Genomic DNA, 144,179 nt, shown 5'->3' on the forward strand with positions numbered 1-144,179 from the left:
TAAAAACTAACTTTCAATTTAATCACAAAATCAAAATTGTGTCAAGACCTGTATTGTGGACCCAAGTAGGATTAACATCTGCTAACATATAATATCAAATACAAAATAAAGTCTCATAAATAGTACTAAAATATTAATAATAACACCCATCCAACTTATTTTGCAAATCAAGAATAAGGAATATATTAATATAAATGTAAAAATAAAAACAAAACAAACAAACAAAAAATGACCAATTAACAGATGTCAACACAGAGATGAGGCAAAGGTCAAAGTTATCTACAATAATTTTAAAGTAGCACTTGGAAATTTTCAACATGTAATTAAAGACATGCTTAGAATAAATGGAAAAATACTAGAATATCTTAGGCAAAAATAGAAAATATTATAAGAATGTAAGAATATTTCAAAATGAAAATTACAGTAACTGAAATAAAATCCTCACTTGGTGGGGTTAATGGAAGAATAGAAATAAAAATGGAAAGAATAGGCAAATTAAAAGTTAGAACAATCGAAATGACTCAATCTAGATAGCAAAAATGGATTGGAAACAAAAACAGAAAAGAAAAAAAGAAAAAAACCCCAAAGATATAGGCATAAAAAAGGTCTAACATTCAGGTAATTATAATGATGGAAAAAAGAATTTTAGGACTGATAAAATTGAAAAAATACTAGTATAAAAATATCCCAAAATTTGAGAAACATTCTAAGAAATTCAGTGACTCCAATGATAAAATAAAATATAATATTATATCAAACACACAGTAGTAAAAAATTTGAAGATTAAAGATGAAAATAGTACCTTGAAAGCAGAGAGAAATAGTGTATTAAGTCTGGGAACAGTGGTTCAAATAAGTACAGATTTACAGATCCGACACTCCCCTATCAAAATTCTAGCAGATATTTCTCACACAAATCAACAAGCTGATGCTAAAAAATATATATGGAAATTAAAAGAACCAAAAATAGTCAAAAATTCTTGAATAAAAAATAAGTGGAAAGAAGTTTCTGATTTTGAAGCTTACTATAAAGTGGCAATAATTAAGACAGTGTAAGAGCTAATGTAAGAATATACATATAAAGGGAGCAAATCAGGAGTTCATAAGTAAGTATATATATGTATATATATATGCGTATACATATATAGTTAATTTATCAATTTATTTTTTTTAAAAGGTGCTAAGGCAATTAAATGTGAGAAAAGAACATTTTCTTTATGGTGTTGTTCTTGGACAATTTGGTATTCCTTTAGACATTATCTGAGTCTAGGGGTGGGAGTCAGGATGGACTGCAGTGAAGCATGAAGGTTCTCTCTGGCATGATGGGAATATCTTCAAGTGGAGTTCTGCTGATGGTCACACCAATCTAATTTTATGAAAGATCATCGATGGTGAATTTTATGTTTTAAAATTATACCTTAATAAAACCTTTAAAAAGCTGCAATGAGAGAAGAAACTTAAAAACAATCAATGTCAAGGATTCAATATTGAATTAATTAATTCAATAATTAATTTAAGTTTTCATTTAAGAAAGTGAAAACAGAAGAGCCAGGCACTGTGGCACAGGCCCTTAATCCCAACTACAGAGGAGGCTGGGGCAGGAGGATTGTGAGTTCAAGGCCAGCCTGGGCTACTTAGTGAGAACCTGTTTCAGAATTAAAAAGAAAAAATTAATTAAAAGGGCTGGGTGTATAACTCAGTGGTAGAGGTAGAGTATACTGGGTTCAACCACCAGTTATGAAAAAAAAGACAAGAAAAAAGAAAGAGAGATAAAAAAAGAAAGGAAAATCGATTGAAAAATATACCAAATAAACAATTCATTTTTAAATAAAATCCTTGAACTAAGCAGTAAGATAATTAACACAGGACACGTAACCAAAAGAAAACAAACTATAAATAGTATGCTTAATGATAAGAGGCTACACTCTTGTAACTTAAGATTTGGAAGGGAGGAAACTGTTTATTATTATTATTATTATTATTATTATTATTATTATTATTATTATCATTTTTCATTTTCAACATCCTTTGGAAGTTCTAGCCAGTATTATAAGAAAGAAAGATGTATCATTATCATACAAATAGAACAATAAATAAATAGTTCCTATTTCAACACTTAGAATATTTCAAATTTTGATACAGCAAAACTAATAAAATTAGACAATTTAGTGAGGTCACAGGTTACAAAGTTCATATACATGACTCAATTTTATATCAACACACAAGAAATGAATGACTGAAAATTAAAACTAATTGAACAACATCATTTTCCTCAAAAAATCATGAGCTGTAAAAGTATTAAATATAAAAGTTATGAGATGTACGCTAAAATCTGTATGCTAAAACCTATAAAACATTGATGGAGGAAAATCGCTTTTACTTAAAATTTGAATAATTATAGAGATCTATGCTTCTCAGCTTTCCATTACTAGAACAAATATCTGAGATAATCAACATATAAGACAAAGTTTTCATTTGGGTCATGGTTTTGGATGGCCCAGTTCATGAATGATTTACCCCATTGCTTTTGGACCTGTGGTGAGATCACACATCATGGCAGGAGGCTGGGGTGAAACAAAACCAATCACCCCAAGGCCAGAGGGCAAAGAAAAGTGAGAAAAGGGCTGGGCTCCCACTCACCCCTTTGAGGGCACCCTTCAATCACTTATAGACATCTCACCAAGCCCCAGCTCTTAAAGGCTCCACAAACTCCCTGACATGCCACATTATTGACCAAGCTAAGGTTGGAGCATGAAGGTTCTCTCTGGTCCCCTTTGTGGGACTTTGAAGATCTAAACTATAACAAGAAGTACCATGCTTATAAATAGAAAGTCAGATAGAATCAATATAACCACTTCTTACAATTTAGTTTACATATTTCATGTAATCCATATCAAAATTCCAGAAGGATTTTTGTCAAAATTTACCAGACAACTCTCAAATGCATATGGAAGCAAAGAAATGAGTCAGGCCCTGGAAGGAAGAGGAATGCCTGTGATCTCAACAAAAGAAATATGGAGGATATTGCTAGGGTAAGAGGAACAGGTGTCCCAGAGGAGGACTGTGAAGTTGCTTCATAAACCACCATTTCAGACATCATCCAGGGAATACAGTATCCAGAAGGGACATCCCCAAGGAAAACTGGAACAGCTATTTCATTTGACAAGTTATTCTTGATGAGCCTGAACTTTAAAGATGTTTTCTATTTCTGTCAGAGAGTTCAGGGAGAGATTAATGATAATTAATTGAAAACAAAGAAAATTAGAAAAAAAATACAACTGTTTACTCAAGGATAAAGATATGATACACAAGAAATGCAATCAGACTGTGTGTTTTTCATGCATGGTTGTGTGCGTGTGTGTGTTAGTGATGGTAATGTTATGAGTGTTCTCTTTATGTTATAAAGTAGGAAGTCAGGAGAAAGGAATTTCAAAAATTAGATGAAGGAGCAAAAATTTGTTATTTAAGAACAGTATTACACATCTAAGTTAATAGTAATATAAAAGTAGAATCAGGGTGGGGAAGTATGGAGAAGAAGACTCTTGTTTATTATAATAGGTTTATAATAAAATACTATAAAATGTAAAGCATTTAATCTTTTAGCATTTACTGGCAATATTTCTTAATTCTTTATTAAAGAATAGCACATATACAGAAAATGCATATATGGCTAATTTATAGCTTGGTGACGTTCAAAAAATTTGACTGGGATTTGAAAATTGAGACAGTTTTGTTTTTTTTTAATGTCTGACATCTTCTAGGAATCCTCTTACCTCTGAAGTCCTTAATAATCTTCTCATCCACATCAGTCATCCTATTAACTGATGAAATCATTCCTGCTACTTCTCATGTTAAGCCTACTTATTGACTCGTATGACCCTTCAACCACTACATATATGTGAATTAATTCAAAAATAAATTATGAGTCTTCTGAGGATATGGGGGGGGTCTGTTGAGAGTCAGTTAATGGGAAAGGCCAGCCAGCCAGCTGCCTAGATCACTGATGTACTACGCCCAGTCATGACTGAGTTAAATCAAAACTATGTTGACATTTACCTCAGGTTTCTACACCCAGATCTGTGTGTGGGTATGGGAATGCATACATGTATGGTAATCTAATTTGTTTCTACTACTATTAAGTAAAGGAAAATACCCTTTTCTCATCTAGTTTTCCTTTTATTTTTGCAGTACTGTGGATTGATCCTAGGGCTTTGTGCATACTAGTCCAGCACTCTACCACTGAGCTATATCCCCAACCCTAAAAAATGCAGGTTTTTGAAAATGAGCTTCATAGCCTTACTTTCTTCTAAAAGTTTTGATTACTAGCTACCAATAGATTTCATGTTCACTGAGTACAAAGAAAATCTAATTCTACATATGTCTAAAAAAATGTTAAAACATTTTTTTTGGTACCAGAGGTTTAATTCAGTGGTGTTTAATCACTTAGCCACAGCCACATCCTTTTTTACTTTTTATTTTGAGAAAGGAGCTCTCTAAGTTGCTTAGGGTCTCACTAAGTTGCTGAAGCTGGCCTTGAACTTTAAATCCTCCTTCCTCAACCTCCTGGGTTGTCAGGATTACAGGCAATGTGCCATCACACCCAGCTTCACATTCTTAAAAATATTTAGAGGTTGGGTTATAAAAGTTTGGGGAAAGAAGCACTGAGAAAGCTAATTATTTCCAAAAAGTGAAGGAGAAATTGGTATAGTAATCTTTGGGAGATGGTGGTCCTGAAAATCCTTGGAAAGAGTATAAGAGACCTGGTTATTCCACATGAAAGAGAAAGTGCATATTCTAATTTTACTCTTCAGTCAAATGCAATGTAGGCACCTTGTAGCATGTCAATAAAATCTTTAGTGAGTTCTCCAATATTCACTAATTTTCTTTATAAAGTAAAACTTTACTTTGAGAAGAACAAATGAAAATATAAGAGAGCAGTAAGTGTAAAAACTACAAACATATGAAAAGGAATACATGTGAATTAATAGAAACTCAGATTGTTTCTACCATCTCTAAGCCAATTAAAAAATATATATATATATATGTATGTATACACACACACACACACACACACCAAATCACTAGCCTCACAGCAAACTACATATATATCTCGGCTTCACTATGAACTTTTCTGTTTAACAAAATTCTTTCTAACATCTTCATTTTTTTTTCCTCAAACATATAAGTATTTGTTACACCAGGGGGTGCTACATCTAGGGGCATTGTTTCTCATTGGCCAGGAACTTTCTCAATTTTATTACTGAAAGTGCAGTTTCTGGGACACCCTTCTGGGCAAAGTAGGACTAGTGATCACCCTGGAAGTGCAGGATCATCTGGCTCCGTGTTAGCACTGGAGATTTTAGTATTGGATTACAGAGATGAAGAAATGGAGAGATGTCAAGGAATCTATGCTGCTTGAAGTGTAGGGTCACCTCAGGCTGAGGGAGGAAAGAGATCACTTGAAACTCTCTCTCAGGAAGCCACATAAAACCACAATACCGGATTATAGGCAAAAAGTTTGCTGTCACACTTGCTGTTTTATCCGGCTTGTCTGGCTCTGCTCTGAATCCTGTCTTAAAAGCAGCATCCTCGTATTCTTGAGAAAGCCTAAACTTAAGTGACAGGACATAAATAGCTGGAGAGAAAAATCTGGTTCAATATAGGCCAGAAAAATTCCTAGCCCCCACAAATTCCCACCCTCAAGTTCTCAAGACTGGAGGAGCTAAAAGCATTATGTCACCAGCAACTGCTCCCATTGGCTGATGGTACCTCAGGGACCACAGCACCTTCTCCTTGGACTAACTCTTTCCTTTCCCTGCAAAGCATAAGAAACCTGGGTCTTATAGAGTAGAACAAAGCCTTGGGCAAGGACAGCCTTTCAGAGGAGCACACCCTGCTGGGTCACTGCTTCAATGCACATGCTGTGCTGAGCACGTCTGTGGGCAGGACACAATGAGCCGAGGCAAAGTCTTCTTAGGACGTCAGAGATGCTGGCTTGACTAGGAGTTTAGAGAGATCTCCAGTGAACTAAACTGTGTCTGCCTTCTTCTCCCAGTAGTGCTATCGGAGAAGATTCTCATTCTAATAAGTTTTGACAAGAGCTGGCAAGGGGAGCAGGTGCCAAAGAATCCAACTAGTCGGAGGCATTAGAGACATCATGGGCACCAGAGGATAGAGGTGTTGCCATGGGAACCAAGTGAAAGGTGTTTGGTGGTGGCTGGTTAGGAGCCTTGTTTTCTTGTTTAAGACAGAGCTGAACAGCTGCAAGTCATGCTCCATGTTTTCTACTTCAGCATCAGTGGGTAAATCCCCTGCTCTTCTCCCCGCACCCCACCCCCATCCCCAGCCTTAAATAGGATTTCAGGAATTTAATTTCTCAGCTAACACAAATAATGCTTAAATATGAGGCACACCAAAATCCTTTGAAAGAGGTATTTTCAGCAAATCAGGACAGTTCTAATCACAGAACTCTTTATATTGGAGTGAATATCGTTGCTTCAAGGTCAGAGTGGTTTCTTTTGAGTGAGATTTGAAGACATCATTTTGAGCTGTAAAGCTCACCCTCTAGCTCATGTAAACATCTTTTCACTGTATGTTTTTGGCATTCATATTTCCATTTTTTTTTTTTTTTTTTTTTTTTGGATTTTGATTCTCTGGAAATGACCCTGAAACACAGGATTATTGAAAGAAGAAGATTGAGTCTCTGGTTTTTGGAGGTCTTTTTGAAATCCTTTAAGGGCATAAGAAACAGGAAAAGAAAAGTGAAATATAAAAATCTTAGCTATCTAGCGCGTCAAGTATAATTGAAACTACCCCATTTCTAGTCCTTCTAAGTGCTGTGGAAGATGCAAAAGACGATCAATGATAGGCCTCTGGTGACCTGACAGACTGAGGGAGCAATGGAATCCTCTGGACCAGACAGAGAAGGGTGAAGGGCCTCCTGGAGCTCGGAGCTACAGAATACTGGAGGGTACGTTACAGGGATCAGGTGTGGGCATCTTGTTAGTGGGTGGAAGGCCTCTTGCCTTTCAAAGACCAAGGAGAATAATTATCAAATACCATAGGATCAGTCACAAGAAGACCCAGTAAGCAGAAGGCAGAATACTGAGCCTGAAGAATTATGCCATTATTAATCCAAACAGGAAACTGGTGGCTCAAACAGGCCTTTGAAGTGTTGGCTAAGTTACAGGAATCAGGGTGAAGCCAGGTGTCCAGTACCCATGCGTTAGGGTTGAATGGGAGGCCATACTTTGTGCAGAGATGTTGGATAATGGGGACCCTACCAGCATTCTTCAGTTGACTCTCCAGTGGGGCACCATGTCATCCCAACTTTAGGTATTTGTTAGTTATGACTTACGAAGGTTGTTAAAGACAAATTATATACCTCCAAATAATGTGTATGACATTATGGTGAAAAATAAGGTTCTCATACACATCGGTTTCTGTAGAACACAATTAAGTGCCAAACCAGATATGCAGGTTCACAGTGCTACAGAGAGAACAGAAGATAGATCTCCTGTCCTGGATGGACATGGACTTGGGACATGGACTTCTGAAGAAAAAGCTGCTTTAGAGCTATTCAATGATTCATCCACTACTTACTTTCTTAGAGGCTCCCTTAGATTCATGAAATATGTGCTGATCGGAAAGAGTCATGCTCATTCCCTAAGGGAGATTACAGGCAAGTGTCATTGCCTCCCATGCTCAGAGGCCCTGAGTTCAATCCCTAGCACCACAAAAAATGGAAAGAAAAAAAAAGATTCAGTGTGTGTATATGAAGGTGAGGGTTCACCCTTGTGCTTTAGTTGGAAGGTAAGGTAGATCCTGGAGAAGTTGTTTTACAAAGCACTTTCATAGAGTTAACTAAGTGGAAACAAATGATCCAGCCCAAGAAGTGACCCCCTATGCACAGAACATTATTCCAAATCAGGAGTATCACAGCACGTCCACCTGTTTCACATGTTTTTTCCCATGGAAAGAAAAGCCAGGGTCACTTATTAGATCGTGTGCATATATTAATTTGTCTTATTATTCAGAAACCTGAAAGGCTATTAAACGGGTTTAAATGCAGCCTAAAATGTCTTTTTTAATTTATGTTTTTATATGAGGTATATGGCATCAAGATTACTGGTTAACAAATTTGAGGTCTGGATGAAGAAGTCTCGACTAGGAACAAAGAGTGGGAAAGGGGCTGTGAACATGGAGCTTAGAGTGAGGACTCTGCACTTCAGGGATACCAGTCCTCAACACAAATGGCTCTATCCTGGCTCTAAAAGTAAAATTCTAAGAGCAGATAAAATCAGAATGGGATATATATATATATATATATATATATATATATATATTTTCCTCTTGAATTACCCTAAATTATATGCAAAGAAATTTATTGGCAGAGAACGAAAGAGAGTTGTTCAATGGAAGACAGATCAGTAAATACAGAATTCATTCAAGTAAAAACTCCCCATTCATCTGAAGAATATTGTTTCTTAAATGTCTAAATGTATGGCCTCAGTTCTGGGCCTTATAATACTTTGTTTATCCATCTGCTGTTGAAAATATCATGTGGATTGTAATGATCTGTTTTCCACTTTATTTTTTATTATGTTTTCAATTAATATATTATATATAATTAATAAATTAACTTTTTAATTGTAAAATCCTGTGCATACTCATACATGTACTAAGACCACCAAAATAGATATATATCTGTTTCATCAAATCAAGATGCTTCCTGGTATTGTCCCTCTGTGGCCACATCCTCCTTGTCTCTTGCAACTACTGATTGGCTCTCCTCACTAGAGTTTTGGATATTTAAGGGGGTCATGTGGTCATGTAAATGGAATCATGCTGCACATAACCTTTTGAGACTGGCTTCTATCATCCAACAAAATGTATTTAGCTGCATCCAAGTGGTTGAACATATCAATAGTTTGTTCCTTTTTGTTACTGTGAAATATTCCACTCCAAAGATGTACACGTTCTATTTATCCATAAATCTGAGAAGGACGTTTAGCTGTTGCCAAATTTGGGTTAATTCGAAATAGTGCTGCTATTCTTATATAATGCTACACACAAAGGTTTTTATCTGACCATTTGTTTTTATTTTCCAGGGTAAAATCCAGGAATGGAGCAACTAGGTCATAACTTATATGTATGCTTATTATCTGTGCTTAACTTTATAAAAGGTTATCAAATACTTTTCTACGATTTCACTTTCCCAACATGTTTGAGACTTCTAATTACTGCACATTCATATTTGGTATTGTCATTAATTTTTGGTTAAGCCATTCTAACAAATGTGTAGTGATTTTTCATTATGGCTTTAATTTGTATTTTTCTGATGACTGCTGATACTAATCATCTTTTTATCTCTCTCTCTCTCTCTCTCTCTCTCTCTCTCTCTCTCTATATATATATATATATATATATATATATATATATCTTCTTTGGTGGATTACTCAGCCAAATTATTAATTGGGTTGTTTGCTTTTCCTTTTTATTAGTTTTCAAGTTATTTATATATTCTGGGTACAAATCCATTGTCAGATATGTGAACATGTATTTTTTCCCAGTTGGTAGCTAATGTTTTTTGTAAATATATTTTATATGATTTCTATACCTTGAAATTCATTGTAATTTTAAAATTTAATAACTTTTTAACAAATTTTCAAAGTTGTTCAACCATAACTACTTCCAGTTTTAGAACGTTTCTGTTATCTCAAAAAGATCTCTTAACACCATTTGCAGTTAAATTTCTTTTCCACCCCCACACCCAGATGACCAGGAGGCTATTTTCTGTTTTTATAGATTTGTCTATCCTGAAATATCATATAAGTTAAATCCTACATTTTGGAATATTTTTGCCTGGATTATTTTACTTAGATTAATGTTTCTAAGATTCTTTTTGTTCTTGCATGCATCCACATTTTATTTCTTTTTACTACTAAATAGTATTCCATTGAATGAATGTGTTCAATTTTTTTTCTCATTCATGAGTTCATAGACATTCAAATTATTTCACCTTGAGGATATTATAAATAATGCTGCAATGAACATTCACATGAAAAAATTGCCTATAAATGTTTTGTTTCTTTTGGCAGGAGACCTAGGAGCAGGATTGCTAGGTTGCATAGTATCTCAATATTTAACATTTTTTTGATGTTTTTAAATGTTTTGCAAAAAAGGCTGGCTCTACCATTTGACACCCAAACTAGCAATGCATAAGGGTTCCTCTTTGCAATATCTTTGCTAGTATTTGTGTTATCTGTTAATTTTTTTAATTTAACTATCCTAATTATGATTTTAATACCATTTCCATATGACTACAGTGAATACCTATTTTTTTCAACTTCTAGTTTAATTCCATTATGAAGAGAAAATATGCTTTATATAATTTCAATTTAAAAGAAAGTGTTATAAAGTTTATTTTATGATTTGGGGTAAGGTTAAGTATGTGTTCTCGAAAAAAATTTTTTTTTTCTATTGCTGTTGTGTAAAACATTTTATAAATCTAGTTAGATCCAGCTGGTTAAGAGTGGTTTTTATTTCTTCCATATTCTTGATGATTTTCTACTAGTTCTATGTACTATTAAGACACATATATGTTTGTTGAAATCTTCAAGTATACAGTTTACATTTTTTCTATTTCTCCATATGCTCCCACCAGTTTTGCTTTATGTATTTTGAAACTTTATTGTTGAGTATAAACACATTAGTATTTTTGTGACTTTTTATACAACTTGCTCTTTAATCATATTATAATATCCTGTTTTAGATTTAGTAATTTTCTTTTCTCCAGAGGATACATTAGATATTAATATAGCCACCCCAGCTCTCTTTTGAATTGTGCAATCTCATTATTCAAGTAAGATATACTCCAAGATGGCCAGTGGATTCCTAAAACTGTATACAGCACAGTACAGCCTTTATATTGTACTATCCAGAGTCATAAAATAAATATGCCTACAACAATAAATTTTAATTCATAAATTTGCTACAGCAAGAGATTAACAATAATAAAACAACAATGACAACAATATGCTATAATAAAAGTCATTTAAACCTTATAAATTATTTATTCCTATAATTTTTCATGTAACATTTTGTACTGTGATTTTCCATGGAAATCATGGACAGTAAAACTACAGTCAAGGATGGGATTGTGGGGGAAGACTACTATAGCCTCTCACAATTTATCTTTTTACATTTCACCTGTCTATATAATTTTGAGTCTGGTGAGTTTCTTATTAAAAGAATACAGTGTTTTTTTTAAAGTTTTAAAAAATCCAATAAGAAACTATCTTTCAATAGGAATGTTTAAATCATTGACACTTAATGTAATTATTGCTGTTTGGATTTAGAGCTGTAATTCTATGATTAATTTAAAATTTCTGGTTTTCTCTTTTTTTTCTTATTAACTACTTTATTTGCACATTTCAAGAATCCCATTTTAATTCATTGTTTTGACTAAGTCTCTGCAATTGTTTTAGTTATTTTTGTAAACATAACAATTAACTTCATGCAACCTTCTTAAAAATCAGTTCTTAGCACTGAAGTATAATATAAAAAGCCAGCCACCATGTGCATACCTTCTTTTACCAGTTTTGTTGGAGAAGTCTTACTACAATCATCAAAATCCCGTCAAACAATATAATAAATTTCATTTTCAACCATGATACACATTTTAAAATATTATAGAGATGAAGAGTTCATAATATTTACCATTTTTGCTCCTCATCTTTTATTTCTACTGTCCTGGGTTTCCACCCCTTCTCTCTGAAAAATTTTCTTTAGCAATTCTTTTAGAGTATATAATTTTCTTTTCCTGTGTCAGGAATGTGTTAGTTTTCTTTTACTGCTTTTGATAGTTTCCCTTTGGCCTTAGTTTTCATCAGTTTGATTTGGTGTGTCTTGTAATACTTTATAAATCAAGTATCTTTATGCCTCTCAATCTTTTTTCACTCTTCCTGGATCTATGATGAAATAAATGTGAAATCTGTTGATATCATCCCACAAGATCGAAGAGTATCTACTTTTTAAGTGACCATAATTCTATGATTTAAATAGGATAACCTGAATTTCTTTTTTCTTTTCTTTTATTTCTTTCTTTCTTTTTTCTTTTTTTATTTTAGAGGGGAGGAGAATTGGGGATTGAACTCAGGGACATGTGACCACTGAGCCACATCCCCAGCCCCATTTTGTATTCTATTTAGAGACAGGGTATTGCTGAGTTGCTTAGTGCCTCACTTTCGTGAAGGCTGGCTTTCAACTCACCCATACTTCTGCCTCAGCCTTGGGAGCTGCTGGGATTACAGGCATGTGCCACTGCCCCAGCTATTGTTCCTAATTTCATAATCCATCCTATAATTGTCACTTCATCCTATTCACTCTATTCTACATCTACTGAGTTTTGTGATGATTCTTATATCTCTACGTGTGTTTTCAAAATATTTACTTCCTACTTTTATGGGCATCTTAATAAATAAGTGCTGAATGTCTTTTCCTCTTTATTCTTATATCTGTGCTAATTACTATTTCCCATAAGAGTTGAGATTTTTCCTAGTTTTACATGTGCCAAGTAATTTTTGATTTTGTTCTGGCCATTTTGAATATTATATTATGAAACTCTGAGTCTTATTTAAATTCCTTGGGGTTTGTTGGTATTTTGTTTGGGAGGTAATTTATACTCCCTCTCAAGAGTCATTTAAGACTGCTGGGACAGTACAGGATGGAGTTAAATTTCCAACATTTTTAGCCTTCAGCTACAGTGAGTATGACCTTCCAAGTTTCCAGAAAAGGCCTCAGGTACAGAGACACAGATATTAGATCAGAAATTGGAGAATAGCCAGAACATTTGAAATGGTAGAGTGCATGGGATATGATGGGTTCTGACAGTGTCTGCTATAAGGTGATTTAGAGATATTAATCTATTTCCACCTTTATTTAGCTCCCCACCCGATGTCATTCAAGTGATTCAATTCGTCTGTCAGCTCTGTTATTTTCCACTGGACAGGGAAATATGGATGAGTGGAGATCTATAAGTCTTCCTGGATTTGTGTTTCTGGTGCTTAAGCCTTTAAAGGTATAATCAAATTGTCTCAATAATAAGCAAGGAAATGGCTGTGTGGTGCTGGAGAATGGAAGGCGGTGGTGAGAAGTTTGTAGATCTCAAAACAGGGAACTAAGAAGACATGGAGGAAGGTCCAGAGAAAATTAGAGGTACCCAGGGAGCAGGGCCCTCCACAGAGTTTCTTACCCTGAGTTCATGGCAGTCTTTAAGAGGCCATTCAAATGTGAATGTCCTCCTTTGTGAATCAGTGGTATATGAGACATTTTAAAAACCTTTAAATGGCTTTAAAGGGGATGGTTGTTCTGAGATCTCTTTCGAGCATTTGTTTGTTGGATTCAGAATTTCAATAACTGAATAAGTATCTGAATATTTTTGTACATAAAGAATTCATACTCTTAATTGTATAAAGCATTAAACACCAATATATCCAAATTTCAAGTTTAGTACTTAAAAAACAGCATATCAGGAAACTAGAATACCAAAAACTGATATTACATCCTTTATATTTTAGGGTATATTTCGTTTCTTTCTTATGAATTGTTCTATTTCTCATTTCATTGTAACATTTGGAAACTTCATAACAATGTAGACAAAAAGCAATGCTAAATGTGCCTTTCATTGTTTCACAATTTGTAATAATCAATCACTGCAAAGAATGAGAGTTATTATGGTTACTTAGAATGCCCTTCTCTGGTTAACAACAAGTCAGGTATGTGAGGAGTTCTACTGCTAGTTTTCTTAGAGGTTTTATCATGAATGGATGGGAAATATTATAGGATGCCTCTTCTGTATCTGTTAAGATGAAATGAAGTAATATAATAATAGTATTTCCCCCTTTAATGTGATAATATCTTGAATTATTTTAACCATATTTCTAATGTTCCACCTCCATATTATTTCCAGAATAATCTTAACCTAGTCATGAATTATTATTACATTATCAGATATATATGTGAATATTTTATTTCAGAATATGCAATTATTTTAAAGATCTATTTTGTGATTTGGTTTTGTGTGGATATATTATCAAGGCTGTTCTAGGTTGAAAAAAAAAAAAACTAGCAAGGAAGGGCAACAACAATCCTTAGCTTTCTATCCTATGAACAACAACATGTGTGTAAAACAGTTTTTGTTCTTCAAGGATTGTCAAATCATATTAGAAAGCCAACTGGGGCTGGTGTTTTTATAAAATATAGTACAAAGCTGCAAGAATGCCATACACAATTCAGATTTTCTTTTTTTCGAGAGTCAGTTTTTGATAACTTGCACACTTATGGAAAAATTAAACATTTTCACCTAGATTTTAAATTTGCTGTTACAAATGTATAGCACTGTCATATTTTGTTGATTTGTAGCAGGTTCATATTAATGGCCTGTTTTTATTTCAAAAATTCCTTATTTGTGGTCTCTCTCTCTCTCTCGAACAAATATTTCCAGCATTTTTTTTAATTTATTAAGTTTTACCAGGAAGCAGCTGTTGGTTTTGTTGATTCTTTTTATCTTTGTTAACTATTTTATAATTTTCTACTACTTATAATTCCCTCTCATCTTTCTTTGAGTTTACTGTTCTTTACTCATTTCCAATTTTATAGTTAAAAGCGTCCTTAATGAAATTTTCATTTTTTCTTTAAAGCTACAATTATTTTTGCTGGCACATCTTCAGATGAATAGCAAAGCTGTACTCTGTAGCCTTATGTTCTGTCATTCAGTGGGTGATTATTCTCTATTATCTATCTATGATTTTTTAAATTTATGTCTTATTTAGGGTGGCACTTTAATTTCTTAATTTTCAGATGTTTTATGTTATTGATTCACAACTTCAATTTTAATTTATCATGACCTAGAAAATATAGTTTGTATGTTAATGATTATTAAGCATTTATTGAGAGGTCTTTCACTCTTTAGTTTTGAACTATAAATACATATGTATTTGAAATATAAAAATCCAAGTAATACCTAAATGTTTATACATCTATATGATCTAACAATAAATCACAAGGATATAAATATATATATGCATGTATATATATGTATATATATACATATATACATATATATATATATATATATATATATATATAGTGTAGATATGTGTGTGCATATGTATTTATGTATGCATATATATGGCTAGAGAGAATTTTTTTTGGTTGTGGCATCTATCAGTTTATACTTGATTTATTGAATCTATACCTTAATGCTTAATTCACTATTTCCTGATGATTCTACTTTATTTAAGTATATGCTAAAATCATCAGTGCCATTACACTTTGAAAATGTTTTCTTTAAAATCTTATCAGTCTTTGTTTTACCTGAATTATATAAGTTGAAATTTGTTGTTAGGGTTCCTGTAAAATTATTTCATTCTACTCTAATGGTTCTCATCATGTTTTTATTTTTCTTAAAATTTCTATATTATTTAAGATTTTATTTCTCTATGTTGTATTTTGAGTAATTTTCTCAGATCCAAACCTTAGTTTACAAATTCCGTATGTGTTAAAACTGCATTTTAACCTATCTATTGTTTTTAATTTCATCTGTTAAAAACAGCACACTGTATTTCTTATGCTTGTCTGGTTGTTCTATTGTAGATAACATTGTTCTATATGTGAACCCTTTTTCTCTACAACTTTAGAATGGTTGATGAATTTTATAACATGAATGAATGTTTTGGTTTTTTGTTCCCTTTTCCTTTCTTCTCATTACCCCAAACTAAAACTTTGCAAGCCTGTCAAGGTTTAATTATTTCTTCAGCTCTGAAAAGTTTTTTTCTATTATGTCTATAATTAATGACACATTCCTCATTCTACCCAAACTTATCATTTCTCCTTCTAGAACTCCTGTGTTTTGAACTACATTTCAATTTTCTGTTCTTTTGTTATAGCTTCCTATTTTTTTCTTTGTGATTTTTTTTTCTTGTACTCATCAGGCTCATTAACTTGTGTTTTAGCAATTATTATCATCTTATTTCACATATTGATTTGCTTTGTTGGAAATCAAATTTTAGATATATATATATATATATATATATATATATATACACATATTTTTGTGCTGCAGTTGGAATATTTATGGACCTTATTTTTTAATTTGCACTTTATCTGACTCATATGACAGTTTAATTTGACTAGGTTTTATTCTGAATTTCTGCCTTAACTTCTCTTTGCTATCTTGTATTGCTCTGTAAGTGAAGTAAGGATTTTGTTTTTTATTTATTTATCTAGTAAACTATAGTTCCTTTATTCTTGAGTCTGATCATGCTGCAAGGCACATCAGTATTAAATGTTTTGGGTATGCTCTGTAGCCAGAAAACTGCCCATCTCCTTTAGAGACACTGGGAGGGAGTCTCTGTTGTCAGATCTCTGTTCTCTACTTCAGAGGCTAGGGAGACAGCCCTCTCGCGTTCAAGTGACCTAAGGGAACCTCTTCCACTGGAATCCACATATCTCTGGGATATTTATATTTATTCTTAGAATCCGCTGCTTTTAGGGTACTGCTCTAGGTGTTCTTCAAGTAGAAAATTTATCACATCAGTTGGAACCAAGAAAAATGTAGTTGGAACCAGGATGGACAGAAACAGCATAAAGAAATAAAGAAAAAGAATACAGAGGAAAATTTAGGGCAAAAAAAGCATTATGAAAATCCTTACAAGAGAATAAAATTAAGATTATCAGGAAAGCTAACAATAAATTTCAAATTATTTAACTCAAATAAAGCAAGATTTTTAAAGAAAACATTGTTAAAAGTTAATCATTGAGAATTTTAATATATACCCCAGGAAAAGACAAATTGTACACATAATTGCTTCTTAAAGGTATCACTTTCAGAAATCCTATCTACCCTTACAACATATACATACAGAGATTTCAATAATTCTGAGATCTAAAATTAGTTCCTAATAACCAAGCTTTGGAGATCCCTCCTACAAAAAATGGAAACTTATTAGGATTTCATGAGTAGAGAAATAATGGCGAAAGGAAGTAGTCTATTTTCTAGCATGCAAGCATTTGTGTGTATGGTATTCACATGTTTGCATATTTTCATGAATTATAGTTAAAAGGAGGTCTAAGAGCAGGTATTCTGGATTGAGTCTCATCATTTCAAGTTTACTGAGACAGTTCATTCAAGGTCAATAGCATAATTTGAAAAGTTGCATTGTCTTTCAATGGGAAAAGATAGAGTTAATTATAATGTCAGATTATTACAAGATTTCTTGGGACTTTGGAAGGGCTAAGAGAATATCTTAAAATACTTATTTTGTTCCTTAATCTTAGCTGGTGGCTGATGAAAATTTAGCTCATAATGAACTAAAAGTGCATGAATATATACTCAGAAAAAAACTTATGCACACATATAGATCCGCCTGTACTCACCTTCCCACTCAGATTACTACACATACGCCTAGCGATTTGGAGATTTCTAAGAAGTGGCAACACATTTGATCCAACACAGATAGAAGAATAGAACTGTTGAGTTGACCCAGCCTACAAAGGAAAGTAAGTGAACTTTGCCTAAAAGATTATAAAACTTCAAGAGAATAAACATTATATACCTACAAACAAAGATCAAGGAAAATTAAGCTAAGAGCTCATTATTTCTCAGCCCCGTGATTTAACAAGAAAATTCTGAAATTCTCAGTACAGAACCCCCATGGGTTTCCCTATTAGAATAAAACAAATGGTAATAGCTTGCATTATTTTTGTCCTTGAAAGATGGAAGTGAGGAAAATCTTAATGAGTCTTAATTGTGGGTGCTGATGGGGAGAGGTGAGCGGCAGAGACCTTGTGTGTGAAGTCGCTCCTCAGGCTAGAAAATGCATGTGTGAGAGCTAAAATCCAGGAGACTATTTTTGTTTATTCTTGACAGTTAATTATAAAAGAGAGTAAATCTCATTTTAAAGGTACACAACCAAAATTTTCTCTAGTTAAAGGAGGTGGGGTGGGGAGGATCATACCACCTCAGGTGAATTGAGACTCCTCAGTATCTTTCTTTTTTCCGATTCCAGAAGAAGAGGTCAAAATCTTCCAATGTTCCTTTGAAAATGTCAAAACTCAACTTTAATAACACCGGCCTCTTACAGGCAGCTCTGTATACCAAAAAAAGCTGCCAGTCAGGTCCTCTTCTGTCTGACTGAATGAACTCACAAGGGCAGGAAAAACCTCTTTGGGAAGGAGGGGGTGGAGGATGGAATTTAAAACATCCTTTACTGATTTAAGTTAACTGAAGAGGGACAGTTCCGTAAATTAGTGATTAATGTGAATTATTGAGGAATCTTTTGAAAATTTTATACCAGGACGTCTATTCACACTGAAGGTTAGGTGGACACAAAGACGACAAGCTCTTTACCGAGCAGGTTCATGGACTTCCTGGGGATATAGTTTTAAAGAATGTGTTTTATTACATTAAAGTAAATATTAGGACATGAGCTCACACAGCCAATGACTGTCCTTTGGTGCCCTCGTTTATAAATGAAGAGATAATGGTTATTTTCTGGCAATGTATCAATTGAGCATTTGCTGATCAAAGCAAGGCATCAGTTTGAATGGACATAAAAGTACTTTCCAAGTTGCAGGTGTTTTGTACCAGTTTATGGGCAGAATTGTGTCTCTTAAAACCTCATATGTTGAAGGTCTACGCCCCCCCACCCATTACCTCACTGTATTTGAAGATCGGGTCTTTAAATAAACAATTAAGTTAAATTGAGCTTAAATTTGGCCCTAATCCAATATGACTGGTGTCCTGATAAGAAAGGACAAATTAACACATGGAAAAATACAGAGCAAAGTCCATGTAGAGAAACAGAGAGGAGATAGCCATGTGTAAGCCAAGGAGAGAGGTCACAGAAGAAACCAACCCTTCTAATACCTTGACTTCAGTTTCCTACCCCCACAATAACTAGAAAATCATGTTCTATTTTTTCAGGTCACCCAGTTTATAGTACTTTATCATATACTTTGCAACCCCTCTCCAAATTCACAATTTGGAACTTAACCCCCACTGTGGATGGGGGCATGGTGGAGAGATCCCATAAGGTCTTTAAAAACATCAGAAAGCTTGTTCTTCCTCTCTGTGCACACAAAGAAGAGCCCTTGGGAGAACACAGCAAGGTGGCAGTCACCTAGAAGCCAAAACAGGAGTCCTCCAAATGACATTACATTGTTTGCACCTTGATCTTGTGCTTTCAAACCTTCTATTTCGTGAGATATGAATTCTGGATATTTAAGAGGATCAGTTTGTAATATTTTATTACAGCAACCAGAGACTAATGCACAGCCCTAAAAATATATGCCGTATATGCAAAAGTTGCTTCTATCCTAGTCCTCTTCCAAAGATCAGAAACTGAAAATTATGTGAATGGATTAATGAGATTTTTAGTAAAAAGGAAATTTAAACAGATAATTAATCATTGAGTACCTATTTCTTGAGGAGTCATATATTTCCTTTGACACTGGGTTCCAAAACTTTAGTGTCATAATGTCCTTACCCTCAAGGCTTTTAAATTAGAGTGAAAATGTATTATTATTTAATGTATATTTAATTTTATTTCACATTTATAATTGTTATTATTAATATTCATCCATATTATAATACATTTACATTTTCATGGACTTTTCAAAGTACTTGTGTAAGTTAGTTATCTCATTTGCATCTCTTGTACAGCCTGGGACACAGATGAAGAACACAGCTTCTGCATTTTACCCACGTGCTGTGTTTTAAATGTCTCCCCTACAAAATTCAAGTGTTGCAAATATGACAGAAACAAGAGACAAGGCCTTAAAAAAGTGATTAGGTCATGTGGGCTCCTTTCTTGTTAATGAGATTAAGTCCCTTTTGAAAGAAGCATCCTAAGGAGCTTAATTAGCTTCTCTCTCATGCTCTGCCTTTTGCCATGTGAGCAGGTAGTGAGAAGGCTCCAATCAGACACTGAATGCTGGTGATTTTACCTTGTGTTTTCCAGCCTCCAGAAACTGTGAGAAAATAAATGTCTGTTCTTTATAAATTACTCAGCCCCAGGTATTCTATTATAGTAATTCAAAATGGAACACCATGGAAACCTAAATTTGTCAGGGTTAAGGAATCTACCTGTTATGGCTGAGATGTGGTGTCCCCCAAAACTCACATATGAGACAATGCAAGAAGGTTCAGAGAAGAAATGATTGGGTTTTGAGAACCTTAACCTGATCAGTGAATTAATCCCCTCCTGGGGCTAACTGAATGGTAACTGAAGTGGTAGGGTATGGCTGGAGGAGTGCGAATTGGTGGCTTCTCTATGTAGTATATATTTGTATCTGGCAAATGGAGACCTCTCTCTTCTTTCTGATCACCATGTGAGCTTACTTCCCTCTGCCACACTCTTCTGCTGTGATATCCTGCTTCACCTGGAGGAATAGAGCTTGTGGATTAAGACCTCTGAAACCATGAGCCCATAAATAAACCTTTCTTCCTGTACAATTGTGCTGTTTGGGTTTTTCAATCACAGCAGCATAAAATCTGACTAAAGCACTACCCAAGATTTTGTAAAAATATGGGATGCATGCACCCATTGACAATAGTGGTTCTATTGAAGAGAAAAAAGGGCTTAGTCATGTCCATGAAGTTCAGAAACTTTTTTAGGATGATCTTTATTAGTTATCATTTAGTTACATTTAATATTAGAAATAGTTGTTTAAAACAACAATACTAATCAAAAAAGTGAGTATTAAAAGAAAGAGTAGAATCCAGCTTGCTAAAACCAAACCCAATATCATGCACTTATCAGTTAAATTCAAGCCCCCAAAACACTCTTCATCACCCATTTACAATGTAACTCTCAACACAGAGGAATCTTCCTTTCAACCCTCCCCAGGCACATGGCCATCAAGAAGAAAATGACTATTTCTGGTTCAACCATTTGTACAAATACTGCTATAGAGATTAGAATAAGAAGGCTAGAATAACTGGATTTTTTTTTCATTAGCCACTTTATGGGAGAAGACAGGCAATGTGATAGGGGAGGGGTTTGCTCCATGTGCTTCCACATTAACTCTCTGAATTTTAAATAATGCAGTTTTAAGAAGCCACATTCCAAGCTGCTCTGGGAGGGCACAGTCCATGTTCTCAGTATTTCACTATAGAGTTGCGGGGTCAAGATTAACACATTGTCAGAGATAATTTGCAGCACAAGTGACATTCAACACATGCCTAAAGAAAGGTATTGATGTTCGTTGGACTTAAACCTTCAGTCTTAATGGACTACTGACAGCACCCTAAGAGAGAAGGAGAGAGGAGAGTAGGTAATTATTCTTAGGTAGGCATGTTAGCACCTGAGATTTGTAACTGTGCTATGGGTCAGAGGTTTTGCAACCCATTGCCAAACCAAGCTGTAAATAAAAATCTACTGGGGAGGAGAGACAATTTGAAAAAAAAAAAAATTCAGGTTCCAGGTTTCTGTGAAAAAAAAATTTGAACTCAGGTTTGTACTCACATGTTATCACCCAAGTGGTAGCCTAGATAGATAGATAGATAGATATAGATATAGATAGATATATAGATATATAATTATTTCAAAATAAAAGTTTGAAAGAAGAGCAAAAAATTTCAAGGTAACATGAGTACTTAGCAATATATAATAAATCTAAGGGACATTGAGAACAGAACAAGGAACAGAAACATAAGTTTTTAAGTGGGGTTTACTGAAGGAACTCATGAATAGTGTGAAGCCCCAAATTCTAAAACATCACAGTAAAATTTTAATACAGGAATGAAAAAGCAAAATGTACTTTCAATGTCTCCTTCACAGTGGCAGTGAAAGAAGGTGGGAAAGGTGGGTGTAAAGATCTCAGCCTTCAACCACACATCGAAAGCAGCTAACTTCTTGCAAAGAGACCCAGGAATCTGTGCATGGTAATCTTGTCTGGTGATTCTAATGAGGCTAAAGGACAGGCAGGACTTCAAGAATCATTGATTTGGAGAACTATTCCTGAACTATAAGAAAGCACTGGCTGCCCGTCAACACCTTCGATCCTATTGTCCACATTTTCTAGAAGAAACCTAGATATTTGGACATGAAGACACTTCTGATTTAATTCCAGCTCCATCAGGTGGAATTTCATGTAAGGCAACAAGAAAGAGTTCTGAGAGTTTGAGAAGATGCTGTGCACTTGAACATTGATATTCTTAGGAAAAATATGAATTATATTAGATGGACCATAATATCATTGATAATTTCAAATTTAAATGAATGCCTGAGGCATCTTAAGTAATATTTAGCAGTGATATTTAGAGAAAATGCAGATTTCTGTTCAGGAAAAAATCAGAAGCCTACCATCTGGACAATTTGATATAGGCATCTGAGTGGAGGCAGGAGGCACAATTTTATTTCTCCAAGTCCCTCCTCTTCCTGTAATGCTTTGTTCACCCTGGACACATAATAAATGCTTGTATTATTTAAAAAAATCAGTGAGTCTAGGAAAACAAAGTTCCTTGGGTGTATCTTGGGAAATACAAGATGAAATCAAATCAGAAATGAAGTAATTCAGTGCTACTATAGTCTGGTAACCATTGACGGAGAGGTCAAATCTTAAATTTGAATGTCTAGAATAAATGAATCCAAGCGGATTTCTCAGAAGACTTTGCTGAAAACAAAATAGAAAAGGGAAGAGCAACAAGGGGAACAGAGGGCAGGGGGAATAAAAAGCGGAGGTGAAGTTTTGTGATAATTTTGTAGTCAGAAAGTCATCAAATTTTAACTTTGGCAGGATGCCCAAAGGTCATTCCTGCCACTCATACATCTAATACTTGAAAATCCTAAATTTGCTCTCCTCCAGTGAGATGACTTCGCATGTGTGAAGACTCCACTTTCCCTCCATGGAAAGCTCTAACTCTAAAGTATTTCCTTCCTGGGAGCTTTATTCTATCTCCCTGATAGTTTCTCTCCAAGCTTCTCTTTGTCACATGGACCAGTGATGAGTTCATTCTTACTTCTTCAGTGTGCAACAAACTTTATATATTTAAAATTCATTTAAACACACTCACACACACACACATTTCCACTTAATTTTCTATTTATAAGAGATCCCTCGACCCTCATTGTTATACAAAATTACATATAAGAGGATGTGAGGGGAAAGGGGAAAAAAAACAAGGGAGAGAAATGAATTACAGTAGATGGGGTAGAGAGAGAAGATGGGAAGGGTGGGGAGGGGGGATAGTAGAGGATAGGAAAGGTAGCAGAATACAACAGTTACTAATATGGCAATATGTAAAAACGTGGATGTGTAACCGATGTGATTCTGCAATCTGTATATGGGGTAAAAATGGGAGTTCATGACCCACTTGAATCAAATGTATGAAATATGATATGTCAAGAGCTTTGTAATGTTTTGAGCAACCAATAATAAAAAAAGAGATCACTAATTTTTCTCAAATAATCTTTAAATGGTATGGTTCTTAGACTCAATTTCCTTTTGATTCTCTAAATCTTTCTTACTGTGTGAAGACTGGATTTGAGTAATCAGGATTGTTTGATGATTTTAAAATAGGGATACAACAACTTTATCCTAATTCCTAAAGTCTTGTTTCCCATCCAATTCAAATCTTTTGATAACTTCCTTTGTGGCAGTTAAACTGTGAGGTCAAAGTAAATATACAACAACTTATACTTTTTTGCAGAAGTATCTAAACTTCTCATACAACAAAATTTTGCATTTCAATTGAGCCATAAATGCAAATTCCCCATAGTCTTTTGTCAGACCACTGAAAACCTTCTTCAGTGTTTACATTAATTCATTTATGAATTTACAACCCATACTGATCTGAGTTATTAACTATGTAACTACTTCATTTTTTTCTTATCATTTGCAATAGGGGCCTTGCCAATTGCTCTGCTAAAATACAGATGTATCAAACCTATCTGACTTGTCCCATATAACAATTCAGTAGCAAAGAAAAATCATGCCTCATTTTTCTTCTTAATAAATGAATATTGGGTCCTGTGGTCAAGGATTTTCCAATGATTTGTACTCTTAAGCTCTCTCTTTAATACATATTATTTTTTTAATATTTATTTTTTCGTTGTAGTTTGACACAATATCTTTATTTTATTTATTTATTTTTATGTGGTGCTGAGGATCCAATCCAGGGCCTAGAGTGCTAGGCGAGCACTCTACTGCTGAGCCACAACCCCAGCCCCTCTTTAATATATTTTTTTGTGTAAACTTTCTGCAATTCCATAGAAGGTTCACAAGTAGTCAAAACCACAATTCTCTTCTCCCCTTGCAAAACAACCTGTCATCAGGGTATTTCAGTCTTCCATTACATGTTTTATTATTCAAAGTACTTTGAAGAACACGAAGAACCACAGTTGTGACTTTTACCCAAGACCCCTAAAATGTAATGAAACTCAATCCTCAATCTTCAACTTACTTGAGACAGCAAGATGTTTTGCAAAATTCCTTCAGCAATTACATAGAACCTATTAATGTTACTTCTGTTCTTCCATGAAGGAAACAAGAAATTTGCAGAAAAGGCGAAGTTAAATAGAAGTTAAGAATTTCTACTTTGTCTCTAATCTCTATACATGAAGTTCCCAGGATCAAAAATAAATGAACAGCCACTTTCTTTCTACTTGTTCTGTAAAACACCTGTTTGGTGACCAGAGTCCTTATTTGAGCTCACATGATAGATACTGATGGCACTTACCCAATTTTCAGACAAGTCAGTTCACAGATCAGGAGCTTCTTGAATTAAAAGGACATTAAATTCCTTTGTGAGAAGGCCCTATAATATATTCAGAAGTGGTCACAATTTAGTCTTCTCCCTAACTTTCCCCAATATGACCTGTGGTAACATCTTGATGAATTTCCCAAGACCAAAATAAATGTGTGTGTATATACGTGTGTTTATATATGTGTGTATGTTTGTGTATAGGCATACATGTTTTTGTAAGTACATACATATGTGTATGTATAGGTGTGTTTCTGTGTATGTCCTCAACACTTTCACACACTTAAAACACACATTCCTGAAAATCATTATACTTGAACTTGCTCCAAACAAATATTGTAAAGTTTAGTTTGTATTAGTCTTTTTGGAAAATATCCTCTCAACATGAATTCAGGGAGCATCCAATCCTTCACTGAATCTCCTCTGACAGAAGGACCTCACTGGCTTGTTGGGTTCTAGAGACTTTTAATTTGTTCAAAGAGTCTAGGGGTTTCCTCTTTCCCATTGTCTAACTGTTTTAGGTCATCTTGGGGAACATTAGGAAGATTAAAATATACACACTTTATAACCTATTATAGAATCTTTCCTCAAATGAATGAAATCTCATTTTAATTTCAGAAGCTTTGATACCATGAGCTGACTCAGATCTGAGAATTTGAAGAGGGGCCATTATTCTCTATCATATGAACTCAGTTAAAGACCTGAATAATCAAACATGGATTCTGAGTTATGCAGCTCAAACAGCAACTAAGCAAAGTGTCCATTTATTTGGTCCTGGGAACTTCATCACTGAGAAGGTTCCAAAAGGCCAAGTCACTTTGATAACCTCTGCTGACCAGTAGCCTTTTCTATAGTCATTTCCACCTACAGTGGCTACTTGGTCTTTGCCATTCAGGGTTCCCTTAGATTCACAAGGTACTGAGCTCACATCAGTAGCTGTTACCTCTCAGTTCATATGCTGTCCAAGTCAATCATTTCACTGATACTGAGACTTTCAAGTGTTCCCCATTGTCATAGTATAGGGAACATACTCTGAGCCCTCTTAGAGAATTCACTAAAGAGGTGGTCACACATTATTAATTCTATTTACCAAAGCCTTCAAATTCCTTCCTCTGAGTTAAATAAAGGAATACATGGGAGTATATTACATTAATTTAGCCGAGACCACCACATTTCAAATCACTCATGAGGAAAAAATATTGGGGTCTCTTCTAACTGTGGGAACTCACCTACTCTTCACTGTCTCTGGTAAGTGTACTTGTGCCAGGAAATACATCATTCCTCAATCAAGCACCTTCTACATCTTTTTCTAAATCTTTTCATAATGATACAAACTAGAAAAATCTCATATTTATTTTTAGATTAAGCTGACTCCTCCCAGATATGAGTTTGTAATAGGTATCCTGGGCCATACTGGGATCTGTCCATAGTTGTGTATTGAAGACAGTAGAAATTGATTAGGACCTAAAGGAAATTTCTAATACCATACAAAGTAATTGAATGAGGACATGTGATTATAGGCTGTATTGCATGAGAAAGGCCCAAGGGGCTGATTCCAATTCTGCTGACAAAAGCATTTGGGGATTTGGTAAGAATAGTTACATAAATTCTTTTGAACACTCTTTTTCCAATATGAAAATTTACATAGTTTTGCAGTCAATTTCCAGTTTCCATACAGGAAATCTGACAAGAATATGAATTCAAATTCTACTATAAATTCAGCAAAACAAAATATGTTTATGTCTTATTTTCTGACATATCAGCTGAAATATCAGGCAACACTTAAGAACAAGATAGCATCTCTTGTTTACAAATTTGTCTCAGTTGTTCTAGTTCACTTTTAATAAAAATTTTAATATAAATTTGTAGATTTCTTCAATAAAGCCTGCTGAGATTATAACTAGGATTGCATTGAACATATAAATCAATTTTGGAAGAATTGACATATTGGGAATTTGAATCTTTCAAACTATAAACACAGTTATCTCTGTATCTATTTCTCTTAGTTTTTCTCATCAATGTTTTATAGATTTTGTCAAATACTGCACAATTTTACTAAATTTATCTTTAAATAGGGTCATATTTTGATGCCATATAAATAGTACTTTCTAAAATTTCTACTTCCAATTGTTCATATATATAATATCTATATAATATACATATATATGTATATATGCATACATACTTGGGCATAGTCTACATAGATAAATATAGTGTCAGTAAATGAAGATCATTTATTTATCTTATCAAATCAGCACACCTTTTCTTTCTTTCATTCTATTTTAAGGACTCCCACAATTTGAATTCATCTTGTAACTAGTCATCTTTATCTTTAAAAGGAAGTATTTACTCTTATAATATTAAGAATGATATTACCTAGAGATATGTTAAATGTGAACTAATAAAATACCTATTTTTCTGATATTATTCTATCATAAATGCCTACAGTATATGCTAGATGTATTCTTCTGCCCATACTAAAATTACCATTCATTTGTTCTTTATTGCATTGTTGATATGAAAGATCACATTGATTAATTTTAAAACTTTTGTCAAGGATTGGATTTTCATGTCATAAAACCTCTTTCATCTTAGTCACTCAGAATGTTGAGGCAGAGGATTGCAAATCTGATGTCAAACTGGACAACTTAGTGAGACCCTTAAAGTAAAAGGGCTGGGGATGTAGTTAAATGGCAGAATGCTTGCCTCACACGCAGCAGGTCTCCATTGATCTCCAGCCCATTGAAAAAACAAAATAAAACAAAACCATCCTTAATATGATAGTATTATTTTTATATATTACTGGAATCTATTTATATATATATATATATATATATATATAGTGAAGGAGTTTGAGACTTTAAGAGTTTTCTTATGAACTGAATAGAATTGTCTTTATCATAATTTCTGAGTAACACTATATCAGCTTGGACATTTCTTTGTAGTTAGAGGTTGAACTATGAATTTATTTTCTTTACTGAATATAGAACTATAAAGTTTATTTCTTCTTAATTAAACTTTAGGAGTTTATCTCAAATAATCTATTTCATCCAAGTAATCAAATGTATTATCATAAAATTATCATTTTAAATCTTCAAAATCTATTAATGATCCCTCATTTATTGCTGATATTTGTCATTTATGGCTTCTCTTTTTTTCTGATCACTTTGTACACACTCTTATCAATTCCATTTTTTAAGTGGAAAAGCCACACATTTGGGGTTCATTATTTTTTTCCATTTTTCTCCTTCCTTGTTTCTTTTACTTTTTCTTTCCTTCTTCTATCTTTTTCCCTCTCTTTCCCTCCCTCCATCTCATTAAGTTTTTTGGTATTAGTTAAAAAGTATTTTCAGATCTTATTGTTATCTACATCTTTCTTCTTACTTTTGGTCTAATTTGTTTCTTGAGGTAAAAGTATAAAACATTCATTTTAGAACTTGCCACATTCTTAAACATTTAATGGGATGATTTTTTCTATACAAACCGGTTGAATTGAATACTTTTTATATGTAATCTTGTTTATGATCATTTTGATATTTTTCATAGCTTCAGAGAAGAAAATCAGAAAAAGTTAGAAAACATTACTCTCCCTGACTCCAACTATAAAACATGTGTACAATGCATAGAAAGGCTATTTGAAGATACTGTAATAAACAGGAGAGGGATATTAGAAAGAAAACAAGCAATCAGAGTATCACAGAAGTGGCAATGAGTTTAATATATTTGTCTAATATGCCTCCTGGAAAGAAATATTCCCCTATCTCAGAATTGTAGTCACTGCAGTCTTCTGTTGAAGCTGCTAGGTGGTGAGAGAATGAAAAAAAAAAAAAAAAAAAAAACAGGATCTTATCACACTCTTATCATTGGAAGGTACAGTTGTTATTTCTTGTTTCCACCCAAACTAGCCGAGCTGTTCTGAAACTCAGTTTGTACTGACATGCACTTCTGGGCTTCAGACAATATTGAGTTCAAAGCTTCCAGATACAGTTAATTTAATTTCTTGTTAGTTAATGTGTGTTGCCCATTTCCCCCACAAGAACCAGTAGTAACATTTGAATCACTACTGGGAGATCTTCAGGTAAACTGGGAGTATGCCCTTGAAGGAGATTCTTGAACCTCAGTGCTTCTCTCCACTTTTCACCTTCTGGCTATGAGGTGGGTGATAGCGCCACCATATGTTCCTTGTCATCATGTGGTGTCTCACCACAGGCCTCAAAGCAATGGTACCAACCTATCCTGGAATGAAGGCTTTAACATCCTGATGCAAAAGAATCATTTTCTCTTTATAAGTTGATTCTTTCAGGAACTTTTCACAGTAGTGAAAAAGGTAACACAGGGCTTTCTTCCTTGTGACAATCTGAATTTGCTCTGTTTGTACAATTAGTCTTCAGAGATAGTTTCTTATGTCTCTTCCAGAAGCTGGAGATCTGCATTTAGTATCAGAAGAAGATCTTAAGATCCAAACAGTGTTTGTTCCCTACTCAAAATTACATAGACTTTGTTGACTCTCAAAGTAGCTTTTGGGTTCATAGGAAAGATTCTGGAAAAAAATAATGCATGATAGAGTTTGCCTGTTCCTATCCCACTGAATAGCTGATGAGCTCTGCATGCTTGCACCAGCAACAGAATCTCTTCCATCTCACATACTACTTATGAACATCTAGTGAAGGCCCGTAGGAATGAGCTCATATGCCAGTGAAAATTCCCTTCCGTCTGATGGCCCTGGATATTTTAGACTGACATGCTATCCACACATTGACCTTTGGTAGTTTGTTAATATCTCAGCACATTAATTTTCATTTGCTTGCATTGTGGTTGACTAGATGCCTCTTTTCCTTGTGTACTACCACAAATGAAACAATTTACATGTCCCCTTTTTCCTTGGAGGAAAGTTTAGTTACACTACACATTTCTGATTGCCTGGTGGCCTTGTAACCACAACATCCTGATGGGCTCTTGAAACATTGCCATTTGTAGTTTAATCAGCTTTTTCTAATTGTAAGGATGAGAGCATTATCCTTCACAACTTTCTCCATATTAAGGGGAGAAAGAAGACCCTTGTCTTTGCTTTCCATATTATTTCTGCCCTCAAATATTTTGATTCTCTCTCACCTTTCCTTTAATAGAGACTATATGCTTGAATATTTGACTTCTTATCTCTCTGGAATTGGGATTTGATACCTCTACTGATTATCCATTAGCACATAACACCCCACATTCTTGTGATTTGCTTTTTTTTTTTTTTGCTTGTTTGTTGGTTTTTTCATGTGTGAATTTAGAAGTAATTTTAAAGAGGAAACTATTTTTTTAGTGGCCCTTCCCCACTCACACACATGAAATAGGTATAGGTTCATAGTCAGTAATAGAAACTAGTTTTGAATGGATGTAGATCTTTCAACAAAACTCATCAGAAAAGGCATTATAGCTAATATTACTCTTTTTCTCTCTTTGTGACCATCAGTCTCTCTCACAGAATTGGATTTTTAAAATGATTGATTGTGATTGTGGGTTATATCAGAAATAAGAGGGACAGCCTCTTTCCACACTTGTACCTTATGGTCCAGATTAGGGTTCCATAAGTAACTTGTCCTGCGCCTTTCTGCTTCCATGTTTCAGAGCTCATTTTACCTATAGATTAAGAACATTTGTGTTACCACTTTCATCTGTGGGTAGAATTGAGATCTGACTCTTTTTGTTGCTCACTGAAAAGAGCAAGTCTGGATGATGAGCTAAGGATTTGACCCCATGGTACATGCATTTCATAAAACCAGAGCTCTCACCAAATGAACAAAATTTCCCAGATACAGCATCAGAGTGATTCAAATTGCCAACCCAAAAAAACCAAAAAGCATTCTGTCAGTAAGAGGCCAAATGGACTCCTCTAATAAAACTTCCAGTTGAAGAATCTTGCAATACTAAACCATAAAATACCGGTAATTAAAAATGAATAGATTTGCATATTTATAGTTTGATTTGTCCTAAGTTTTGTGGGTATGAGAAAGAAAGAGGCAGAGACAGAGACAGACAGAAAATCTGGGAATGGGGTAACACAAAAAAATAACCTTATTTGCATTTGTTTCTCAAATTGAGGCCTCAATTAATATATCTCAGATTGCCTTAGGACAGTGCCAGAAAATATTACTGCAAAAGTGATGCATCCTATCTTTTATCTCAATTGTCTGACAGAAGTCTTGCAAAGTTGAAAAGCTGCTAATTTAGTAGTCAACAGTGTCAAATAAAATTTCTAAACTGTATGTCTATAAAAGAACATCTTAGCAATAAGGCACAGCAAATATGCTTTAAAACAGTGCAGTCAGCAAATCTGCTTCAGGTTTTGAAATATCTAGAAATGACATTTATTAGAAAGAAACTATAATATATCAGTGATATAAAAAGCTGTGTCTTCATCAGCCTTGCTTTATTATAGGCACTAATTTTGTGCAAAATCCTTTCGATTCTTTGCAAAACACCTGCTGAACTTAAAGAAATATGGTGAGTGCTTGCACAGAGACAGATGCAGCTTAATCACACAATACTGAATTTGACTCTGTGGTGCTTAACAATAAATGAACTGAACATACCAGTACAGAGGCTTAAATCTTCCTCAAATTTGTATAAAGTTTTCAGTGAATATACTATTTGTGCTGATTCTTTCTTCATCAAGTTCATGGATATAAACAAATAGTAATTATAAGAATCCCATTAAGATGGAATTTTTTAAAATAAAATTAAATCAAAGACTACAGTCTGAAATTATACTCTTTTCTGCCACTTCCCCTCCTCCCACTGATTTCAATTTTCCTAGCTGGCTGCTTTTGGCTACTTTGCTCTTTGTAGTTTCCACTATGCATCCATCCATTCATCCATTCATCATACCCTGTTTATTCTATCAGATTACTTGAAAATTTCATGTTATAGATGAATCTGCTTCAAGGTCAGATATGATGGCATTATGGCTCAGTAAAAGATAGAAATAGAATAAGAAAGACAATTTTCTCATTCTCTCTTCTGCTGCACACGATTAGTTTTATATGTTGATTGATTTTTGGTGGTAGGTTAAGTCGATTTCAATGAATTTCACTCACCCAGTGTTGACCAGATTAAGATCCAGAATTGTTTACCCATATCACTTTTTCTCTTCTCTCTTGCCAGTCTTCTAATTCATATGTTTAGAAGACATTGTATTCAAACATATATGGAAAAGTCTCCACATGTGCCTATATGTACTCACATTCTCTAATGAATTAACTATTCTTTCTTCATTGATTCTTATTTGCATTGTAATGTTAAATAATGGTACTTTAATTTTACTTCTTCAGATAAGCTGTGTGCTTGAGAAAACCATAAAACAATGAAACCTCATGAATATTTATATCAATGACTACACAGCATTATAGTCATAATCTCTGGAACTAGTTCTCACCAGTTCAGAATTAATTATCAAGTTCAGTTTTAATTGCATTCTTCTAAATTACAACCCTCCCCCCTCCCTCCAAAAAAGACTATAATGAATTATCTGGTAAGTACTTTACTGGGACTAATGCATCTAGGAGAGCTTCCTGAAATCCCATTCTTAACGTCTAATAACCAAACGAAGGCATATGATCCCAAACCAGCGTTCTAATCCTTGTTATCCAATGTATTAGACATTTGCGGCTGCTTCTTGGGGTTTAATATATTTCATTTTCACTCAAGATTCACTAAGAATTTAATTGAGTTTGGGGAACTTTTTATTAAAAATTAAACCCTAAACACTCATTGTTTTGCTTTCCTGTACTTGGGAATCTGAAATTGCGTATGGAAAGGAGTAATTGGCAGGCAATCTCTGGAGAACAGTTGTCCCTTTATCAAATAAAAAAATAATAATAAAAACAATAATAGTAATGACATGCTTTGCACTAAGGGAGGAATATTGATATAGTTCATTTTACATAAAATGACATACAACTAAAATTTTTCTAATTATGAAATAATGTAAAAAATTTAATATACAGGTTTATTAAAACTTGATCAAGTACAAGTTTCAGGGAAGTGTTTATTTTATAAGATGGTGTCTGAAAACATGTTGTAAAGTATTCTTAAATGAAGACATGTGAAATCTAGCATTGCACATGAGTGTGATGAGGGTCACAGATGAAATTAGGCACCTAGTAATGGACAGCCTTAATTTCCAAATCTTTTTTTTTTCACTCAGAGATCATAATTCACTAATAGTTGAGAAGACAGAAAGCAAAAAAGGACAATGAGAAGTATATTTTCAATTAGAAATCTAAATCTGTAGGTAAACATCATTGATGAAACTGAGCACCATTGATTCACCCTTGATTCAAGTGAAGATCACATTGAGGTGAAAAATTAGTCTTGACCATAACCAAGGCATGGACCAAAGAATTTCAGAAAAAAAAAAAAAAAACAAATAAGTATTTTTTTTTACAATCTTAGTATGAAAGGAATAAAGAGTTAATTATCAAAAAAACTGAAGGCAAAGAAAATAAGTAGTCAATTAGTAGCTGCCTAATGAATCACTGTGGAGTTTAGAATACAATTCATAAGAAGGGCCTGATATTAAAATAAACCAACAGGTTTTGCCTTCAACAGAAGCTCAGTAACTATAAGCTGAAAACAATGTTAGAATGAATTTGTGAATACATGAAAGCACAAATAGATTCATATATTCATATGAAAGAAATGCCTCAGACTTGAGGCCCAGATTCTAGGAATTAAAAGACTTTTTCAAGGAAAGAATAATTTTAGTTGGAAGTACAACTGGCTCACCAGTGTCTTTCCAGAGCCTCGTATAATGCCTAAAACATAGAAAGCACTGAATGCATATTTGGTGAAAGAATGAAAAAAAATGAGATTTTGAGAGTTGTTCGAAATCATAAGATAGAAATGTATTTGTCTAAAAATCAGAAAGAAGATAAATGCTATCGTATGCGTGGATTTAATTGCATCTGTATTTTATTCCAGATTTGTTCCTAAAATGTTCATTATGCTTCTACTTCTTAAGAAGAATTTAATGAAGCTGCTGACAATGACACATGTCATCCTTTGGTTTAGCAAGCCTCCCCACAGCTTCCTTGCAGGGTTATGCCCATCCTGGGTAGCCTGACAACTCATGCGAATAGCTATACCAACAGAGCAGCTCTTCCTTTGACGTTATTTATGTGGCAGCAATTTGGAGTCACAGATTAGATCTTTTAAGAAAATCTTTTTCCTGCTCTCTGGCCAACAAATGATGGCACTGGCCTACTTTATCAATGTAACTCCATTTGAAGTGAGTCTAAGCTGAGCCTCAGCTACAAAACTGGCAGATTCAGCCTCTTTTTTTCTAAAGCAAAAAGATATCCCAATTGTATGATTTTCATCATCTGCTACTTGAATCCCATTGCTGCCCAAATCAGGCACAGATAATGGCATCTGGGTTGTATGATTTGCCTCTTTTAAAATAAAGTTTCAGAGCATGCCACTGTGTTTTGACACATTTATTCCATAATATATTAGACACAGTGGAGCTTCAGTCATTATTAAGCATCTTACAAATGTCCAATTAGGAATACATAACATATAACATATGACCCAGCATGTGTTTTTTATCACACTGCATTAGTATCATTACTAAAGGGACAGGAGAGATGTGGCATGCTGTTTTTACAGTACAGTGACAATGTAAAAACAAGGATCTCTGGGATAAAAATAGCCTAAGTGTACATATGAACTGCCTTCTATGGACATTACGGCAGATAATTTATATCAAGAATGTACTTATATATTTTGTGCCCTCTCTTCACTACCTATTACCCTCATTTACATTCTATGATGACTCAGATATGAAAAGTGATCCATGAAAATACTACCACACCTATCTTTGAAATATTATGTGAGTATTCCCCAGGACTGTAGGATTGAGTCTATACCTCTCAGAACTAACAGAAATGCCAATTAAAAAAAAATAAATAGTGGGAATTCAAATGCAGAATAAAAAGGGCATTAGATAATTTGAAATACTATCTTTAAATATAAATAAATATAAAAGTTAAAGAGTAAGAAAGTGAAACCAATAGCTTCTTAAGCAGTGATTTATTGATGATATTTGGCTCCAATTTTAAGCCAAATTTCTAATATATCTGAAAATCTGTGTTTTTCAGATTTGCAAGACTGTTGGTAAACTCCAAAGTGGTGTGCCTTTGTATGTTTTTATTTAAGTTTTTAAGCTTACATATGGAAGTAAAGTTCTATGAGTTTTAACACATGCATAGATTCATGTACCCACTACCAGCGACAGGACACAAGACAATTCAATTCCCTACAGACTTTCCTCTTCCAGACCCTTCCTAGTCACACCCTCACCTCAGCATATCGTTAACAAAATGATACATCCACTCTGCAAACAGCCTGACAATTTCTCACTTTTTAATTTGACCCATAAATTATTACCATATTTACAGAATGGTCTAGGATGAAAATATGACTTAAACATATTGGATATTGATTTGCCATAGAGTACACCAGTGAAGGAGCCCCAAAAGTGAAAAAGTTAACATTTTTCATGCTGATGAAGTGTGGAGTCTATAAAGAAAACCATCCTGCATGTTATCCACTGTTGACACATACCTATGAGAAAGTGAAGGATGAAAAAAACTGGAGCTCAGAAGTCCGTGAAATCATCTTCTTTATATATTCTCTTATAGAAGCTATCTCTCATAACTCCGTGTCTTTAGCTTGAGTTCAATCCGCATGTCACCTTATGTGGATCTATGATTCCCCCAGCTCTGTGTAATGCTCTTTCCTGATGCATACTAGAGAAATTACTTAGGATGAGTAAACTGGGCATTGATTTGAGGATAATAAACTCCCCCTCCCCCATGCACATTCAATAGCTGGCCCCTTGGCTCCAGCCACCAATCCAAGCCCTTGTTTTACTCCTTCTTACTTTTTTTCTACATTGCTTTCCAATTGCTCATTTTCTTTTGAGATTGCTTTTATGTATATCTCTTACAGACAGTTGGAAGCTAACTTTTTGAAAGTATTAGAACCATACATGATCTGTTTCCTTGTAATTGAATTTTTTTTTTTCCAAAAGCTGATGCATCTAACTTTGGTTACATTCATCAAGTTAGAAGTGAATTAAAACAAAACACCACTAGGAAGATTATGATGACAAAAGAGCTTCTTCCATTAGATGAGAGGTTGACCACGTGACCTAAGGCATCTTCCAATTCATAGTGATCACTCCTGGAACACCATCAGCTGTGCTAGGATATGTTAATTTACTGACTAAATTATGCTCTGCCACCTCCCCACCTCACTTGGCCTGTGTAGACTGAACACTAGTGAGTTTAACAAGCATTTAGCTGCTTGTTAAAACCAAGCTTCTGGAACTTTAATTAATGATTGACTTGTCACTAGTTTTATTTTATTTGAGACTCTGACTTTTCATTTGAGGGCAAATTATGCTCATCATCTGACAAAACCTCTGCTGTGGTTATCTGAAGGCAGCTCTTTATGTAATAAATTTTTGTGTCATGTCACACTGATACAATGTGCACTCCTCCATAGCTCTGTACACTTAGATCTTCATATTTCTACTTTCCAGTGATTCTTCCCACAGGATATAAAGTATGTAGTAATTCAGTAAAATATGAGATGAGAGGAAAAGAAAAATCATGTTGAATGTAGGTTAAATATGTAAATGTGAAGTTAACAGTGAAATGAGCATATGATAGGTAAGAGGAAATTAACTTTATATGGTCTAACTGCAGAGAAAGCTATGTCACTTAGGGGATCATACTGGCTCCACCCAAAGACATGGGCCAACACACACACACACACACACACACACACAAACATACACACATTATACTAAATGAAGGCCTGATTAAAGAATTTTCTTTACCATCAAAAAAGGGAAAATATATCTGTTATAACCATTTTTATTCCATATTACACCATAAACACTAACTTGTGCATACACATGTACACACATACACGAAAAAAATGCAGTTCATAAAGGAGTAGACATAATTGTTTGAACAGTATATAATCAAATATATAATAAATTAAAAATGTACATAAGAAATTGTTGAAGTTATAAGAAAGTTTCTGAACATCTCTAGAATCAAATTAATATACTATAGCTAGTTTTATTTCTATGTGACAGCAAACATAGAAAAAGGCAATTATAAAATAATGTATCATACCTAAATAAATAAATTACAAAGTTTAACCAACTAACTGTATCCAAAACCATGAAGGAGACTTTTGGTTTTAGCCTTATGAAAATACATGAGAAAACATCATTCTTTTCATGAATGTAGTTTGTGTATACATTCCAAAACAGAGCAATTTGATCAAGAATGTAGTCACTCTAAAGTTGAGAACTGATTCTGAAGTCTATAATTTAGCAATAATACATTCAGCCCAAGAAAAGGGATTACAACTCAGAGAAGAAAGAGAAAGCCCTGTGTCTTGAAATATACATATAACTGATGATCTTTCAATGTTAAACAAACAAAAAATCAAAAACCTAAACAAATGGGGAGCTATATTCCCTGGATAGGAAAATTTATAATTTAGATATTTCACCCACATTAATCAATATATTTATAAAGCCAGTACAATCTCAAAGTCATAATAGGGGTACTAAGTTATAATTACATAGGAATAAGAAGCATTGCACAGTATGCTGCCTAGAGATAATGATAATGTACTGTATTTCAAAGTTGGAAGAAGAGATTTTAAATATTTTCACCATAAAGAATAATAAGTATTAGATATATATCTTTCAAATACTTATTATTATATGTGTGTGTGTTATTTATATAAACACACACATATAGTGAAATGTTTAAATGTTTTAATCAGGTATACACACACACATATATATATATATATATACATTTCACAATGTATACAGGTATTCAAATATCATATGGTACCTCATGAATTTGTACAATCTTTGTTTTTATGTATCAGTTTAAAAATAAATTTAACTAAGTTAAAAGTAGAGATCAAATATAGCTAAATTACACTGTAAGAATAGAAGGCAGAAAATTTGCTTTTCTATATACCAAGATTAAAAATATAGTAATTCATATTATGTGATAATCACATAGAGATAGACAAATATTTCAATAGTAGAATCTAAGGAAAATTAAAATTTATAATAGAAAAAACAGTAAGTAAGTAATCCTAGTGAAATGAATTGTTACTCTAAAACGTATTATATTTCCTAACATCAAATCCAAAATTACAGTCCTAATAATGAAAGTCAAAACTATAAATGAATTAGAAGTCTTTTTATTTTATTTTTATTATTGGTACTGGGTATTAAACCTAGGGGTGTTGAACCACTGATTTAAATCCCCAACCACTTTTAATATTTTTTATTTATAGACAAGGTCTTGCTAAGTTAGGGCCTCACTAAATTGCTGAGGCTGGCTTTGAATGCATGATCCTCTTGCTTCAGCCTCTGGAGCCTCTGGGATTACAGGCATGCACCACAGCTCCCCAAGAATTAGAAGTCTTTCAAATTAGAATATCAAATGATTTCTCAAGCATGAAAGTAGTCACCAAAAAGGAAAATATTAATATATTTATTCAGTTGCATTACGAGTAAGAACTTCCATTCATCAAAGGCATCTTAAAGACAATGGAATGAGCAATCTGAGCATTGAAAGAATTTAACACACATGTAAACCGAAAAAGGTTTAGAACCTGTAAAACAAACCACATTTGTACAAATTATAAATCCACAAAATAAAAAGACAAAGCGGAGAAAAGGCTCTATATGTAAGAGAAGAAAGTAAATATACAAATACTATCAGTTATTAAATAAAAATTAATACATAATGAGATACATTCGATATGTTCTATTTGCAAAACTACAAATAGGATTACTTACTGTTTTGTATTTTCTATTATACATTTTAATTTTCCTCAGATTTTTATTATTGAAATATTTGTCTATCTCTATGTGATTATCACATAATATGAATTACTATATTTTTAAGTCTTGGTATCTAGAAAAGCAAATTCTCTGCCTTCTATTCTTACAGTGTAATATTTTGAAGATATCAAGCATCTGTAAGTACATAGAAAAAATGAACTTAGATGTTCAGTTTAAAACTAGACTTTAGGGATCCTCTACATGCTGCTATTGGGTATGTAAATTTGTACCATCTCTTTCAACTAAAATGTAAAAATGTTAAGATGACTTTATCCTATAAGTTTGCAATTCCAATACTTAGATATACTGTTTCAAAATTCACCTGATATTGATATATGCCTAAAAAGATATGACCAATAAAGTTCTTAGCAGCAATTTTGATAATAACAAAACCTGAAAAAAATTAGAAGTATATGGATAGGACATTTTAGTATTTTTAAATAATGCTATGTTGTAGAAAAAAAATGACTTAGAGCTACAAGCATCACTACAGACAAATCTCATAATCACAATATTAAATTTAAAAATCAAATTGGAGTTACATATAGAATTGTCTTCCACTAAACATGACTTAGCAAACAACTAACTTGTGGAGTAACAGGAAAACACCGACACTCCCTTTTAAACACCAACACTATCCTTTCCATGATATCTAATCATTACTCATTAATCCTCTACCAATTGGTAAATTAATAAACACACCCAAATTTTCCTTATTCAAAGCTGTTCCATGGTTCTCTTGCAACCTTTACAATGACCCTAGACACTAGTGTTTTCAGATTTCATAATTCACATTTCCTAGGAAACGGGGATCCATACTAATTAACTAACCCCTAAAGTAACTCCATCATTTTACAATTACATTTAAATGTTTATAGTGTGAGGTTAGCAGTCAGAATTCCTCCATTTTCAAATGCTAAAAATATATTTTAACCAGAGATGGATTTGTGCTTTATGTAACAAAACCTAGGAGAGGCAAACTCCCACAGCCCTTGCTGCTGTTTACCTCATAGGCATTATCATGCTCAGCCATCAATTCCTCCACGAAGGCAGAACCATGGGCACCCATACCTCTACTTGTGCACTTTTACCTTTGTGCACTTAAACATCCCACCAAGGAAAAGATACCACTTCTTCCCCAACTTATATCCCAAGATATAACCAGTGTTATTATATAAAGAAGGACAGCTAGAGAAGGCCTCCACATCTGGCTACACACTCCACAGCTTCCTTCCCATGTCCGATAAGGCAACTGAGGATCAATACCACTGACTGATTTACTCAAGTTCACACAGTGAGTAGCAGAACCATAACTAAACTGTGGTTTTTCCAAGTCTCAATATGTCCTAATAATACTACCTCACAGAAAATTTTAGAAGGATTCTTATTACCGAGTTCAGCACATTCCATTCTTGCAAATAACAGTGTACTATGGGCAGCTTGGATGATTGCTTCAAGTACCATCATCACTCATTGATAAGGAGACTCCTTTTGAGATGGGAGGATGGAATTCGACCCAAATAGCTTCCTGATCTCACTGAATCCTAGCACAGTAGCATTTGTTCCCATAAGTGCTCTTTACTTGTAAGTGTTGGACAAGGCAACACTCTCCAGCAGACAGATGGATTAACTCCCAGTGGTAGCTTTAATTTTCTTAATGATAAAACCCTTTGGGGGCTAATTTATACATCATCTGTTTTTGGCACTGGAATCCTTCCTAAACATTTCAAAGGGTTGCTCATACCAACACAACACCTGAAGCAATGCTTTGTGAATACTGGGTCTTAAGGAAGAGATCATAACATGAATTCAAATGCAAGTCACATCTGTATGCATTGAGAAAATAAGCAACAAATATTTGTTCAGCACTGTCAGAATGTTCAGACTAATTTTATAAAAGCTGAAGGAAGATACATTAGAATACTCCTGGGTAGTTAGAAAAAAATGACTAACTTGGGAAGAATTGTTCAATGTTGAGTTGTAGAGAGTGTGGCACAGATGATGTGCACCCTAGGGGTTTGGCAAAGCAAGAATATGAATGAGGGATGACTGCTGTGAAGACTCCGAAGTGGACCTTGAGTGAATGATTCAATAGTTGGAGGAAGGGGAACTGGCAATAAAGGATATTTCGGGCCGGGAATTACCTACAATTGTGCCAATGTAAGGTGGCCCTAAATTACTGTTTTTTTCAAATATTTTTTAAATTGTAGATGAACACAATAACTTTATTTTATTTATTTGTTTTTATGTGGTGCTAAGGATCAAACCCAGTGGCTGTCACGTGAGAGGCAAATGCTCTACCACTGAGTTACAACCCCAGTCTGGCCCTAAATTATCTTGATTTGCTGCTGCTGACTTTACTGAACACTCTCATATGTAAGATTCTCTGAAGAATAAAAGGGTGAGGAAGATTTCTATCTTTTTAACTTCTCTTGAATAGGAGATAATAAGACACATACAAAGCTTCAAAATACAGAATAGGAAAAGTAGTAGTTTTATGAACTGAGATTCAGAATCACTGGCAAATTCTTAATAAAACTGGGCTCCTGCAACTCACCAAGGAATTTCTGAGTGACTGAGGCTGATCCAGGGACTAGTTAGAAGACTAGCCAGACAGATGCAAATCTTGAATAGGATAAGACAGTCATCTGTTCTGGGGTGGAGACAACAAAGAGAATGGTAAGGGAGGAACAGATGTGAAAATCACCAAGAAATAATGGGCAGGCTCTATAGGTGATAGAAATCCCAAAGCATCAATGTCATTTATTCCCACCCCAAGAGACAGGGATAGTAATGATGTAGTTGTTTGGCAATTAAGAGGTAGAACTGAGTTTAGATGGGTGGGGTGATGATGGATGGACTCAGACATTTGGGTTTTGAGGAAACCAAATTTCCAGTGGAATCATTGCATGACTCAGCTGCTCAATATCTTTGTAGACATAGCATTAGAAAAGAAGAAGGGACGATTTAGTATTAAGCCCCAGAGGAACTGAATGAGCAAAAACAAGAAAAAAGAAAGAAAAAAAAATCAACAGAATTCCTTCTAAAGTTGGATGGAGGCTCTGAAATAAGTTTAGTCCAAGCAGGAATCAATAAAGGCAATCATGTACAATCAACACTTATGTGGATTTAAGTCATGTGATTCAAGAGCTTAAAATAGAGTTGAATTAGACCAGATGGCAGCTTTCAGAGCAACAGCGTAGGTGCAAGAATGCTTTACTTAAAGGAGATTTCACTGAGGTGTTACAGACACAGCATTTTACAGCAAGTGAGGCAGGATTCAGAGTAAATCACGGCCGAAGACAGAAGTGGGTGTAACATAAGCAAGGCTTTATGGAGAGGCAAAAGTGCTTCTACTTATATGTATGCAGCATTGAGGACAGACACACACAAAAATCACTTTAAGGTTTTCTGTTAGGCTGTGCTCCTCTTTTTCCATTCATAGGCAATTTACTTTGAGCTGAATCCTGAAAAGAACATCTTGACATCTAGCAAGGGGGTTAACCTTTTAGGAAGCTTCTCAATATTTATACCTCAGAACACTCAATATGTTTAGGATAAGTCCTGCATATGCACCTAGTGGCTTTTACAAAACTATTCTGACTCACATCTGCATTTAGTAGTATAAATTTTCTTCTTCCTTCCTTCCTTCATTTATTTATTTATTTATTTGTTTATTCATTTATTTATTTGTTTATTCATTTATTTATTTATTCATGCCCCATTCTGAGCATGGGAGACCCAAGTTAACAGACTTTAATTGGAAGTTCATTTAATAGAGCAGTGTGGGAAGCATTCACATCAATATAGCATCTTCCAATCCAAGTAAAACAGGATGACTTTCCATCCATTTAGGTCTTTATGAATTTCTCTTAGTAATGTTTTGTAGTTTTCAATCTACAAGATCTGTAAGCTTTCTGTCACATTCATTATCATTTTATATTTGATGTTTTTGTAAGTTAGACTTCTTGTTTCAATTCCTGATTGTGCATTTCTAGCGTATTGAAATACAATTGATTTTTTTGTAGATTATCTTCTGTACCACACATTTCTTAAACTCTGTTTTTACTAATGCATATTCCATAGAATTTTCTGAAATGGAAGATGTCTTCTGCAAAATGAAGATTTTCTTTTCCTTTCTTCTTACATTCCCCCCCCCCCCACCAATTTGGGTGCCTTTTTTTTTCTTCTGCCAATTACACTGGAGAGAATCTTAATTGTTATATATTGAATAAAAGTGGTAAGTGTGAAAATTTTTGCCTTCTTCCTGAACTTAGGGCTTTCAAAATTCAATAAAGTTAACTATTGATTCTCATAGCTACCCTCTATCAGTTTGCAAAGCTTCTTTATACTCAAAATTTCTGAAAGTACTATTTTTCTTTTTAATCAGGAATAGATAGTGGAGTTGAATTCTTTTTATACATTTATTAGGGTCATCTTGTTTTTATTTTTTGCCTATTATTGTAATGAAATATGTTTATTTTTTCAAATGTTAAATCAACTATGGGTTTCTTGTATAATGCCCATTTTCTGTAATATATTATGCTTTTTATATGTTGTTATAAATAATTTACTAAAAACATGTAGGGAATTTTGTGTCTGTATTAGTGAGATTCTTTGGTCTGTGGTTTTCTTTTCCATATCAGTATAGTATGATCAGAGAAGCAAAGGGCAAGTATTCCCTTTTCTTCCATTTTTGGAAAAGTTTATGTAGAATTTGTATTATTGCTTACTTATGAGTTTGGTATTTACAGTGAAACCATATAGGCCTGGATTTTTCTGTATGAAAATTTTTTAAACAAAAAAAGTTTGACATATAAGCCAAGCATGTTACCTATCTCTTCTTTGGCAAAATTTAGTAGTTCGTATTTTATAATTTCTTCTAAATTGAAGAATTTATTAGAATAAAATTATTAGCATTTTTTCCTCTCATTGCTAATAATAATTTGTTTCTCATTTTTTCATGGCCGTGTGGCAGAAAATATATCATGGTATTGATCTTTTCTAAAAACCAGTTTTCTGTGACATTTTCTCTTTTTCATTTCATTGACTTCAGCTCTCATCTTTATTATTTTAATTAAAACTTCTTACATGATTTTTGGTTTAAATTTACTATTCTAACTCGAGTTTTTAAAGAATATGCTGAGGTCATTGAAAATATTTATTTATCTTTTCTAACAAAAGCATATGCTGATCTACATTTTCCTTTGAACACTGATTAACTGCATTAATTTTTTGTTTATATTTGCTTGAAACGCTTTATAAATTTTAGAAGTATTTCATATTGTCCAAATATTTGTAAGAGACCCATAAATGTCTTTCATGAATTTCAAATTTAATTCTAGTTGGAGATTCAAGAGAGACCCTAAACACATATACAACTCTCCTCTGTACAACTCTTGCAATGCTGGAACACAATTCTGATGCTTTCTGACCTTCCAACTCTATCAGTTCAAACCAGGGGATTCAGAAATCCCCAATTTCTTCTTGTGACCTTGAGTTCTCCTCAAACAACAAGCTAAGTTGTCTTAAGTTCTATTGTATTTATTTTCCATGACAGGGATACCCTGTTCTTTGTTGTCTGATTTCAAATTACCTGAAATATGTTTCTTACATATTATGTTTAGTTATATACTTAATTTGGGTGAGATAAATCTGGTCTTTATTTCTCCATTTTAGCCAGGAGCTGAAGGTATATCTATAATACTTTTTAAATTAATTATTAATGTTATTAAAGTCAAGGCTATCATTGCTTTGTACTTTGCTGTTTATTATATCATAGGAAATATTTGTGTATATAAACATGCCTGTTTAGTCTTTCTAGTTTTATACTATGAAATTTCATATTCAAATTTATATTCAACCTAGAATAGAAATTTGTGAAGAGATAAACCTTTATTTCCATTTTACAAATTTGCTTTTATTTTTGTTACCATAATAATCATTTTTATTTACTTCTTTATTTTCTGTAAATTTCCTAGTTATATTCTGAGTGTTCCCCTTGGAGAATAAAATAAACATATTAAATTTGTAACAATTTAGTTTAAAAAAATACCAGTTAAATTTTTAACATTTTATGAATACTCCCATACGATCCTGTTCTTCCCCCTTGGTATTATTTTGCCAGATTACATTTTCTGCATTGTATACCTATTATTTTTTCTAACAAAGGCATATTTATAGTCCACAGATTTATAGCTATAGTTTTATTCACTTTGTTTGGTTTTTCGGTCATATAGATCAAAAAGAGGAGTTACAAGCTAAAAATATACAAAAACTGAAGTTTCTTTTTAACGATATAGTAACCTTTACTACTATTGTTTGTTTCTTCTTTTGGTTTTACATTACTGTCTCATGGTTTTTTCATTTCAGACCAATGGACTCTGAAAGAGACTTTCTTGCTTGCTTTTTATTTACTCTTTTGGTTGCTCATGACAGTAAAGTCAGTTTGACATATTTATAGAAAAATGGAGTATATCTTATTCTAACTAAGATCTCTCAGCATTTCTTACTGGTAACATCTACTGATAATGAACTCTCTCAGCTTTTTTTTTTCAAGTCTGGAGATATCTTAATCTATCTTGCAGCATAGTTTTACCACATACAGAATTCATGGCTGATAGATTTTGCTTGGTTGTTTGTTTTATTCAGTAATACACATATATTCTCCTTGTGGCCTCCATTTTTTCTAATGAGAAATCTGCTATTAATCTTATTGGGAATCCCTTGTGTGTGATAAGTTTCTTGACTTTCACTCTATGTCTGTGATTTTTCTTTAGTTCACAAGGCACATTTATGACAATTGATTTAATGCCTTTGCCCACTCATTTTAAAATCTAGGCTTGGTCTGAAACTCTTCTGTCAAATTATGCACCAGACTTCTGTGCTTCTTTATATGCTTTACATTTTGTTGTTGTTGTTGAGAACTAGACATTCTGAGTATTATAATGTGGTATGTGAAAATCTGATTCTCCTGCTAGTTTGAGATTGTTGAGGTCTGGAACCATCCTTCTGGTACTTTTCCAAACTGCTTTTTCTTATCCTGTGCAAACAATGAGATTTTTCTTCCATGATATCTTCTATGTAGCCAGACTGACAAAGAGGGATAAAAAGAAACCCACATCATTAAATATAATGGATGAACTTCAAAATCCCTTCAAAAGAGAGATATATAAAATAGCCAGTGATCAGGTTCCCAAACTGAAAACAGTGATAAATTGAGGTTTCACTCTTTGTAAGGAAGAATAGACATCAATACACTTTGGTAAAAGTTACTCAGTTTACTGAGGGGACTATAGGTGTCAATTTAGAATGTAAATGTAATGAAATTATGTTTAAGCATTGGATAAAAATAAAGGCCTTTTCATATGAACTAAATTTTAGAAAAATGTGTTATACCTATTGAAGAAAAGTCTAGCATATATTCAAAAGGTTATGCTTTGGGTTGACAGGAATTAATTATACAGGGGAGATAAGAAGTTTAGAAAGAAATAATCAGAAAAAAACAAAGAGCTAAATGTATGCATAATACAAACAAATTTGGGATAGTTGTAAAATAATAATTTCATTCATAAATAAAATTTGGTAAGTGTAGTACTTACATATTTCAAGATGTAAGAGTACACTGGTTGGAGATACTATGTTCTAAGATCTTTGCATTTATTTTAGGAAGAAATGACAAAACCTATTAATTTTAGACTTTTATAGATGAAAGAAGTTTCTTAAAATTTCCACCATAAACATATGAAAGACATAATTATATTATTAAACTTCCAAAATTTGGGAACAAAACAATCAATCTTTTAAAAAATACTAACAATGAGAAAAATAAATTGAAAATTATAGGGCAAACTTTTTAAAGTGGTAAAAATACATTGATGTAAACACATTTGTTTTCAAAATAACTTCAAATAAATGTTTTCTAGTAAAAATAAGGGATATTTGAAATTAAAAGAAATAAAAATTTATTTATATGCAACTTAGACATTTACAAATCATATGGGAAAGAGAAAGTTACAAGATGAAAAATCATATGGCAATGAAAGTATCTGACAATTTACATGTAAGGAATTCATACATAATAGAAATATCATTAGTTCGTAAGAAAAGAAAATATTCTAAACATCTATAACTATAGTAGCATAGACTTAAAATATACTAATAAAAGAATTAGAATAAGTTTTAAAAGTCTATCATTATGGTAGGATATTTTAATATAACAGTAATTAATAGATCAATCAGAAAGAATATAAAGGACTTAAAGTACACATTAAAAAGATTGATTCTAGGAGCATACATAGGACAGCATATCCACTAACCACAGAGAACACATATTTCTCAAGCATGCAATGGAACATTTATAAACATTAACCACATACTTGGCTATGAAACAAATTTCAACAAATTTAGAATGACTGATATAATAAAAGCCATATTCATTGCTACAATGCACTTAACCTAGAAATCAATAGCAAAAAGCTAAACACAAAAACCACATATATTTCAAAAATAAGGAAAAAAAAAACTGCCGCAGTCTGGCTGGGCACAAAATACCTGGGAGGTCAGGAGCCACTTGTAGGTTCAAAACAGGAACTACTTTATTGCCGGAACCCCACGGCAACACAATCGGAACTCAACAGGAACTCCTCAAGAACTCAATGGGAACTCAAAACTAGTGGGCACCTGAGGTAGCAGGAGCCGCCTTATTGCCGGACAGCAGAGGTTTATAAACACAACTGAATACACAGCTTGTTTCAATTTAGCATCATCCAGTTACAGCAATCAGTCATTATCTTAATAATTATACACAGATTAACTTAATTATCATCATCTTAATGGCTCGCTGGCATCACTTCTCAACCACTCCTTCTGGCAAAATGCCAGGAACCATTTTGACTTGGTTGTGGCTCTCAATAAAAAACATTTAAAATAACTCAGGGGTCAAAAAAGAAATTAAAATAGAGATTGTGAAATGTTTATAACTTTTTCAGACCTTAAAGTTTTGGAATACAATTACAGGAATAAACATTGGACATGTATAGCCTTAGCTTTGTTCTGAAAGAAGAAAGACTAAGGACTGGGGATATAGCTCAGTTGGTAGAGTTCTGGCCTTGCATGCACAAGGGAGAATAAAACCATGGCATTTGCAGGTAAATGAATGACATTGGAGAAGATAATGCTAAGTGAAGTTAGCCAATCCCCCCCCCCCAAAAAAAAAAAAAAAAAAACAAATAACAAATGTTTTCTCTGATATAAGGAAGCTGACTCATATGGGGTAGGGAAGGAGAGCATGGTAAGAATAGATGAATTCTAGATAGGGCAGAGGGGTGGGAGGGAAAGGAAGTGGGCAGGGGATTAGCAAAGATGGTGGTATGTTGATAGACATCATTATCCAAAGTACATGTATGAAGACACGAATTGTTGTCAACATACTTTATATACAACCAGAGATATGAAAAAATGTGCTGTATACGTGTAATAAGAATTATAATGCATTCTGCTTTCATTTATTTTTAAAAAAATATTTAAAAATTTCTCCTTTAAAAAAAATAAAGTCTAAAACTATCAAATAAACATCATTGATATTAAAAGGAGAGAAAGGACAGCAGACTATTTCTAAAGAAAAGAGAATGAATAAGTCAATGTTAAAAAAATAAATACAACACACAGAAATTAATTAAATGGAAAACAATGATACTTTAGGTAGGATTCCCAAAGCTAAAAGTGTGTATGTCTGCATTTTCAAAGACAAACAAAATACACATTTCTGATGAAACTGATTAAGAAAAAAAGAACAAATTCCCTTTAAAAGGATGAAATGATAGGTGCTACTTAGATCAAAAAGTGAATAAGAAAACGTAATGAACAGTTTTATTTCAATTAAACTTGAAAATGGATAAATTTTCAGAAAAATTAAACATTAAAACTGACTCAAAACAAAACAGAAAATCATTTTATAACCAATGAATAAAATAAATCAACAGATAAAAATCTTCCTATAAAGAAACAGCAGGCCAAAATAATTCACTAACAAAAACAATTTGAGTACAGAGAAACACTAATTCATACTTATTTTTATAATTTTCATCCTGAAATACAGATTTGCAAAGGTAGTTCAGAAAGTGACAATCCACCCTTTGTTCAACTTCCAAAAATGTTAAAATCTTACGTAAACATAATAAATTTGATAAACTAAGAAATTTACATTGCCAAAATCATTTAACTAAACCACAGAAGTTGTTTAGTTCTGCCAGATTGCACCTTAGTATCTTTCTTCTATTCCAAGATCCCATGCAGATACCATATTGTATGAGGTCATCATGACGCAGTTTCCTCTGGTTTGACAGTTTCTTGGTCTATTCTTGCTTTTCGTGACCTTGACCCTTATAGAATATCTCTCACTTTCAGTTTGGATGATGTTTCTCCTGTGTTGTGAATTCTAAGGAAGAATGCTACAGGAGTGAAATTCTCTCCCGTAAACATCGCCAGAGGGGACGTAGTATTAACATGACTTACTTTCCGCAATGGCGAACTTGATCACTAAACTCAGTTGATGTCTGCCTCTGTAAAATTCCCACCTATGTAACATTAATTATTTTTTATTTCCAAATTCTATTCATTAAATGTAAAATCACAAAATTCAGCCAACGCACAGTGAATAAAAAGATGAAACTCCATCTCCCAGAGAAAAGAACATCTCACAATGTGTGATCATATATTAAAACCACTGTATTAATTAATAAATAGAGGAAATATTTGAGGTTATAATTCTACTGTTCTTCCTTAAAATTTCAAACACGAATATTTGCAGTATATTTTCCCTTAGTGTTTATTTCTCTCCTTCTGTAGATGATTCTCTGAGTAAGATTTGTGCATTCTTCTCCCTGTATTTAGGTGCATATGTGTGTGTTTGTGTGTGTGTGTGTGTGTGTGTATAAAATATGCATATCTATTTTATACTTTGGGTTATATATAATAGGACTATCATTTTTGTTGCTGGTATTTAGACTCTGGCAGATCTTTCAGATTGACTATGTTTCTGATGTTTTCTTTCTTTTTTAACATTTTACTTTTTTAATTACAAGATGCTCTAAACATATCTGTCCCTCCCCTCTTCCAAAGCTAGAATTGGTCATTTTTACAAGATGTTTTGGGTCTCCTTATTGGACAAGACTGTCAGAAACAATGATAGGGTGCTAAGTGTGCTTAATGCTGACACTGCTTCTAGGAAATAAATGCATACGTACTCACACCTGTTGCACACATCTAAATTTCTGTTTCTATCCTTCTCGTACTGAGGTACATGCACACTTGAATGTCCACTCAGACTGCAGCAAATCAGAGGTCATTTCAGCCTTTCCTCCTTGCTTATTTGCAACTTCTACCTCTGACAATGAGAAACTCAGATTATCTACACTTTGTTTAATTAACTCTATTATCTTTGTAAATTACATACTGCACTAATTACTAAGCCATAGACCATCCCACTTCCAATAAGAAACAAAGTTACCAACTACAGTACAATGTTTATATATGGTTCTTTTGCTTTGTATTCTTAAAGTATTTAGTCAAATCATTGTCTTTCAGAGTACCTTTGTCAGTTATCCACCTACCCCTTTCCATCATTGTAATATAGTTAGCTTTATTTGTCACAGTCCATATTTTATTGTAGGATAACTGATAACTCAGACAACATTTTAACATTTTATAACATTTAGTGTTTGATGTGTTCAACTGTATGGATTTTGATCAGTGCTTAGAGTCATATATCTAACACAGTGGTAAGTTATTATGGTTGAAAAAACTTTCATCACATTAAAATGTCTTACACTGTTACTATTTACTAAGTCACCTTATGCTAATCACTGGAAAACACTACATATTTTCTGGTACTTTAGTTTTTGTCTTTTTCCAGAATGATCTGTAATTGAATCATGAAGTATGAATTCTTTGCATTTGTCTCATTTCACCTAACAAAATACACTTAACATGTATCTGTTTGGTAATACAATTCAGTAGTTTGTTTTATTTCTTTGCTGTGTAGTATTTAACTATATGGATGCTAACACATTTGTTTAAATCTTCATCTGTTGAAGGATTGTTTCTAGTTGGGGGCAATTATGATAGCTTCTATACACATTAATATATAGGCTTTTGTTTATTTGAAAATTGTAATGTCATTACTCATCACTGCAGTATAATATGGAATTGTTTTATTGCCCTGAAGTCAAAAGAAGTCAAATAAAACAACACACAAAATGAGAAAAAGGGCTTGACTAAATATCCAATACACACATAAAACTGAGTACAGAAAGAAAAATACAGAAAGAATAGGTCATATAGGCAGAGAAATTCTTAGACAAATTGTACATGCCATAGCAAGTTTCTCTGAGCTCCCTGCTATATTGTACTTCATCTGTATAGTGCTTTTACCTCATCCTTGAGTTCCATTATTAATATTTAAAGCTAGAAGGACAAAATATCTTAAGCTAAACAGGGAGGTGTTAGATGTAAAGTAATGGCTTTCAAAACATCAACAGAAACACACAAAGTAAAGAGGAACTACATCTTTTTTCTATGTTAACTAGGAATAATTGGTAGAGGTAACAAAGTTTATAGAATTTTTTTAAACAATTTAATTTCCAGCAAAATAAAGCATATTTTCTCCTGATGAATACCAGTCAGTCACTAACCATGCCAAACAAACCTTAAATGCACTCAGTCCTCACAGTTAATCCCAACCCTGAGCATCTGGGGTTATCTATGTGCATGTGTTTCAGTATGTGCATTTGAGTGTGTGTGTGTGTGTGTGTTTGTGCATATAATTGCCCACAATCATACTTTTAATTGCATTTTATAAAGTATATCTCAGTTTTAAAATTCACAAAATTTTGTAATTTTTAAAACCTGTGCTTATCAAATTTATCATGTAGGAAAAGATTTTCTTTTACAAAATGCAAGAGTTTTTGACTAAATCATTTTCCCTCTTTTTTTTTTCTGGAAGGCATCTTTCTCAGAAATTCTCATCCCTACCTTCTCTAAATTTTTGTAAAAAGAATTTGAATATAAGATATTGGCTTCAGAGTATGGATTCCTCTTCCAGGCAAATTTGCTCAGACCTCTTATCTCTAATTAAGGAATTAAATTCTCTGCCCTATGCTAAAAAGTTCCAGCCATCCATGATTAGAGAATGGGGGTTATAAATTGAAGAGGGATTTATTGTGGTATCCCTAAAATCCCAATATTAAGCAGATTGTTTGACAAAGAATTACAACAGAATTGTGGAGACAGAATTTAAAATGAAGGTTTTTGAGTTTCCTTGTCCAAATGCTGTGGGCCCAGAGGGGTGACATCTGAAAAGATGAATGGTCTTTAATCTCCTTGTCCCAGTCACATTTCAGTGCAGCTGGTCAGGGACAGTGTTGATAGCTAGTGGCTCCTTCTTCCACTTCAGAGTTTTCTCTTCTGAATCACAGGACTGAAAATGGGTGCCACTTTCCAAAGTCAGCAGGGACATTGGGGAAAAAAAATGAATACATCACCTCTTTATTTCTACAAATCTTGATCATCCTTTTTTCTGTTACCCCAATCATCCTTTATGAATTAATAGGAGAGAAATTAGATTCAGAAAACGAAAATTATAACTCAAAGTCAAAGGAAATCAGAGTGAGGCAGAATGGTCCTCAGAGATAGAGAACAAAGACAAGAAAGACAAAGAATAGGGAAGGGCAAAGTGAAGCAAAGACAGGGGCAGAGAGTGAACATGGGAGGCCCCAGATGGCCATGAGCAAAAATTAGAACACAGTTCAGCCTAAGCTTCTCATTTTAGGAGACCCCAGAGATAGGTGAGAGTATATGGGAACACTCCTTGCCAAGGAAGTTATTCTGTGATGAGAGATTCCTACAGATATGATATTCCAAAAAAATTATAGCACATGGTCATTTTCTATCATGCAGTGGCCAAAGGCTGGATATTCCACTTCTAGAAAGCCAAAATCAGTTTAAATAACTGGACGATGGTATAGTCCAATTAAACATTGTCTAGGGATCATTTCAAGTCACCCTGCTTCCCATACTGTTTTATGTATTCTTTTTCACTTCTTACCTACATGAATGCATACGAACAAGAACTATCATAGTGCCTTCTTTCCCTGGCGAGGGAAACATCTCCCTGTTATTAATGTTCAAAGTTGAGAAAGATAAGCTTGACTTAATATGGACAAAGAAGTCCAGTTAAGAAAGAATTATGGTGAGTTCATTTCCCAATGATTGACAAAATATGATAAATACAAAAGAGAGAGAAGGGCTTGCTAATGGTAGGACATGCCTATCAGTGAGCTGATAGAGGTAATTACTCCAGATACAGCATAGATAAAAAAAATAATAATAAATGAACCAAAGACCCATGAATAAATTTAGCCAAAGCAGAGCCACACATGAATCTAAATGGAAGCTTTAACACAGTCAGCAATTCTGAGTATGATAAACAAGGAAAGCAGGATACCCTACTGCAGTTCTTGCAGGGCCCATGTTGTCAACAGCTCTCTGGCATGAAAAGGACAAATTTTTGCAAGAATTTCTGCGCTTCTACAATTGAAGGAAGAAAGTTAAAGGCAGACTTGAGGCTGGTATGAATATGATATATATATATATATAGGAATGAATTTTTGTATGGGGGAGGTAGCTAAAGATTAGACCCCCAAAAGATTTCTTCTTCTCTAGGTGTTTTAGTGGAACACACTGGTGAAACTTTGCTGCTTCTAAACTTCCTTTTTTATCACCTTGAATTCAAAGGCAACATTATATATATATATATATATATATATATATATATATATATATATCTCCAAGTCAGTTAACATTTTACCAACGGGCTCTACCTATGGTTATCAGGCCATCTACTACATGTTTTGGAATTGATTTCCTTTGCTCTTGAGCTTGGTTGGTATTTCTTTAAATGCACAGATCTACAGCTTGATCTTCTGATCCTTATCAGTTATGTTAGCAAATCCTATGATTTTCCCATCAAACTGTCCCCTGTGGCAGGAACACCAGCAGGGGTGAAATAACAATGATGCCAATAGTTACCTTCAGGTTCCCAAGCTGATGTGCATATCACAAGGCCTCTTAAGTAGAAAATTCAAGTGATATCCACCATCCAGCTCTCCTAGGCTAAATTACACACTCAACATTGCAACATCAAAGATGAGTCTGCTAGCTGCTCCAAATTAGCCCCTATCGGGTATTATACACTGTGTCTAGATCTAGAGATCCCCACATTTATATTTTCAGTTTTGTCGTTGCTCGTAAAATATTTGCATTCTTTCAATGATGGTACACAACAGAGAACCCAATGGAATAGATACAAGGCAGAGCTCTGTTACTTACAGGAGGTTGCAGAGTAACAGGAAGCTGGAACTGTACAGGGAGGCTCTTATATATGGGAAGTATGGCAGAGCTAGGTTTCATTGGCTCCCCAGGGACTAAGTAGCTTGAATAATTCTGAGAGCCCAAGAAAGAAATTGTTTCTCCTGGGCATTCGATGTTCATGGATCGCTATGCATGTACTACAACCCACGAGTCCGATAACCTAATAAAGAAAGTAGTTGGGATAAGGGTTTAACAAATTTTCTGCCAAGGGGAAATGAGAATTGTTAGCTATACTTCAAGCCTTGGCCAAGACAGCACTTGGGAAATATTATACTCTGGATCTCTCTCCTAAATGCCAGTCTCAAATATTTTATCACCTTCTAGACATTTCTACTTGGATTGCTAATAGACACCTCAAACTTGAAATGTACAAAAGTAAATTTATGATCTTCTTTGCCCACACCTGCTCTTCCCAAAGTCTTCCCCCATTCACAATACTGTTAAATTGCTTTTAATCCTGTGAAATATCGAGACTTTCACCCATTTCCATGTCTGTTTCCAAATTTTCTCACCTGTATCATGCAGTGAGTTGACAGGTGAGGTGGTGGCTTACTGTACAGTGAGATGACATGGCTGGCAGCTTGACCTTCTCGAAAATGATGTAGACAAGTGTTGAAGCAACAGGAAACAGGACTCAGACAGGTGGACCAGCTGTGACTTTTGATTTATAGTGAGTACCATCATAAGTTTTTATGTGGTGTCACCAGCTTCGTTCTAGTCAATGGTGTTAATCTTGGGTGACAAGTCATGAATGATAAGCAGCTGTAACTCTGAAGTTTCCCCTATCACACATTTGACAGGGCTTGAAATTTTGACCTGAGATAAAATATCAGCATCTTGTTTACCATTTAAGGACAAAACTTGCAACTTAGAGCTCCAAGAAAAAATTTGAAAGTTCCTCAATGCATGCCCACTCACACTAATAAGTTAATCCCATTAATTTTAAATAATAATACTTATCTCATCAATGTGAAAAGAATAGAGTTAATATTAATTCATCTTTGCTCCCATTTTTTTTCATATGGATACTTTCTAGTACACACTACTGTGAGCTCTAATTCACAATAGCTTTCCACCAATCTTGTTAATTAACATTAAATGCATGGATAATAAACTTAAACATTACGGTAATAAGATTTTTTGGAGCTGTTCTCCTTTGCAGAACTATAAAAGTGAAGAACTAAAAGGAACTTCAAAGTTAATCTGGCCTGAAACCTCATTTAAACATGAAGTAACTGGAGCTCAGTAAGGAATTTTCCCAAGGGCCACACTGTTATTAAGTGAAAGAAAAGGAATTTTAACCCATGCTTTCCAATTATAAGTAAGGATGCTTTCCATTGATCACACTATCCTTCATTCCTGTTGACTTAACCATTTAAGTGTCATTATTTCTTTGTATACTCTTTGACTTTCCTTCCCAATATAAAGGCATATTGGTGGTGAAAATGAGGATATAATTTTAAAAAAAACAATGAGAAAGCAACTGGATCCAGAAAGGATATCTTTATATTCCTAAAAACAAATAATAAAAATTTAAGGTGATGAAAAATGGCCAACTGAATATATAGAATATTCTGCAAAATTATAAGAATCGATTCTTTGAAAAACTTATTAAGCGCAAGGTGACTGGAAACAGTGTGAAAAGTTACAAAAGCATCTACAAAGTTTGACAAACAGAAAGTTGCTTTCTGAGGAAAGAAGGAAGGCATCCAGAAAAGATTTTGCTTTCATCTTCACTGTCAAAATCAAAGCTCAAGTCATTTTAGTAGCGGCTCACAAGTTTTAAGATTCTATAGAAATCTTTTTGTCAACATTAGATTGGAATCCAACCCCCATATGGGCCCCTTCTCCATATAAACTCACTGTCTGTTTAAAATTTCTTTCATTCATTTCTGTTGTGGAGAGATGAACTGCTGATGCCCGTTCTGGGACTGGCTGGTCCCCATGTGGCCATCTCCGGACACACTTCCTTGACCAATGGCTTGGGGGAAGCACAGCAGATATGCACAAATACAGAAGAGTGAGTCTATAAAAAGGACGGAGACCAATTATTCTCATTAGTCAACAAGGACAAAGTGGGAGCTAATGGGGCTTCTGTTTCAACAGAGGGAGAATTTAGGTTAATTATTAGGAAAATCTTTGTGACTATTAGGACAGTTAGTACTCTGGAAACAAGGTACCCAGGGAGCAAGCAAAATCACTTTCATTTAAAGGTACTTCAGGTAAGATTAGTTCACCATTTATCAGGGAAGATTAAAGGATTATTAAATGAACATCACCAAGAAGTGCAAAAGAAATACCCTGGCCTGAGATTATCTGTCACCTTAAGTCAAGTCATTAGCAGAATGTCAGGTGCTACTCTAGGAGATAGGAACAGAACAAAAACAAAACCAACAGTAGCTCTGCCTTCATGAAATTTATAATTTAATGAGTGTTAGGAAGGGAAGGGAATCCACACTAAGCAAAATAAATTACTAAAATAATTCTCATGTTCAATAGGAAAAGACTAAAGCCACAAAGAAGGCTGAGAGATGAGGGACAGCCATTTTAGAGAGGTTTGACAGAGAAAAACTCAATGAGAATGATGTTTTAATACAACCTGAAGAAGACAAGGAAGGTCGCCACAGGAATTCAGTTGCTAGAATGTTCTAATCAGAAGGAAGAGCAAATAACAGGCTCTGAAGTAGAAGCCCGATTGATGTGTTAAGGTAATGATAAAGATCCTTTTTTATTTAGACAAGCATGAGTAAGGGGGACTTGTAGTCACTAGAAAATGGGTCCAAAAGGGTGACTTGGAGGCACATGGAGCAGATCAGATCAGAGAGGCATTGTGGGTCCAGGTAGGACTTCAGCTTTTATGCTGCATCTGAGGAACATGGGAGTACTATGATCCCAGGAGCACTTTGAAAAGATCACTCGGTGTTACATTTGGAATAGACTAAAAGGACTAACGGGAGAGACAAGTGCATAATTTTGGAGATTTTCACAATAACTCAAGGGAAAGAAAGTTAGACTGAGGAGCTAGCATGAAGAAGGCTTGAAGATTTCAAATTCAGGATGTATTTTTTAAATTATAGTCAACAGAATTTGATGAAGAATCAAACAAATGTGCTGAGAAGTATGAATGGAAGAGGGCCAAGAATGACATCATCTCAGTGTAATCTCAAGAGATGCTATTAAATGTCAATGCAAAATAGTATGCATGGAAGGTCGGTAGAAGCACTAAGTGGAAAACTGAAAAATCACACGGAGAAACAGAAAAATTTACAGTCACAGAAAATTTTTAATTTGTTTCCCGGTAAATAATACAACTAGACAAGATATTAGTGAAGGTGCATAGGATCCAAACGCTCTTGATGACCTTAATCTAATGAATATTTACAGAACACTAAATAAACAAGAAAGGAATATATATATTCTTCACAAAATCACACAAAATATACAACAAGAAGAGTAACTTGATGGGAGAAAGGGTCAAGAACACCCTAAATATTATGGAATATGTTTTTGAACACTATAAAATTAAGTTAGAAGTCAATTTATATATGTGTGTGTGTATGTGTGTTTTTGTATGTATGTGTATTGCTAGTGTTGGAGCTTAAAGGTTGGTGTTCCAAAGTGTGGCACTTCAACATGCTGAGTTATAGACACAGTCTCAGAATCAAGCTTCCTTTAACTTTCTCTTATTTTTCTCCAAAGCACAGGAAGGACTTTCTCCAAAGTTTCCTAACATGACTAAAAAACCTATTCCAAAAGAAATGAAAATTGGGTGCAGTTGCCTGTAATGCCAGCAACTTGGGAGGCACAGGTAGGAGGATTGGGAGTTCAAAGCCAGCCTCATCAATTTAGCGAGGCTCTTAGAAATTTAGTGAGACCTTGTCTCTAAATAAAATACAAAAAAGGCTGGGGATATGGCCCAGTGGTTAAGCACCCCCAAGTTCAATCCCCGGTACCAAAAAAAAAAAAGAAAAGAAAAAGAAAGAAATGAAAGGGTCTTAAATTTCCTCTTAGGAATCTTATCAAATACCCACAAAAGATTAACCAGCAGAGAAAATAAATAGATAGAATAAAATTCCTCAACACATCCATAGGCTTTCCACTTATTCTCTTGAGAGAGTTCTAATAGATTATGACTTTACCTAATAATAAGACACCCTTTGTTTGCTGTGAAGTTTCACCCACCATCTTTCCTTAATTTGTAACTATATCTCTCATGTTCCCCTCTATATTTAAGCTTCAATCATCTGGCCACTTCTTTAAGTTTTACAGGTTTTATGGCTACTGTGTTTAATGTACTTTAATAAATTTGTTATATTATGGGAGGGAATATTGCCAGTCCTTGCCTAGCACACAAAAGAAACTAGGTATGACAACTGACACTGAAAAAACAATTTAAATGAATAAATATATAAATTTTTATGCCTTTCTCTTGCTAATCAGTCTTTGTTATAGGGATTAGCCACAATCCCTTATGATTAGCAGGAAAAGGATCCCTTCCTTTTCCACCCTTTATAGTAAAAATATTAATTATTAAAACAACACAATTCTAAATAACCTTTAAGGATGAGTAAGGGAGGTAGTGAAGAAATCAAAAGAAAAAAATTGAAAAATTTGTCAAAATTAATTGTAATTAGAATATGTGCATCAAAATCTAATGGCCATAGAGAAGCAAGAAAAATTTATTCTCTCAATTTTAAACTTAGTAAGCTAAGTTTACTAGATCTGAAAAGCAAGTCAATTTCAAAGTAAGTGTAAGAAAAAAGTAATAAGTTAAATAGGAATCTAAGAGAAAGAAAACAAATTATAGACAATTAGTAAAAACATAAAATTATTGAGAAGGATCAATAAAATTCCAAAAAAGGTCTAGTTAGACAAATTTTATAAAAGAAAATATGAATTTTTAATATTAAGTGCTAACACTACACATCCTATAGATGCCCCAAAATAATAAAATACAAAAGTGATATTATGACAATAAATTGTTTCATAAAATAAAAGGTGCTGAAAAATAATCTGCCAAATGGAATGTTTGAATTTCCTCATATTTTTCTATGAAAAATTAAATATTTTTAACAAATATCTATCTCTCTTGTACACATACACAAATTCAAGTCCTATTAGAGTATTATATCAAATATTTACTTAAGAGAAATTTCTTTTAGAAAATATGGCAGAAGTATAAAAAAGAAAAAAACAACTTTCCAAACCCATTTTATGAGGGCAACAACCATTTTTCAATATCTGACAGACATACTACAAAAAATAGTAATATTAAGAACCAATATCCCTTAAGAACATAGACATGAGTAAACTTCAATAAAATTAGACCAACCTTATATTTTCTTAAAGGTCTAAAGAACACATATTAGGTTCCTTTCCTTTTTCCTTCTCTGGTCCTCAATTTGGTGAATCTCTGGAAAATGGCAATTCCTACAGAATGCTAAACAAATTTAAAACAAAAAAGTACCAAATCTGTAAAAAAGGGCAAAGAATTAAACAGATATAATATAAGAAAATGTTTCCTTATATATAATAAGCATATGAAGAATTCTCATCATGTTAATTAAATGCTCAAGAAGATAATAGTAAACATACACTAAAATATTTAAAATTATATAGACTGGAAACAATAAATATTTCAAAGACTAAAGACAACCTAAACACCCATTTACTACTTGTGGAGTATAAAACAATCCAATCACTCTATAAAGAAATTCAGAAGTCTTTTATAAAGTTAAACATACACCTTCTTATGGCCCAGTATCTTACTACTAAGTTATTTCCAAAGCAAATAAAAACATATGATAGCATAAAAAAGAATATTCATAGCAGCTTAATTCATTTAGACAAACATTAAAAACAACAGAAATGTTTATTAATATAAATGAAAAACAAATTGTAATTTATTCATACAATGACTACTCTGAAATAATAAAAAATGAACTATTAAAGATGGAACAATACAGATAAGTCTTGACTTATGATGGTCTTGGGTGAGGTTAAGTGATTAATTTTGAAAGGACATGAAGGAAAATTTCCATGTTGACAAAACAATCAAAGTCTCAATAATAGTGCTGATTATGCATATGTATTCATTTGTCAAAAAAATGTGATCTTAACATTTTGCATTTCAGTGTATAAATTTTACCTAAAATAGTTCAAAAATTAATATAATAGGAAGGATAGAAAATTATGCATGAAATAAGGATGGGACATATTGACAGTAATTGAAGCTGTGTGATGATTACAGGGAATTCATTATACTATTCTGTTTACAAAGTTTGGGATCTCCCAAGTCCATAAAAATTGTTGTATTTTTAAATGACCAGTATTTTAAATGTGAACATACAAAGTTAGTCTGAAATTTTACTGTCAACTCTATATCTATTTGAGATGTACAGCTCATAGAATTCAAAGGAGAGTCCTCTGGATTTAGACATAGGTTGAAAATCAATAGAGACTTTAAAGACATTGGACAAGTTGAAATTACCTAGAGAATGAGTATAGGTATCAAATAGTGGAGATTTAAGAGTAGAACTCTAAAATTTGGTGAAAGAAAAAAAAAACAGAAGTATAGAATGCAGTAGTCGAAGAGTAGGAGATAAATCAGGTGAGTATGGAATCCAACAAGACATATTTTTAAAATTGTTTAAATTCCATAAATTCCTGAAAAATCACACTTTAGTAGTTCAGGTTATAAAAAAGCAAGCAGGAAATGCACATTTCATCTCTGTTTAGTGAAGAAATACTTAAGTAAAAGATTTGTCTCTCTGCAAATGTCTTATATTATTTTTAATTCAATAGAAACTGATGGAGCAATGTAATATAAATTTACATAAGATAAAAATACATGTCCTACTAGAAGTCATTATGTTAAGTGAAACAAGCCAAACACAGAAAGACAAATATTACATATTCACACACACCTGTGGAAACCAGTAAGTTATCCTTGAAGTACAACAAAATGGAGTGTTGGTAGTTAGAGACTAGAGAGAAGGTGAAGGGTGGATGGATAGAAGTTCAATAAGAAGGATGAAACACACAGTGGAGGAATCTATTATTATTATTATTATTATTATTATTATTTAGCACAGAGGAGTTGGTTAAAATAGTCTATGATAGGGAAATGAGAAAGGGATGAAGGATACTTTGGGGGATAATGGAGAGGTTATATTTTGAGGTTACATGGGAGAATATATTTAAATGGATTTCATATCTCAATAAAGTTTACTTAAAATATTTTAAAATGATATATGAAAAATAAACTAGTTAACAAAACAAAAACATTAAAAACATTTAATCATGTACTGGGTTCTATCAAAGGGAAGAAATTATACCTATATCTCAAAAGATCACTATAAAAAATAGTCTATGATATATTTCAAAATGACTAGAAAAATATTAATGGTAAAGAGATAAAATGTTTAATTTTCCTGATTTGATTATTTCACATTGTATATGCATATTGAATTGCCATAATGTACCCTATTAAAATGCACAAAAATTATTTACCATTAAAAATAATTTGAAGAAAAGATATGTCCTATACAGAAGAACTTATGTTCTCATAGGAGAATCTAGATTAGCACACATGGAAAGACACTCAAACACAGAAAATTAAATGAGTGTGAACCACGATATAAGAAATTCTGGAAGATACTAGATAAGTCCTAAAAGAATGCTTTAGAAAGTCAGCATGCAGAAATTTAGAGAAATTAAAGTTCACCATAGATGGGAACTCTCAGCAAAGACTTGATCCAGCAAGGTTAAGTTGAACTGGAATAGGAAGAAAAGGATAAGAGTTAAGAGGAGAAAACATTAAGGAAGAGCCTTCAAGGTAAGGAAACGGTGATCAAATAAATCCTATATCATGCCCAAAGGATGTTTCAGACACGAATATGTCAGTAATGGAAGATGTGAACAGAATAAGAAAGGAAAATGAGATTAGAAAAAGAAGAATATGGCCCAGATTGTTGAGAATTTTCAATGATTTCTTCCTATAAGTGTTCTCAGGGTTCCTAAAGCTTGAATACATCAGTCATGGTTGATCATCTAAAGGAGGTTAGGCAGACACTATTGTAGACTGGCAGCGTCAACAATGCAAAGAAGGATTACTAGAATGCTAAAATCCCTTCCTATTGATATCTCTTTTTCTGTCTCTGTCTCTGTCTCTATGTGTGTATGTGTGTGTATATATATATATATGCATATGTACATGTAACAATACATGCACAGGTATATGTGTGTGTTTGCAGGCAAACCCATGTACATACACGTACATATATGTATATGCATACAGATATGTGTGTGTGTGTGTGTATATATATATATATATATATATATATATATATATATATATGATATAGGATTTATTTGATCACCGTTTCATATATACACACACACACACACACACACAAGGGGACTATGTTTCTATTACCTTGTATTTTCTAAGGTAAAGAAAGCAGCTTTTAGAAAGTTTTAGAATTTTTCATTTTCTCCCTTCACTGCAAGAGATAGAAAACACCCTCAAGTAGAAGTAGAATTGTTCCATGGGAGTTTCTATGTCATTCCTCTGCTGATTATTGATTGGAGAACCTGCAAATACAATTCATTGAAGAGTAATCAGCCTTTTGTCATAAAAGAAATCACAATCTTGGGTTCCAAGGCTATTACTTCAATTTCCTCAAATCCTTCCTTTCAACAATACCTACACAAATTATATATATTATAATTTTATACATGAAATTTTGCTGTGCTGGGGATCAAACTCAAGGCCTTGCACATGCTAGACATGGGTTCTACCACTGAGATACACTCTCAGCCCAAAAATAATTTATTTTATTACTGAAGTTATCTGAATTTATCTTGGCCACACACAGCCCTACAAATGCTTTGTGATGTTTCTCTTTCTAGTTGGATGCTTATTACCTTGAGGGAAAGATGCACCCCATCCTATGCATTTTACTTTTCCAAAGCTTTGCCCAAGCCTATGTACAGAACAGCTGCTCTAAACATCTTTGTTGAATTGGCAGAATTAAACTGGAGTCAAGAAAGTTCCACACAGGAGGAGGTCTTAACAAATAAAGAAGCTGAGCAGCAGCTGTTGGAAGTTATAACGTTAGCATCGATCTGAAGGTTGTTTGGAAGCTTCTTTCATTTTCTTGCTAATGGCATTAGGGGCTCTGAGGAGATAACAGGCTCTGACATCAAGACCTTAATCCAGGCAGTCTGCAGAAGCCCTGACCTTCAAGGAGAACAGACATTGATCAGCACTGAGAGGGTGGAGGGTCAGAGATTGAGAGTCATCAAGCCTTACACAAAAGTGAAAAAAAAAATGTTGCTAATATTGTATTTTGGAGAAGCCCCATATTTAGTTCAACCCAAGAAATGGCATGTTTTCAGAAAATTCCTGGAAAGATATATACCATTGGCTCGTTGGCATCCTGTATAATCTCTAGAAACTTAACTGAAGACTTAGGGTGTGTTAAAATAATCAGAACAACGTGGAGGGGAGTAGAATGAGGTTTCTGATGACTAAATGAAGCCGTTCAATATTTACCCAATTCCTATTTACACAAAATTCAAGTAGAAAATACATCAACGAGATTTAGTTTTTATAGCTAAATCATTGAAATTTAGCTGTCTTTTATGAGAAATTGTCTATACCCAGGATTTACATTTGTGATCTCTTTACACATGCCACATTCTCTAAATTTGTTGGTCTAGTTTTCTTGTCACCAATCCTGAGCATCAACAACTCAGAACAGAAAGAAAAAAAAATTACATACATAACTTCATTTGAGATCCCATATAGTATCAAGTTTACTTTTCTGTGCCACCATCCCCCATTCCTATTAAGTTTGAACTGTCTCCCTTTTTAGACTCTAACAAGATAGACTACAAGTTGAGAAATTACTCCAGGATTTACCATTAATATTTATCATTTTTGAGAAACTAAGTTGGTGGGAGTAGTAGAAATCTAATGTTATTGGATTCTATTACCATCAATGATTGGATATTTTGCATATTTTCATTTATTTAATTTGGTTTAGGGAGTGATCTACATCAATTTAACTTTTTCTACCAAGAAGTATTTCAATGGATAAAATTTGATAATATAGTCACAAATTTATATTATGTTCTTATACAGTCTCTCTCTCTCTCTCTCTCTCTCTCTCTCTCTCTCTCTCTGTCTCTCACACACACAAAGAGAGACACACACACATCAGTGCAAAATAATTTGCATTATCTTAGATTACTGAGTGTATTATAGGAGCCTATACTGAAGAGAAAAATTTAAAATTTAGTTGTGAATTTAAAACACTATCACATAAAACTTACATTATGTAAGTGCATATGTGTGTACATATAATTTTATTAAAAAAATACATTTTGCTTTTGTATACCTCTGAGGGTCTCCTTCCATTTCCATGCATTTTCCCTTCTCTCTCCCTTTCCCTCCCACCTCTCATCCCTGTTTAATGTTAATCTTCTTCTCATGCTCTTCGACCCTACTCTGTAATGTTTTGAACAGCCAACAATAAAAAAAAAAAAAAAAAAAATACATTTTGCAAAATATTCAAACCCTGATGTAAGCAACCTTAATAATAGAATAATTGTGCTCATCCTGACAGATCCTAAAACATATTTGACGAAACTCAGCACTCATTCTTAAGAATATCTCTTAATAATAAATATAAAATAACTTTCATAATCTAATACATAGATATCTATGGAATACCCATGCTAACAGCAAATTGATAATTTCAAAAATCTGAATGCTTTTTTCTTAAGATCAGTACAAGTTGTGTTGTAGTTTGGATATGAGGTGTCCCTCACAAACTCTGTGCTAATGAGGGAAGTGAAATAATTAGACTATGAAAGTTGTAACCTAATCAGTCCATCCTAGTTTGAAGGAACTAACTGGGTGGTGACTGTAGCCAGGTGGGGCATGGCTGGAGGAGAGAAGTCACTGGGGATGTGCCCTGGAAGGATTCATCTTCTCTGCAGTCTTCCCTTCTCTAACTCTGCTTACTGACCACCATGAACTGGGTTATATTTCTGCTTATTTTTACCATGAGGTTCTGCATCACCACCAGCCCAAGCAATGAAGTTAGCTGACCATGAACTGAAACTTCAAAACCATGAGCCAAATAAACTTTTCTTCTTCTAAGTTAATTTTGTCAAGTATTTTAGTTCCAAGGACAAAAACCAACTAACTCAGCAAACATATAAGCTTTTTCCATCTCTATTCAACATTGTACTACACATATTAGAAATAATTAAAGAAAAGAAAGAGCATAAAGATCAGGAAAAAAAAGATTAAGGTAAACTTTGTACATGCTCTTCATAATTGTTCAGGTAGAAATGCTAATAAATTTACAAAGTTTCCTAAAAGTAAGAGAATTAAGATCTTAAAGCAAATAAACAAACAAACAAAAACATGTCAATGTGAGAAAAGTACTCCTATCCCATGTTCTCATGTCAAAAGACACAGTAAGTTTGAGATCAGGAATATTTCCAAATTTGGTCTACAGCTTTAATATGCTTATTATAATAGTACAGACTGATATCAACTTAACCAGCTGATCTAAAATTAATTTGGAAATGTATGGAATCCAGAGTTGCCAAAGCAATATTGAAAATAGAACAAAGTTGAAGAACTTAAACATCTCAATTTCAATGGTTATTATAATCTTATAGTATTCAAGACAATTAATACTAGAATAAGGATAAAATAGGCATATAGATCAACATAGTAGAGCTGAAAGTGCATAAATAAAACCATACATATTTTTTTCAGTTTGGTTTTAGGCAAAGGCACCAAGGTAATTCTGTGAAAATAAAAATAAAATATTTCTTTCAATAAATGATACTGGGAAAACTGAATGACAATATGTAAAACAAAAACAAAAACAAAACACACTCTATGTCTTGCTTTTAAATCATACCCCCAAAAAGTTCAAAATGATTCATAGACCTAATGTAAGAGCTAAAAGGATAAAATGCTCAGAAAAAACATGAGCCAATTTTTGTGACCTTGAATTGGACAATGTCTTTTTTAATATGACACAAAAGCACAAGTAACAAGACAAAACACTGGTAGATTTTATATTATCTAAATTTAAATTATTTATGTTGCAATTATATCATTAAGAATGAAAAGACTGTGCTTACCATTGTGATTCATGCCTGTAATCCCAGCAATTAAGGGAGCTGAGGCAGGAGGACTACAAGTTTGAGGCCAGTCTCAGCCTCTCAAGACTCTGTGTCAAAATAAAATATAAATAAAAATAAGAACTGGGGTACACTTCAGTGGTGAAGCATTCACTATGCAGTACCAAAAAAATAAAAAAATAAAAAATAAATAAATACGACTCTTTAATTAAAAGAAAAATAACTCTAAAAACTGAATAAATATGTTCTCTGAAGAAGTTGTGCACATGACCAATAACCTCATGGAGAAATTCTCAACATCCGAACCAATTGGGAAAAGAATATCAAAAACCCCAATTAAGTACCACTTCATACCTTCTATGATGAATACTTAAAAAGTGGTTAAGTATAAGTGTTGATAAGGATGTGAAGAAAATGGAAATCTTGGACATTCATGGGAATAAAAATTAGTGCAATCACTTTGGAAAAAATTTGATGTTTACTCAAAATGTCAAACAAAATTACCAAACAATAAAGCATGTTCTATCACAGGTATACACCTGGAACAGAAATGAAAGAATTTGTCTATACAAAAACATATACACAAATACCTAAGACACCATTATTATAGTGGCCAAAGTGCAGCCAATAAATAGAAACAATAAAAATATCTATTAACTGATTGATGGAGAATTTAAATGTGATATATTTATACAATGAAGTATTTGGCTAGAAAAACTCATGACCGACTGATAAATAATGACAGACTAAATAATAAATACTGAATGAATAGGACTTGGAAACATTTTGCTATGTGAAAGAAGACATCCACAAAACACTACATGTTATGTGCTTTAATTGAAATCTTTTGAATTTAATTGAAATCTATAGAGGCAGAGCATAGATTATGATTGCCCAGGGCTGGAGGTAAATGGAAGGAAAATGAGGACTGAAAGAAATGAAATTTGTTTCTTTAGGTAATAAAATGTTTTAAAAGTAGCTTATGGTGATTACTACACAAGTCTACAAATAAAACAAAAAGCATTGAATAGTACAATTCAAATGGATGAATTTTATGTATATTAATCATAACTCAATAAAACTATTTAAAATTTATCTTTATTTTTCAAAAAAAAGATATTTTTAAAAATGAAGTATCATTTTCAATAGCATCAAAAGCATGAATAATTCAGAAATAAAATTGACAATATTTGTCCAAGACTTATGATAAAAATAATATTGCCGAGAGAATAAATAAGTAGGGATTTGTGCTATATCACTGAGAAAAACTCTGTACTATTAAGATGATGTTCATTGTCTTCAAAAATACTGATATAAGTAATTCAATTTCAATTACAGTTCCAGTAGCAATTGTATTAAAATTGATAAGTTATTCTAAAATTTATTTGGAAAAGTAAAAATACAAAATTTGACAAAGAACAAAATTGGAGAATTTGTACTTACGCAACACTGTAAAAGCTAGAATAATCAGAACCGGGTTTTAAAACAAAAAGTAAAATATCAGGATAGAGAATATAGAGAGAGACATACCTATACATGGATAATCGATTTTGTACAAATATTCTCACCAAGACTCACACAAGTCACTGGATTGTCACATGCAGAAAACATTCTTCTCTTCCTCCTCCTCCTCCTCCTCCTCCTCTTCCTCCTCCTCCTCCTCCTCCTACTCCTCCTTCTTCTTCTTCTTCTTTTCATAAAGTAATGTGACTACCTTTTTATTATTTTATTTATTTATATGTTGTGTTGAGAATCAAACCCAGTGCTTCACATATGCTAGACAAGTGCTCTTACCACTGAGCCACAACACCGACCATGTGCAGAAAACATTCTAATAGCACAGTACAGGCCTTAAAAACTAATCAGGTAAGAATTTGCAGGCTATCCATAATTACTTTGATGACCTGTTTTTAAAAACCGTAAACATCTTCTGTACAGTTAAAACAATATCCAGCATCTCATAATATTTCAATGTCATTATTCAATCTAATATCACAGGCAATGCTTAGAATATCTAAATTTGTGTAGAGAAAGACAGTGAACAAATGGAGATACCGAGATGGCACAAATTTTGGAATTATGAAGACTTTGAAGTAGTTGTAATATTTCAGTACACAAACATTGGTACTATTTAAATCAATAGAAAATTAGAATGTCTCAAGAAAGAAACAGAAAACACAATGAAGAACAAAATGAAAATTTTAGACCTGACAAATACAATAGAAATATAAGAAACAAAATGAAATGCAGTAAAACCTCTGAGTAGACACAATAATGAAATGAAGTGATGGGCAAGAGTCAAAAAACTTAAAATTTCAATAGATATTACCCAGTACAAACAATGAAAAGACAAAAAAGTTTTAAGAGTGAACAGGGATCCAGAACCCTGCATTCCAGAAAAGAAAACATAAAGTGTTTCTGCAAAAGATATTTGAATTAATTTTGGTTGGAAATTTCAAAACTTGTCAAAAGATATAAAACTTGTCAATGTGAATGTCAATCAGGCCACTATATGACATAATGGGGATAGAATAAAGGGACCTATATGTAGTAAGACTTACTAATGGTTCTATATTTCATTTGAATCAGTAAAATAATGAATAGGAGAATTAAGTATGCATATTGTAATATATACAACACTCATTAAAATTCTATGCCAAGCAATACAGTGAGAGGCATAAAAATAAAGTAGAATATTAAGTAATATTTAAATAATACCAAAGAAAGTTGGGACGATGAAAAACAGAAAATAATAAAAGCATAGACCTAAAACTAAATGTTTTAAAAAATACATTAAATAAAAATGGCATAAATATGCCAACTTTTTAAAAAGACAATGGATTAAAACGAACATACATGCAATTCAGTGTCACATAGTGCCTAGGTAACTGAAGGAGCTCAAAATATAAAAGCACAAGTAATTAAAATTATAGAAAAGAAATGCCATGAATGTACTACATACCCTCAACCCCCACAAACTAAGTGAAAAATAATATGAGGCGAAAGAGTCATAAAAGCCAAAAAAATTATTAGGAACAAAATACATATTATCTATAAGGAAAAGGTCAATTCTTCAAGAATAGGTAGCAATCCAGAATGCATATGCACCTATCAAGAGAGATTTAAAAAAAATAAAGTGGAAAAAAAATGAAAAGGAACAAATCCACAATTATAATTGGAGATTGGAACAATTTTCTTCCATCAATAGATGGAATTAGTAGAAAGAAAGAAAGAGACAGAGAGAAAGGTACAAGAAAAAGAAAAAGAAGAAGAAGGAAGAAAAGAAAAAGAAAAAAGTCAGCAAGGATATAAAGAACTGGCTAACTTCATCAATCAACTAGTTCTGACATTTAAAGAGCACTCCACCAAACAATACAATACACAATGGAATATTCACCGTAATAGACTGTCTTCTGTGTCATATAACAAAACTTAAGAAGTTTAAATGAATTGTAATCATATAACAAGTATATTTTCTCATGATGATGGAATTAAATTACAAGTTGATGATAGAAAAGGTAGCGTGAAAATCTCCAAACAATTGGAAATTAAACAACATAATTATAAATAATTAGTGAATCAACATAAAACAGATAATTTTTGAACAAAAATGAAAATGTAACATATTCAAATAAATGATGCAGCTAAAGCAGATTTTAGGGGGTGTTTCCTAGCATCAAATACCTTTATTAGAAAAGAATTGTCTCAAATCAACAATCTAAGCTTTTGTGTAAAGAAAGTGTCAATCAAGCCTCATCAGGGCTTGTCTGCCTACTTGGCCCCGTTTTTTCTCAATATGCATTTGTTGTCTTTTCTTCATCTCCTATTGCCCCTCCAGTTTCTGAATTAATGGCAGTACTGGTCATGGCGAAATATATATATATATATATTTTTTTTTTTTTTCAGTGAAACCAAAAGTTAGTTCTTTGAAGAGATCAACAAAATGAATGAACCTCTAACAACAAAGAAGAAAAGAGAAAAGATGCAAATTACCAATCTTGGGAAGGAAAGGAGCAAATGTCTAGAAATGTCTGCTAACAAAATAATGGCTAAGCAATCATATGTGCATATGGTTGGTCATACATTACAAGACCATAGGAAGGAGCAAATCTATTTTTGTGTTAAAATTCATAGAAGTTAATTTTGCTTTCAATTTTAATAATAATAAAATCTACAAAAATATTTTTTATCTTTTTTTTCACAGTCACCAAAGATAAATTAAAATTTAATTCCTCTACGTTTTCCACTTTAGATTATTGTATTTTGTTACCTATCCAATGGTTATATCTTTAAACTTTCATTTTTTGTATTAAAGGTAAAATCTGGCATTTTTTGTATTTACTTTCCATTGTCATTTTTCTCTTAAAAATAGATCATTTAAATATTTGGCCCTTGTTGTTTTCTCTCTGAATTGTCCTATTTTTTTCATTATATGTTTTTATATTATTTTATATAGATTAGAAATATTGTAATCTTCCTTATAAGTCTTTTATTTTCTTAATGGTTATTCTGTTTTTGAATTCATCATTTTCTTCAGCACTTTTTGACATCTGTATTTGTATCTCACTCAAAGTGCCCTTCTCTTTATCAGGGTTATGAGAACAGTTTCCTGCAGATCATTATAAATACTAAATGTTACTGTAGTTGCTTTTGTTTTTGACTTATTGTCCATAAGCCATGCATAAATGCTGTTTGGGTCATTTTTCTAAATGAATTTTCAAATATCCTGAAACATTGTTTCTATGGTCTATTATTTCTGTCCTGATTTGAAATACCAGCTATAAGTAGAAAAATTTCCATAATTCTATAACTAAGTTTGCTTTTTCTAACATTTGCTTATCTTACATTTATATCCATTGTTTAAACTATAAAAGCTTTTAGTATGTGATAGTATCTGGAAAATCACCTTCATGTTACACTTTTTAAAAAACTATTTAAAAGTAACTTATTTAAAGAATACGTTAGATATACATTTTCCCTGTCAAATACACTCGAGAATTTGTCAAGTCAGTAAACACATTAATAATGTTTAAAATTTTTTATTCTACACCTGTATTTCAGCTACTCAGGTGGCTGAGTCAGGAGGATTGCAAGTTTGAAGCCACCCTTAGAAATTTAGTGAGACCCACTGCAATAGTGAGACTCTGCCTCAAAATAAAAAATAAAAAGGACTGGGGATGTAACGCGGTGGTAAAGTGCCCCTGAGTTCAATTCCCAGTCCAAAAAAAAAAAAACAAAAACTAATCTGTTCTGGAGTATCCAATTCATAAATCAATTTGAGAACATGAATATTATTTCTATATGATATCTTTTCATCAAGGTACACAAAATGACTATTAGGACTGTTAAAAATCCTTTACTAAAGATTTATATTATTTGATATGTGTACTTTATAATTCATTTTAATAGGAATATAACCTGTGTGTCTTCTTTTCCCTTTACTGTATGTATAGTTTCACATTTGGGATTTTAAATGCAATTCAATCCCTTTGCATTGAAGTGCTGTGATCTCTATTGTCGACCCCTTTCTTTCTCCCCCTCCAATCAAGAGGGAAACCCCGACATCTCACTCTGGTCCCTTGGAGTCCAGGCAGCTTTGCAAACCAGTGCTGATGTTTTCAGGGGATATGCTACTTGAGTGGAGTGTTCTCTCTAGAATGATGCTTTTTATTCCCCTTTTACCTTCCCAGATGTCATACAACTTTCCACCTTCATACATCTTCTCAAACACTTTCCAGCTTTTCTTTTTTGGCAGATCTATTATCTAATTGCCTTCTATCTTCCTATTACAGGAGTGATCATTATGGCCATTGCTAAGTTTTTTTCATGCCCCCTCACACCATTATAAAGATGTAATGATGACATTATCTTGCTCTTTCTGCCATTAATAACTTATAGCTATCATAATAATCATTAATTACTACAAATTCTGTAGTATTTCACACTTATCCAAGATACCTAGTTCAATAACTGCTGTTTTATTGGAAATGGGGACAAGAAGTAGATCAGAGTGGGATGCACATATTGCAAAGCTGCAGTTTTGATCTTCCGTGTGTGAGTGAGAGGCAAACAGAGGAGGAGATGCCTAGTTAGGGCCTTGGGTTCAGATCACCTCCTCAAGTCAGTTCCCGTTGACTCAGAGCAACCAAGAATCTGTTGTCAGATAATCAGTGTGGCTTCTTCCTTCAGGGTGCACCCTTCAATTGATCTTGAATTTGCAAACACAAATGCACTTCATGATAACTTCAGGCTTCCTCACATGTATTCAGTGGCTCCTGACACTGAGCCTGAAGTGCAGAGTTCAGTCTGTCTCCAAATCTCTTCTCTGACCTCCCCCAATGCTTCCATCACATCCAGCCCAGTCCTTTCCCAGAGCTTATGCTTTGGAAACTCTACTTATGCTTTGGAAACTTCCCACCTTCTCTTCTGAATCTCTCCACGGCCATTGCAGGTACCATGTTCTCTGAAAAATTGCTCCACAGATCATATGTAGAACTTTGCTATTGAAACCAATGATTTGACAGAGAGCAAACACTTCTTACTTTTCCAAGTACATATTTATTGTGGATTCCGTGAGGTTTGCACTCTGCGAGGACAGAGGCCATTCATCAGTTTTGCACTGCATATATAAGAAGCATGGTACATTTAATACACTATGTAAAACAGCATATGCAAAAGATGAAGGATGGAAAGATTTTCCAAACAGATATCATAGTAGTTGCTATTTAAAAAGAGAGTAACTCATATGCATTGAACATTCACGTGCCAATTATTTTCATAATAACGTATTCAATCAATGTAATTCTTAACAAATAAAATTTGAGTGTTCTCTGCATGTCAGATACTGCTATAAATAAAGTTTAAACCAACAGAGACAATTCCTACCCTGTGGAGTTCACATTGTTCTATTAATCATAATGTTAATAACTACGGTAATAAGAACATTCAAAATAATAATGTTTCATTTATTGAGTACTACCTATATTCTTCAAGCATCTGTCTACAAGTGTGTTACAAAAGCCCTAAGAGGTGATTATTATTGTGATTTTATAAATGAGAAACCTTTGGCTTTGAGTGGGCAAGTCACTTTTGCATGGTCATTCCTTATTACATTAGTATGATTATAATAGATCCCAATAGCTTGACTTAAATGCATTTGTGTTTGTTATCTCAAGATTGAATTTATTAAATGGAAAGAGTAAGGTTAGAGCATGTCCCTAAACAGTGATGTTTTGACCACAGTAATTTAAAATTCCTGCCTAAAAGATGCAGTTCATATTTTCCAGCTGTGGCCTGGTCTTTTGTTCTGTCAAACTGAATGGTGTGGAATGAGGTTGTTGGGTTCCCAGATCTGGAGTACAAGAGACTGCAGTTTCCACTTCTGCCCTCAGGAATGGTGCTGCCACCTACAGGGTGAGGCTGGACCACTAAATGATGAGATTTGTGTAGATAAGCAAAAGTCCAGAGCTGAGATCCTAGCGATGTGAATGAGATCACCATGGACATTTCTCCTGTTCTATCCATGTCTTACCCCAACAAAAGGATGAGCCAAGGTTGTTTTTCAACCATGAACTTTCAGAGTAATTTATTACACAAAAATTAAAGGTTAAGAGCACAGTGGAATGTTCATCTACCTGATCCAGGGCCTGGTCCCCATTTCCCCCAATCCTCCAACACTCCATACCTCACCTCTTTCCCAAGTGTACTAGTTCCATTGACCCAAAGGAGATGAGAGCACCTCTGATAAAATATGAATTATAAAGTGAAATAGGAACACAGTAAATTCCATTATAATCGGTGCCCCTCTCTCGCTGCTATCTTTATAGTTTAAGATTTGCTTCAGTTTTCTGAGAATCAGCATGAAGTAAATCTTAAAATTAACACTGGTTCTAAAGTCCACTTTTAAGACATGCAAACAAACCATTCTTGCAGCTGTTCTCTTATTTGGACATTCACTGGGCACCTACAATATTCAGAAATGCAGATCGAGAGAATGATAGGAAGCATAAGTTGATATTCCCCCAAGGCAATTTCTGAGACCCAAATCACATTCCTAGTGTCAGGGCACAGGGGTGAGCACCAAGGCTCAGAGGAGTGGTTTTGCCAGCCCCAGCTCTGCTTTCACTTTGCTCCCTTGGCTTGGCTCCTCCTCCCCTGGCACATGCTGCCTCTTCCCTCAATTTCCTCTCCTGGACCTCATTTTCTGCTGTTTTAACTTCCACATTTAGTTCTACACATGCTTCATCAATAAATCTCTCCCATTCATTTATCTCCCTGAGTGTCTCCCATTCCATTCCCATCACCCTCAATCTTGAGAAAGCTCCTCTTTTACACTACATTTTAACTGCTGGTGGAAACTGTTAAAACTTTCTGGTTTTATCCAATGGCATAATCCCCTCTGCCCCACTTACTCTCCCGACTCTTTCCCATTTCCAACTTACTATTTTCCAACTCCCAGCAGCGGAACCTTGCCTATGTAACATATTAGCTGGGTATACTTCATTCTTTTCAGCTTAGGGCTCTGTCAGTCTCTCCTTCAAAGAAAAGATGATATTAAAAAAAACAAAACAAGAAAACACCAAAAATAGTGATATACCCAGAATCTGTCCAACAAAGTTATTTTTTATTTGTTTAAATTTAATTCACTGAATAATCAGTAATTGATCAAGCATCAAATATCATTTGATCATCTTTGTGTATAAAGACACTGGTGGGTGATGGGGAAGAGGCTCTACACAGAAACCTTCTATGCCTTCCGGGCACTTAACAACTAAGGGGGACAAGACAGAAACAGGACAATAGCTCACAATAGAAAGCCTGGATGTGCTATGTCTAATGATAAATTGAAAAAGAAGCCATGACATGAAATGATTAAATCAGCCACTATGACCTTATATAATAAGAGGTCTAACCTGTGTTTTCAGGTAGCACATAAAATACATAAATATCTTCTTTGGAAAAAATGAATTAAGGTAAGATATCTCTTTTGCTGTCTTTGAATACAACTGCTTACCAGCACCTACCATGGCGAGTTGGGGAGCTACCAGACTTCGGAAACCCCAGTTTCCAGGCCTGGCCTTTCCCTGCAGAACAATACTTTCAGACTTGCACAAATTCTCCTTTTATGATGCTTTTGCCCAGGGCCCAGAGGAGGGCATCAAAAAATTGAATTTCTGAGGCTCTGAAATAGAATGTAAATTATGGTGTTTCTGATACCCAAGTTTGTCCTCAGAAGAGAGACCAGTTTCCTCTGAATCTCCAATTCTTTGCCAGATAAAATTAAGAATCACCACTCCAATGGAACCACCATGTGACACAGTTATCCCACTCCTTGGAATTTATATAAAAGACCTAAAATCAGCATAGTACAGTGATACCATCACATCAATGTTTATAGCAGCACAATTCACAATTTCCATGTTATGGAACCAGCCCAGATGCCCATCAACAGATGAATGGATAAAGATGTGCTGTATATATACACAATGGAGCTTTACTCAGTCATAAAAATAAAAAAGATGAAATTACAGGATTTGCTGGTAAATGAATGGAACTAGAGGACATTGTGCTAAATAAGCCAGACCTGGAAAGTCAAGGAATTTTTTTCTCATATGTGGAAGTTAGACCAATAAAGGAGAAGAAAAGGGGGCAGGAAATATCATGAAAATAAAATAAGAGTTCCTTGGGTTAAAGGAAAGAGATTCTGGGGGAGGAATGAAGAAACGGAAAAGAGAGGGAATGTGAAATGAAACTGACCAAACTGTCCTATGCACACTTAAGAGTATACCATAATGAATTTCACCTTTATGTATATTTATAATGCACCAATTTAAAAAAAAAAAAAACTCTTAAAATATAGAGGAATGACTAGTTGAGTAAAGAAATGGGAATAAGGGGAGGAAGAAAGGGAGGGAAAGGGGAAGTATTGGGAAGTGAATTGGAGCAAATTATATTCTGTGCTTAAATAATTATATCAAAATGAGCCCCAATGTTATGTATATCTATAATGTACTAATAAAAAGTTATTAAACAAAGGAATTATCACTCCATACAAACACCCTTATAGTACCTTCTATCGTAGAACTTAGTTTTACAATTTTGCATTCTTATTTTTCAAACTGTGACCTGAATGACTTTCTTCAAACTTCTTAGACATTCTCTGGTTTTGTTATTTTGTTTTTGATCTTGTTGTCCTTGTTTCATTACTGAGTTCCGATATTCTTAAGAGTTTAAACTTACAATGTCACCCCTCTCATTTTGGCCACAGCCATGCAAATGTGCTCAAAAGCAAAAGTTCATAGCTTGTGAGATTTCACTATTTTTATACATCCTCAGAGAAGTTTCTGACTACAAAGCAAAAAATATACATCTGGATAGTTCCAAGAAGTTTTTGCTGCATCCTCCCAATTCTATCTACATACACACTGTTCTCCCTTCATCTGCAGTCAAAGGCTTCCATTTTAGAATTTCCTTTGACTCTGTGCCCAAGGGTGCAGTTACTTACCACCTGCAGCTCTTTGCTGAAGGTAAGGAAACCTGGAATTCATGAAGGTCACACAATTCCTTTCTCGTTCCTATTTCACTTAAGTCATACTTTCCCTAGCTTCCTTCCCAAGCAACACCATTATAGTCCTCCTTTGATATAATCTTAATTCCCCTGTCACTTCTGTTATACCCCTGCTCATTGTGGTTCAAATATTTGTCCCCTTTAATACTCATGTGGAAACTTATTTGTCACTGTATTAGTGTTAGGAGATGAGGCTTGATGGAAGGTGGTTTTATGCCATTAGGGCACTGTTTTTATGAATGAATTAAGGTCATTATCACAAGAGCAGGTCAAATATCACAACAGTGAGTTGTTACCAAAGGAAGTCCAGCCCTTATATCTCCTTGCACACAAGTGCTCTCCTGCCCTAACCCTTCTTCCTCAATGGGATAAGGTATCATAAGGCCCTCCCCAGATACTGGTAACATGCTCTTGAACCTCTCAGCTGTCAAAAGCAAAATCAAAATACAACTCTATTTTTTCACAAATTACCAAATCTCAGGTATTCTGCTATAGCAGCAAAAAAAAAAAAAAAAAAATGGTCTAACACATTGGACCAAGCTTCAATCTAGTTGAACCTATCCTTTCCTCTTTTAGTGTCTGTATCTAAGCAATGAATAGAAACCATTAAAGGAGGGAGTATAAGTTTTTACCACCAATTTGGGAAACTATTTGGCATTATCTTTAAACTGTGTCTACTCAATGAGCCAGCAATTTTATTCTTAGGTGAATAACTCAGAGAAATTGCACATATACACCAAGAGCTATGCATGAGGAAAGCCATACAGAACTTTTTGTAATAGCAAAAACAATGAAAATCTATACAGTGAGTGGAAATAAATGAATTATATCCCTAAGCAACAGTATAGATGTAGCTAATAAATATTGTATAGAACAAAATTAAGTCACCAAAGAACACCTTTAATACAATTTAAATCTCAAAGCCAGACAAACTAAGCAGTATTAGGTTTAGGGTTATATATGTATGTTGACAATGTGTACACATATAACACACAAACACACACATACACATACACATACACACACACACACACACAGGATAGAGGTGGAATTCAAGAAGAGTAATTATTTCTTCGATAAAGGAGAAGAAAAAAAGTTGCATAATTACTGATAAGATTTATATTAACTTCTTGGTTGATTCCCATTTAACATATGATTATATACTTCAGGTGGGTCTTCAATACTCTCCAGAAATCCTATTCCATTTCACTAGTCAAATGACTCTCCCATTTTTATGGTGAACAGAGAATTTTCTTCCTTTTCTTTTCCACCAAACCATTACTCCTCCCTATCATTCTCAGCTCTAAGAGGTTAGAAATTAATCCCAATGTGACCAATTCTGGAAAAAAAATTTTAAAAATCTTATATTTTAGTTTTACTTCAGTAAATTATTTCCTCCTTGGAATCATAATACAGAAAAAACAAAGTTGACTTAGAAAATGGTTAATTCAGATTTGACTATTTCTGAGGATTAACAATTAGCAATGATGGTTGTACCATTTCTCCCTGCCCAGGTTTTAATCTATGAAGAGAATAGGCAAAAGAATAACTAGGCAAATTTACACTAAAACCTTCAAATTTGTTAGTGATTTGGAAACAGTGATTAATAAATAGAGTTTTGAGTAAAATATGCTCAGAGAAACAACTGAGGCTTGAGGAACCAAACAGGGCATCTTGTGCAATTAACCATGAACTGTGGTCAGCTAATTCTACAGGTCTGCATGAATCTCCTCTATTGACCATTTGAAATGGAGAGGCTTCAGATGGCTTCTTTCCTTCAGTGGAGAATATTCCATAAGGGAAAATGAAGCAGAAAAGAGACCACCACCCTGATGACCAGTCTAGCATGTAGGCAGCTTCCAAAGTCAGGGTGGAATCTACATGATTCTCATCAAGTTCCAGTGGGCTTCTGACTCTGGCCATCTAATTGGCTGCCCTTCTCTGCATGGAGAGAGGCTAGGAGGAAGAGAAAGATAATGGCAATAGTTACTATCTCAGTTTTTCCAAGAAGGAAGAAAACTTGTCATGAAGTCCCTCATCTCTGGTCCAGGGAAGCAACACTGGTACAAGATAAAGAAACTCTTTTACCAGCCTCACCAATTTTTATTTGTTAAATAATATTTTGTTAATTATTTTTCCCTAAGGTTTTGAGCTCCTCTTAAGAATATGGATATTTATAAACCTGGAGACCCTGATGATATTATCTAAGTTTTAAACATTTTAGTCACAAATGACTTGCTCATCTATATTGATAAAACCCACAAATGTCATCTGCATGTCAAGAGCAGAATATAAAGATGGATTACTAATTGGAGAATGGAGCTCATCCTAAACTGTTCCTTCCCAATGGCCTACCAATGTGGTTCTGTTTAATTTCATTACCTCCTATTTTACTAACTCCTTGATGTGAACGTGTTTTCCTCTTCCTTCTTCAATAGGGGAATGAACAGTTCTCATTAAGGAGTATGGCTCATTTCCTCCTGGTTAACTGAGGCTTTCCTAGAAGGTGGCATGTACCCTACCCTCCCTAAGGACACAAATAACATTCCTCAATATTATTAATAAGAAATGGGCTTTGGAGCCTCTCAGGCAGAGCATGTGTAAATTGCATCCAAGAAATGAAAGGTACTCAAGCACAATTCATTCACCCAGCAGGGCTTGTTCTCCTTGGACATCCCAACTTGGTTTTCGTTTTTATTTTTTGGTATTTTTGTTGTTGCTGTCGTAGTTATTTATATATTTTATATGTTTTTGTTGTTGTTGCTGCATTTGACATAACAACTCGGGACAGGAAAGGAAGAAATAAGAGGAGGCAGCTAGAGTTCATCTATTTAGTGCACATTTGTTGAAGCATCGATTATGCCTAAAGCAATTTGATAACGGGGGATGGAGAAAGAGGGAGACATGAAAAGATCTCAAACATACACCCTCCCTTCAAGAAACCTAAGTCCTAGGCTGGGATATAAACATTCCCAAAGCCCTACGAAAGAATGGACTGAGACAAGTGTCCTTGTGGAAAAGGTTTCTAATTGTTTTTAATTTATTGGTTCTTTTTAATTATGTATGATAGCAGAATCCATTTGGCTATAATTATACAAGCATGGGATATATCTTATTCTTGATATAAGATATATCTGATTGTATATATAACTTACTCTAGTTCCATTCTTACGGCTGTACATGGTAGTGGGATTCAATGTGTAGCTTTCATATATGTACATGGAAAATTATGTCAGATTCATTCCATTGTCTTTTCTTTGCTTATTCCGTCTCCCCTATCTCCATTCTCCATTGTCTAATTTGTTGCACTTCTGCTCTTCCCCTCACCCCAACCTTGCTCTTATTGTGGATTAGCTTCAAATTATCAGAGGTAACATTTGACCTTTGGTTTGGGGGGACTGGCTTACTTTACTTAGCATAATAGTTTCCAGATCCATCCATTTGCTGGCAAATGTCATAAAGTCATTCTTCTTTATGGCTGAGTAATACTCTCTTATGTATATATACAACACATTTTCTTTATTCATTCATTTATTGAAGGGCAACTAAGCTGGTCCCATAGTTAGCTATTGTGAATTGAGCGGATATAAACATTGATGTGGCTGCATCACTATAGTATGCTGATTTTAACTCCTTTGGATATGTACCAAGTAGTGGTATAACTGGATCAAATAGTGGTTCCATTCCAAATTTTTGAGGGATTTCCCTATTGCTTGTGGAAAAGATTTCGAGAATGGGAGAGAGAATTTTCAAGTAGACCACTAGTTATTCACATCTCAAAATAAAACTGTCATTCCCACCCCACCCCAATGACTCTGCTCCTTAGAAGAGACGTAGAAATAAAGTGGTGTTTAAATAAAATTGTGACTATGCCATAGGACTGTGCTGAAATACAGCAGTGAGAAAATAGGTAGGCAACAGTAATTCCAGTAATAAGAAGAGACTGAGTTAAAAAACCTAGAGAAACAAGAATTTACTACAGAAGCCTGACTGAAGAGAGACCTGCATGGGGAAATATGACTTAGGCTAGGATCCTCCCTAAAATTAAATATATATATATATATATATATATATATACACACACACACACACACACACACAAAAGAATGTGCATTATCTTCTCAGATTTATAGCTTTTGATGTTGAAAGCAAACCAGCACAACAAATACGTGAACGTAATTGGCTTTGCGGTTATTGAGAGGGGACGGGGGCACTTCAGGTGGGCTGCTATAATGAGCTAAATTTGTGATTCTGCAAAGGCAGATGCTCTCAATGGGTGAAGTTTCATAGAAGCACTTGCTTACTAGTTTACAGCCAATTAGAAATAAGAAATAAAGCTTGATTGTTGACTTCTTTGTGTCCAATTAGAATTGAAAGATTAGAATGTATTAGGGTGATAGTACTCCAGTTTTAAAAAACATTAGTATAAACTTTGCTCAGACTCCATTTTATTTTGGCTGTAAAAAATAACAAGCTAAGAAAAAAAAAATATGAAACTTAAGCTTTTCTACCTCTCTCCTAATCATTCCTAGAACTATTTTCAGTAATAAGATATTCTAGGATAAAACTGCATGTTCCCATTAGTCCTTCAAAGCTATTAATGACTACCAAGCCTGGGGACAAAATCAGGAATTGTCCAAGTGTGTCTTTCATGCTGGGGATGTTGTATATGTTTTATTTGGGTAATAAGGAGAAGGAAGTAATCCATGTTGAGAAAGGGAGTGAAAACACACACACACACTACACACACACAATTTGTCCCATTACCCCAGTTGCAGTACACCTATACATTGAGTAACAAATACACCAATCATGGCAACTTTGAAATAATATTTGTATATTTATTATCTTTGCAGAATTGAAAACTTGGGACATAATGGGTTAAATCAAAACTTAAACAAAAACTTGGCCTCCTGGAAATTAGGGCTTCCTGGGGAAACTGCTACTTTTGAAATGTCTGTGGAGTGGTTTATGGAGTCTGTAGGAGCTCATCACTGCCAGCCTTGACTTGGTTCCTGTCATTCAAAACACTGGGCATTTAAGTACCTCACCTTTAATGGGTTCCCAATTCACGTTCACTGGGTGACCGCATGAATGAACGTATGAATGAATAATAAAAAGCAAAGTACTGGGACCTAATCAAGCAGGTAATAAGGCTACATGAAAACTCTGCCTTTTGTTTATGGTCTATTTCATGTGGAAGAATCTTTTCTTCCTGAAGAGATTTGGAACTCAGAGAAGGAATATGAATTCATCTGGTCTGTGCCCCTTCCCCAAGGATCTTCCCAGAAAATGCAGGTGATTCGTAGTTTGTAAAAGAAATAAAAAGAAAAAAAAATTAAAGGAACCAAATTGGGTGGAAATGGTCTATCTCCCTCATTCCTGCTTCTGTGGATTTCTCTGTAAAGCTCTCCCTGCAAGGTGCCACTAGACTGCGGGCAGCTTTTCAATAGTGGAATAAAACGGAAGTGATCACAGGAGATGAGGTATATGTTTCCAGGGTGGTATTCTTGAAACAGCAGTGCACTATGTTGAATGATATCTAAAGAGAAGAAAATATGAAAGGTAAGAAAAAAGGAGGTGTAATTAGTCCCCTATGAAGCAAAAGAAAGAAATGGGGCTGCAAATGTAAAACAATCCATTTCCTCCTCTCTTTCTCTTACTGCACCCTTTGTCTGGGAAATTGCAATAACTTCTTGGATATGGTGGGTACCAGCAGTAATGACTGAGATATTTCCCAGCATTATTATTAACTCAACAGCTGAAGTCTTATGGGCCAAGATGCCTTAGTGTACTAGGAACCCCAAGCTTGAAAACCCACTGTCCAACACACATTTATTAGTGGGAGAAGCTGATACATCTATACCTGCTGTAGATTTTCTCCAAAAGAGCTCTCGTCTAATCATTATACTTTCAAATACAGATTGAGATAGCTTTCATTTGTCTGGCACTGCTTCTGTGTGAACAATCATTTCTAGGGATTTAGAAAAGACAAGGTCCAAATGGCCCTAGTGTCAAAGGTAAACATATCCTCTAGTCCCCAAGCCACAAAATGGAAAATGGATTGTTATTTGAAAAAGAAACTTACAACTCTACTCTCTGATGACTTCCATACAACCCTGTCAGTAAATCACAAGAGCAGGGAGTCTTCTGTTTCATCTTCGTTTTATAATCTGGGAATAATTGAACTCCAAGGAGATGAATGACTCACTGAGATTTAGGTTCCTCCTGGCTCTAGTTCTTATAACTTCATATCTCTTATAAGCCAATAAACCTTCATGCTACAACATTAAAAATAGTAATGATCTATTGTTCTGGAATCAAGCTGAGGACAATCAGAACTTTAACACTAGAAATAAAAATCTGGAATTCAACAGAACAGCAACTCATTGGTTTCAAGAGCAATTGCCAAAATCAGGCATCATACCTAGACACTTGACACCTGGACATGGTTTATGACCTGTTGGCACTCACTTTATGACTGGGTAACATTTAACCATCTAACACCAAAGCATGTTAGCATCATCTGATTAAAAGGAAAAGTCCGCTCAATGAAAAAGCACACTCAAAACAACAATCTGGGAATAAGAAAATTCTAGAAACTTACAAGCACTCAAAAAGTGCAACTCTGTCGTCAATAATTCTAGAAGCAAAGTGCAAGCTGTATGAAGTAGAGAGCAATACTTGTTTTAAAAGATGTAAACTGTGCTCTGTTTAAGATATCAGAAAAATAAAATGCATTTTCACAATATAATCATGAAAACGGTTAAACTATTCAAAAATTTTGATTTTATTTTACAAAATACATTTAAATATGAGCATTTTTGACAAATGATACGTATACATAATAGATATTTCCACAATGGAAATTAATCATGCACAGGTATTCATGCATAGTTTATGTCATTGCATATGTATAATATATGTATAATATGTATATTCCTTTTTTAGTTGTTATTCTCCTTTCTAACTTTCTGGGCTCAATTTTACTTGAATGTTTTCTATACATTTATTCTTTGTTTAATTATGAATTATCATCTTCATTTGTGATTAGACCTTTTTGGATACTGGTAAATACTGAAAAATTAGAGAAAAACTATCTAAGCCCTGCTGTTTCACTGATAACCTCTTCACCTTTCCAAGTTATTAACAGAGTTCATTCCAATGACAAGATGTCATCAGGTATTAAGGAAGTATGACCTGATGGCATCTCTAGTCCAGAGGACAATGAAAGATTCAAGGTGGGCAGAGCCTTATTGGAATGGAATTTGCATGCTAGAATCAGGAAAAGGACCAGCCCTACCCTGGGGAAGGCCAGAGGCAAATATGTAGGGCTAAATTGGAAGAAGATGAACTTGAAGGAAGGATGAGGCTGCAGTAGATTATTAGGACAAATCAGAGTTTAATGAGATATCTCTGGCACTCTCCAGGCTGTGAAAATTTTGGCCTGTGGACTATAAGGAGAATGAGGTACATGCCATGAACTCACAGACAGAGGGCAATTCTGAAAAATTTCGGCTTTAGTTTTTTCTCTTCCACCATGCAATCTAAAATCCATAACTGGAAAATTGGTGCTGTTTACATATTCCCCCTCAACCACCTCTTGCCCAAGGGCAAATATTTGAGAGCTAATTGGCCATGGTTGAGATCAGTCTTGACATACAGGAGATCAGTTGGAGCGAAGGTTATGAAACAGCCTTCTCCTAACTTTCTTTCCCCCACTGATACCTATCCCTGAGATTCTAAAGGTATTATGCCACTCAAACAGTGATTTTGATTTTCTGAGGTCATTGGTCTCGAGGCAACTGCAGGATTGTTGCCCTATGAACTTGAAGTCCTGTGGTGGGACTTCAAGACACAGAATCTCTGATCTTGAACAGAATATTCCAACTCCTTTCAGCTGCAGTGGCTCAAGTCTAATTCCACCAACTCAGGAGACTAAGACAGGAGGATAGCAAGTATGAGGCCAGCCTCGGCAACTCAGCAACTTAGGGAGACCCTGTCTCAAATTAAAATATAAAGGGAACTGCAGGTGTTACTCAGTGATAAAACACTCCTGGGTTTAATCCCTAGTACAAAAAAATAAAAAAGACCAACTCCTATTTTAGGTCTGGTCGATTATAGACCCCTGATCTGACTTACTGCCATTTTGGGAAGAGCAGTTTCATAAAAGAAGCTTTCTGAGGACAGTGATTTTATAAGATAAAGTGTGTCTGATTACTGAATTTTAGAGTCTTTGGCTACTTGGAAGCCAGAAGCTTTTGAATAATTGTTGTCTTTCCTTCTACCCCCACATTCTTTCAGTTCCGATATTAACTCCTATAGAAAGTTCTCCTCGTTTCTAAATCCATTTTAGATGTCCCTTCTTGATGTTCCCATATTGCAATAGTTATCTCATCTTTGTATAATTGACCAAGTGCTTGTCACTAGGGTTTTGGGGGGGTGGAAACTGGATCTCACACACCGGTCGATTCCTAGCTCCTAGAGCATGCAACAAATATTTGTTAAATGGGTAGATCGAAGTCAAATCACCTCCATGCCATTCTGTTCACCCTATGCATCCAGCCATTTGGTCCTGTCCTTAATTCTGCCACTTTACTAAGACTGCAGATGATGACACATGTTACCTTCCACACGTAACCATGTAACCAACTGCAAGCTGCTCCCAATCTACCTGCCCCTCAAGTACCAATGCCAGAGCCACCACTTACATTGATCCACATCTCACTGCTCCAGGCCTAAAGGATTCTCCCTTCTCTGATCTACTGTGCTCAGTATTCAAAATTTATACAAATAACTCCTCATTGCACACTTTCTTCAATGCGATGTCTGTGGGTCTGGTCTCTAAATGCCTTAAATTGTCCATGTCTCACTTTCTCTTTTATTTCCTATTGTTCATCTAAGCACTGAGCTGGGCACAAATACTGTCCCCAAACTGTCCTGACTGGCATGAAGTTATGCTAACTTAAATAAAAACAAACTCTGAGGGCAAGCTTTTCCTCTACGGAGTTCTACCTGGATTTCCATTGGTCAACTCCTGGTGATGAATACAGCTGCCAGGTAATGGCTGCAGGGAGAGATGGAGAGTAATTGGTAGAGGCAGAACTGTCCCTTTGTTATTTTATTATAAATAAACTCCCACCGTGGAAACTTGTTAACCTCAGTCCTTGCCTTCACATCTACTTATATGCAAGACCTCCCTCGACAAATCAATCTTTACACTGCAGTGGCACTCTCTTGACAAGATATGTTTGGCTTAGCCACTGTTGATATTTGTTCTTGAAATCTCGGTTGTGCGGTGTGGTACACTCTGAGAGCAGAAATGGAGACGCTTAGTTTATATGCACAAAGGACGGGCAAGATGCAAACAGAAAGAGACGGTCCACAGCAGGGCAGCCAGAGTGGCGGGAGCCTAGCAGCACTTAATACATTGTGATGTATTGAATCTATGAAACGCCTGTTCAATAGCTAATCAAAGTAAATTCAGAAGGACACAGGAAAGGGATTTATTTTTTCATCATTGTAAAATGTTCATTATTTCTTTTGGGTCATGGTCGAGTGATGCCCTTTTGAGGTCCCATTGTCCTTAGACTCCCAAATAGAATTAGGTAAGGTTCACTAAAAGTGTGCTGAGTGTGTGTGTGTGTGTCTCTCTCTCTCTCTCTCTCTCTCTCTATATATATATATATATAGACACACACATATGTATATATACATATATGTATATATTTATATACATATAATATATATATATATATATATATATATATATATATATATATCCACACATACACATACACACACACATATGTAAATTTTTTCTAAGTCCCTGGAGTGTCATGGCTTTATTGGTACTTTGGGATTGGATTTTTTTTTTTGCTGGATTTTGTTCTCTGAAAAGAATGAGTTTGAGAGCTTGACACTCACCCAAATTAAATTATTTGATCTCTTCTCTTGCAGTGCATAACTTCATTGGAAAATTTCCCAAATTTGACTGACATAATTTATGTACATGTCTGTTTTGCTCAGTCGCACAGCATTTGCAATGGGGACTGCATCTTGTTCCTTTATGTTTCCCAGTAGAGTGGCCCAGTGCCGAGCACACAGGAAATGCTCATGAAATGTTTGCTGAACAAGAAACCTTAATATCTGTGAAAAATTGTCTATGGAAAGAGAGGAAACAAAAAGGTAAACAAAAACTATTTTGAGCCAACTTAAGAAAAATGCAGCTGCTATTAGATTATTAATTAAATTTTAATTTTCCTGAAGGAGTCTCCAGAGATAGATGCTGATTGAGTATTTTACCCTAGGCGAGGCTATGCTGCAAATACTTCCTTGGGGCCTGGTTTTATGCTAGATGGCATGGGAGAACAATTGAAGCAATAAAGCATGGCCTGTTCCAACAAGTATGTTGGGCACCCTCTTCAGAGACAAGGCCCAAGCAAGGGCCCCAAAGCATGTGATAGAGTATATGAGTGAACTGATGAAGAAGTGGAAGCAATGTGAATTAAAAGAGGTCAGAACAAGACAAATTCCCATGAGCTGGAGGTAAAAAATGCATTGCATTGAAGTTCTGTTTGATAAACAACATGTGGGTAAGCATAAATTGAATCATGCTGCTATTTTATATAAACCCAGGATGAAAATTAGGTATTATTTCTTAGACAGGAAGTACTCTTCAGTGATTTCAGAGAATACTCAAATCATTAGGGTTTCCTTTGCTTTATCAGTGAACAAACTTGTCTTAAGAAAGACAGCTTAGTGTGTGATTAAGGAAAAGTGTACTGAGTGCAAACCTTGGTGGTGACCCTCAAATCACCTGTCAGTTCTGCAACTTTGATAAATTTAGTTAACCTCTCTGGACTCCACTTTTCTCTTTTTAAATGTTGGTGTTAGGGGAAATTGGCCCATAATTCACCTCAATTTTTGAATCATGAAAGAAAAATCACCTCTCTAGGCATAAGAAGTCACCTCATCCTTCAGCCTTTACCAGACCAGGACTCATAGATGAAAAGTGAGAGGACTGGATATTTTCTGTTGTTCTGCAGACATACTGATAACTTGAGGCATCCAGGACTCGGTCTCTCACCACTCAATTTTTATTTCTATTTGGTAGACAGAAATTCTTAAAAAACCTGTAAGCATTTATGTGTGCATATTTTCACATGGAGAATAAAGTTCACAGTGAGTAGAAATCTGCGTGTGGTATGGTGTTGGGAAGGGGATGTCAGAGGAATGTGGATTCATGAGTACAATGGCAATTCCATATTTCCATTAGTCTTTCAACCCGGAAGGTCACCAACCCAACATGGGTAGTAGCAAGTGAAGATCCTGTGGTAGAAATCTGCAATAAATGCACATCGGATGGAAAGTGAAAAGTGTTCAGAATAAGCCAAAAGAAATGCGGAACAATGTGTAATTTATAGCTAGGTCTAAAATATGTGGCTGCATCCCATCACACCTGTTATAAGATGAAAAAATAGAAAAGGCAGACTAGAAAATGAGAAGGGAACTTAGCTGGAAAACATCTCTTGTAGAGTCAAGAGCCTGGCTTTCTCAATAGAATGCAAGAATCCATGGTCTCTTCTAAAAAAGAGACAGATGTCTACCTCCATAAGATGCAAATTCTACAAAATAAAAGGAAGGAACAATTAATGAGACAATTCGGGTACATAGAAAATAAAGAAAAAAAAGAAGAAGCATGGCAGAGTGTGTAAAAAATAATTAATTTTAAACAGCAAGATATTTAATCACTAATTTGGACCAAACTTGAGAAAATGTCTCAGACAGCAGAGATCAGCATCCTGAAACAGATGATAAGAGAATTCCAACTGGGTCAGAAATGTACAAATAGAGAATATTTCTAAAGAAGGAGGAAGAACGAGGTATGCTGAATAAAGAATGAAAGCTAAACTGGAAGGTAAGTCTTTCTTTAGCTCTAGAAAGCTAGGTACAGATTTAAAAACCCACAGGTTTTAGAACAAAATCAATGAGGAAAAAAAATTACACTTAGATTCACATCTGGCAAATTCCCTTGTGCTTGCAAAACTAAGAAAAACTAAGAAAAGAAGTACACAATATTCAAAGACATAAAGATTATGTTGCCATCTAAATTCTTGTTAGCAAAGTAAAATATTGAAGTGGGGAGTTAGATTCTATGGAGGAAAACATTGTGAAGACTGATAATATTACATATGACCAAGTTGTCTCTCTTTTTTAAAGGTCCTTTCAGAAATGTAACCTCCCTTTTAGATAGGAGGAGGAGGAGGAGGAGGAGGAGGAGGAGGGGGAGGAGGAGGAGGGGGAGGAGGGGGAGGAGGAGGAGGAGAGAAAGAAAGAAAGAAAAATATAGTACATTTCACTATGATAAACAAAAAAGAGAAAACATCGTGAAGAAATTTAAGTGAAATTCAAAGACTGTTGCAAATAGTTTTAAAGCAGAGCTCAAATATTAATAATTTCTCTAGAAACAAGATAGTGTAAAAAGAATATAGTGATAATTATTGGTGCATTTATTAGTCTATCAGACTGCTTAACAAAATACCAACTCAGTGCCTTAAGTGACAAAATTGTATCTTCTCACATTCTGGGGGCTGGAAGTCTGAGATCAGGAGTCAGTATGGCTGGGTCTTACTGAGGCCTCTACTTCTAATGTCCACATGGCCTTTCTTGCTCTGCCTTCACATGGCCTTTGCTCAGTGGCTGTGTGCTTCCCCTAAAGTCACCAATCTTACTGTAGTAGGACCTTATCTTTCTGATCTCATTTAACCTTCATTGCCTTCTAAAAGACTTATCTCCAAATACAATTACATTGAGAGTTAGAGCTTCAACATATGAATTTAGTGGAGATACAATTCAATCAATAGCAGTTTAAAAAACACATTATATTAAATACAATTGAATGACAATATCAAAAGTACATTGTACTTCATAACATCTCAGGAATGAGTCACAGAGGCGGTTTCCTTCTAAGACTGAAATTTAGAAAGATGAGAATTAAATAATAATTTTGAGAACAGTAAAAGTAACTATTAGTCATGAAAAAAAGAACATTCCAAAATAAGTGAGAACAAAAAAAAAATTGTACATATAGGAAAAGTTAGGTAAATAGAGAAACAAGACTGAATTACCAGGAAAATACAATGAATGCAGATCTAGAAAAGCTATACAATTATAATCCTAATGGAGATTTGCTTTCACATAAAATATGAATTTTTAGATATTTTGAAAAAATATATGATACCTGTAGAAAATACTTCAATGTTAAAAAGACAAGAAAATTCATGAAATTAAAAGAATGAGTAAAACTGTATTAATTAAACTAAAACAAAGTGAACACAAGGGTGATGATAATATGGAAAACCTCAAAATCAGGAGATTAGTACCATTCATTCACTATGAATAAAAATGAAATTCACAATGAAGATACACCTAAAGGGAGCTAACATGCAGCGTAACAGGGTATAATACATATCAAACAATTTCAGACTATAATAAATATTTTACAGAAATGCAATAGTCTTGGGAAAGTTTAACAAAATGTGCAATCATTTCTAATTGTCCAATGGACAAAATAATTAATATATATGAGTAAGTATATATCTCTAAAAATTAGAACATCTATTTTCATAGTATTCTCATATTTCATACACAAAGAGAATATTTTACATCACATTGAACACTTGCCAAAATTGATTATGACAAAAATTTTATGATGCCATGATTTTTATTGGACAAAAATACAAAATGACAATATAATAGTTACGGTAACCACTAGTATTCATTCAGTTAGTGATGGGCCAGGAAATATGCTAAATGCTTCATGCGCATTAACATTTTTATACCTACTAACAATGCTGTGAAGTTTATGTGATTATTTCTCCATTTTACATACAAGAAAATTTAAGCTTAAAATACTATTCCTCCTAATGTTGTATGACCAGTCAGATGTCAAATTTAGTGGTTCTCAAACGTTAATGTGCATCTGAGTCCTGAGGTGGGTTTCCGAACCCCATTCCCAAAGCTTCTCATTCATTGTATCTGGTATGGGCCCAATAACTGGCATTCTAATAGCTGCCAGTTGATGCTGATACTGTTAACTCAGGACCCTGCACGTTGTAAAGCACGGGGCCAGATGATGCTAAGAACAGTCTTTATCTACTGTACTGCTTTGGAAAAGGAGAAATTATTGAGGCCAGGTTCTGACAAAAAAATGCAATAAATTTAGAAATTTATAATTAGCAAAGTTTAAAAAAAAACAGTGCTTGGAAATTTAATTAAAAATAAAAAGCAATCATTCCCAAGTTAATCAATTTAATGCATTTCCAATTAAAATTCCAATTGGATTTTTTTTCTTTGAACTTGACAAAATGATTCTAAACTCAGTGTGGATGAATAATAGAAAATAATAGCCAAGACAAATTAGAAAAAGAAGAGTATTTTGGGGTGACTTGCTTCACTATATAATAAAATGTTATAGAGTTCCATACATGAATGCATACCCAGCAGGTTCTCATTTCACATTGCTGTAAAGTCTACACTGCAGAACTGAAATGACAGCTTTGAGGTATGACAAGGAATAAGCAGATAATAATGAAGGGGGTGGGCAGCACCAAGGAGAAGAGAGTGCAGGGACCTGGGGAAGATGACAGTGAACAGAAATGTGTGAGCAGGTAAAATCAGAGGAATGAAACGTACCTCTCTGCAAGAATCCAGAGATGGCTGGAGAGCATGGAACATGGTTGCCCTTCGAGCATTCAGAATAGAGAGGCTTTGGATTCTGTATTAGATTTTCATTATTGTGACCAAAATACCTAACAAGAATAACTTTGCAGAGGAAAATTTATTTTGGGCTCACAGTTTCAGAGGTTTAAGTCTGTGGTCAACCAACTCCATTGCCCTGGGCCTGAGGTGAGAAAGAACATTGTGGAGGAAGGGTGTGGAGGAGGACAGCTGCTCTGCTCATGGCAGCCAAGAAACAGAAAGAGAGAGAGAGAGAGAGAGAGCCAGGAACAAAATAAAATCTCCTACTTCCTCCATCTACCCCCACCTTCCTACAGTTACAGTACAGTATCCTTTCAAATTATTAATTCATCAAATAGATTAATCCACTGATGGAGTCATAGCTCTCATAATATAATCATTTCACATCTGAACATTGTTACCGTGAATAGCACACTCCCAACACAAGCACTTTTAGGCGATGCTTTATAGTTAAACAGGCTTGGTGAAGGCTCAGTTGCCAGACAGCAGGTGTGACAATTAGAACTGACAACAAAAGGGATGACTAAATTCTGTGCATCAAGCAAGTGAACCAGGTGACATATCCACCCCTTCCTCTTTCTCTTATTTTCCTAGTCTCTGTCCTTGAGTTAGTGCAAAGACAGCCTGATATTTATTCTCAGAAAACAATAATAGAACATTGTTCTCAATTGAAATGAAGTGAGTGGTTGAAGATACATAAGGTGGTGATGTTGGAACCTGGGAGTTGATCGTGGCTTATTCTGACATATGTGGCTCTTCCACCTTAGAGCCAAATTCTAACAAATTTGTCTAGAGAAATTGAATAGTCGAAGAGACAAAGCATCCAATATTGTATGAGAGATTCCTCTAGTACTGCAAGAACCTGAAAGCACATTCTTACTCTAGGAAAATCAGGAAGCAAAAGAGGAAACTGGGCACCCAATCCAGGAGATCTTCTAGGCACACCATAGGATTATGGCCTTGCATATAGGCATACAAATACCCAGGTCAGGACAGGGCAAAATGGGCCTCCAGAAGCAAAGGCAAGTGGGAAAAATGGCAATTGATACAATAATTGATGCAGTGAACATTTTTGTTTCTATACAGTGACCATTAGAGAAAAATCATTTCGAGAGGAAGAAAAAAAAATCCATTAGAAATTCCCACTAAAGCAAATACATTCAAGAAAACCCATGTACCCAGCACATTGGTTAGGTGGCTGTGCTAGGAATAACTCTTAACTAGCCTCTATTTAGGTGTATAATCACAGTAGCATAGTTGTTGTGGAGAAAGGGAAAGACTAATGGGAGGCAGGAAATAAGAACCAAATTTCCACCCATGATAGCAAGATATTATCTAAAACTAGTAAATGTGCATTCTCTGAGATTGTAATATATGCCTTAAAACTACTTGTCTCTAGGCAGCAGTACTGGGGGATTGAGAATGTTAGGTCAGGGGAAAGTGAATTCATCATAAATATTACTGTGTGTGTGTGTGTGTGTATGTGTGTGTGAGTGTGTGTATGTGTTTTGCTGGGGATAAAACCCAGGGCCCTGTGCATGCCAGGTCAGTGTTCTATAACTGAGCTACATTCCTGACATTATAAATATTACTTTTTTAATTGGATTTTCTCCAACTATTTTGGTTTCTTTATGTTCCCATGCAAACTAAAAATGCCACTTGATTAAAAAATCAGGTTGTATTTTCATTAGAACAATGTTAAACTTTTAGCAATGTTAATGTTTTTAATTTAACTGAAGAAAAATTTTGTGCTCATTAGTGTGAGTAGACCTTTTCAACAATGGTTTTCTGTCTTTTCAAGTCATCTATTATGTCTTTCAGAAGAATTTTTCTATTTCTATTTCATCCATTAAGTAGATGAGAACAGAATTAAATATGTTAAAATAGGTTTCATAATATAAATTGATCAGTTATTCTCAATAAAAGTCAAGCAACTTGGTAGGTTAAACATACCCATTGATAGAAAAAGCAAAACTGTTGGTATGGATGATAAGATAAAACCCAAACCTCTGTTAAATTAAAAAGAAACACTACCAACTTAGTGGTGTGGAACTGAGGAGAATAAAATATAGACAAAGGCCAATGAGACAAATACAAAGCATAAGATATCAGATGTCTGTTGCTAATGGTGGGCAGGTTTAAATTCAAGGCAAAGAGCATTAAAGTAGACAGAAAGAGGCACAATTTAATGGTTGAGTGAAAGAGTCAAATGGACACAAACTTAAGGGTTTTTACTCTCCCTATACATGAGATTGAGCAAAACCCACCAGTAATATAGAAGGGGATATGGGAAAAGTCATCTTCTTAGCAAGAGGCCATAATTTATTTCTCTCAGTCTACGAAGGCCAATACCCTACGGGCCAATAAGTGCTCTCCAGCATAGTTGACTCTCCCCTTGCTCACCAAACTGGCAGGAGAGTTCTTGCATGGCCTTATTATTCACTGCCATAATTATGATTATCTAGCTTTTATCATTTCTGTTGGCTCTAGTAGGTGAAAATGATGTATTTATATTTTGTGCTTTATTTTTACATTCACTGTTTTCCAATGGGAATTTGAGTATTTTTAGATATGAATTTCAGTCTCTTGGATTGCTTGATCTATAAATTTCCTATTTATGTTCTTCATCCATTTTCTAAGTTGCGGACTGTTTCTAATTGATATGAAGGAGTTATTTGCCTATTCTAGCTACGAATCCATGGCTATATCTTCCCTAATGTGCCACATGTTTTTCTATAATTTTTTCATATGATGTTATTTGAATGGAAAACAATTTTAGTTCAATCAAATTAATCATTTCTTTTGAAAAGTTTTTAGGAATTAGTGTTATAAATCCACTTTACTCAGGCACAGTTTATATACAATAGTGTATTCCCATGCTACTTCCCACATCAATGAGTTTTTTGTTTGTTTTGGTTGGTTATGTTTTTGGTTTAGGTACCAGAAATTGAACCCAGGGGCACATAACCTCTGAGTCCTTTTTACTTTTTGTATTTTGAGTCAGGGTCTCGCAAAGTTGCGTAGGACCTCACTAAATTGCTATTCTCCTGCCTCAGCTCCCAAGCTGCTGGGATTAGATATAAGCACCACCATATCCAGGTTCAATGAATTTTGAGAATGCATAAACATGTAACCACATAGAACATCTCCAGTAACTCCAAAGATTCCATTGTGCAATTGTTTCTCACCATTGCCAACTCCAGGCAACCTCTTGATGCACTTTTGCCAATGGAAGAGTTGTTTTGTCTATGCTAGGAGTTCATAAATAAGACAGATGTACTATTTTGTGTCCAAATTCTTTTACTTAGCATAATAGATTTAGCAATACTACCTAGAAAATTAGTGATTTTTTTTATAAATACACCACGTGTTTATCTACTCACTTGATAATTGACATTTTGCTTATATTCAGTTTTCAGAATATTGTTAAGGGACTTTGGTACTTCAATTTTTGATGTTTCATGGAACTGCCACACTGTTTTCTGTAGTGACTGAATGAATTCACACTTCCATCCACAGTGTACAAAGGTTCCCTTTGCTCCATATCCTTGTCATCATTTGTTACCTTCTGTCTTTTGGGTAATTTTAAAAGATGAGAGGTGATATCTCATTGTGATTTAAATTTATATTTCCCTTATGATTAGTGATGCTGAGCATTCATTCATATTTCTATTGGCCATTTATCTTTCTTCTTTTTAAGAATGTATATTTAGGTATTTGCTCATTTTTACCCCAGGTTACTTGTTTTCTTACCCTTGAGTTATTTGGATACTAACCCACTAGGAGATACATAGCTTTCAGATATTCTCTCATTCCATAGAAAGTATTCTCATTTTTTAGTGTTTCCTGTGCTGTAAAGATGTATTTTTAGCTTTATGTAATCCCATTTGTCTATTTTGGCTTTTGTATCTCATGATTTTCCAGCTATAGTCAAAAAATCATCACCTAAACCAAATTCATTGAACTACTTTATGTTTTCTTTCTGTAACTTTATAGTTTCTGTTATTATGTTAAAGACTTTAATCCATTTTGCATTGATTTTTGTATATAGTATGAGATAAAGGTCTGAATTAATTCTTCCATATTTGGATATCCAGTTTTCTCAATCTATATTATCCAGCAATTTCACTTGTGCATATAATATCCAAGGAAATGAACTCAATATTTCTAAGAAATATCTGCACTACCATATTCATTGCAGCATAGTTCACAGTATCCAAGATAGGATACTAATCTTATAGATGTCTGTCCATCAACAAATGAATAAGTAGAGAAAATGTATTCATATACATACAGTGGAATAGTTGCCAGTCATAAAAAGAAGAAAATCCTGTCGTTAGTTAAGTGAATATACCTGGAGTGAAATCAGCCAGACACAGAAAGATTCCACAAGATCTCATCAATATGTGGAATTTATAAAAGTCAAACTTATAGAAAGAAAGGTTGGGGACATGTTGGTCAAAGGATAAAAATTTTCATTTAGAAGAAATAACTTCAAAGTATCTATTGTGCTGTATGGTAACTATAGTTAGTATTAATATGTTATATACATGAAAAATACTAGGAGAATAGATTTTAAGGGCTCTTATTTTAAAAATATGTGTATGTATGGTAATTCATGTGTTAATTTGCATGATTTAGACATACCACCACATGTACATATTTCAAAGTATCATGTTGTGTTCCCTAGAGTGTATATACTTATGTTTAAATTTGAACAAATAAATAAGAAGAAATAAAGGATTTTTGAAAATTTTGTAAAAATCTTCATGTAAAAATATTCAATTATTATTGAGTAAAGAACTTTAAGTATATAGAAAATGTATGTTTCAACTTTAGAAGAAACTACTAAACTGTTTTCCAAAGTGGTTTTGCGATTTTACAATTCTGACAAAACAAAAGGATATTAGTTGCTCCATGTCTTTGCCAACATCTAGTTTGATTAGCGTTTTAAATTTCATTGAATGCAGTAGGCACTTATTGGCATCTTGTGATTTTCATTTGACTAATTCTGAAGATTAATGAGACTGAACATCCTTTTATATGCTTAAAACTGTATGTCTTCTTTTGTACACTGTTTCCTATAAATCATTTAACCATAGTTTACTGAATTGTCTTCTTACTCTTGAGTTCTTTATACCTCTCTGTATAAAGAATATTATTGGATATATTTTGCAAATTTTCTATGACAACCTGTGGCTTGACTTCAAAATTTTTAATGCTATCCTTTGAAAAGAGAACATTTTCTGTGTCAAACATTATTCTTTTTTTTTTTAACAATTTTAGGAAATGTTGCCCTGCTACAACCTTATGAAAACCTTCTCTATTTTCCTCTAGAAGTTTCATAATTTGAGTTTTTAAGCTGAAATTTATGAAATATTTTATGTAAATTCTATTAAATGATATGAAACAAAAATCATGTATTTTCCAGAGGTATATTCACTTATCCCAGCACTAACTGTTCATCAGCCTCATTTCTCAATTTTGGGAATATTTGTCCAGTGCATGTATGCATGTATTGCCTGTACTCACACAAAAACATACAACAATTTAGAGTCTAGAAATATGCTTATATATGTATGTACATGCATGTGAATAGAGTATTTATGTGTATGCATATAATATATATTTCCAGACTTTATACTTGTTCATCAATCTATATGTTAATCCTTAAACTATAAGAAAATTCTTAATGAATGTAGCTTTAATTAAACATGAAATCAAGCAGTTTAAGATTTTCAGTTTTGTTATTTTTCTAAGACTTATTCTGATTATTGTATGTACTTTGCCTGTACATATCATTATAGCATCAGTTTTTAAATTTATACAGAAATCTGGTTGAGTTATTGATCAGGCTTGGGTTGAATCTTTAAACAAAGAGAATGTACATCTTAATAATATTGTTTTCTAATCTAAAAACATGGTATATCTCTCCATTTTTTAGAGCTTCCTTCAATATATTTTTTCTTGGTGTATGATTTTGCATATACTTTATTAAAATTATTCTTAATTAGTCATTATTTTAAAACCATTAAATTGTCCTCATCAATTTCATTTTCTAAGTTCACTGCACAACTACAGAAATCCAGTTGATTTTATACTGGCTTGGTATTCTGAGACCTGGCTCAATTCCCTTGTTAGGTTTTGGTGTGTTCCCTAGGATTTTCTACGTGAACCATCATATCTGTGAATAAAGACAGCTTTACTTCTTCCTTTCTGATCTGAATGCCTTTTGTTTCTTTGGCATGCTTTATTGCACTGATTAATGCTTTTTGCACAATGTGAAGATCAAGTGGTGAGAGCAGACAGATTTCCCTTGTTCCCTGTGCTAAGGAGTGCACCACTCAGTTCTTGACCATTAAATATGATGTTCAAAACCACCCTAAGATACCATCTCACTCCAGTTAGATTGGCAGCCATTATGAAGTCAAACAACAACAAGTGCTGGCGAGGATGTGGGGAAAAGGGTACACTTGTACATTGCTGGTGGGACTGCAAATTGGTGCAGCCAATTTGGAAAGCAGTATGGAGATTTCTTGGAAAGCTGGGAATGGAGCCACCATTTGACCCAGCTATTCCCCTTCTCGGTCTATTCCCTAAAGACCTAAAAAGAGCATGCTACAGGGACACTGCTACATCGATGTTCATAGCAGCACAATTCACAATAGCTAGACTGTGGAACCAACCTAGATGCCCTTCAAGGGATGAATGGATAAAAAAAATGTGGCATTTATACACAATGGAGTATTACTCTGCATTAAAAAATGACAAAATCATAGAATTTACAGGGAAATGGATGGCATTAGAGCAGATTATGCTAAGTGAAGCTAGCCAATCCCTAAAAAACAAATGTCAAATGTCTTCTTTGATATAAGGAGAGTAACTAAGAACAGAGTAGGGTCGAAGAGCATGAGAAGAAGATTAACATTAAACAGGGATGAGAGGTGGGAGGGAAAGGGAGAGAGAAGGGAAAATGCATGGAAATGGAAGGAGACCCTCAGAGTTATACAAAAGTACATACAAGAGGAAGTGAGGGGAAGGGGAAAAATAATACAAGGGGGACAAACGAATGTCAGTAGAGGGGGCAGAGAGAGAAGAGGGGAGGGGAGGGGAGGGGAGGGGGGATAGTAGAGGATAGGAAAGACAGCAGAATACAACAGACACTAGTATGGCAATATGTAAATCAATGGATGTGTAACTGATGTGATTCTGCAATCTGTATATGGGGTAAAAATGGGAGCTCATAACCCACTTGAATCAAATTGTGAAATATGATATATCAAGAACTATGTAATGTTTTGAACAGCCAACAATAAAAAATTAAAAAAAAAAAATGATGTTATCTACAGAATTTTTAAATTGAGGAAGCTCCATTCTAATGGCAGTTTTCTGATTTTTTTCAACGTGAATATGTGTTGAACTTTGTCAAATATTTTTCTGTATCTATTAAGAAGATCACATGTTTTTATCTCTTTTGTTCCATTCATGTTGAATTATGTTGTTTGATTTTTGAATGTTAAACCAACATTATATTCCTAGAATAAACTCTGCTTTGTCATAACATATTATCCTTTATCTATATTGCTGTACCTTTCCATCCCCAGTGGTTTGTGCTTTTAAATTTTTATTTTTGAAGTCTCTATCAACCATACATCACAGAGATATTGTACTCCTACATATTTCTAATGCCTTACTCCATTTATTTCATATGTAAATTTTTAAACTAGAATCTACTGTATATATGCAGAAATCTGGTTTTGTTATTCTCCATATGCTGAACCATTTTTTCAAAATCATGTAGGAATTTGTTCTCCCCCACCTATTTGTGCTGACACTTTTATTTTATATGATGATCCCAAACATATGAGTAAATACCTCTGCTACTCATGGTGTTTCCTGGTACTTTTGTTCTTAGTCCTTATAAGAAAACTACTGTTTTGTTTTCATATTATTTAAAATTTATATTACATCATAATTTTGCATATGAATATGCACTCCCACCCACAAACCTTAGTTTTCTTTTATACGTTTACTTAATTTTTCCTGGATTTTTATTCTTTCATGTAAATTTTATATTAAGGGCATAGTAGAGGGAACTGGGACCAAAGACAGAGCAGGCCCAGCAGCCTGCTGAGGGGCAGAGCCGCCCCCCACCCCCCTCGCCTGCCAGGTAGGGGAAGGGGGACCACCAACAGAAAAGGCCCAGTGGCCCAGGGCGGGACAGAGCTTCCAATCACTCCTGCAAGGTAGGCGGGCCTGCGACCCACCGGCAGAAGAGGAGCAGTCGCCTGCTGAGAGGCTGAGCCGCCCCCTCCCCCTGTGCCGGCATAGTAGAGGGAACTGGGACCAAAGACAGAGCAGGCCCAGCGGCCTGCTGAGGGGCAGAGCCGCCCCCCACCCCCCTCGCCTGCCAGGTAGGGGAAGGGTGACCACCGACAGAAAAGGCCCAGTGGCCCGCGTCGGGACAGAGCTTCCAATCACTCCTGCAAGGTAGGCGGGCCTGCGACCCACCGGCAGAAGAGGAGCAGTCGCCTGCTGAGAGGCTGAGCCGCCCCCTCCCCCTGCGCCGGCATAGTAGAGGGAACTGGGAACAAAGACAGAGCAGGCCCAGCGGCCTGCTGAGGGGCAGAGCCGCCCCCCACCCCCCTCGCCTGCCAGGTAGGGGAAGGGTGACCACCGACAGAAAAGGCCCAGTGGCCCAGGGCGGGACAGAGCTTCCAATCACTCCTGCAAGGTAGGCGGGCCTGCGACCCACCGGCAGAAGAGGAGCAGTCGCCTGCTGAGAGGTTGAGCCGCCCCCTCCCCCTGCGCCGGCATAGTAGAGGGAACTGGGACCAAAGACAGAGCAGGCCCAGCAGCCTGCTGAGGGGCAGAGCCGCCCCCCACCCCCCTCGCCTGCCAGGTAGGGGAAGGGTGACCACCGACAGAAAAGGCCCAGTGGCCCAGGGCGGGACAGAGCTTCCAATCACTCCTGCAAGGTAGGTGGGCCTGCGACCCACTGGCAGAAGAGGAGCAGCCGCCTGCTGAGAGGCTGAGCCGCCCCCTCCCCCTGCGCCGGCATAGTAGAGGGAACTGGGACCAAACACAGAGCAGGCCCAGCGGCCTGCTGAGGGGCAGAGCCGCCCCCCACCCCCCTCGCCTGCCAGGTAGGGGAAGGGTGACCACCGACAGAAAAGGCCCAGTGGCCCGCGGCGGGACAGAGCTTCCAATCACTCCTGCAAGGTAGGCGGGCCTGCGACCCACCGGCAGAAGAGGAGCAGCGGCCTGCTGGGAGGCAGAGCCGCCCCCTCCCCCCCGCGCCTGCAAGGTAGTCGGAACTGAGACCACCATCAGAACAGGTCAGACCTGCAACCGAGAGACAGAACAGGCCCAGTGGCCTGAGGAAGGGTAGAGCCGCCCCCCCCCCACACGCCTGCAAAGTAGGCGGACCTGCGACCCACTGGCAGTACAGCCCCAGAGGCCTGCAGAGGGGCAGTGCCGCTGCCTGCGCCTGCAAAGTAGGCAGAACTGCGACCACCGACAGAACAAGCCTAGCGGCCCGCAGAGGGACAGAGCCGCCGCCCGCGCCTGCAAGGACGGCGGACCTGCTACCGACTGGCAGAGCAGGCCCAGCGGCCTGCCGGCGTGGTAGGCACATTGCCCCAATTGGCGGAGGGGCAGAGCCGCCGCCCGTGCCTGCAAGGGAGACTTTGCAACTATACAAGACCAATATAAATATATAGGGGGAAAATTCAATAGCACAACAGTTTCACCAAGAAGAAAGGAACGCGAACAGTATGAAGAGACAAGGAAAGAAAGGACCACAAGCATTGCAGGTCAACTCAACTTTAGAAGAGGTAATAGCTGCAGCTGATGGAATGTCAGATAAAGAATTCAGGATATACATGCTTCAGATGATCTGGAGTCTCAAGGAAGACATCAGACAGCAAAATCAGACAATGAAAGATCACTTCAACAATGAATTACATAAACAAATCCAAGAAGCAAAAGATCAACTATACAGGGAAATAGAGGTTATAAAAAACAAACAAACAGAAATCCTAGAAATGCAGGAAGCAATAAGCCAACTTAAAAACTCAATTGAGAATACTACCAGCAGAGTAGAACACTTAGAAGACAGAACATCAGACAATGAAGATAAAGTATATCAACTTGAAAAGAACATAGACAGCTCAGCAAGACTGTTAAGAAACCATGAGCAGAACATCCAAGAAATATGGGATAACATCAAGAGACCAAATTTAAGAGTCATTGGGATACAGGAAGGAACAGAGTTTCAAACCAAAGGAATGAGCAATCTATTCAATGAAATAATTCGAGAAAACTTCCCAGATTTGAAGAATGAGACAGAACCCCAAATCCTAGAAGCCTACAGGACGCCGAATGTGCAAAATCATAAGAGACCCACACCTAGACACATTATAATGAAGATGCCCAACATACAGAACAAGGAGAGAATTTTAAAAGCTACAAGAGAAAGGAAGCAGATCACATTTAGGGGTAAGCCAATCAGGATAACAGCTGATCTTTCAACACAGACTCTGAAAGCTAGAAGATCCTGGAATAACATATTTCAAACACTGAAAGAAAATGGGTTCCAACCAAGAATTGTGTTTCCAGCGAAATTAAGCTTCAGGATGGAAGATGAAATTAAAACCTTCCACGATAAACAAAAGTTAAAAGAATTTGCAGCTAGAAAACCATCTCTTCAAAACATCCTTGGCAAAACATTACAGGAAGAGGAAATGGAAAATAACAATGAAAACCAACAGTGGGAGGTAGGACACTAAAGGGGGGAAAATAATCAAAGTGGAAAACAAACCATGTTTAGTAACATAAATAAACAAATATGGCTGGAAGAACAACCCATATCTCAATAATAACCCTAAATGTTAATGGCTTAAACTCACCAATTAAGAGACACAGGCTAGTAGAATGGATCACAAAACAAGACCCAACAATATGCTGCCTACAGGAGACGCATTTGATAGGAAAAGACATACATAGGCTGAAGGTGAAAGGTTGGGAAAAATCATATCACTCATATGGACTTCGGAAACAAGCAGGAGTATCCATACTCATATCAAATAAAATAGATTTTAAGCCAAAGTTAATCAAAAGGGATAAAGAGGGACACTACATACTGCTCAAGGGAACCATACACCAACAAGACATAACAATCATAAATATATATGCCCCAAACAATGGTGCAGCTATGTTCATCAAACAAACTCTTCTCAAGTTCAAGAGTCTAATAGACCACCATACAATAATCATGGGAGACTTCAACACACCTCTCTCACCACTGGACAGATCTTCCAAACAAAAGTTGAATAAGGAAACTATAGAACTCAATAACACAATTAATAACCTAGATTTAATTGACATATATAGAATATACCACCCAACATCAAACAGTTACACTTTTTTCTCAGCAGCACATGGATCCTTCTCAAAAATAGATCATATATTATGTCACAGGGAAACTCTTAGACAATACAAAGGAGTAGAGATAATACCATGCATCCTATCTGATCATAATGGAATGGAACTGAAAATCAACGATAAAAGAAGGAAGGAAAAAGAATATATCACTTGGAGAATGAACAATAGGTTACTGAATGATCAATGGGTTATAGAAGACATCAAGGAGGAAATTAAAAAATTCTTAGAGATTAATGAAAACACAGACACAACATATCGGAATCTATGGGACACATTGAAAGCAGTTCTAAGAGGAAAATTCATTGCTTGGAGTTCATTCCTTAAAAAAAGAAAAAACCAACAAATAAATGATCTCATACTTCATCTCAAAATCCTAGAAAAAGAAGAGCAAAACAACAGCAAAAGAAGTAGAAGGCAAGAAATAATTAAAATCAGAGCTGAAATCAATGAAATCGAAACAAAAGAAACAATTGAAAAAATTGACAAAACTAAAAGTTGGTTCTTTGAAAAAATAAACAAAATCGACAGACCCTTAGCCATGCTAGCGAAGAGAAGAAGAGAGAGAACTCAAATCACTAACATACGGGATGAAAGAGGCAATATCACAACAGACACTTCAGAAATACAGAAGATAATCAAAAATTATTTTGAATCCTTATACTCCAATAAATTAGAAGATAGTGAAGGCATAGATAAATTTCTTAAGTCATATGATCTGCCCAGATTGAGTCAGGAGGATATAGACAACCTAAACAGACCAATATCAATTGAGGAAATAGAAGAAACCATCAAAAGACTACCAACTAAGAAAAGCCCAGGACCGGATGGGTATACAGCAGAGTTTTACAAAACCTTTAAAGAGGAACTAATACCAATACTTTTCAAGCTACTTCGGGAAATAGAAAAAGAGGGAGAACTTCCAAATTCATTCTACGAGGCCAACATCACCCTGATACCTAAACCAGACAAAGACACTTCAAAGAAAGAAAACTACAGACCAATATCTCTAATGAACCTAGATGCAAAAATCCTCAATAAAATTCTGGCCACTCGGATACAAAGGCACATCAAAAAAATTGTGCACCATGATCAAGTAGGATTCATCCCTGGGATGCAAGGCTGGTTCAATATAAGGAAATCAATAAATGTTATTCACCACATCAATAGACTTAAAAATAAGAACCATATGATCATCTTGATAGATGCGGAAAAAGCATTCGACAAAGTACAGCATCCCTTTATGTTCAAAACTCTAGAAAAACTAGGGATAACAGGAACATACCTCAATATTGTAAAAGCAATCTATGCTAAGCCTCAGGCTAGCATCATTCTGAATGGAGAAAAATTGAAGGCATTCCCTCTAAAATCTGGAACAAGACAGGGATGCCCTCTCTCACCACTTCTGTTCAACATAGTTCTCGAAACACTGGCCAGAGCAATTAGACAGACGAAAGAAATTAAAGGCATCAAAATAGGAAAAGAAGAACTTAAATTATCACTATTTGCAGATGACATGATTCTATACCTAGCAGACCCAAAAGGGTCTACAAAGAAACTATTAGAGCTAATAAATGAATTCAGCAAAGTGGCAGGATATAAAATCAACACGCATAAATCAAAGGCATTCCTGTATATCAGCGACAAATCCTCTGAAATGGAAATGAGGACAACCACTCCATTCACAATATCTTCAAAAAAAATAAAATACTTGGGAATCAACCTAACAAAAGAGGTGAAAGACTTATACAATGAAAACTACAGAACCCTAAAGAGAGAAATAGAAGAAGATCTTAGAAGATGGAAAAATATACCCTGTTCATGGATAGGCAGAACTAACATCATCAAAATGGCGATATTACCAAAAGTTCTCTATAGGTTTAATGCAATGCCAATCAAAATCCCAACGGCATTTCTTGTAGAAATAGAGAAAGCAATCATGAAATTCATATGGAAAAATAAAAGACCCAGAATAGCAAAAACAATGCTAAGCAGGAAGTGCGAATCAGGCGGTATAGCGATACCAGACTTCAAACTATATTACAGAGCAATAGTAACAAAAACAGCATGGTACTGGTACCAAAACAGGCGGGTGGACCAATGGTACAGAATAGAGGACACAGAAACCAATCCACAAAACTACAACTATCTTATATTTGATAAAGGGTCTAAAAGCATGCATTGGAGGAAGGATAGCATCTTCAACAAATGGTGCTGGGAAAACTGGAAATCCATATGCAACAAAATGAAACTGAATCCCTTTCTCTCGCCATGCACAAAAGTTAATTCAAAATGGATCAAGGAGCTTGATATCAAATCAGAGACGCGCCGTCTGATAGAAGAAAAAGTTGGCTACGATCTACAGTCGGTGGGGTCGGGCTCCAAATTCCTCAATAGGACACCCATAGCACAAAAGTTAATAACTAGAATCAACAAATGGGACTTACTCAAACTAAAAAGTTTTTTCTCAGCAAAAGATACAATAAGAGAGGTAAATAGAGAGCCTACATCCTGGGAACAAATCTTTACTCCTCACACTTCAGATAGAGCCCTAATATCCAGAGTATACAAAGAGCTCAAAAAATTAGACAATAAGAGAACAAACAACCCAATCAACAAATGGGCCAAGGACCTGAACAGACACTTCTCAGAGGAGGACATACAGTCAATCAACAAGTACATGAAAAAATGCTCACCATCTCTAGCAGTCAGAGAAATGCAAATCAAAACCACCCTAAGATACCATCTCACTCCAGTTAGATTGGCAGCCATTATGAAGTCAAACAACAACAAGTGCTGGCGAGGATGTGGGGAAAAGGGTACACTTGTACATTGCTGGTGGGACTGCAAATTGGTGCAGCCAATTTGGAAAGCAGTATGGAGATTTCTTGGAAAGCTGGGAATGGAGCCACCATTTGACCCAGCTATTCCCCTTCTCGGTCTATTCCCTAAAGACCTAAAAAGAGCATGCTACAGGGACACTGCTACATCGATGTTCATAGCAGCACAATTCACAATAGCTAGACTGTGGAACCAACCTAGATGCCCTTCAATGGATGAATGGATAAAAAAAATGTGGCATTTATACACAATGGAGTATTACTCTGCATTAAAAAATGACAAAATCATAGAATTTACAGGGAAATGGATGGCATTAGAGCAGATTATGCTAAGTGAAGCTAGCCAATCCCTAAAAAACAAATGTCAAATGTCTTCTTTGATATAAGGAGAGTAGCTAAGAACAGAGTAGGGTCGAAGAGCATGAGAAGAAGATTAACATTAAACAGGGATGAGAGGTGGGAGGGAAAGGGAGAGAGAAGGGAAAATGCATGGAAATGGAAGGAGACCCTCAGAGGTATACAAAAGTACATACAAGAGGAAGTGAGGGGAAGGGGAAAAATAATACAAGGGGGACAAACGAATGTCAGTAAAGGGGGCAGAGAGAGAAGAGGGGAGGGGAGGGGAGGGGAGGGGAGGGGGGATAGTAGAGGATAGGAAAGACAGCAGAATACAACAGACACTAGTATGGCAAGATGTAAATCAATGGATGTGTAACTGACGTGATTCTGCAATCTGTATATGGGGTAAAAAGGGGAGCTCATAACCCACTTGAATCAAATTGTGAAATATGATATATCAAGAACTATGTAATGTTTTGAACAGCCAACAATAAAAAATTAAAAAAAAAAAAAAAAAAAAAAAAAAAAAAAAAAAAATTTTATATTAAGCTCACTATGATAAACAATAAATCCAACTCTATATTTTAGTGGGATCATATTGTAATTATAGACTAAATTGAGAGATAATTTACATACATATAATATTTAATCATCCTATCCAAGAATATAGGCTTTTCATGTATTCAAATTATCGTCTGTGTACTTTCTTCACATTTTAAATTTTCTTATAAGAGAACTTATTATTTTTTGTTGAGTTTAAATCTTAGATACATTATAGTTTTTATTGCTCTTGTGAATCATACTTTAGTTTTACTTATGGTTTCTGGTTGATTATTGCTGGTGTTGTTAAATTTGTACTAGTATTTAAAGTTTGTCGTATATATTAAATCGCCATACTTTCTTTAAAATAATATGTATACCTAATTAGTTTTATTGCTTTTTTCAGAATGATAACCACATTATCTGAAAATAATGACAATTTTGTGTTCCCTAATTTTATCCTTTTCCTTCCAGTAAATTAATTTCAGACTTTCAAGTTTTCCTCGTGTATCCTTTTACCTGCTTCCTGCAGGTTTTAAAGTGTTGGACTCACATCATTAAATATGAATTGCTTGCAATTATCATTTTCATTTACTCCATAATAAGCATATTTCAAGTTGTGTCCATACTTGTGTTTTTGTGTAGGTGTATGTGCTAATAGGTGTTTAGGTGTTTTAATTTCAGTTATATATATATTTTTATTGGCCACCATATCTAAGTTGAAAATTGTTTTTAAATTGATGTCAAAAAATATTTCATGAATGATATTGACTTTCAAAAATGCTTTCTGATCTGGATGAAAAAAAAAGGGGGTTGATTGCTCTGGTTATTCTTCACTTACTTTCCCAAATGGACTCTTCACCTTCCTGTACCCTACTGTGTCCCTTGAGAGGCTCACCCCTGTGGTTCAGTCACTTGGCCTCGCTGGACCCCAGCTTCTAGTTAGGTTTATCTATTAGGACGCACTGGCAAAAAATTTAGCATGTAAGTGAGATGTTCACCTGCTCCCTCCCAGTCTGGCTACAGTTCTGCCCTGTCTGAATTCCTCTATAGCCTGCACTCCTGACTGAGGGTCCCCTTCACTTCCTTCATTCTCTAATGCCAGGCAAATCATTTACTCTTAATGATTTTTAAGGCTCAGTGTAATCATTCCCTCTTGGAATTTCTAGTTACTCATAAGACTTTGCAGTTTTCCTTAACTGCTCCCCCCATGCCTATAAAATGCCTTTTCCTGAGCTTTTCTTCACCTTTTTTTCCTCTTCATTCTTTTGGAATATGTCCTTTATTTTCTTTCAAGGAAACAAAAGCATTAAGAGAGAGCCTACAAGGAATGGGAGAAATTCTTTTCCACCTGTTCTTCAGGCCAGAGTTTATTAGTATTCAGAATATTTAAAGAACTCAAAAAAGATAATAAATAAATGGTCAAAAGAACTAAACAGACAGTTCTCAGAAGAAGAAAGGAAATACTAGTGGCCAACAAACATATGAAAAAATGTTCAGCATCTAAGAAATGCAGAGCTTAGTTATTGGGTTACAAATTTTTACAAGTTGTTAATGCAAAATGCCTTTCTGGCACACATTCTCCTTTGAGTTGTTTTAATCCTAAATATCCACCAAGGCCCATCTCAAGATTCTTTTCTTCATAGTGAATTTCTGCATGGAAAAAAAAAAAGAGTTTAAAGCAATTTCTTCCTTTGCCTGATGGCTAACTTGTTTTTGTTTCAGTCCTTTAGAACACCAGCCTTATATAATTACTTCCATTCTTGAACTTTTAAATGTATTTTCATATTTGTTATAATTAGTTATACATGACAGTAGGATGCATTTTGACACATCATACATATATGGAGTATAACTTCTCGTTCTTCTGGTTGTACATGGTGTAGAATCACACTGGTCATGTAATCATATATATACATAGATAATAATGCCCAATTAATTCTAATATTACCCCCAGCCTGCTCTCCTCCCTTCACTCCCCTCTACCTAACCCAAAGTACCACTATTCTTCCCTATACCCCCCGACCCGGTTATTGTGAATTAATATCCATGTATCAGTGAAAACACTCCACCTTTTCTGGGTGGGGATTGGTTTGTCTTGCTTAGCTTGATATCCTCCAGCTCTACCCATTTGTCTGAAAATGCCATAATTTCATTCTTCTTTGAAGCTGAGTAATATTCCATTGTGCATATATACCACATTTTCCTTATCCATTCATCTGTTGAAGAGCATCTTGGTTGGCTACTGTGAACTGAGTTTAGCCATTGTGAATTGAGCTGTTATAAACATTGGTGTGGCTGCATCAATGTAATACACTGATTTTAAGTCCTTTGGGTATAAACTGAGAAGTGGGATAGCTGGGTCAAATGGTGCTTCCATTCCACATCTTCTGAGGAATCTCCAAACTGCTTTCCACAGTGGTTGCACCAATTTGTGGCCCCACCAGCAATGTATCAATGTACCTTTTTCCCCACATCCTTACCAAAATTTATTGTTGCTTGTATTCTTGCTAATTGCCATTCTGACTGGAGTGAGATAAAATCTTAGTTTCTATTTGCATTTCTTTAATTGCTGCCGATTGAACATTTTTTTCATATACTTATTGATCGATTATATTTCTTCTTCTATGAAGTCTCTGTTCAGTTCCTTTGCCCATTTATTGATTGGGTTATTTGTGTTATGGGTGTTAAGTGTTTTGAGTTCTTTTAATATCCTGGAGATTAGTGCTCTATCTTAAGTGAGTGTGGTTAAGATTTTCTCCCATTCTGTAGGCTCTCTCTTCACATTCTTGGTGTTTTCCTTTGCAAAGAATAAGCTTTTTAGTTTGAATCCATCCCATTTATTGATTCTTGATTTTACATATTGTGCTTTAGAACACTTGTTAAGGAAGTCAGTTGCCAAGCCATCATCACTGTACCTTTTTCAAATGACAACTAGACAGTGCCTGGCATGAGAATGTGTGCAGTACAATGTCACATGTATGGTGGCAAACCATTTGCCTTGCTTGCCTCCCTATTCTCAGTTGAAGATAACATCTAAGATTTGAATTTTCTTGGACGTTAGGTTCCTTTTTCCCCAAATAGTCCATAAATTAAATTTTCTTTTATTTTTACATGTCTTCAGTACAATTCATAAATTATGCCTTTCGAGTATCTTCCCCTTAACTGTCAGTTATAACTTTGACGTTCGATCCTTCGTATCAGAGACAAAGTTTTGAAAAGGGCTACACTCTCATTCTGTCTCTTATTTTACCTTTGATAATTGACATCAAATAAGTTGTATCATCTTTTGCCCATGGCAATTTGGTTTGTATTCCATCTTTCTACCTCTGAATACACACACTCAAGGTTTATTAAAGAATGCCTAGTTGTGGCTCTAATATTTTCATGGAGGTTTATTTTTTTTCCTTTTTTGGGTTATGATCTTTAAGAACTGTGGCATTTTTTGCACTATCCCTTTTACTCACATAGTAGGTGTTCAAAAGGCACTTTTCTTAAATGCATATGGATCTTTTAATCATCCTACATGGAGCAAAAAAAATAGCTCCTAAGAAAGCAGCTATGGGTTTATTTTCAGCAAAGATCAAATCTGGAAACACTGTGTCTACAATTAGCACACTTACCAATCTGCCCCAGGGGTCAGAATCTTAGTGATCCCATTCCTGTCTTCATCTCCTTCATCTCTCCCTCCCGCCATCAGTCCCTTCTTGTCACCAGGCAGTCAACCCAAAGTAGATATTCATATGGCTGAAGCTTCTGCTTTGGGGATCATAAAGTTGTCATCCAAATAATTTAAGGACTTCTTAGAAGCTATATGGCTATAAGATATAGCTTGATAATTACAGTCATGTAAGGCAGCTAAATGTTGAGGGTACCTTGAAACTTGGTCTCAAATCTATTATTTCATTTCCTTCCAGTCATATCCATTAGGATGGACCAAAGACCTGGTTCACATTTTCTTTATGTATTGCCCTTTAATTATACTGGTATTTCATCCCCCATATTTCTTTTTTGCCATTGATGGTAATAGCCATGTCTGAATTGTTCTCTCTGAGAGTTTAGGTAGATACTACATGAGAAAAGAGGCACATATAATGTTTCAGTTTTCATATTAATAACAGTTGAAACCACATATTTTTTACACCCACCCATTTACTCTTATGTGGTCTTCTCACATAAGTTTTTTGAATCTGTCTTTCATTCCTTCTCTTCTCAGGCTTCAATGTCCTATCATGTTTCCTTTTCCTATAAACATTTCCTATAAAACAAACATAACTCAAAACATTGCCCTGCAAAATTTGCTGTATCAGTCCTCTCCAGACTGAAATTATTTCAAACAAAACCACATATTTCCACTGACAATAAATATGAGAAACAGATGAAGAGAAAAGACTTTGGGTCTGAGACATCATTTTAGATGTTGAGATTATATAAAAGCAGTGGCACCTAATAGTTTAATACCTCTCCCATAGTCACTGGAAGGCTTGAAGAACAGTGTATTGATGCAGGATGTCCATGACAAGAAAGATAGTGTGTCTAAATGCTGCCATGAAATGTGCCTTCCTAGACCCAACCATGAAGATGAATGAAGGTGCCCCTTTCACATATATAGAGTGTGCACCATGCCCAGGAAATGGTTCCCTATTGTGACTCAAAATATAGATTTCCAACCTACCATTCAAAATGTTATAACCATGTTGTTTGTGATTTTAATTAGTTTTCCAAACATATGACAAACTAAATTGAATAAATCAAACTGACCTTTAAATTTCTAGAATTATAGCCTATTTAAATGTCTATAATGCTGCAATAATAACCCAAGTTAATAACCATTTCATTCTCCTCCGTGAGAGGCTCTCTGGGTGATACACAATGTTATTAATTTTGGCATGATTACAAATTATTCCCATAGTTCAGGTTTAATACAGTATTGATGTTGTTATTAATATGGATTTGTCAGTAAAGATACAAAACTGAGTTAGTCCCAGCTAATGTCAGTTTTAAGGTTAAAAAATAAAAAATAAAAAAGGAGCTTATATTGAGTAAGGCAGGAAAAACCAATAAAACTAGAGTTTCATTTTAAGGATATTTGGCTCAGAATGAGAAAGTATTCAAAATGATTAAACAGCAAAAAATAAAATGAAATGAAAAGGCACCACAAATCTGTCCATTAATAACTTTCAGTCTTTAAAAACATATATATTGGTTATTTTTGTAGTTTTCAAAATTTGAGGGGATTGATTAAATCATCAGAATTCCAGGAACATTATCAAAAAGTAGGTTTGGAGGGCTAATCAGGAGGGTCACAAAAAGAGGGTAATTTTTTTACATGGTTTATTATTTTGTGAAACATGTGGAATAGCAGGCAAAACAGACAAAGCATAAATATGTGACTCGTAGAAAAAGAAAAATTAAAATGAATGAAACCTGGTCTGGCAAGGCAGCCTACCTCAGGAGCACAGAGTCCTAGCTGGACTCTTATTTTTGTAATTACTGAGTATCTTTGTTGTAATACTTCCTCTGAAATTTTACATCAAAACATTATTTATCTTAGAAAGTTTGCAAAAAAAATAATATCAGATAAGGCACAAAAAGAACTTGATGGTGTCTAAACCATGTAAACTCCAGTTAGCAGGCTAGCCTGCAAAAGCAGACATCACTTTTATCTTGGTACTTTCATACTCAGAGAAATAAAGTAATTTCCACAAGGACCCACAGTTATTAAAAATTTGTGATGGGATTAAAACCATGTCATTTCTAATTACTCGATCAGTTACCGTGCTGTCCCATCTGCTTTAATTGTTTTCTGAGGTATGATCCCAGGTACAGGAGGTATGGAGTTTGATTTTTTTCACATAAAAATTAAGTCTCCAAGACTTCTACTTTCAGTAATTCAAATAAACCCTAACAATAGGGCAATTAGAAAAGCTGGATGAAATATTTTCTGCTTAAAGATATCAGATTGCTATTATAATGTGGAAATCTAAGGGCAAAGCATTAAGAGAGCAGAATAATTCAGAAAAATTAATCCAACATTTGTGTATGCATCTTCCTTGTAAGGGCCCAGTGATGACAGAAGAGGCAATTGAGAAGCTGTCTGAAACTATTCTTTTCACTCTATCTGTATTTGAAAATTTTTTTATTATTTCATTTTTTTCTTTGTAATTGACACACAATGAAGTTTTAAAAAACTACATGAAAGTGTCCTAAGCTTCCTTTTCAATTCCCTCCCCTATTGCTGTGATCCCTGAAGATCATTTGCTGTTGCCTTTGCCTACAATACCCAATGTCGATTGTTCTTTGCTACAAAATAAGTTCATTTTGCAAACTCCAAAGTCATTTCCTCCATGAAGCTCAGATAGCACCCAAATGAAAAGAGACTGACAATGCTTACTTGCCACTCACTTCTTTTGACTTTGCTACGGCAATGAACACATTCTCTTCTGTGCATTCATATTTAAGTATATACCTGTCACTTCACAAGCATTTTAGATGTTTTTAGAGAAGGGGCTATGATTTCCTTACATTTTTATTCCCTTATGAATTAAGTTTTGTGGGACTGAGAGCTCATGCAATTGCAGAGAGAAACTTTTTTTTAATTCAGAGAATACAAAATTAGATAAAGTGCCTTAGAAGAATCTCATGAAAGTTAGAGCTCTTCAAAGTTTAGCTTCAATAAATCTACAGTAAACCCATTTGGGGTCAAATACAAGATACAAAGTGTTTGGTCTGCAGAAGTAAATCCTCACTAAGTGGATCAGATTCATTGATGTTTCAAGATGTTTTCTTTGAAACATTTGAAAGTTTTTGCTCTCTATGTAGACCTCAAAATAGTGAGAAACAGGTAAAGTGATTCCAGTGGTCTCTACAGCCTATATTCTGGGCTCCTTCACTTCTCAGTAAGACTGGGAGAGAAATACCTTTGCATGATGGACTGTGGCAGTAGAAGGAAGCCCCAGACAGTGACACCTAAGAGTCACTTGGAAAGCTGGACATTCTTAGCCATTTTAATGAATAAATATTATATTTCTGAAAATGTAAAGAACATCAGAGAAAAGAAATTGTTATGATTTTGGAATAGGAAACACTGGAGTTCTGTTATTTACTTAGGACACAGAGCCATGTGTTTAGAAAGCAAGGCTATATTCTAGAATTTCATGATGGTGAAACTTAACTAGATGCCAAATCTTAAAAGTTCAATTTTGTGAAATATTTTCTAAGAGGAGAATCTTATCTACAGATATCTACCTACCTTTCTACCTATTCAAATTCTCTAACATCATAAACCTTCCAGTATCTTAAATATGCCTTCTATCTTAACATATTTATTATTTACATATAGAAAAGATAATAAGGCATGGCACAAAATAGTGCCAACTGAGTGAGACTTTAAATGCTGGAGCACATCCAAGGAGAGAGGACTCATTCATACAAATACCCCTGTTTCCCATTGGAGATGGATTCAAAGACTAGTAAATATTAAGGTTTTACCAGTAAGTTCTAGTAATAGGTATATCAGGTAAGCTGTGTGATAGAATAATGGGTCATTAGTGGCTGTAACACACACACATTCACCTTGATCAGCAGAAGGTCCTGTGATAGATGATTGCTATGTTGATGTCAAAGCTTAGAACCAGAATTACTGCTGGTCTTTTGCACTACCTTTCATGGTCACTTTGAGGAAGCATCTTTCTGAGGATTATATTCTAACAGAATCTTGCTCCCATCTCTTTGGTCAGATCTAAGTAAATAACCTACCCATATAAGATCTGGAAGGATCTAATAATATTTAATCCCATTCCTGAACAAAATGGAAGCATCACTAGCAATATAGGGGAAAACGGCCTATAGAATGTCTATACATTTAGGCATTTTCCAGTTAACTTTGCATTTAATTTAGTGACCAGTGCTTCAACTTAGAAGTTCTTGGTGATAAGAATTTCTGATATAATGATTGGCCAGAATTAGAGATAATTTGAGGGAGTGAAGCCTGCCTAAATTCACACTTCAGTAACAACCATCTGCTTCGCCTAGTCCATCTACAAATAGAGACAAATCTGTCCTTCTTCTTTAAATACCTTCTTAGAATTTGTTTCTTCTGTCCACCTTCCCTAGATCTATCTGATGTTCCAGCCCTTACCTCTTTTTCCTTGATTAGCTCACATTCTTAATGGCAAGTTTGGGTGAGTACCATCGCTCCAGGCAGGAAGACACACATTTCCATGTTCTATACAAGTGTAGCCTTTTCTTAGACTTTCCAAATGAATAATAAATATAAGTCAAGTCAGCCTGTTGTTCAAGAGATAATAAATTGGCCTTTCTTCTATATGTGGGCTCCAGAAACCACTGCCCACAGATAGCCAGGGATAAATTTCTAGTTTCTAAAATCTTTGGGAAAAAATATATTTATGCATATGATCTATAGAGACAAAAAAAGATGTAAAGACTCTTCTTCTCTTCCCTGTTCCCCAAAGTCTAATGTTTCAGAACCAAGAATGGTTCTTCTATGTGATGTTCAAATCTCAGCATATTTAAAAAAAAAAAAACATTCAAAGTACAGCATAATAAATTTGAGCATATTTGAAAGCATAAAAAAGAACATTAGATTTTACCCATCTTTCCTTATTTAAAACCCAACAATTAAAGAGTCAAACATACTTCATTTTGGTGAATTAAAATTTAATTTATTTGCTTTCTTATATACTTTGAGAGCCACCTCTAATAAATAGTTGAGTCTCACCAATCACTGCTTATCTATTCTACGGACTCTATCATAGACCAACCAGTTCCCTTAGGTCAAAAGTAGTGTTTACACTACCAATAATATTCACAAGTTTGGGGTCTTTACCTGTGTTTCACTTTTTCGTTCTGACTTTCATGATTCGTTCTGAGCATTAGCTGCTCAGGACAGCCCTAGGATGCCCAAGAGGATCACCCCATATGGAAGCATAATCAGCATTATTTTATGCAGAGTAATTTGAGTAGCACTAGAAGATACACACTGATCAAAAGCAGCAGCTTTAAACAACACAGCTACCATAATGGGATAGTTAAAATCACCTCCTCTACATTAAGTAGATTACCCAAATTTAACCTCTCTGAAGTCCAATAACATCAAACCTCTGCTCACAAAGCCTCACTGGCTCCCCATTACCAAAACTTTTTAGTAAGTATGTGATTCAACCTATTAAATGAATTCCAACTATTTTTTTTTCTTTTAACTAAATCAAGTGCAAACATATGGTTAAAATGAAGCAGTTAAACCAATTATAAACAAAGTGCAAAGACGAGAGGAAAGTTTGAATTCTTATCAAGCTGATCTACCCTGAAGTCTCTCATTAATAAACTGTGTTGTATCTTGATGTTTGTCTTTTTTATTGGCTCTTTTGAAGCTACACAATCACCATCTAAAGATTTATACTCAAGATGCTCAAAGTAGGGAGACTAGGTCTGCCTTTTCTTTGGGGAATATCAGACAAGAAAGATGCTTTCCTCCTGTAGGAAGGGCTGAATGATCTGAAGATTCCAGGAGCTTCTGAAGGCCTTTTCAATTTCAGTAGCTAGAAAAATAGGGGAAAAAATCAAGTTGTGCAAAACCAGTCGTTCCATCATTGGCAGCTCTATCACTTTATTTCCATTTGAATAAAGAAAGAACTCATGAGACAAGATTAAAAATAGCTTATTTTGAAAATAGCTTCATGTAATAGGTTGTAAATATACCCCAATAATTTTGTTCAAACTTACTTCACACTTTTGGATATTTTAATCTAAAACTCACATCATGCATTTCTTCTTCCTCTCAAATAACCTCATTTCTTTATATATCAGAATTTCTTTCCCCATTAGTAAAAATAAAATCATGTAGGTGCAATTTTGTTTTCTTTATACTTTGGGGACTAAATTTAACTAATTAACATTTTAATAACATTCCACCATTTGTTCCTGCAGAATTAGGGGACTTGCTCAAGATAGATTAAGATATACTTCGAACCATCTGGAATTCAAGCAGCTTTGATTTTAAATAAGTACTTGTTTTCCTATAGGCTTGTGGACATTTTTGGGTGATTAACATATAGGCCATAAGGTAAACTATGGGAAGAATGGAATTTATTTATTTTTATTATACTTCTCACACTCAAAAGACTCTGAATTGCTTCCCTAAATGAGATTTAAATATTGGTGAGTATCGTGGCAGAACAGATACTAAAGGTAATACTGTGAAATCTCACTGATTCAGAATGATTGGAGAGAACACAGTCTGTATAAGAAAGCTTTTGAATAATAAACTTGTCAAGAATGAACACTTTTATTATCTTTAAGTGTATGTGCCGTAACTCAAACAAAGTTAAAGTGCTGTTGCTGACAGATACCCTGCAACTGGTTTAATAGGTGACTAGTTCTGCAAACAGCACACACTGGGGACAACAGTCTGAGTGAGGCACAGACTTCCTGGAAGGAAAAGTGGAGGTAAAGTTGGGGCTGAGATTGGGAAGATGTACAAAGCCTTGAATTTGATGCTAGGCTATACAACCCACAGATTAAACAAATATGACAGCTAGAATAAGCACCAATCTTATTGAGGTCATCAAGGTAATTTCTTATTACTTGGGACAAACAGCACTATCCAAAGTGATCTTCTTTCACAGTTGTGGGTATAGAATGAAAAAGTAAATTGAGAAAGACAAATAACATAAAATATTTGGCTGAGGCCTGGCACACCTAAGCAATGTGGTAGTCTCCAATCACCTAAGTTCAAGGCCTCCCCATTTGGTTTGGTGCCATGCCAAGCCCATAGTGACAAAGTCTGTTAAAAGACAATTTCAAACTCATGGCCAGCCTTGAACTGGCTCCCTCATTCCATGCAGAGCTGTGCTCGTGCATGTGACTGTCACCTCTGTTCCTTCTTGGCCATTGCTTTGTCATAATTCTTTCATAAGTTCACCTTTAGCAGAAATCTCTCCAGAATTTATTCTACCCTTTTTCTTTCTCCTCTAACCGCCCTGCCCCCCACATTTTACTGTCCACTTCTTTTATCCTTATTCTGCTCATTATTTCACTTACATTCTATTTGTTCAGACATATACCTGTAAATGGAATATGAATATACCCAAATATTTATATCATCTTAGTAACTTTTAAGTGTTTTTCTACTTGTAGCATTACTTAATCCATTACTTAATTGACAACTATGATTTTCTATCATTTTACAAATGAAAGAACTTATGTCCAACAACTTAAGAGGCTTATTCACAACTACAAGGGCATCTTTTTTTTTTTTTTTTCATTCAACTTAATTGGACATAGAAAGAATTCGTTTTTATTGTGGAGAATTTGAAAGAGAAAGACAACAAGAAAGGTCAGAGCATCCATAAAAAGTGGAGCTCTTCTGAAACATGTCTCTAAGAGGGTCTAAGTATTTGTTGGGTGTTTTTCCCCTAGTTAAATAACATTGAATTATCTTGGTTGTAAAGAAAAACACCAAACCTCTAAAATTACAAACTGGCACAATGTCCTTCAACCTTTCTTTTTCTTACAAATACTGATTTTTGTTCAAACAATAGAACATCCTGCAAAGAACAAGATAGATTGGGAGACATGAAGACCTCAATTTGGGCCCTCAGACATACTACTTAAAAATTTCAGAGTGAATTTTCTCATGATTAAAAGGGATGACCAACAACTCCTAAGCTGGGTAGTGGTAAACAGAAGATGAAATGATACATAAAAGGCCAGATCTGTCCTTGGCATGATGTCCTTTACATACACCAGCTACTGTGTCCCTGCTGACTTAGAAACTTGCCGAGCCTCAGTATTTTCCTATAGACTATGGAATGGGCCACACAATTTCTATCACAAAGAATCAGCTCTGCCATTGTAGTATGACGGCAGCCAGAGACAATATATAAATGAATGGGTATGATTGTGTTCCAATAAAAATGCAGAAACTACAAAAAAATAAATCCTACAAAAAACTGCAAGCTGAGTGCAGTGGCACACACCTGTAATCCCAGTAGCTTGGGAGGCTGAGGCAGGAGGACCATGAGTTCAAACAGCCTCAGCAATTTAGCGAGACCCTAAAGCAACTCAGCATGATTTTGTCTCTAAATAAAATACAAAAATGGCTAGGGATATAGCTCACTGGTTAATTGCATGTGGGTTCAATCCCCTGGTACCAAGAAAAAAAAAGAATGCAGTAAGCCAAATTTGGCCTGTGGGCAGTTGCTTGCCAACTCTTACTGTGGATCCATGGCACAGAGAAGTTTGAGGTGAAGATAAAAATATATGGCAGGAAAATAGAACAAACCCCAAAGACGCCTTAGAGACTCCTTTATTCTTGATAGAATATCTAGATGTGAGTGTCTATATTTGAAACCTGCCACTTTGTACTAAAAGCCAAATTGTTTAATATGCTGCAAGTTAATCTAGGCTAGTCATGGCTTCCCTGACTTCAGATGCACAGCATCAAGGAAAGCAATCATGATCCAAGTCAACAGAAGCTGTGAAGTAGGTAATTTTCCTTTAGAACCATCTGTGTACCTTTATGAAGTGGTAGGGTAATTTGAACAGCTCATTTGCTTCTGGAACTGGATTGACAAAGTTTAACCACCCCATCCTGTACTACCCTTACCAAGGTAAGTACAGATGGAGAAAAAGCTCAGCTGTATGATTTCATTAATACTGAAATGCCTGTCTTTTTTCCATTGTAACAATCCACATTCCAGGATTCCCTGTGAGGCATCACTTCTTCTCCAAAACCTTCTTGGCTTACCTTTGTCAAAAATCAGGTACTCTTCCTCAACCTATTATATCACTTATGTTTTCTTTGATTATATGTCAATGTTTATGCTTTAATTGTACTTTTTATACAAGTGATATCTTCCCATTTTTATTTGGAGCAAGCTGAGGAAGAGAAAGGAGTCTTTTCCTTCTCTTACCCTCCCCTCTGCCTAAATGAGGAATGGAAACATAGCCTGTGTTTCATAAAGCATGCCCATTTGTTCTAAAGGGTAGAACTGGTAGCCTGCAATCTGTAGATGTTTTCCTCCGGTTCTGTTGAAGCTCAGGCTAATGGAGCCCATATACTTGGGTGCTAATTGGTCCCTGCTCTAAGTAGAGGTTTGACACATGCCTCATTAGTGACTATTGCTGAAGATGCAGCCTCAACCCAGGAATGGGTAACAAATGTAATAATGTAATGGAGGAAAGGAGAGTGTGGGGAATGTTTTTCTTTTTTTTTTAACCTCCTTTCATCTCATCTTCAACATGGTTCTGCAGAATCCAAAACAAAACTGATTCACATCACACCCCAATGAGGCCAATCTATTAGGCATCCAATGATAGAGACAAAGATCATTTTTCCCAGGCTGCCATAGTCTATTTGGAGATGCAGAAGATCAGGCGTTGTTTAACTTGGTGACTGATTTAGAGGTCTTTATCTAGAACTGACACAGTACACATGGTTTAAGACCTGGCCTTCTAAATTCTTTACTAAACAGTATATTCACTTCCTTATATGACTAGCCTCTTAACTATGCCTTCTCTCAAATAAGAATTTTGTTAAATAAAAAACAAAACAAACAAACAAACAAAAAACAAATGCCTTTTACCAAAGTCTTATGACCCTGCCTTTTATGAAGAAACATTCAGTCCCATAAATTTGGTCAACAGGTATTCAATTTAAAAATCTTAAGAAATTATAATAGTATCTACCGCATTTCACTCATTAATATTTCAGAACTTCTTAAGTCTTTTAAGGTATTCTCTCCTTTGTTCAACACTATGAAGTATGCAGGGTACATTTTATGGTAACTCCTTTTTAAACAGTAAATCCCAGGCCAAAGAACTGAAGTGAATTATCAAAACATCAAGTCTGCAGTAGAGTCTATTCTGCATGCCAAGTCCCTGCCCCAGACCTGAACTTACATTATTCCAAGTACATCATACCTTTCTTCCATTACTGACCTAGGATCCAAACATTTTGTGACATTAATAGTCACTTCATTTATTTCCTAAATTATACTTAAGAACATTTTACTTCAGTTCATTACCTAATTAGTAAAAATATTTTCTTTCTTGACAAAGGCAAACCTTGCCTTTCAAACTTATATGCTGATGACTAATATAATTTCAATACAGAGCAGGAAACAGAAAAGAACTTTCTCTATAAGAATATAATTCTCGACTTCCATTTTAGAAGACTAAGTTTATTATAGATTCTATATGCTTAAAATATTTTGAGATTATAAAACATCTTTCCTGGAAGGAAGGGGAAGCATGTGTGAAGGTCTTCAACCTAAGTAAGGATTCAAAGAATATCTGGAGAGGGGAAAGAAGTATGGAGAGAAAGACTATTCATTAAATTCTGGACATCATGTCAGCTCTTAAAATAAATATAAAGCCAGGAGTGTTTAGAAAGTGATCAGGCTCTGAATGGAGAGACAGAACCTTTGAAATAAGAAGCAATCAGTATCATATGCCGCCTCTGGTAGGAATCTGATGGGCAGAACAGAATCTGCTGAGATGGTAGCTCCAGCTTGAGAGCCAATGGCCAACAATGACATGAAGAATAGACATCAGAAAAGTAAATAAGAAATACTGGTGTCTCCTAGGGCATTTCTTAAAGTGTGTCTCGGAAAACAAGAGTCCTCAGGAATAATCCTTTCTAAAAGGATTTTTGGTCAACTAGTTAGGAAATATCAGGTGCTATATAGTCCCCTGCTATAGATTCCAAATGCAAAGTAATTAAAATTTTTGTTGAAAAAATATTTTAAAAACTAAAATAAGTTTATATATTTTAATTATGAAATGTTATATGTACTAAAAACTACATATATTAATGAAATAAATATTCTTTTTAGTTGTTATCAGGGATTAAACCCAGGGTCACTTAACCACTGAGCTACATCCCCGGTCCTTTTTATGCTTTGTTTTGTTTTATTTATTTAGAGACAGGGTCTCACTATGTTGCTTAGGGCCTCACTAAGTTGCTGAGGCTCCCTTTGAACTGATGATCCTCCTGCCTCAGCCTCCCAAGCCACTGGGATTACAGGCTTGTGCTACCACACATGTCTAAAATGAATACTCTTATACCTACCTTTCAGTTAAAATACAAAATAACAGTGAATTTTTGTGTTTGACATTTTTTATTTAAAAAAAAATAGTGCTCCTGGTTCAATTGAATGCTCCATCCATTCTTTCCAGTTCTCTTTAGAGGTTGGTATTGATTCCCTTGTTCATGTTTTATCTTTGATTAGTTCCACATTTCCCAAACATGTTTACTCACAGAAACTTCTTTTTATATAACATCTACTAACAGACCATAGAAATTCTAAAGTAAGTATATAATTTTGGAGCACTGATTTAAGATTCTGATCTGTCTTTTAAAAACAAGCTGGTGAATCTGCTTCAGGCAGAGAGAAATGGGTCAGGATAGAGAGAAGTGTGTTTGGGGCTTGAATGAACAATTGCTCTCAAGAACTAAAAGCTGCAATGCGTGGTCTCCACCTGGTCAAGGTCAGGTGATAATTTCCAAGAGCCAGATATGGACTTATCCCCTTTGCCCGGGGGCTGATTTATCCAGGGCTTTTAGATGGGATATTCAGGATATTCAAGACAGGGAAAGACAGGTTTTTGAAGACAAAAATCAGATTGCAAACTTCTATAATTTACAGCAACCTGGATTGATGTCCACTCTCCAAGTAAAACCTTTTTCAAGTTATGATCTAGTCTTCTATGCAAACAGGGTTCCTGTGGGAAACTCAATTCTGCTGCCATATACCTCAGAGATACTGAGCCCCAACTCAAACTTACGATGTCTGAATTCTTCTCTGTGCCCTCCATAAACTGACCATCCCTTCCATTTTCCATAGCCCTAACAATTTTAGTTAAAGCTAATGGTTTACATTTTTGTCCCTCAAATTCCCCTTATTAACACAGGAAGTGGCCGTACCCATTCATCTCAGCTGGGTCCAATTTTCTTAAACTGAATTGAAGGGCAAGGAAGCGATGATGGGTAAAGTCTGACTTGTAAAGTTGAGTAAACCTGAATTATACTTGCAATGACTTCACACAAAGATGACCTGTGCTCTGGGCTGTGTGCAGTTCTTCAGATCCTATTGAAATTGAGTCAATATGGTTCATGTCATGTGCTGATTATCAGGAGTTTCTGGGTGCTTTGAGCACTTTTGGTAGCCCCCTGGGATTTTTAAACTTGTCCCATGTTGCTATATTTCTTTGTCCTATGAAGATGAAATTTAGTAGAAAGAGCACCCATTTAGTAGTTCCTGAGTCTGCAATCTATCACTTACTTAGCTATTTGACTTTAGGATAGGCGATTGCCTTCTCTGAACAGGCACACCAGCATCTTCTCATACGTTCAATACAGAATTTCATAAAGCAAATGCATGTGATAAGCTTGTCTTAGTGCTTAGCAAGTGGTATATCTACAAACTTGAAACTATTTTTCTTACAGTTATTGTTACAAACAACTGTAAGACAAACAAAAACGAGTCTGTTTATTTGGGATAGAAAAGCATGGTTGGTTTTGAGAATGGGTGGTGCCATAGAAATTTGCTTGAAAATTTTCCAGGCAGAAGAGTCCCAGTAGAAGACACAATAAAAAAGAGAGAAATTGGGAAAACATTTGTGACCTAATGGGGTCAGGGAAATGAAGGGTTCAATTAATATTTAATTAACATCTCACCAGACTGGAAAGAAGAAAGAAGTCTGTGGTTGATCTGACACACAACATCAATGTGCTACTGGATACTACCAAGTGTCTCTTTTTCCCAAACCTCTATCTCCTCTGGAAATATTAGAAAAGACTACAAGGCACATGGGAATGTTTGCCCAGTCTCTTGCTTCATCTTTATATTAACCTACATTACTATAGGAAGAGTATGTTGCTTCTCAATCCACTGGTTTTCAAGAAAGGCCCTAAGTGGATACTATTCTCTATCATAAATGGAACAAAAAGGAGATTAAGGGCCACGTGCAATTGAGAAAGATGCAAGTAATCAGGCTCAGGGGTTGTACCCAACCCACCAGTGGTTTTGAGGATGCTTCACCTAAAGTCTTTGTAGCCCTCTGCATCTTCTGCATAGGTGCTTGTTCAAGTTTTCTCACTTCCATTCTTACCTCTCTCAGAGCCATTTCCACCCTACATGACACCACTCAAGTCCATCTCTTCTAGGAACACCCTCCGGAACCTCTCAGCCTACAATCTTTTGAAAACAGCACTTACTGTAGCATGCACAGTCACACACTTAAATTTTGTCTTGCACTGAGATTATATGATCAGTTTTACCCATGTCTCTTCCAATAAGATTGTAAGCTCCTTTAGGGTGGATAATGGTCATCTGCATTTTGTAAGCTGGTATCACAGAGGTGAGCATGTGAAAACTACTTTAAAAATGCCTGTGAACAGGGATGCTTTGGAAACGTAAGCTAAAAAATAAAGTGCACAGGAAATTCTTTAGGGACATAAAATATTTTAGAAACCTCCAAGTCCAAATATATTCACTCCTGCAAATGCAGTTAGAAAGGGTCTCCAGTGCAGGCCCCAGAAAGCCTCTTAAGGTGTCTGTCATGTGAGCTTGAAATGCAGCATTGTCATTATTCAGATGGAAAATAGAATCACTTATGAGATCATGGCTCATTGTCAATTCTCTATATATTTGCATTTATTGTGACAGATGCTGTCGAATCTCATCCTAGCTCTATTATTCTACAGAAATAGATTGGCCCTCTTATGCTATACAATAATAATTAGGATAATATCACCCATTAACTCTCCATGCCCCTTTCTATCTGGAAGGTTCAGAGAAAGCTTTGATGATTGCAAGCCTAAACTCCACTCTGTTAGTTTCAACTGGACCCTCACTTTCTCCAAAAATTTCATTTTTTGACTGAAATATTTCATAGGCTATTCACATCCCAAAGGGGATTTTTTTTCAAAGTTTGAGATAATAGGTTTCAGCCATCTTGACTTAGAGCAGAATGAATAAATGCATTTTCTCCACAGAAAATTCATAATGCCTTAAGCTGAGTTTGTGCCTATGACACATTCTTAACCACCTACTGAATTGCTTTCTCTTCATTTTTGAGGTTAAATGGGAAGCCTGGAGCCTATAGTAGAATTTCACCATATGTGCTGGTGGAAAATTAAAAAAAATAATAAAGAAAAAAGAGATACAGTTTTATACTTATCAGGCAGCACAGGGAAGCAGTAAAACTTTCCAAGAACTTACTGTCATATTTTTCAGGCCAGATGTCCACTATGTATCATGGAATTATTTGACCTGTACTTTAAATATAAATCACTGCTTGTTTTTCTTTTCACTAATACCTAATGTATTTTAAAGAGGAAGGAAGCATGTGCTATGTTGGACTGTATCTGATTTTTCAGCAGTATTTCATTTGGAGGAAGAATGGATCAACCATCCATTTGGAGAGAGGAAATAAGCTCAAACTGGGTAGGATAGAGGTGAAGGAATGTGATCTTATCACAGAGGAAGTTACAGTGGTGGGGAGCTCAGTGGTCAGCTCCTCAACATCAAGTTAGATTAATAGGCTCAGTCCTGGGACCCAGGACATGGGGCCATATATTAATAATCAGATAGCTAGGAAGCAGGATTGAGAATATTTTCATCTGTGGATGGCATTGCTGGCAATTAAGATGAGTCCAGACTTCAGGTCTGTCATTAGGTGGGAGAACTCACAGAATCTTGTCAAGCTGTCAGTCCTCTAAATGGTCTAAATCAGGCCAACTTGCATCCCTTGTAACAAAGATGGAAACTGCCTATGGGCACTAGAGAGCATCCAGGTAGAAATGTCAGGCCCAAGCTTATGGGAAAGGAGGCGGGTGGAGAAGGCTATTCAACAACCAGACCCTGCAAGTACTAACTAGAACACCAGGTCTGGGCTCTAAGAGGCATCAAGACAACTGTAAGCCACAGGTTAACTGAGCTGTGATGCATAAAACCTAATACCTCAGTCTGAGAGTGTGCCCAGCTTGCACGAACCTCCCTGCATCCCTCTGTACTGCCTCAGATATTTTGGGGGGTTTAACACACACACAAAGGCTATCAGGGGTGTTCATCATTAGGAATGTGACTAAGATTGACAACAAGAAAGACCCTAGACAGATAAACTCTCATAAAAAAAAATCTGTGAAGCTGACTTATAATCCAGAGATAATTATTTTTTTCAGTATTTTATTTTTTAAAATGCATGTACATGATTTTAAAATGCAAGTAACACAAAACACCTGATAGAGAAAATAACATTCCTGATTGTTTCTATCTGTCCTACCAGGAGTTCTGCTTTCTAGAGCAAGCACAATAAATTCCTTCTTATTTTACAGTCTTTATTTTAAGTAGGTCTTATATTTTTCCATTATATAAGTTAATATCCTCATACTGCATATCTTTATTTATGATATCGGGCATCACTATGACTACCCTTTCATGAGGAATGTTTTGGTTTTGCCATCCTCTCCCTCTCCCCATGCATATCTCTCTCTCCTACCATGTCTTTCTATTGCAGTTGTGACACAAGATTTTTATATATCATATATGTTGGTCATCGGCATTTTTCTTTGCCTACGTTTGGCCCACTTTGGGTCTTTTATATTTGTAATTGCTATTGTTGCTGTTGTTTCATTGTCTCCAGTTTTGAAGATTTTACTCAAAAGCCTAGTCATTCCTGATTGCATTTATATTTTAAAGGGATAGGAAAGCTAATGGGAAGCTCTAAGTGCTTCCATGGGTCTTGCTGACTCTAGGATGAGAGAGATTCCCACTGGTCTTTCCAGTGGGAACTCAAACATCAAGATTGGTAGGATTTGCTGCCACACTTGGATCATTGTATTACTTCAATAACATCTCTGTTCTCCTGCTCGTGTTATGGAGATGGGGATAAATAGGGACAGGCACTTTTCACTCCAACTTTTAGGTTTCCTATAATCTTTGAATTGTCCTTTTTTTGTGTGGTGCACTATAGTTGATGTCTCAATGTCTATATATATATATATATATATATATATACACCTATTTGGTTTATTTTTATTTCTGAGGATTCCTCTGAAAGTTAGGAAAAAGAAAGTAGTGATGTAGAAGAAAAGTAATCTCCAGGGGGAGGAAAAAGTGTGCTTGAGTATTATTTTTACCTCGTGCAAATTTTTGCTTAGTTTCCCTGACTCAAATGTGCTTCATGCCTCCTTGTTCTGAGCCATTCTGAGTGAGGACATATATTCTCATTAATTTGTTAGTAAATCTCAAAAGGACACAGAATTTCCTTCTCTCTCCTCTGCCTGGTCAATTATCACTCTATCATCATTTCCACTCTCCAATAATTTGTTGAGTTCTTCTTCCCTATTCACTTTTTTCTGTAGTCGCAAGAAACACCCATTTTTAAGAGAATGCCTATGGTGTTTATTTCTAAAATCTATTAATTGTTTCCTACTTGCTTTCAAATACAGTAGTGGTGGACACATAGTGCTGTTCAGAAGATGTGTTAGAAGTGGACATTCTAGGCATTGTGGTATACCATAGGTATTTTAGTTTGACTGTTATTCTGGGTAGTCCTCAAGTAATTCCAGGTGGGTGGCTCTCCATTACATTTACTTATGAAACCAAGATGGCCCCAACCAAGAACAGCAGGAAGTATTGATTTTCCACACATAAATGACTCAGGAGAGCCCCATCTTGTCACCATTTTGCAGCATATCTTTAATATGAAAATGGTACAGGAACATATATTCTATTTGTCTTGACAGAAAACACTCCAGGACACAAATTAGATTAGACAAATTCTTATTTGGCCAAGTGATCTTAACCACCTCACGTGAACACTGAGAAGTTCATGCACACCAGAAAAAGAGAATTGTCTAGAAAGAAGAGTTTTCACCATAGCTATCTTCAAGTCCTCCTCCTCCACCTAAGCTGAAGAAAGTGCTCCCACCAGAAATCAACTAATACTCCAGCTTCTCCTCTGCTTGACCAACTAGTGGTGTGAAACTAATTGGAATTCCTCTCATGCCACAGCTATTTCTGAATCTTAGTTTGCGTATCTAGAATAGTAGATAATGAAATTATACTTTCAGGCTTTAATATATTTCACTTTTGATTGCAAAATAAGTTAGAGAGGATTATTTGCGCTCAGAACTCTGAGCTCTTCTAGGGAAGATAGAATTTGATACCACACCAATTTATTTACTTTCTTTTCAACTAGATTTCCAGAATAGCAATTTTTGTATTTATTTATAATGTTTATCATTGCCCTAATGCTAATTTAATCTCTTTGAAAAAAAATCTTCAGGCTGGTAATAAATGATACACTGGGAAATAGGGAATTGATAATACTCACTGATTTCAAACTCTGTCTGAAATTCCAGTTTAAATTTACACTTAGGAATTATTTATATTCTCTTATGTCATATCAATTTAAATAATATCCCACTCACTGGGGCATAAAGAATAATGCTAATATTAAAGTTTCTATTTAATATTTGCTAATTGCACATGAAGGGCTTATATCAGCTGCATTTAGGGTGTTTTTTTATTTAATTTTACTGTATTAGAAAATCTATGAGGTTAAGTATCCTGAAATTATTGCTTTTAAATATTAAGTAATAAGAATATTGTCCCCATGATACACCCTATATCATGTGGCCTTGAATAAGCTTTCTCCCATCACAAAGGGAGAGGAGGGAGCAGAATATTTGGTCTGATCTTGTTATAAAAAAGGATGATCTTACTGTCGTTTTAAAATATCAAATCTGCATTGTAAAAGCTACTTTCTCCATAACATCACTATCATGTTATTGATGAGGTTGTAGATTTTATAAAACCAAAGCTTCAGAAGTGAAATAAACCTGATTACTATACAAAGATAGATCCTAAACTGAAGGGAGACATAGAAACCTTCAGTGCTCTCTTAATTTTGTAAGAATGGTGAGTATAAAAAGAGGCTTAGGACCCCGACCAAGACCAGACATCCTTATGGGTTGTGTGACCTGAATTACATTGCTGAGCTTCTCTGAGACTTGATAGTTTCATTGTAGAAGGGAAATGATAATCCTTATGCTGGAGGGTATTCAATATAACAGAAAAAAAAAGTTTCCAAAGTGTATTCCAGGGTAGAACTGAGGTTAAGTTTTCTTTTTGAAAAATAACAATAACAACAACAATAATAATAAAATAATGATGGTGGTAGTAAACTCTTGGAAGTGATGGATGAATTTATGATGTAGATTCTGGTGATAGTTTGATGGGTGCATATTTGCATCCATACTCATCAGATTGGATACATTAAGTACTTTCAGCATTTTTATACAAATTATACCTCAAAAATGGTTTAAAATAGTTTCTAGTCTATAATAGGTATAGATAAATTGTTGGTCTTAGAAGTTTATGGGTAAAATTTTACCACAATAAAATAATTTAGATTCTCCTAGTTCTTTAACCATCTGCTCCTGTAGGACCTTGACTCCCAATAGAATCCCCTCCAGCATTTGCAAAATACTAACCAATAAGGGGAAATAACAAACACCATGCTTCAAGCAATTTTGTATCCGCCATCCCAACTCCTGCTCCTACCCCACCAGAATCCACATAAAAAAAAACTATTTTTCCCAGAGTTGATATTTCTATGTCTAACTCCTTTTTGTCTTATGGCAATGGTCACTTTTCTCCCTAGAGATTTCTCAGAGTTGAAAATCTCAGACCTTCTTGGATCTCTCTTGGATTTTTTCTAGAATTTCTGACAGGAGAGGCTGTGGTTCCTAACTAAGTTACTGTCCTGTCCAACAACCATGTTCCCAGAAAGACTCTCATTCTTTAGCTGGAGAAATAATCCATTTATACTAATAGCAATGCATCTCATAAAAACATACAAAACACAAAAACAATATAAACAAAAGCTGAAGGAGAGAGAAAGAACTCTATGTTGGGACTATTGGGGAGAAGTTAAGGAGGTGATGGTTTCTATATAAAAAAAGATGTATTATTTTGAAAGAAAATGAAGGAGGATAGAACCTCATAGCATTGCAGATTGGTAGAAAATTATAGTGAGAAAGGATATCTCAAAAGAGTGTTGGACAGAGGAAAGGAAGAAAAAAGCACTGTGGTGGTGTTGGTAGTGATGGTCAGGATGTTGCTGATAGTAGTAACCATAGTGATGATGTTGATGTGCTGATGGTGATGATAGAGATGATGTTTAAATACTGTACTCTTTTATTCTCATCTACCATCAATAAACCCTGAATTTCCAACATGGTATTTATTTAACCCTAAACAATAAACTTCTTTATTGTTCCTTTCATTACTCATAGACCACAGGTACAGCATAGTGAAATAGTAGCAAAGTGGGTTAGAGATGAGTCTTATCCCAATGTCATCCCAGGTATAGTACCTACAGTTACCAAAACAAACAGGAACACTCACAAGAGAGGAACAGTCTGAAGTAGAAATGGCACGTTTCTCCATTAAAAAAAAAAAAAAAACTTACATCTTACCTTTGTTATTAATTTTTATGTTGGTGAAACATTTATAATAGTTCACTGTTACAAAATAGTTAAAAACCATAACTTTTTTCATCATTTGATTAGCTAATTTCATAGGCCCAAATATTTCATGGTTTGTCACATTCGGGGCAGTTATAAATGCCCCTACTCTCCAAACGTTGCCATTTGTTTTCAAGATATGGGACAAGGGTGGTGAGTGACTTCCTAGAATTGGCTGAAAGAACATTGTTATAGCCTCTTGCTATCATTCCCTCTCTGTTACAATTGTCTAGAGACTAAAAAAAAGATCAATATTTATCTCTCTCTCTCTCTCCCCAACTCCTCCCAAAAAATTCTTAATTTCTTGTGTCACTATATTTTTCATAGAAAAAAGATCCAGTGAGTTTTATACATCTGTCTGCTTTTTGAAAGAAGACTGAAGAGGAAGAAATTCCAAGAACAGAAACATAGTGGAATTATGGGACAGTAAGATAAACAGATGAATATCAGAAGGGAGAATGTTCTAGAAGGCATGAACACTTTCACTACCTGCAAATTGTAGAGGACAAATTCTCAGGTCTCATAGGCATATAAAGTTTCTTATAATCATATCTGTGGGAGAAATATTGTAGAAAATAAACCCAACAGTGGGAGGAAGCTTCAAAAAGATAATATTGAGGGGTTCTGCACATCTGACCCTGACAATCTCAGGCAACATTCTTATCAACCAAGGGGGAAATATTTTCATCCGAAGAAGCTTGTAAATTTAAAAAAAAATAGCAAGAAGGAGACTGTCTGTCACATCCATGGCAAGGGTGAGTCAGGTATTGCTCTTTAAGATAAAACTTCAGCAAATATACTGTGTTATACCATGAAAATTTCTCCATTAAAAAAAAAACTGTGGGCTGGGGTTGTGGCTCAGCGGTAGAGCACTCACCTAGCATGTGCAAGGCCCTGGTTTGATCCACAGCACCACATAAATATAAATAAATAAATATATTGTGTCCAACTAAAAAATAAATATTTAAAAAAAGAATTTAAAAAAACTGTTAGTAGTGACTAAAGCAATCTATGAATTTAGATAATACATTGGATAAATGCTTCTGGTTTGTGATACTAATCAGAAATGCTGCTTTAGTATTAAAGCTAATAAAATGAAACTCAAGAATGTAAGTATATACACATCTATAGTTAATATGTTTTAATGACCTAATTTGGAAGTTTGTAGTTGACTGATGAACAATAACTTCAGCTTAATAAATGCTGTTATTGACCAACCAAAAAAATCAATAGCTGCTTAATAAAATTAAAAGAAAATACAAATATATCACTTATTTAATCAGATTACATATTACTTTTAAATCACAAAGTATGATACTTGCAAGAACACTGAATGTTTAATTAGAAGTATATTATCCATGCAGCCATTTTTCAAATAAACCAAAAAGAAGGAACAAAAGATGGAAGGAAGGAAGGAAGGAAGGAAGGAAGGGAAGGAGGGAGGGAGGGAGGGAGGGTCATATAGATTAACTTCTTAACTCAGTATGTGCAGAGGCAATGAAGCATGCAAGAAGGCACAACAGTTTGCCCTGCAACTAAAACGATAGGTGACAATTTCCTGGTACAATATTGCAAAGTAAATCTGCACACATACACACATACCCCTGTTAGGGATGGACATTTAAACATTTCACCAATATCTTAGTAGGAACCAGAATATTCTACCACTAGAGTTCACTTTTCTGAGTTGCATTCGTGCGTATGAAACACTTCTGGAAAAAAGAAAACTAATACTAGTTATTCTTGGCTTTTTACATATGAATAAATGAGTTTATCTAAATAATCATCATCATTAGGAATGATCAATTAGATTGGGCATTTCTGACACAAACAATAGAATGTACATGTTGTAAAATATGCACACTTGATATGGTTAAGATGGCACAACAAGGTACCTAGAATATTATAGATACCAAGAAGAGACACTTATTTCCATATTTTGATTCAGATTTGATATATAGACCAGAATCATCATGTACATTTTGGCTTTTGATCTTCTCATCTTCTCTATGCAATGCAATTACTTCCTAGATTTCCTTTTTTATTTTTCTTTGGTACCAGGGATTGAACTCAGGGGCGCTTAACCACCAAGCCACATCCCCAGCCTTTTTTGGTATTTTATTTTGTGACAGAATCTTGCTAAGCTGCTTAGGGCCTCGCTAAGTTGCTAAGGCTTGTTTTGAACTTGCTATCTTCTTGCCTCAGCCTCCTGAGCCACTGGATTAGATTTCCTTCTTGACAAATGGTGCCACCATCTCTTCCTGGTGCATAGAACCCTCTCTTCTGCAGCCTCATTTCACATTCCTTGCCCTGCCTTCTCTTTGTTCTGTTTTCTCCTCTCTATTATTCCCACACTCTCATTATTTATCATTTGGATTGTTGTTTACCTACTTAATTTTATACTATCACCAGAATGATCTATTTAAAATGCAAATCAAGTACCTTTATTACCTTGAGCAGAAGAAGGCATGGTTTAGCTGGCATGATAATGGTAGAGTGAATAATGGTGGAGGTGGTTAGAATAAAAAAGTTAGGCATCAGCTTTGGGTGTTATCACCTGCAAAAAGTTGGTCAACTAGAATTCTACCTCAGATGAGTCCTATCTTTTCAATGAGTTTTTGGGAGAGCTAGATACCCAAGGAAAAATTGTACAATATGCCCCAAAGTTCCTCTGTGTTAATAGTTAAAGAAACACCTGAGAACAGTGGAGGTCTATTTGGTGAAAGGCAAATAGAAACATGCTTCCTCTTATGAAGCTCCATAGGTACCTCCTGTACCCTTCCCCATCCTACTGATAGTCTCAGGCATGTGTGTAGAGACAGAAAGACAAAGTAACCAGCTTTATGGTGAAATCTTTGCTAGGAGAAGCTGGAAGAGAATTGAAGAATTGCTTTTTCCAAGGGCCAATTCTTTGCCCAAGAATTAGAAGTGAGATAATAAGAAAAAATCAGAAACTTGGTACAATAATCTGCTCACTAAGAAAATATAAAACACTAAGTGTGCTGAGTGGATCTTTGATCCACCTGTCAATATTTCCCTCCTTGAAATGGAAAAGGATGGTTAAGGAGGCTGAGTTGAGGGTGCAGAAAGAACAGAATTTCCCTTGAGTCTTTGGTGCTATTGCTGCCACAACCTCTATCCCTACCACTGGGAGCCACCACTTGTTGAATGCTTCTTCTAAATACAGTCAATAAATTGCAGTAAGTCTATCTTTATCTATTTATGTTAAATAATTCAATCCTCTAAATAATCCTGCATAGTGAACTCTGCCTTAGTGCTTCCATTTTTCAGGTGATAGAAGAGTTTAAATAACTGGAATGGCTGAATAGAAACAGATGTGGAGATGTTAAGAGTTTTATTTTTCAGGGGGGAAATAAATTTACCAATCAAGGCAGCTGGAATAATGGGAATAAGCCCTGGATATAAACAATGGAAGGATACTATGGACAGAGAGTGCATGTGTGGGCAAGTGACCCAAATAAATGTGTGGATCTAGAGAAAGTCTGTTAAGTAGATAAGAAGGACAGTCACTGAAGATGCAGAATCGATAAAAATAGGATATCTGGTCATGTCCCAAGTCATCCAAAGGCATGAAGAAGCCTGGAGCAGGAGGGCTGGCTGACTGCTTCTCTTAGGGTGGGTCAGCTCAGGACAGGATCTGCCACTCCTGACATCCAGCATCCCAGAACACTGTGCCTTGTCCACAGTGAGCCACTGGCCTCTCCTGCTCCACTCAGGACTTACACATTAGCAATATACTCCCAGAGCTTCAAGTTGCACTAAAAGCACCTTGAAGCTAAAATGCTAATGTATCAAAATGGCTGGAGTACTATCTCTAGTCCCATTTGAATTGAAAAATATCCAACTTCAATGTCCAGTGCAACGGATTGATTGAAATCTGCCTGCATTAGAAGACTTCAAGGACACGATGAGCACTCTGGTGACTCCCACTATTCCCAGGTTGGCTTGTGCCTGCAATTCTCCCATTGAAATGCATACTTTTAGCTTAAATGGAGTTCTCCTTTGTGATCAAAGTACAAATCTCCCTTGTGAGAGCTGTGGTTTAGTCTGATTTGGGTCACTTAGAGCTTGGTATAAATGAAGAATCTAGGAGCAGATACTGAGAGGGGAGCAAGAAGCCTGTGGGAAAAGAAAAACTGAAGGGGAAGTAATCCTGGGGACAAAAAAGACACACTGAGCTGATGTCTTCATTCTGCACAACTCTTCTCAGAGAAAAGCCTGTAGCCTTCTTATTCATTCAGTGCATCAACTTCTAAGCCTCATTATAGTTAACCCTGGTCAAATGGTAACATTTCTGTTAGACAAACCAAGGAGTTTGTAAGGAGGAGGGTTTAGTCAATGAAATCAATATCCATAACTAAAATTTAGTTTAGTCATATATTTTATTTCAAATGTATATGGAATAATCTATCTCTTGCCACATAACCCCAGCTTCAGCAAGGGTAGACCATGCCTACATCCTCTCTCACCCCCAGAGAAGGGTTATAAAGTTTTCATAGTCATCACAGAATTCCCTGGCCCAGGGGATTGTTGGATGTTTTTGTATTTTGCAAACGTAGCCTCAGGTAATCGTTGGAGGAGTCTAAATAAATCATTAAAAGTCTCCATAAAAATAGGGGGTTTTGATGTAAAAGTAAATTAATTAGACAACTTTGGACAAAGGGAAATCATAGAAAAGCATCATATCCTGACCCCTCCCAAAATACAGTTATTTCTAGGCTCCTATTACCACTTCTTGAGTTTTTTCCCTTCCCCAGATACACAATATATCAGCTGCTGGGAGAAAAGTCTCTCTCAAAATCCCTGATGCTGAGTTGTCAAGGAGTAAATGGATCACACTCCAAGGGGAATTATGGCATCCATAAAGCAATGGTTTGGAGTATGAGACTTGGGATCTCCTCTGGCCCCAACATAGACCAGCTGTGGGACTATGGACACAGTATTCCATCTTTTTGTTTGTCAAGGTTCTTATGTCTCAGTAACAGAAATTCAACTTAAGTTTGTGTATGTAGAAAGGGGGTCTGCATTGGTTTGCATGAGTAGAAACTCTGAGGGATGAGGGGCTACTTCAGTGGAAGCTGGATTTAGTAGTGCAAATGACTCATGTATTCATTCTATCCCTTGGGGCTCTTCTCCAGAAGAAAGGAAGGTATCTTCTATGTTCCTTCCAGCAGCCTCACTGTAGATAAGCACTCAGTTCCTTTCCTCAGGAGGACCTTATGGCTTATAATTCAGGGGAATAAACATGGAGATACCAAATAATAAACCACTGAAGCCACAAATACAATCATATATTGCAAAATCATTATGACTTTGTTCTCGGGCCTGAAAGGTATTAAGATAATAAATGAAAGCTTACTTTCTGCTTTTACTCTCTAGAAAAGCCTTCACTTAAACTCAGCTTCTTTCTGATACCCCCACCTCTACCCAAGAAGTAGTCCCCAACCTCAAAACATCCTTCTTCCCAGCATGTACACCAGGAAGTAAACTCAGCATAAAACCTGCCATGTTTTTTGTGTTTGTTTGTTTTAACTTCAAAGTGTTTATCTTTGCGAATAAAATTGGGAATGGGAATTCAAACTATATCAAAGGTCTTGGTCACTACGATGATTAGTCTATGTATCAATTTGACTGGACCACAGGATACCCAGATAGCTTCTTAAACATTATCTCTGGGTATGTTTGTGAGAATGTTTATAAATGAGATCAGCATTTGAATTGATAGGCTGAGCAAAAGAAAGGATTCTAACCTAGATGAGTGGGCATCAGCTAATCCACTGAAGGCCTGCATGGAAGCAAACAGTGGAGGAAGATGGAATTGTGTCTCTCTGACTGGGTGACAAGAGATATCTATTTTCTCCTGCCCTTAGTGTTCCTGGTTCTCAAGCTTTTGATCTATACCACTGGCTTTGCTATGATTGTAGTGTGCAGACTGAATATCATGGGACTTATCAGCTTCCATAATTTCAGGAGTCAATTCATATAATAAAGTACATGAACTTACATAGAAATTGCAGGTAGGAAATCCAGGAAAATAAATAAATTTGGAAGAAGTTAAAGGTAATTCTTAATTTTGGAAAGGTAGAGTGAGTTGTCTGTGGGCCTACAGGTGAACTGTGGCAGTACCAATGGCAAGGGACAGGCTCATTTGACTCTAGAGAAAAACCTAGAAGGAACTGGAGGGTCCTTTAAGGTGCTTGTAAAGATGAAGAGGGACCTACAAAGGGAAAATTAGAATAACTTTTCTGTTTATAAATGTCTACTAAGCAGTGGCAAGATCAATGCAAAATCAGTATGGACAACACTGTTTTCAACATGCCTGAACCCCCTTTTCTCATATTTTTTCTCCTCTTCAACTGCTACATCCTGGTGTTCCAGTGCCCTGTAACTTCCTCTAACCTGCAGGATTCTGGGGCATGTTGGTTTCCCTTAAAATACCCTCTTCATCTCTTACAGGTATGCTCTCCTACGCATTTTACCTTTTGGATTTCTTTCTTGTCCCATTCTCCCATTAATTCTGCCCTGAGTCTCATCTCCCTTTCTTGCTTTCTTCTTCCTCATATAAAAAGGCATGGACTCATAGAATAGATTCATGTCCAGCGGCTCCCTCTGTTCTCTCAAATCCCACCATGTTGGTGGACAACTCATCTGGGTCCACACTGAACCAATTCTTTGATGGACATTGTCCCAGAACTAATTGAAACTGGAGTGGATACTGCAGCTACATGAGGGGCTGAGCTGTGTCCAATAGGAGCTGAGCAATCCTTGTGCATTCCCTCCTAAGTCCATTTATTTTCAAAATGATCAACTTGAGTGAAGTAACCCTGGCAGTTGTCAGGGAATGGATTTCTTGGCAACACATTGCTTTCTACAATGTGGGTGATAACAATAATTTTACATACCAGTACTATTTCATGACCATTGTGAATGACGGTGTCCAAATGGAGGGAGAACAGTGTATTCAGAGTGAGGCATGGCCCAGGGACAAGCACAGGACCCATTCTGCTTTCTCCCTGCAAAATGTCTCCCCTGGGCTTGAAAGTGACGTTTATCAGCAAACAGTTATTATTACTGTTTTATTATTGCCTCAGTTAGCATTTATATGGCACTTTGTATTTTCAAGGTGCTTTTCAATCATTTTTATTAGTGAGAGAGGGCAGATTCTCAGGCACAGGTAGAAGAAGCTAAGAGGCTGAATTTTCTTGAGAAAAAGAAAGACTTTTTTTTGCACACAGACAGTCATTCTGCTCTCTCAATTTGACTTTTCAAATTGTGGTTGAAAGAAACAGAAATAATTTATGCAGTAATTATACAATAAAAAGCCACTATCTAAATGAAATTCCCAGGGAGAAATTATGAATGTTATGTTATTACATAATTACAAAGAGAGAAATTCATTCATTCATACTTGTATGTATGAAATTCATTCATTGTCATTTACTGGAAAGTGGACAATTTCCACCAAAACTTTGGCTAGGCACTACAAGAAATATTTTTTTTTTTAAAAGTTAATTCATGACCCTGATCTTAAAAAAAGTTGAAGTCATTACTTGGAAGATAAAACACTTCAAATTATTAAGACCATGAAGCAAATAATACTTATTTAAAATACAAGGGGGATTTAGAGACAGAAAATTTGTGTTTGGGTAAAAATATTCAGAACAGGTTTCCTCAAGGAAATAGGGCTTAGTTAAAGTCTAAAGGTTAGGTAGGCCTTGGAAACACTTTTAGAGAGATAACCTCAGTAGACATGAGCTCTGTCCCCTGAGAATATTCAGCCTGAACATATGAACTTATAGGTTTCTCATATTTAAAGAAGAAAAGGGCTTCACGAGTAGATATAATTAGTGGAAAAGATACAATGTTCTTAAGGATTTCAGAATATGAGATGCTTTCCAAACTAAGGTGGGTTTTACCTAAAGTGAATGTCTTAGCTGAAGGGATTAAAAAGGGATTTCTAAGACAGAGACACACATGAGTTCAAGAAGAAGCTACTTTTAAAAGAGTACTTGCTTAAGATCCTTTTATTGAAGGTTATCTCCAATCAGTCATCAAAGCATGGCTCACTGCTTAAGATGACTCAAGTGTCAGAAAAATTCTTTACCCTACCTTTTTCTCCCATTCCACTCAATAATGTATACTATCCTCACACTGAATAGTGGGAACAGTTCGTCCTGTGGGCCAAATTAAATTGAATATTTAGTATGAAAAAAATAGCATAAAGATATTTATGCTAATTCTCAGTCCCAACCACTTTAATATAACCCATCCATGAATTTTTACCTATTAGCTACTAGGCTCCCAGTCTTTAGCTAGTATCTGAAATGGAATTCTAGGAAAAGGCCACTGATGGTTCTTAGGAAAATTATTTACTTATAAGTGGTAGCTTATGGTGTCAGGAGAATAACATAAATGATTCATAGAAAAAAATGAGGTAATTTTATGGCAGCATAAGGGTAAGGAAGGTGACAAAAGTCACAGTGTTCTTCCTTTAGGTACCAGTCACAGAATGGAGTCTAAGGGGGACCATATGGGATAGAATGGAGATATGCAGGTATTGTTTCATCTCAGAACCAAATTATAATATGAGAAAGATATTAGTACTGAAAAACAGTGATGTATATTTTACAAAGTGATACTTGCAAGCAAAACCAAGAATATGAACTTCATCTCTGACTTTCTCTCCTCTTCAAGTAAGCACTTTTTCCTACCCCATCATCCACAGGTACTTGCCTCAAGTTGAAATTTCTCAAATTTCAAAACCCTGGCCTCTTTCTACAGCCCAACATTGGTGCACTGTGGCAATGTGAGGCAGGGTCACCAAATGCTTATGCACCCAAACTAGTTCCCTTGAGGGAACAAGTTAACTTATGTAACACTGATATGTATCACTGTATTTTTATTTTAAGTGTAATTACCCCATTGGGTTGTTGTGAAGTTAAAATATCTAAGACATTTAGCATTTTCTCCAATACATAGTAATGAACCTAAATATTCTTTTTATTATATTTTAAATTTACGCAAAGGCCACAGGATTTTGCTGTATAAAATCTCTCAGAATTCTAGCACCTTCCAAAATAATGATGAAATGGTCCTTAAAAACAGATCTGTGCTAGTCTTTTGGTTACCTTTACATTGTTTTATATTTATTTGATGTTTTTATCATTTACAAAGCTACAACACGCACTCACTGAAAACCTCAGATAAACTTTAATATTAGCAGAGGAGGAAAACTTTGGTTGGTAGAAATTAAACAACTCACCATGTCGCCTGGCTTGTGACAGGAGAAACTGAGAATTGCCCTTTGGTCTTTGGTCTCAAATTGGCCTGTATATTGTGGCTCCATATATGTGAATCTGAACATAGATGGAGAAAAAGGAATGAGTCATATAACCAGGGCTCTCTTTTCTCTCCTGAGAAATACTTATTTGAGAAAAAAAAAAACTATGTTTTATAACTTTAAGGAAGGGTTCTAATGATTATCATCTTCACATTTAGGAGACAAGTGCAAGAGTTATTTTGCAAGAAAAATGAAGGCTGTACAAATGCAATATTTTAGTAATATATATGACTGGTCATTTCTCTTATAACAAGAGTGAAGAGGACTTTATTGATGAAGTCCTGACTCTGTGTGTGGGCAGAGGAGAGGGTAAGATGAATAATCCAAATTGTCCCAAGCACCTTGAACCATTTTTAAAATTAGAGAAAGCAAAGAGTCCAGCCAAAAGTGTTTCTAGCATTTCTGCATGAAATTTATAGTCATACCCTGTGGTCCAATCAATAAAGTTGAGTAGGAGCCAGGAAATGAAGAATTTCTGTTTGCTGGAAACTTTTTGATTTGTTCTATTATCATAATTGATGACCTGGAATCAAGAACTTACTCAACCAGAATATCAAACGTCTCAGTCTTGCATCGACAAATGCCTCTGAAAACCAATTAGGAAAATGTGGTTGATTCACTTATCTCTTCCCTTCCCTGGTAAATTCCTTTTTCTTTTCCCTGCTTCTCCATCTAACTTAAATTCTACTCCATAGAAATGTGTATGTTAGGGGAAGGGGAAGGTTGTAAGGGTATTATATAGTCTATGTGGTCACAAAAGCCTTGGTCATGCAGAACTCATTTATGAAATTTCCATCAAAATTTCACTCCCTTTAAATAGGTCCTGCTTGGGATTTTCAATAGCCAACACCCCTTGGACTCATGATATTCCACACAACCCAGTTTGTTTCTTGTTCTTGAAAGCCTCTTTCATCTGGCAATTTCAAAAGCACATCAAACTCATGTACATCTTGTGCTTTTCTTCTGGAGTAAACCCTGTCCATAATCTCTGCACTCAGGTTTCCTCAAAGATGGTACCCTTAGTATTCAGATCTTGACTCAAATACCATCTCTTTAGAAAGAGCTTCTTCTGTATGTGTCAGTTTTTCATCACTATGATGAAATATCTGAGTCAGACAAACTTAGTAACCTAAAGAGGTTAATTTAGCTCACAGTTCTAGAAGTTTGAGGGCATGGCCCTGGCATCTGCTCAGCTCTGGTGAAGACATCATGGCAGATGGCTAATGACATGATGTCATGACAGTGGTAACACATGTGGGAGGAGGAGATTATATCTCAAAAGAAGAAGTCAGACAGGTGGATGGGTCATCACTAGAATTGTTCCCTCCTGTCACCCTAGTCTTAGACGTTCAGCCTCCACAACTGTGAGAAATAAATGTTTATTGTTCCAACCACCCACTCTATTATAGCAGCCTAAACTGAGACAGAGATTAAGCATGGATCAAAAGATTTTGGAAAGCAAGATTGGATGGGGCATTGTGAGTGGTAAGGAAAATGGAAAAGGAGCACTTTCAGAGTGCACTAGCTCCTCAGTCGGGAGCACTGGAGAATGCCAACATCTTCGACAGAAATCAAGACAGGATATGCAACCCATGGAATATAGGGAGAGAAGTTCGTTTGGGTCAAGAAAATCTGAGTCCCCCAAAGGTGGCAAACCTACAAGGAGAGACTCCCAAGAGGAGGAAGAGTGAAGCTGGAAATAGAGGTGAAGAAAGCCTTTCTATCCGTGGTTGTCTTGACTTCCATGGGGAGGGGTTGCATTTTCCAGAAAAGAGGCAAGAGGACAGAGACTAATCTTAAAAAAACACCCACTTGAATGGCATTGAGAAGGAAGAAGACCAGGAAAGGGAAGGAGAAAAAAAGAAAAAAAAATACGAGGTAGGGTAAAGAATCCAAAAGCAAAATGTCACGGAAATTGAGAAAAGAGCATACATCATTTTGTTACAACATGAATTATATCCATAACTCATTTCTCTAACCAAACAATGAGAAACCTGAAGGTAATTGCCTTTGTTTTGGTTTATCTGATGCAAGAGAGGGAAATGTTTATAAGTAAATTTCATGCCCATAATTTATGTCCATAATTTACTTATTTTAATTATTTTAATGTGTTTATTTAGTTCAGCTGGTATAAGATTAACCATGTTGACAAGTGTTCGTGACCCTCCCACATCTAGTTTTTTCACTGAGGTAACTATTTTGTATATGCCAACCCACTCTTTTTCTATTTTTTTTTTTTATTCTTACAAGATAGGAATGTCTAGGTTTATTTAGTTCATCTATAGTGATAGCAAATGGTATTATGTCACAGGTCACAACTTGATACATTTTTTTTTTAACTCCATACTTGTTAAAAAACTTTTCTATGCTATGGCCAGGTATGGTGGCATATGTCTGTAATCCCAGCAGCTCAGGAGGCTGAGGCAGGAAGATGGCAAGTTCAAAGCCAGCCTCAGCAAAAGCGAGGCACTAAGCAACTCAGTAAGACCCTGTCTCTAAATAAAATACAAAATAGGGCTGGGGATGTGGCTCAGTGGTCAAGTGCCTCTGAGTTCAATCTCTGGTACAAAAAAAAAAAAACTTTCCTATGCTAATTCACAGATACATGCTATACATGCTATTCATATCTACTGCCAAGTGGACTTCAAAAGCACAGTTGAACGTGACTCATTTAACCAGAATTTTGCCATTAATGCTAACTCCCCTAACGTGTGTCTTGTGCACATGTGTGATTTTTTTCATGGACTGGACAAGACAAGGGATTGTTACCTTGGAGAATACAGGCCCCCTTCTCTACTACTTCTTGCTTCAACCTTTCAGGGTCTCATACTAGCCTAGACACAGAGTGATTAAAATAAGTGCTGGCCAAATTAAAATCCCCAGAGCTGAATATTTCTTCTGTTCCTTTTTTTCCCTTTTACATCACCATGGCTGGTTTTAATGCAGGGGTAGAGCAAGTGTTACAGGAGAGACTGCAGGGACAATTGCAAGCCCATGTCCTGGCCCACTAGGGAACAATTCATGGTCTTGGCCATTGTGGCCTCTAGGATAAATACACCGACACAGAAAGAGCACATGCATTCTGCCAAATGTTGCACAGAAAATAAGTCATGAGAGAATCCATGTCTTTCCCTCTCCCCAAGCCCTCTGTGTGTCCTCCTACCCACAAGCCCCAGGGGATTCACATTGCCAGCTTTTCACTGCACTGACACACTCAAACACCCACCACTCTCAACACATTTTATACTTTTCACTTGGTCCCATTCAATCCCATGTGGTGTTTTGAAAATATGTAAAGGGAAAGTGAGGCTCCAATATTTTTCCTCTCCTCATAAATATGGCATTTTAAATAAGGTTCATACATATTCATCCTTTGCTCTTTCTTTTTTCTAAATGTGCACCTATAGCTTAAGTTTTATTCATACCCTTCTCTGGTTTCCTGGTTTGAATTGGAAAATTGAAATGTAAAAATATTACCAAATAGTAAGTTGACTAAAACTCACCTTTCAGTGGGAGACTGAAAAGAAATGGGGACAATCCTCTGAAAATTAACAAGCATGATAGTGAAAGACCATATCTAGCTTCAATACAGAACAGCCACAGGAAGACAGAACATTCTGTAAACAGAATGTTTATGAAGGGTAAGAGATTGATTTGTAGGAGAAATTTGTGATGTCGGTGTTATTAATTTAGAACCATATTTCAAAATCCAATCTCTGGAATTCTCAGGTAGTTTGAAGACTTTGCCAAAGTTTCTAAAGAACTTTACAATACTTTACCCATTGATTCCCCTTAGCTACATGTCCAAATGTGTCCAGCACGGATAAACTACATCCAAAAATCATTATTTTTTTCTTTCTTTTTATCTTTTTTCTTTTAAAAAAAGAAACTGAGCAGGAAATCTCACTTAAACAAGCTGTCTCACGACATTTCTGGCAAATCCTGATTCCAACTAAGTTGAAAATATCTCAAGAGCAGCCTGTCATAAAGAATTTCAGTGCTTCTTCTCCTAGGAAAAGCAGAAATAGATGATATGTGGGATTCAAAAGATTCAAAACATTTTAAGAAAAAGCATCTTCATGTGAACTTCAAGCTGACCTGCTTTGATGAGCAAAGCATATGCTGCCCCTTATGCATCAGTAAGCTATGGCTGTGTAACAAATGACCACATCTCTCCGTGATTTAAACAATAAATATATTTATGGCTTATAAGACAATAGGTGAATTGGGCAAATCTACTGTTGCGTGTTGAGCTCAATTAGAAATCATCAATCAGCAGTTGGTAGGTAAACTAGCCACAATGTTCTTGACTGAGTTCTCTCACACTCTTAAAGGACAATTGTAATCTCCTTTACATGGCCACTCCTCCTCTATCAGGCTAGCCCATGCTCATCCACATGGGAATGACCATGCTTAAGAAAGGCACAAGTGTGCAAGGCCTC

This window comes from Marmota flaviventris, chromosome 16, assembly GCF_047511675.1.
Source record: "Marmota flaviventris isolate mMarFla1 chromosome 16, mMarFla1.hap1, whole genome shotgun sequence".
NCBI lineage: Eukaryota > Metazoa > Chordata > Mammalia > Rodentia > Sciuridae > Marmota > Marmota flaviventris.